The following is a 144,179-nucleotide window of genomic DNA, read 5'->3' on the forward strand; positions in this document are numbered from 1 at the left end:
CAAGCCAAGTTATTTTAAAATTGCACATATGATAGGGAAACATGCATCTAAATGCATATATTCATAAGAACAACATATACACATGCATTATATTAGGAGGAATCATTTGGGGGGGATGCATGTTAGCTAAACAAATATTCATTAGGAGAAGTTCGCATTAAAAAGCAGGGGAATTTTCATGAACATTTGGGAACAAATTGCAAATTGCTGCAGAGATACAGAGAACGGCATTTAAATCTGGAACACCGAGAGGTCCAAAATGGAGCCCTCCTTCCTAGCCTTGTCCATTGACTCCAGTGGGTCTACTCTGAGTAAGACTAGCCTTGAGTCCAAGCAGCTGGAGAGCGTGCAGGCCCTGCCGCCTGGGCTCCTGAGGAGCAGCCTGCTTTGCTGGTGACCCCTCCTTGGGCTGAGCTGTGCGCCAGGGCGGAGGGAAGAGAAATGTTCTGCCCGCACGGAAGCGGGCGCGAGGAAGCCCTGCACAGCGGGAGGCATTGATCTGTTTGCATGTTTCCGTGCCAAGGTTTTCGTGCCTGGCTGGTGTGTGGATGGATTCCATTCCCTCCTTGTCACCTCCGCTGAAGCTCACGCAGCAGCGATAGCGTGCTGGGATGGCCGTGACTCAGCCGCAGCTGATGCCAGAGCAGTGGGTGGCGAGGCAGAAAGCAGGATGGCCTGGCATGAAACACTTCGGGGGGGGAGGGAAGATCCCAGAGGGGCCCAAAGCACCGTCAACTAATAGTCAAGTGGCTAGACAGAGGAGGGAGAAAGGCCGGTGTGGGGTGAAAGAAAGAAAGAGAGAGAGAGAGAGGGAAAGAGAGAGAGAGAATGACTTTTGAGCATTGCAACTTGTATGGTATTTGAAAAGACATCTCGGCTGAGCACTACAGATGGCTTTTCCATGTCCCGTGCTCCCAGTTCCACTTCCCACAGTGGCAAAATGCCATCTGGAGTTTTCTTCTTTGTGTTCTACATGCTTCTACCTCCCAAAGTATCACTGGCTTTCTATTGTTGTTGTTCTATTGTTGTTGCAATGGTGCCCACCTGAGAGGTGCTGGAACTGAGTTCCTGTGAGTTCCAGCCATAAAAATCATAAAATCATAAAAATAATGGAACTAATACAATATATATAAAAAGCTCAGCAGTATTAAAACCCCTTTCCTTAAAAAGCAGCCAGTTCCAAAAGGTCTGCCAGAATAAAACAGTCTTCACCTTCAGGCAAAAGGACAAGAAGGAAGGGGCCAGTTTGGCTTGTCTAGGGAGTTCCAAAGTCTGGGAACAGCCACCAAGAAGGCCCTCTCCTATGTCCCCACCTAGCATGTCTGTGAGGCTGGTGGGACTGAGAGAAGGGTCTCCTTTCTCAGAGCCCAGGAAGGTTTGTCTAAGGGACTAGTCTTTCCGACAGCTTGGACCTGCACTCGGTTCTGCGGCTTACATCTTCTGCTATTAAGATTAGAGCTCATATTCATTGACTTGCTGAATATGTGGCTGGATCTTGCCCTGCAGACAAGGGAAGCTTATCTTTGCTTGAGCTACAGGCAGGGATTATTTCTTTACATGTTCTGGCATAGGAGCAGCAGTGGAGAAGTTTGTGTCCATGTGTGTGCACACTTATTTCAACACTCATACACCCCTCTCTATCCTCCATTCCAGCAGGCAAGAGGCATGGTCAGAGTTCAGCCAGGAAGCCAGGGACTGGGGAGAGAGACCCAAGGGCCAGATAGAGACAGGTCTATGGGAGGGCTGCATTTGGCTCCAGGCCTAGGGTTCACCACTTTTGGCTTAGAGGACTACATTCCCTTGTAGGCCACTCTCCAGAGGTTCAGTCCAGAGGCAAATGTGTTTGAGACCAGAGGCAAACATGAGCTGAAGAAAGGATGCAACTCTTTCTTTTGTTTCATAGGTTACAGTCCAGACATGCAGTCATGTAGGGCTGCCACACGTCTGGGATTTCCTAGACATATCTGGGATTCGTCTGGGCAGAATTTCTGAAAACTGGGGGGAGGGGCGAAAATGTCCGGGATATGGTTGCTCATATTGAAAGTATTGTATGTTTTTCTGGTGAACTTCCTTAAAAATAGCTCAAAAACTCCATTTTTGGTTTTTTTTAAGATCTTACAGGAAAAAGCTCAACAACTTTGCCCTGTGTCTGGATTTTCACTTTTTGAAACATGGCAGCCTTACAGACAATCACATGCACACTCGCACAACCCTGGCAGATGAGAGGCATCGTCTAGTGCTATGCCAAAACCTCTCTTCCAGTTTCTTTTTTAAATAAATATAGTAATCTTCTTCTCTAAAGAGGTTTCTGTTTTTCCAACTCATTCCTAGGGCACTTGAGAATTAATCTAGAATTCCCCTCACTGAGGGATTTGAGCTTGACCTTACGGTTATGAGTTTGTGCGTGCCTCAACTCCCCTAAATGGGTCTAATGGGTGCTGCATCTAGTGGGTGTCAGAGTTTAATCAATGTTTGGAGTATTAAGATGGGCACCTAGGTGCTGAATTTAGCACTGTCAAAATACAGGCAAAACCAGTTTGGTGTTGTTTTTTCCCCCATGCCCAGGAAATTGCCTGGGAGAAGGTGGAGCATTAAAAGTGGACAAAAGGGGAGGTGAAGAGCCATTAGGAAAGCCACAAAGAAAGCATAGGCTATGCCAAACAGCAAAGGGGTGGAGCCCCTCCTTCCACTGAGATATAGTTAGCAGAGACAAAAGTGTAGCAGTAGTGAAGTTTTGGGGTTGCAAAGCTGCAAAGCAAGCAAGCTGGAGGAAAAATAGTCGCAGTCTGTAAAAATGCAGCTGGCTGCAGAGGATCAGATAACCATGGCTGATTTCTGGTTTGAGTGTAATGCTGGAAGCCCCTCGATTGTAGGTTCAGGTTGTATATACAATGATACCTCAGGTTAAGAACTTAATTTGTTCTGGAGGTCCGTTCTTAACCTGAAACTGTTCTTAACCTGAGGTACCACTTTAGCTAATGGGGCCCCTTGCTGCCACCATGCCGCCACCGCGTGATATCTATTCTCATCCTGAGGTAAAGTTCTTAACCTGAGGTACTATTTCTGGGTTAGTGAAGTCTGTAACCTGAAGCATCTGTAACCTGAAGTGTCTGTAACCTGAAGCATCTGCAACCTGAGGTATGTGTAAATAAGCCATATATCATAAAGACACCACAGTCTCTGCTGTGCCTCATTTCCAAAGGAAACACAAATCCTGGGTAAGTGTCTGGAACCCCTATAATCTCACATTGGCATGGGAATTGTGGTTTCATGTAACATTATTATGAGATGTCCAGGGGTCAGATATGTTGCTTCTTTGCAGTAAATATGTCTCCAGCACCCTGCAACCTTCCTAGTGGCTCCAGGGAGCCATAACATCTGCTTTGAATGCAGAAGGTCCCAAGTTCAGCCCTTGGCAGCAAGCTGTCTGAACCCCTTGATCCGAGGGTATGGGGGATGTATGGAAGGAGTTGTCTTGTGGTGTCTTCTCCTGGGCTTTAACTGAGGTTAGATGCTTTGCAGAATGAAAGGCCAACTCCCCTTGGCCACCTCATTAGTAAAGGAAGCCATTAAACTATGGAACTCGAACTCGCTTCTGCGAGGGGCAGTGGTGACCACCAATGGCTTTAGAAGAAGACTAGATTGGTTTGTGGAGGACAGAGCTCTCAGTGGCTACTAGCCACAATGTCTATGTTCCACCTCCACTGCCAAAGGCAGCATGCCTCTGAATGCCAGCTGTTGGGAGTCGCCGGTACGCAGAGTGCTACTGTTGTGCTTGGGTGTTGTGTTGCTAGTGGGCTTCTCATAAGAGGCATCTAGTTGGCCACTGTGATGCTAGAGCCAATAGGCCATTGGCCTGATTCAACATGATATTCTGGTGTTCATATAAAAGAACCTGCTCCAGACTCTTCATCATTGCACATTTTGACATTGGGGTGCTAGGTACATACAGTTGGGTTCCTCTAGGTGAGTGGGCACCTTGGCTGACCTGTGGCTTGTGGGCCATGGCCAACAGTTATGTTGACGTGAAAGAGTTGGACAGGTAAGGATATTTATACGGGTAAGGTTATTGATGGCTACAAGGCACAATAGTTGTGTCGTACCTCCACTGTCAGAGGCAGTGCACCTGTCGATTCCCAAGTGGTGTCTCCTTTGTGGGTTTCCCATATAGACATCTGGTTAGCAACAGTGAGAATAAGATGCTGAAGCAGATGATCCTTTGACTTGATCCAGCAATCAAGCCCTTCTGGTGGTTGCGAGAAGTGAAGCTATAGGGAACCAGAAAGGGGGCCTTCTCGGTAGTGGCACCCACCCTGTGGAACACCCTCCCATCAGAAGATGAGTAACTGTATAACCTTTAGAAGAACATCTGAAGGCAGCCCTGTATAGGGAAGCTTTTCATTGTGTAATGTTTTATCATGTTTTTATCTATGCTGGAAGCTACCAAGAGTGGTTGGGGCAACCCAGTCTGATGGGTGGGGTACAAATAATAAAATTCTTATTATTTTCTTCATAGAGTGTTAATCTTTGAATGGATCAGGTCATCCACTGTGAAGAGCAGCTACAAGTAGAACTCCATTAGCAGAATTGCCACTCTTATAATGAGGTTCATGGAAAAGGGTGGAGCTGAGGCTCGGTCAAAACGCCCCCTCCATGAGTTTCCTGGATTATTATCTGCCTTCCTAAAGTGGAGGCCATTTTTTTCTACTGCTTTCTAGTGGAGTGAGGGACTTCTCTGAACATTTCAGGGGGTACCACTCACCTTCCTGGTTCCCTGTCTCTCCAGGGAGCCATAGTATCTGCTTTGAATGCAGGAGGTCCCAAGCTCAGCCCTTGGCTGAACACCCTGGAGAGCTGCTGCCAGCCAGTGTAGACAGTACTGAACAGGATGCACCAATGGTCTGACTCAGTATGAGGCAGTTTCCTATGTCTTTCTGCCCCACAAGTGCTTGGGCTTTTTTTTTCCCCCCAGCTCTGCCTCCCTGCTCCTCAGCTGCCAGCCAGGCCAGGGAATTGTGGTGGGGGGATCACATCAAAGGGTGATTGTTTGCTTCTGCCTGTTTGAAGTTGGCTGCTCGCAGTTGGCATGTGGAGTGCAGCCCCCGCTCCTCAGCTCCCACAACGAACCCTCATTGCCTTGCTCTTAAATTATCAGAGACACCTGCACCCACCAATTTCCATCTTTTATTCATGCTCTCCTGCCCAAGCAGAGGCAGACGGACACCTTCCAAAATACAAAACGGGAGAAATCTAGAATGGGAGCAAGTGGGAATCTTTCTGTGGTCAATTGCCGCATTCCCATCTAGGCAATCTTATGGAGGCCATATGTTGCTGGTAGGCAGGTCAGGGCTGGAGACAAAGGTGGGTGGAGCAATTAATGCTAATTTTACCTTTGTACAGTAGGTCCGTTTCTACTGTCCCACTTTTCCTTAAAGGTAAAGGGATCCCTGACTGTTAGGTCCAGTTGTGGCCGACTCTGGGGTTGTGGCGCTCATCTCGCTTTCTTGGCCGAGGAAGCTGGCGTACAGCTTCCGGGTCATGTGGCCAGCATGACTAAGCTGCTTCTGGCGAACCAGAGCAGCACATGGAAACGTCGTTTACCTTCCCGCCAGAGCGGTACCTATTTATATACTTGCACTTTGACATGCTTTCAAACTGCTAGGTTGGCAGGAGCTGGGACTGAACAACGGGAGCTCACCCCGTTGTGGGGATTTGAACCTCTGACCTTCTGATCAGCAAGCCCTAGGCCCTGTGGTTTAACCCACAGTGCCACCTGTGTCCCTCACTTTTCCTTAGGACGTCCCTATTTTCATCAGAGAAATGTTGGAGGATATTTGACCCCTGAGCCAAGGAGATACAACCTTTAGAAGGCAACTGAAGGCAGCTATGTATAGGGAAGTTTTTTTAATGTTTAATGTTTTATCATGTTTTTATATATGTTGGAAGCTACCCAGAGTCACTGGAGCAACCCGGTCAGATGGATGGAGTATAAATAGTAAAATTGTTGCAGTTGTTTTTATTGAATAGGACGTCCCTATTTTCATCAGAGAAATGTTGGAGGGTATGTAAAGTTTGTGGCCTGTGGAGAATCACACCAGCTCTCCAGTCAGGTGGGGCAGAAGCAAGAATAATTAACAAAGAACCCGCTGCCCCCAATCTTGGGAACTATAGTTTGTTAAGGTGCTTGGCGCTGTAGCTTGGTGAGGGCTGAACTACAATTCTTAGGATTCTTTGTGTGAGGGGTGGGGAGAGAAATGTGTGTTAATTGTGTTTTAGATGTATGGAGAGGATGTGACCTCAATAAGCCTAATGTCAATTAAAATGCAAACCGATCTAAATGTCTCCTCCTTCCATATCTTGAACTTTGGGGAAACTTTGAGAGAGAAATAGCTTGTGCCAGAAGGGATAAAAGCACCTCCCTGCTGAAGTGAATGGCAGAAATTGAGTAGCCACAGATGACACTTCATCAAATAAGGAACAAAGAGGCAAGCTGTGAATGGAAGAGTTTTATTCTCTGAGGACAGCCTGGACAGGAGAGGCGTAGGGATCAGAAAGAGCAGGAAGAATGACTCAACTGCCTGGCAGAATCCTCAACCACATCCCTCTTCCTGGCCCTTCCCGGCCCTGATTCTGGGGAGCAAGGTCTGTCCTGCAGCTTTTTCTCCCCCAATGCACCCTCTTCCTCTCACCTTTTTAGGGGTCCCTTTTAACCCCCTTTGTGCTGGCTGCAAAACAAAACAAACAAAACATTGGGCTCTGCAACCCCTTGCAGTTCATACAGGAGGTTGGTGCTTCCTCTTCCTTGGCTGCTGGATTTGTACACTGTAAAAACAAGGTATTGCATCTTTCTCTGCTTAAAAATAAAGAAAAGGAAGAAAACGACAGAAGGAAGAGCTTCCATAGGAAGAAAGAGTTGCTGCTATACAACTGAAGTGGCATTTGCCCTGCAGAGATGGCTAAGGTTAGCCAGGTTTATTGCGTTATGGAATGACTCAAATATTCCTCCCATGTCCTACTCCTAGGATCCTGCATGGGTCACATGAAAACATATGTATGGAAACTGATCACTGGTCCACTTGAGTAAGATCTGCTCTTGGGGCCTTCAACAATGACACCCTTGATATTTTTCCATTACACCCACAAAGCCCCTGAGCACCCCCCCAAAAAAAAAACAACTTACTGCCCACTTGATAATGATCTCATGTTGAGAGTGGGAGTGGTTATCGTCTTATCCTTTGAAAGGTACATAGAGATGATGGAGGAAGTTGGAAGAGTCACCATCTTTCCCACTTCCTCTTTCATCTTTGTGTGCTTTTAAGGCTCAGACTAATGCTACTTGGCTGACTTTAACCCAAATATTTTGGAAGAGCAAAGTGTGCCACGCTCTGTCTCTTTTTGTGGGGAGAGTTGATGTGGTGGATAGAAGCGACCAAAGAGTGTGGCACCCATGTCAACACTCTCAAAAGTTCAAATCTGCCCACTGGCTTAAAAAGTTGGTGGCCCTGATCTACTCCAGCAGCAGATCCCCAAAATCTCTGGTATAGCCCCCACCCAGCTCTGCTACCAGAGTTCAGGAGATGCTAATTATTGAACCTAAGACTTTTGGCATGCAAAGCAGGCAACTCTACCACTGAGCTACAGCCTTGGGAATGCACAGAGAAAGGTGGCAGCTGTGGGTGGTGCTCAACAAAGTTCTACTCATAGTAGAACCACTGAAATGAGTGAACCCAAAGGTTGCATCAAATGCTAGTCCTATTTAGAGTTGATCCACTGAAATAAATAGACATTACTAACTGAGGTCCATTAATTTCAAAGGTTCTGCTCTGAGTAAACATTAGTTGGAGACAACTCTGAGTGAGCCATGTCCATTAACCACAATGATTCTGTTCTTAGGACTAGCATTGCGTATAAATGCTCAGTTGTTATGCTGGGAGTCAACATTCCAAAAAAGATGGACCAGTTGAGCTTCCTTTATGCTGGAGACTGTGCAGGGGGCGAGGAGAGATGCTGTGCTTTTAGACCATTTTTGCTTATTCAAATGGGGGTGGGGAGGAGAGAGAGCCATCTGGACTGTGGCAGACAATCCTATTTACAGGAAGGGTTGTGAGGTGTCTCTCTCTCTCATGCATTGCTTGTTTTGTGTCTTTGTTTCTTCAGAGGGCTGTTTCTCCCCCCTTCAAAAAAAAAGAAAAATGAGAAGAAAATGGTACAGCCCAACACCAGAGTGCCTGGATCCTCTTGCCAGCAGAGAGGCCTACTAAGAGATCAATGGGCTTTCTCAAACCCAAGTTCTGTACTTGGCTGGAAACAGTCACAAATGCCTTTCAAGGAACCAAAATACATCAACCCCACCCCTCCCTGTATCCCATAAAGAAAGACCAGAAGTACAGTGGTGCTTCCTAGCAGCTGAAGAGAAGCTATGTCTGGTCCCGTCCTGTCCCGGTGAGGACAATGCCTTGGTGGACATTAGAGAGATCAAATAGATGAAGGTCTTTCTTTTAGCAGCAATGGAAGAACAGAGATAGTCTCTCCCCAGACCTGGAAGAGGAACTGGGCCACATCAGGTTAATCTCTGGCTGGGTGAGCTGGAATGTGGGAAACCTGAGTTTGTGGCCCCAAGTCCTGGACCCCCAGCCCAAGCTTCAGGCTTGTGGGTGTGAACTGCTGGTATATTCAAAGTGTGGCTTTTTTCTCCCCTGCAGGCAACATCCTCCACTTCCGAAAGGATCATCTCAGATTCCAAGGCGCAGGTGAGGACCCAGAATGCATCTTCTCTGCCTGTCCTGGCTTTGGTGAGGTGTTCCTTGAAAGCCCATTCTCTTCCATCCCAATAAAGGGCAGCTTAGGGTGCCTGCCAGAGATTATTGCAATGGGATGGCAGGATAAGGCTTAAAGTCCCTTGATAGTCCTCCATCTCTGCTCATGAAGAATGGTCAGGACCATCACGCACAGCAGAAGTGCTAGTCCTTGGTCCTCTGCAAGTAAAGTCCAAGATATGGGAACTGCAGTGCATATGAAGTCCACCCTAATGATGAATTGTGCAATGCAAGCCCCAGCCCTCCATCTCCAGGGGGAACAGGCCTTCCGCTGAGAGTGGCAGATCATTCTGTGTGCAGCCCAGAACCCTACGTCTAACCAACCATCCTACCACACAACCTTTAGAGGAATTTCTCCTTGGCAGGTGCTTAGCCACCAACACAGGTGAAGAAGCTTCTGGGTCTATAGAGGAAGGGTCCATCACAGGTGTCTTCTGGAGCCCATGGTGTTGAGCAGCTGAGACCTCATGATCTGGATGCTGGTCAGGATCTTCCTCTGGTGACCCACAAGGCTGATGCCCAAACTCTGCACATCACTGTGGAAACAAAGGCAGCATCAGGCAGACCAAAAGGAGAACACTCAAAGAGGGTTCAAAGTAGGGGCCGTGAAGGGTGTGGCCTGGGGAGGGTCCCACAAACCAGAGAGAAAGAGATATAGAGAGCAACATTTAGCCTGTTCAGGGACATGCTATCAGGAAGAAACATTCCTAGGAGATATAAAGCAAGGCTGGTGAAAGGCATGGCCTGGGAAGGAGGTCCTGGGGTCATATAGAGAGAGCCACATTTGACATACACACCTTGCTGGGGCCAGATGCTTCCCACCCCTAGTCTAGCTAATAATGCTCATGGGTATTCTGAGCCAGGCGACATTATGCCGATGGAACTTGCAATGCAAAATGAGATTCTACCCACGTCCCTCCAAAACACCATTTAGGTTGCTTGATAATTGAAAGTGCAAAAGTGTGTTCAATGAGGGAGAATCTTTCACTGAAGCAAATCACGGGGGAGGGGCGGAATGAGTATTTCTCCCTGTTTTTCATTTTAAGTGAGATTCTTTGCAGAGCTCTATCTAAACTGTGATCACTGTCCAGGACTTGGATCCAAAGGAGTGGTGGTGGTGGGGAAGTACGTTTTCAGGGGCAATTGAAACTGATGCGGCAATAGGAGAAGGGAAAGATCCACCAGCACCACAGTGGTGGTCAGTGCCCACTGGGAATGGTAGGGTGAGGCCAATAGTAAGTGGCGACAGAGCCAACAAAAGGAAAAGGGAACTAATTCTACTCTTGTCCCCATCTCCCTGCTGAGCTATACAACAGCAACACTGAGACTAAGGAGAAGAAGCTGACAGCCAGGGATACCCTCTCTGGACTGGTTGTCAGGAAGATGGCAGGCAGCTGAGGGCAGGCTGAGGGCACACAGAGGTTATTGGGCCAGTGCACAATTTGCCCTAATGAAACAACCTCCACCGCCCCTGAGAGTAGGCCTGGGCAAGTTCTCTCAGTTTCTCATTTTTCCAACCTTGAGTTCAGGTCTCCACGTTTTCAGAGCAGTTGGCTCCCCTCCCTGCCCTTTTAAAGAGTCCTTGTGAAAAATCACCAGTCATTTAGCATGAATTTCTCCTGAAAAACACACATCCGTATGCAATTTGGCCCAATACAGTGGTGCCTCGCAAGACAAAATTAATTCGTTCCGCGAGTCTTTTCGTCTTGCGATGTTTTTCGTCTTGCGAAGCACAGTCCGTTGCAACTGTGCCTCTTCAAGCGGCTTTAAGAAAAAAGCGAACAAACTCGCAAGACGTTTTCGTCTTGCGAAGCAAGCCCATAGGGAAATTCGTCTAGCGAGTTTTTCGTCTTGCGGGGCACCACTGTACACACATTCCTTTGCAAAATGTTTTACCCTAATAGAATGCCTTTTTGTGTCTTATTTTCATGAGGATATGTAGTTTTAAGGAACTGGTATGTGCGTTTCTGTACACAAGTTGTGGCTGGAGAAACGACATTGCAGAGAAGTGTGAATGTTGAACGACGGCTGTGTTTCGGTCGGCACATTGGAAATTGCAAATCAGGTTGGTTCGCCTTTGAATGCGAGCTGATTCATAATTCTCCCCATCCCTACTTGAAGGAGCCCTGGGCATCAAGCTGATTTTGAGCCGAGCTTAATCGAGTTCACCCGCCATGAGCCAGAAAGTGGGATCTCTTAGAATGCCTTGCTGGTTACCCATGGAGCACTGAAGTAGCTTCTGCTGATGTTTTGTGGCTGCTCTCTGAGAGAATGAGTTGGAATCTGTGCTGGGTGGGTGAGGTAGTTGCCTATTCCTGCACAGGCATGACTAAGTCTCTTAACATCTGCACTTCCCAATTTTCTCCAACAGAACCGCACCTTCTGCTCAAGACAGAACAGGTGGGGGATACAGCCAAGTCTGGAACAGAAAGCTCCTCAGCTGTGGCTGAGGAATTGCCTGACGCTCCTCATACAATATGCTAATGCTTCTCCTGACCTCTTTCAACTGATAGGTTGTGCAGGGGCAGGAAGATCCAATGGGGCTCAAGAGGTAGATGCATCCCAGGGATTCGGATTGGAGGTCAGTAGCAGAACAGGCAGGTGTCCACTGGGATTGATAGGGTGGGAAGCAGGGAGGCCAACAGTAGTGGAGCCAGAGCCAACGAGTGGAAGACCCAGAGTCAATGATAGCTGGAGCCAACTAATTCTGGTTTTATCTCCATCCTTGTCTCTGCTAAGTTCTACAAGGGCAACACTGAGGCTAAGAAGACAACAGCCAGCTGCACCCCCTAGACTGGGGGCTCATCCAGACTTCCGCTTGTCCCACTGCTTTCCTCAAGAAAAACCCAATCTTTACCACTGAATTGGAGGAAACATCATCCGGGTTTCCTGCAGATTGACAACAGCTCCAATTTAGCACTAAAAAAATGGGTTTTCCTAGGGGAAACAGCATATAGAAAACCATTTGGATAAGCAGAAGCATGGAGGAACCCTAAATGTGAGTGAAGAGGTAGGCAGATGGGGGCTGGCTAAGGGTCGACTGAACTTGGACGGGCAGTGCCCCACACATTCCAATGCACCAGCCTCCATTCAGTGAAATAACATGGGTCTCCTACCAAAGAGGAGCATGACCAAAGCTGGTCCTGGTAAGTGGTACAGTGTAACAGGGAAAGGGGTGTCACAGTCATAGTACAGAGAGTGGGGGATCCTTTTCAGCCCAAGAGCCACATTCCCTCTGGTCAACCTTCCAAAGACCAAAGGCCAGGGGTGGGCAAGGCCAGAAGGAAAAGTGGGTGGAGCATGAGATGTAAATTTTACCTTTCTGCAGCAGCCTAGTTCACACACACACACACACACACACACACACACACCTCTAGCCTGCAGCCATGCAAATGAAGTGCGTGGTGAGAGTTCAAGGACAAATTCCAGCAAGGCACAAACACTCAAGGAGGGTGCAAAGCAGGGGGAGTGAAGGGTGTAGCCTGGGGAAGGTACCAAAAGCCTGAGATAGAAATCTAGAGAGCCACATTCAGCCTCTGGTCCTTACCCCTGCTATGGTGCCTAGCACAGTGACTGAAGAGGAGATATTGGGACTGGCGCCCCATTTTGGCCCCTGTTCACCAAACCTCAACCACCCCCCACATACACATTTTGTGCTTACTCGATGTTCATCCGCATCACCATGCCAAGGGAAGAGTAGCCGGCCAGAGCAAAGTTCTCTTGGTATCGCCCCAGCCGGATGGAGTCCAGCCAGTCTTCCACAGTTGCACAGCTGGTGAAATCGATGCAGCCTCGTTCCGAGATGGTTTGGGTGAATCTGCAAGCCAAGAGATGGAGCACAGGAGGGAGAGGTGAGTGGAAGGTGGAGCAATGATTCTGGCAGCCCTTCGTGTGTAGGAAGCGTGTGGTAGTAACACAGCATCTAAGGAAGCATAGGCCACTTATTTATTTTTTCCCTTTCCCAGAATGCACTGCTTCTTAACAAGAGGGAGAACAAGGCAGAGCACAGCCAGCTGAGCTCTGGCTCACTCTGTTCAGAGCCAGTAAGTCAGACAAGGGAAACATCCATCATCCCTGCTGGTTGGGGCTGATAGCCATTGTAGCCCAATATCTAGAGCAGTGCTTCCCAAACTTGGGTCTGTTTTTGGACTACAGTTCCCATCATCCCTGCTCACTGGTCCTGCTAGCTAGGGATGATGGGAGTCGTAGTTAAAAACACCTGGAGACCTAAGTCTGGGAAACACTGATCTAGAGAGCCACAAGTTCTCCTTTTAGTGTGTCAATAGAAGTCAGAACAAAGACTCATACAGAGAAACAGCACAGAGCCCCCTTTCTGGATGGAGATTCCAGGATGGGAGAACCTGTGGCCTTCCAGATGTTGCTGGATCACAACTCCCATAATCGCTGAACATTGGACATGCTGTCCAGGTGTTGGTGGCAGTTGGAGTCCAGTAGCACCTGAAGTGTCACAGGCTCCCCATCCCTGTAGTAAGCAATCACTGCTGCTCATCCTCTAACTTCTCAAAGGTGTTCTTCTCTGTCGGTCTGCCTCATTCACAGAGTGCTGGAAAATTTCGTTATAATTTCTATGGCGCATGATAGACACTCCCCCCCCCATCATCTCACCTTGTCCTGGGTGGTTCTAACCACCCTTTGCTGCCTTCCTTCACTCCTGTCCTCATTGCCAGGGGAACAATGGACATCACACAACTAGCTTAGTTCTCTTCCCATGGGAGCAGAGCATCTCTCTGCTGGCGAACACATACCTGTTGACTGTGGCCGTGCACTTGAGGTTCTGTGGGCTGCGGATGAGCTTGTCCAGGATGCTGACAATCTGGGGGAAACGTGGCCTCTCATTCCGATCTTTCTGCCAGCAATCCAACATGAGTTGATGCAGGGCTGTGGGGCAGCCCATGGGGGCAGGCAGCCGGTAACCCTCCTCCACCGACTGAATGACCTGCGATGAAGATGTGACAATGTGAATTTATTGGTGTTACACCTCCCTTTCCTCCAAGGTTGTACACTCAAGGTTCTGCCCTTCTCCATTTTATCTTCACAACAAACCTGCTTGGGAGGTTAGGCAGATAGGAGTGGAGATTTGAACCCGGGTCTCCTAGGTCCTAGTCTGATACTCTAACCACTACACAGTGCTGCCTCTCCAAAGGTTTGCCTTTCTAAGAATCACCCTACTAGGTGAGGTCAAGAAGCTCTCAGAGAAGCTTAGAAGCAGGGGAAGACAGTCACAGCTAAGGAAGGGTGAACCTGTCCATTTCAATGCCTCTCATTTTTTCAGTCTCAAAAAAAGTTTTGCCCATTTCCACATCAGTTTGCATTTTTAAAGAAAAGAACAAAACCCTCAGGAAAATCCATCAGCATTTCTCTTTATATACACATTTTCATATGCCGTGCAACATAACAGACACATTTTAACACAGCAATTTCCCCCAATAGAATGCAGTTTCATGTTATTTTCACTAATATATGCCCACACCATCCTAGTATGCGTGTGTTCTCTCTAAAAACTGCTTGGTTGGAGAACTGCCTTGCAAAATTCAGAGAACTGCAAATGCTGAAGGACTGCTGTGTTCCAGTTTGTGTATTGTTTCAAGCATTGCAAACTAGGCAGGTTTGCCTTTCAATGCAAACTGATTCAAATCTCTCTCTATCTCTCTCTCATCCCATCTTGTTAACCTCCAGCCTTGGGCCTTCAGGGCTGCCTGAAGAATCCTTGGAAAAGGATACTGTGCTGCTTAAAAAACAGAGATGGCGGAAAACCAAAGGAAAAGTAGAGTGTGCTTCTAGACCTCATATCAAATTTGTGGAAGACTCTTTTTGAATGGCTAGAGCCCTGCTCCCACCAGAGATCAGCTGCCCCATCCAATTTCCACTATTTTTGCCCGAATTTCCTTCTACATGCATTATTGGCCCTGGAGGCTACAGGGACAGAGCAGAGGTGCAATTTGCCTGATTTCCCCAATTCATTCACTTTTCTCTAGAGCCTAAGCCCACCCTGCTTTGCAGCTGTGTCTGTTTCCTAAATGACCAGCTCTTTTGCTTTGGTGTGCTGGGTCTTTGTATGATTTCATAATTGCTTGCTTAGTGTTTTGTGAACACACAAAATGCCTGTATGATCTACACTTCTTCCCCACTGCAACATATTGTGTGTGTGTGTGTGTGTGTGTGTGTGAGAGAGAGAGAGAGAGAGAGAGAGAGAGAGAGAGAGAGAGGAGGGAGGGAGAAATTGGAGCAGTACTAGCCATGCTGGGTAACCTACAAGCCTCCACTTGGGAGGGTATGCAGGGATGTATAAGGAGAGACTGAGCCAGGGTTCAGGCTAGTCCAGGTAATTACTGCACGATTCATCCAGGGAATTGACTCACTTGCAATTAATGTTCTTTTTTCTTTTCCAAAACAACGCTATCAATTTGATTCTTAACAGGGTAATCAAGTCACATAATTAATTGGAGCATTTTTAATTTTTGACAAAAAGATTGTGAACACATGTGGAATCCCATTCAACGTGGAGTGCACAACTACAACACATGCCATGTTTGGGTAGCAAAAATTCTGAAAATTATGACTTTCTTTGCAATCCCACCCAACAACTATGATGTGCAGAGGTTGGGGGGGGGGGCTGGGAGACATCTACAACAGATTGACCCTCTGGCTGAAGGACCTCCCTCTGCTCTTTCGTTTCCCTTCCTTGATGTCTTCTTGGGCACACTTCCTTCTAAACTGGCAGCCATCTGGATTGAGTAACAAATTCCTAAAGGAGAGGCCAACTAGTCTGTCACAGTGCAAAGATCCCCATGGAGCCTGTTTAAGACCAACACACTTGAGAGCATGGAATGTGGTCTCAACAAATCCTGAGGCATGGGAGAACATGGGAGGAGCCGAAATTGGTGGAGCGATGGTGATGGCAGTGGGGTGGGGACCCTCTGAAATTTATCAGTTCAGAGAGCTTTGCCAAAGCATAGGGGGAATGAGAGAGGGAGCCACCATGGACAGAGTGATGGGAAGAAGGGGAGAAATCCTTTTTAGGTCATCAATTCAGACCTCTGGTAAGAATGGTCCTTCTTCCAGGAACCTGCCAGGGGCAGGAGTGAGAGAAACTAGAGTGGCAGAAAGGGGGGGTGGAGGTACGTCCCCACCCATTTTCTATTCTCACTCCATTTTCTACCCTGTGTCCAATTCCTGACTGAAACCCTTGAGAGTCACTGACAGTCATTTTGCTTAGCTAGATAGGGCAAGTGTCTGACTCGGGATAAGGCAGGTTCCTTTGTTCTCACATCTTAACAGAAGGACCATAGCTCATTGCTTTCCATGCAAGAGGTTCCAGGTACAACTCCCAACATTTAGACAGGTAAATCCCTGTCTGAAACTATTGGAGAGCACCTGCAAGTCAGTGTAGACAATACTGAACTAGATGGACCAATGGTGTGATTTGGCAGAAGGCAGTTCCTGATGAAGTGCAGGAGCAGAGAGTTGAGAAGGGCGCCAGTCTCTGGTTCCAGAGTCTGTTCCAGATGCTGCACCCTGTTCTCCTACTCTGACCCCACCAGCAGAGACCATTCTTGTCTTCCTGGCAACTTGGGGAAAGGAATGGCCCGGGGATGTGCACAATTCCCTTCCCACAATGCTGAAATCTACAGGGATCGCTTTCACGCAAGTTCTGTTTCAGGTGGAGGAATAGATTAAGTCATGGGCAGCAGCTGCTGCTTCCCTTACGTCCCGGTTGGTCATGTTCCAGTAAGGCCGCTCCCCATAGGCCAGCACTTCCCACATGACAATGCCGTAGCTCCACACGTCACTGGCTGATGAGAACTTGCGGTACGTGATGGCTTCTGGTGCTGTCCACCGAACGGGGATTTTCCCACCCTGCAATAAGGAAAGTCCAAGGCAGAGACATGCAAGTCAACCAATCTGAATGACGCAACTACCACTAGCCACCAAGAACCACTATATTCATCAAAACAGGCCCTCAGGGGGGTTGAAACCCTGAACTGGCTGCTAAGTTATCTAAGAGCTTTCCATAGCTAGCTGTGTTTGTGTGCATGGGCTTCTGCAGTTAAAGGTAAGTAGTGAGAGAGTGCACAGCAGCGGCAAGGAGCATTTTTCAGCCTGAGGGCCACATTCCCATCTGGGAAGCCTTTTGGGGGCCACATGTCAATGGTGGGTGGAGCCAGAGGCAAAAGTGGGCAGAGAAACAAGGGTCAATTTGACCTCTTGCACAACAGGCTAGTTTCACACACCATCTCTGTCCTTCACCCAGGGATCAGAGTTGAAGGACACATGCCAACATCTAAAGAGGGTGCAACGTGGGGTAGGGAGAGGATTATAGAGGCTTGGGGGGCTGTATTCATCCCTCCAGGCCTCAGAATCGCCATCACTTATGTACAAATTAGTGGTGAGTTAATGATCCTTAAGCTGAATTTTTCTCAAACCATTTGGGGCTGGAGCACGATAAGGATGTCTGCCTTTTCCAAAAAGTTCTTTCCTGTCTGGTAGCATTGGGTATATCATGATGGTTTCATCTGCCCCTCAAAAGGCCATCTATGCTGTAAATGTGTGTGCCATTTTCTGGGGGAAATGAAACTCAATTCAGGATACTTCTGAGCATTGCAAGCTGCCCAGATTCATAACTCTGAAGCAGCACCAGCAGCAACATCTCAGATGCAGAACCAGATGCTGGAGGAAGGCAGTGAAAGAGACCTGTGGGGGCAATAGGAACCTGACAGGCTCCAGAGAGCAGGATCAGACATCCTTAAGGAAAGGTCTGTAGCTCAGCAGGTAAGCACATGCTTGGCCTGCATAATGTCTGGTGGTCAATTCCCAGCATCTCCAGGTGATGTGAAAGACCTCTGCTGAGAGCCTGGAGAGCTACTGCCAGTCGAAATGGACGATACTGGGCATAGTGGTCCATGATCCACTATGGTGTATATATATAAGCCAGGCTACTATATTTTGCTGAGAAAGGAATATTGAAGGGGGAAGGCTGCCTGAGAAACAAGGAGGGCAAAAGCAGAGTTAAGCTGAATGTGGTTCTCTCTGTGTGCATGTGTGCGTGAAGAGCCCTCAAACTAGGATCTGCAGGAAGAGGCACCAGTTCAACAAAGCTACAAAACTGCTTGAAGGAAGGTTCCCCCAAAATCTGTCAAGGTCCAGGGAATTCTCCAGATGCCTTAAATGTCTACAGAGATGCTGAGGAGTGGGGTTCATTTGGGTTGATGAGGCATTGCCCTGCTAACCTCAGTCTGCCCTCTTCCACCCCCAGCTGCCTCTCTGCTTTCAGAGTCCAGAGGTGGCAATACCTGCCAGCATCAGTGTTGCCCCTGTAGAATGCATCAGAGAGGAGGATGGGTACAAAACTAGTGATAGCTGGCTCTGCCTGTTATTGCCTCTGGCTCCTCCTACCGCTGGGCTCCCTACCTTCTGCCCCACCAGATGCCACTGGTCCCAAGAGACCACCAGTCTCCTTCCAGAGGCTTAGAAACCATCATGGCAATCCAGCAGTATGTAAAATCATCATCACCGTCAGGACTCCATAAAAAGAAAGCTAATCATAATCACAACATAATCGCGACAAGTAGCCCCTGTGTGCCGCAAGCCAGAGCGTACCGTGGTGGTATAAGCAGCCTCGGGGTTGTTCTCCAGGATTCGCGACAGGCCAAAGTCAGAGACTTTGCAGACCAAGTTGCCGTTGACCAAGATGTTGCGCGCTGCCAAGTCGCGGTGCACGTAGCCCAGGTCCGCGAGGTAGCGCATGCCAGCGCCGATGCCTCTCAGCATGACGACCAGCTGAAGCACCGTAAATTGCCCATCATGTTTCTGGAGAAAGACCAACCCGTGTTAGTTTTCAGCCAGTGTCATGTCACCGGTAGAGGCTGGTCTGGAGGGCAAACAGGGCACCACCACACCAAACTCAGCCTGCCTCTAAGCAGCCCCAGATTGCCAGGCATCTTACTTATAACCAGTCCAGTGGGTGGCGCTGCCTGCCAGCTTCCTCCTCCTTGGTGTTGCCTTTGTAGATCTCACCAGGGAGGAGGACGGGAACGAAACTAGAATGAGTTGGCTCTGTCTCTCATGGGTGACCCCGGAGGAACCAGCCCACACTGCACCCCACTAATGCATATCCCAGGACCAACCTAAAATATACTGGTTACATTTCAGGGCTGTTTAATACACTTTTATAGTCATCCAGGTTGGTGGAGGCAAATTCTAGAGTTTAACAATGCACCATGTGAAGCAATGCTTTCTTCCATCCTTTCCTGAAAGTTGGAAGAAGTTGAAAGAAACCTGTCCTGAATCATTCAACATTCAGCTTCATTGGATGCCTCCAGGTTCTAATATTCATAGAATCATAGAATTGTATAGTTGGAAGGGACCCTGAGGATCATCTAGTCCAACCCACTGCGATGCAGGGATATGCAGCTGTCCCATATGGGAATTGAACCTGAAACCTTGGCATTATGAGCACCATGCTTGAACCAGCTGAGCTATCACCAGCTCCACCCCCTTGATTATCGTGGCTGCCCCTCTCTCAACCATTTTGGGCTTTATGCTATCCTTCCTCCTGTGAGCCTCCAGTCAGATGCCACTGTCATGAGGCTGCAGCACCCGCCTCTCCTTGCTCCTGTCAGTCACTCTGCCAGGAACCGTGCAGCATGAATAAGAAGGCGTGCTGTTTTACCCGGAGAAAGGAATCCAGCGAGCCGTTCTCCATGTACTCGGTCACAATCATGACTAATTTGCCTGCAGGAGACAAGAGAGGTCAAGTTAATAGACATGTGCCTTTGCAGCTGATGTGTTTCTGGCTGTTCAGGACTGGTATGAGACATTGTGTGGATGAGGGGCACCAATGGGTCCCCCACTCTACTTGACCACAGCTGTGCAGTCTTTTCTTTTTCAGCTGCTGCACCACTCACTGCCCTCCCAGATGCCCCCCTCCAAGATATCATTTTGGCAATAGATGAGGAGTGGTGCCACTTTTGAATGGGGGACAAGCTTGATACCCACCCATGGTGGTCACCAGCCATCGTTATTTCCCCAAAAGGAAATCTAGGTATGTAGAGCCTATATAGAGCTATAATAACTGCAGAGTCTCTAGGTCAGGACATTGCATTTGGGGTAACCCCCGGATTAGAGTTCAAGCTTCACTCTCATTCTAAAGAAGGATGTAAGCCTGGCTATTTCCAATAGGGCTGATTTGGAGCCCAGTGGGGAAGGCAAGGAGACCAATGTCTGAATTGACCAGCTGCTGGTGCCAGGTCTTGGGGTGCTTATTGGTGGGGAAGGGACATTTAGAAAGCCCTCTCTGCTCCACCATAGTTCCTGAGACTTCCTCACAGGATACCAAAGACAGACAATCTATAGGCACTGTTCGTGTTATTAAGTCATTCTGATATTTGCATCCTATTACCATAATGCTTTGCATCAGAAGTGTGACCCGAAAGCTCCCCCTCCTCCCCAGCTTTATAATTCAATTCAATTCAGCTCATCCCAAAAAAAGAGAGTGAAAGGGCATTTTACTTCTGTGCAGGAAAAGAGAGTCAGAAGCGCAAGCCAAACGTTCCCTCCCCCCTCCCTTTTTTCTCATCTCCATCAAATGAACCGCTGCAGGAAGAACAAACCCAAATCAACGGCTCATTTTGCTAATGATATTCTCAAGGAAGCAAGGACAGCAGCCGGGGACAGGCTGCCTTCCTCTCCCTCTGAAATGAGAGGCAACAACTAAAAGAGAGAGGAGAACTAAACTCCTGCCTGAGGCTTCAGAACAATTGACAGCTGGCCAGTAGGCCAATCCAAGTTGAAGGTTACCAAGTCTTGGGCTAGACCCTTGTAGGTGTCTGTTTTCAGAGGGGTCTAACCTGTAGGTAGGGATGGGTGAATCATAGGAACAGAAGAAGAGCATGAGGGAATAGGTCATTGACCCATGTGGCCCAACATCCTGCTTTGACACTGGCCAACCAGATGTCCATGGGAAGCCCAAAAGCCAGATATGAGCACAACAGCACTCTGCCCACATGCGACCCCCAGCGACTGGTATTGAGAGGCATAATGTTTCTGACAGTGGAATAGAGTCATGGACACTGGGGACAGAGTCATGGACACTGGGGACCAAAACTCAGTGGCATATGTTAATTTAAACCAGAGAAGGAGGATCTGTGGTCCTCCAGATGTTGGACCACAAACTCCCATCATCCTTGAATATGCTGGCTGGGGCTGATGGATGCTGAAGATCAACAGCAACTATTTTTGTTTTATTTATTACATTTCTATACCGCCCTTCATCTGAGGTTCACAGGGGCAGTTTACAATATAAACACACAAAAATATATAGCATAGTAACAACTAAAATAGTAATCCCCAGCCACACACACAAAGTTTAAAAGGCAATAGATGGTTTAATTAGCCAAAGGCTAATCTAGAAGGCTGCTGAGTCCTCAGCCCTGACAATCACTTTCTCAACATACATATTGAACCTAATTTGCATTGTGACCGGTCAGGGTAAAACAATCGGAGGCTGGTGGAATGAATGTGACCACTAGTAAGGCTGAGTTTGATAGCCAAAAGATGAGACTTGCCCAATGCCTTTCCAATGTCCCTCAATGATGCAGGTATCCCTGAAACAAGATTGATTTCTTAAAGCCATTCACGATTCCCCTCTTCATAATAAAGTCCCTTTCTGGGTTGGTCTGCAATGCTGATGCGTCCAGACTGATATTAAAAAGGTCTTTGATTAGTTTTTCCTCTCTGCTTGGGGCCTCGAATATCCTGCAGTTCTTCTGAAGACTGGCCCCTTCCACCCTCTTTGCCCACAAATTGATTCTTGATGTCCTTATTCACAGGAAACTATGCATTCTTCAAGTGCCCCCCTCCCCCTGTATTTTAAGAACCTTTGTCCTTCCTGACAGCCCATTTGGATGGAAGGAAGATAGATGTGTGGGTCAGAGGAGGCAGAAGAAGAGAGTAATGGGGACAAAGGCTAGCTAGCTAAGTTGCAGCATCACATCATAAATAACTGTGAAATCTGGGTGTAGACTAGTGGCTAAGAGTCTGATCTGTGACCCAGGAGGGATCTGGTTCAAATCTCACCTGTGCCTTGAGCTCCCTGGGTAGCCTTAGGCAAGTCACACTCTCTCAAACCTGCCACATTCTGCACTATGGAGGAAAATAACACAGACCTCTCTTACAGGATTACTATAGGACAGCCTTCTTCAATCTACAGCCCTCCAAACGTCCTGAACTAGAACTCTCATTATCTCTGACCATTGTCAATGAGTCCAAAACACCTGGACAGCAGCATGGAGGAAAAGGCCGTTGGAAGAACTGCAACCAAATCATAGGCATGCAAGTGTTTTGAACAACATCATTCTCTCTAGCAGCCCCTTGGAGCCATGAGACATGTTCCCCATGTTCCATATGCTAAACTCACCTAGGTTGAGTCAGACCTGGCCTCACACTTACTTTTGGTGACCACCCCCTCCAGGTGGATGACATTGGGGTGGTCAAACTGGGCCATGATGCTTGCTTCACTCAGAAAGTCCCGCCGCTGCTTCTCTGTGTACCCAGCTTTCAGGGCCTTGACTGCCACAGGTACCTCCCTCTTCCCAGGTAGCTTCAGACGGCCATAGCACACTTCTCCTGACTCTCCTGCAGACCAAGATGGACCAGCACATCACATTCAGTTTTTATCTTACTGCCAAGCCCCTTCTGAGCTTCCCTTGGCCCCCAATTCCACCCTCAGATAGGCTTCTGAGAATCTTCCAGAAGGCCAATGATTCTCATTTGAGAAAATGAGATCTGGTGCCCCATTGTCCTTAAAAGAGCAGCTTCCCCTGCCCCTGGATGTTCTCTGTGTCTAGGGAGAGGGACATCTATGGGGGAAAGGGAGTACAGACCAGACCCAATGACTCTCTCGATTTTAATCCTGGAGGCTTCGATTTCTCGCGTGAACTCATGCACAGCCTGGCAGGGGTCCTCATAAGTGTGGGGCTCCACGTAGAACTTTGACTCTGGGAATTTCACTGTAGGGCATTCCGAAAGGACAGAAGAGACATGAAGCTTGAGGCAGTTATGCAAAACAGGGACAGGGGAGAAAGTCGATCTTGTTTGCATTTGAATGAGAAACTGGCTCCTTGGCACTTCCCAAAGCAATACACAAACTCAACCCCCCCCCCCAATCCTCTGAAATTTGCACTTCCCTGAATGTTGCAGTGCTGTTCTCTAACTAAGCAATGTGTATATACATGAAACATTATTTTTTTTAGAAAATGAAAAAGAAATCCCACATGCATTTACAAAAAGCCTCCACTATTATACAATGGAACATTGCTTGCAAAAAAGTGCATGTTAGTCAAAACTGCTTACCAAAAAAAATATGTGTCTCTTAGGAGAAATCAACACTAAGATGCTAGCAATTTTTCGTGAAGATTTAAAAAGAAGAGAGTTGTAAATTGTGGAGGATATATGGATAAGCACATTTAAGATTGGGGAAAAGACCCAAGGAACTGAAAGAAACTGAAACTGACAGATTTATCTGTCCTTGGGCTTAGCAGCAGGTGACTGATGCTCAGGTGAGGCCAGTTGATGTGTCCCAGGTGAAGGTGCAGAGGATACATCCCATTAGGAGAAGGGAAAGGACTTATGTTTTTGGATCATCATCCCTCACTATTTGCCCTGCTGGTCAGGCTGATGGCAGTTGGAATCCAGCAACACCTCTCTCATAGAATCATAGAATCATAGAGTTGGAAGAGACCACAAGGGCCATTGAGTCCAACCCCCTGCCAAGCAGGAAACACCATCAGAGCACTCCTGACATATGGTTGTCAAGCCTCTGCTTAAAGACCTCTCCCTGCTCTATGCCAGTGATCTTTGACCAGCTGAGACCCAAGACCCACCTGAGACCCCCAAGCTACAACATGGGACCCAATTCCACATTTTTCACTTTTGTTATATAGTTTTAAGTGCTAATAATGCACACTATCAATCCTTACATGGCAATTCACAGAGCAATATGCATAGGATTAGCATGAAAACTAGTCTTCCAATGTGTCAGGAGAAAGGCATAGGCATGCAGTTGGTCAGAAATATATATCTTAGCTAAAAACAGTGTGTGCCTATCTCTTGCCACATTGCATCACTCATGAAAATTGATAAAATGAGCATCTCATCAGAAGAACATATTCCAGTCCTGACAAGCATGTAGTGCCCCTTTGGTATAGCCAGCCTAAGCTGGAATCCAACATGGAAGCAAGAGCTTTGCTGCAACCCGCCTGGTGTGGCCTTGCAACCCACCTGTGGGTCCTGACCCACTGGTTGAAGACCTATGCTTTAGGCTTGTCTACAGTAGCTAATGGTTGAGGAAGTCAAGTGAAAGTCCTCTGCCAGAGGGAAATCATCCGTGGCCTCCTCAGCACTGAAAGGATATCAGGGAAAGCAATACCAAGCTAGCAAAACATATCTCAGGGAAACAGAGACAGGCTCATACGAAGCTTCTTCCTCTAGAGAACCCAACTTCCTATCATCAAGGTTGCATCCTCCTCCCAGGTGGTTCAAACCTCGAGCCGGCCAGGTACAGTGATGCCTTCACTTTGCCTCCTGGGACAGTGTCAGAGTTCCATGTGCACCATAATGGAGGCTCTGACCCTGCACATTTACCAGCAGAGGCTTACTCTTGGCATGGTAATGTTAGCTCTGGTGCTGTAGAATGGACATACATGAAGGTCACTGAACAAACTTTAGCTCAACTCTTACCCTGTCCGTTCTGATAATGCATCTTCTCCTCGTCGGAGTCCTGGAATGCCTTGCTGTAGCCGCAGTGTCTGCACGCCCGGTGATGCGGTGGGGTGGAGGGTGAGGAGAGAGATGAGACACAAAATATGCTAGTGAGGCACCACCTTAAGAACTTAAGAAGAGCCCTTCTGGATTTGACCAAATCCCCATCTAGTCCAGCAACCTCTTTTCACAGTGGCCAACCAGGTGCCTATGGGAAATCCGCAAGCAGCAGATGAAAGCGACTTCTCCACTTGTGCTCTCCATCAACCTTTTCCTTCATCGGTGGTCTAAAACTCTTTTAAAGCAATCTAAGTTGGTGGCTATCACTTGTTTGCCTTCCTTCCATACTAAGAAGAAGGCCCAAACCCAAATGTTGAAACTTTTCCTCTTAGGGGCATGAAAACATGCAGAAGCATACCACTTGGGAGGAGGCCCCCAGTGAGAGATCTGTCCTTAAAAGATAAGCCTACCTCTTCTTGCAGATCAGAAAGAGCAGCAATGCGACGAGGCCACTGATGAGGGTGAGGCAGGTCCATACGACCGCTGTGGTGTCGTAATGGGGAGCTACTGGGAAAGAAAGATTGCAGGATTCTAGCTCTGCAGCCTGAGACAGGCAAACACCCACACATGTGCACTGTTCTTTTCCCTTTATCCCTGGGCTCAGCACATCCTGACTCCCCATGGAACAGAGGCAGCTATCTTTCATCAAGTCCAGCTAGCTCAAGACTGTCCACAATGACTGGCTCTCCAGGATTTCAGATAGGGGGAATTCTCAGCCTTACCTGCAGATGCTGGGGATTGAATCAGGGACCTTCTGCATGCAATGCAGATAACTCTACCACTCCACTACAGCTCTTCCCCAAGGAAACAAAGAGGCAAGGGTGATCCGTTGACAAGGAAATGTGTTCTTCCAAAGAATGGAGCCTGTTCCCTGAACATGACTTACTAGTGGGAGATCATTGCCCGTTCGATAGCTCAGTGATGGCCAAACTTGGCCCTCCAGCTGTTTTGGGACTACAACTCCCATCATCCCTAGCCAACAGGACCAGTGGTCAGGGATGATGGGAACTGTAGTCCCAAAACAGCTGGAGGACCAAGTTTGGCCATCACTGACATAGCTGATACGCCTTTGTTGCTTGAGAACACCAGTGGAGAAGAAATTATTGAGGAAAGTAATGGTAAAGCAGGAGAGGAATTCTAGCAGTGAAGGGCTGTAGCTCATTCATAGAGCATCTGCTTTGCATGCAGAAGGTCTATGGTTCAATGCCTGGTATCTCCAGGAAGAACTGGAAGGGACTCTTAGAGGAAACCCTAGAAAGCCACACCAGTCATTGTAAACAAAACTGAAATAGGTGGGTCATTGGCCTGTTTCCCTCTAAGGCAGCTGCCTCTGTTCCTTCGTTGAGCTGTGGCTGATGGAAGCTGGAGTCCAACAACATCTGGAAGACTCAATGGTTGCCTGATTCTCCTTTGGTCCCATGTCCAAAATTCATACAGAACCTCAGAACAGGTGACAGACCAAGGATAACAGGGATCATGACTGTGTCGGCACACTGCCCTAGAGCCTTAACTCTCCCCCTTCGGGGCTTAGCCCTCCCTTCCATAAGAACATAAGAAAGAGCCCATCTAGTCCAGCTTCCTGTTCTCACAGTGGCTAAAGGGATGCCCCAATGGGAAGCTCACAAGCAGCACCTGGGTACAACATTGCTCTCCCCAGTTGCGATTCCCAGCAACCAGCAATTCATGGGCATAACTGCCTCCAGCAGTGGAGGGAGAACTCCTCCTCTGAAATGGGTATGTCCTGTAGGGGTTGGAGGCTACTGCACGGGGGAAGGCAAACAGAGCTTGCATTTTGGGGTCGGGCGCCTTCCAGTCCTGACCCATCCCACACCTGCACTCTCATGCACCCCTCTCCTCCCCCTGCTTTGCCTCACTTGCTTTGGCGGTCTCCACTTCCACCACCTGGCTGAATTTGCCACAGCCGGCAGAGGTGCGGGCTCGGACCTGGAAGACATAGCAGGTTGCCGGCTTCAAGCCTGAGACGGTGGTGCTGTTGCCTTTGGACTTCAGGGTGGAGTAGCTCTGCATTTCTTTGTCCTGGGGAAGCAGAAAGTGACATCAGTCCAGGGCAGGGGTGGGGAACCTCAGGCCTGGAGGGCAAACGTGGACTTCTGGGTCTCTTCATCTAGCCATCAGGACACTACCCAGGCCACCTCGTCATCAGCCCTGTTTTGCCTTCCCACTGCTTTTTCCTGGCTAGAATGTGTCCTTCAACTCTGGCAATGTCTTTTGGATGGTGGTTGAGGATGGATGGGTGCAGGAACTAGTCTTTTATACAAAGGTAACATCTGCAATTTTTGCTCCAATCACTTTTGCACCTGGCCACTCCCACCATCAGATCTTTGAAGGGTCCCCGGAAAAACAATATTCCTCACCCCTGGATCAAAGCCTTGTGCTAGAGAAGGTATTATTGGAGATGGGGACAGGAAGTAGCAATGGGTTTATTTCAGCCTTTCCATACTTGCTTGGCTTGCCTTCCAAGTTAACTTGGGGAATTTCTAAAATCAGTGTTGGAATTTGGCAAATGCAGGGTTTGCTGGAGTCTTCAGTTTATGGTTTTACTTGGTTTCCTTGTGGCTTACTGAAGCACACCAACCACCAGAGCTTATGAAGATGGATGAAATCTGGTCAAGAAGGAATCATGATTCCATCAGGATTCCTTTTTATGCTGCAATTTAGTCACTGCACATACGAGCACATGTGCATGGAATCCTGATGCAACTGCATTTAATCAATGCACATGCATGCAATCGCATTAATATTCCGTGTTGTGCTGTGATTTAATCAGTGCATGTCGGAGCATGAGCAGTTGTGCGTGGAATCTCGATGTAATTAAGCAGTCATGTCAGAACTCCATTTTACACCTTGATTAAATCAATGTCATCATTACAACTGTAATTTGTAAGTTAAAAAAAAGGCAAGCTGAAACCCGTGAGAAACTGCACATGCACAGTTGTCTGAACAAAGTCTGGAAATAAAAGGAAGCAGAAATAAATAGCTGGTTGCTAATGGAGAGGTGCCCTGTGGAAGCAAGACTCTGGAAGGAGGAGGAGGAGGGGGATGAGATTTCCATTAGCCTTATTTGCACCTTAGAATCTGGAAAGCAACTTGGATGGAGAGATTTAGCACAAGCAATGGCACACCTTGCCCAACAGAGAGAGCAGACAGTCAACCAGCACAATTGCTTTTACCTTTTCATAGTACTTGATCTCATATTCCAGAATGATGCCGTTGGGCTGATCCGGTTCCTGCCATAGGAGCGTGACACTGTTTTGGCCCACGTTCTCCTGGTGAACGGCCAGCACTTGGGATGGAGCTATGGAAACAGACAATAGGAGACCATATGAGGTTGGTGCTGATAATGCCAAGGTTGCAGGTTTGATCCCTGTATGCTACAGCTGCATAGGTTGGGCTAGATAATCCTCAGGATCCCTTCAAACTCTACTGTTCTAGAGGAGAGAGAGAGAGACAGAGACAGAGAGAGGCCATGGTGGAAGTGGAGAAAGCAAGGAGGCCAGCTGTAGATGGAGTCAGAGCCATTGCAAGGTGGGCCCACCTCCTGTTTGATTGCAAGTAAGACAATAGAAAGCTAGGAGCTGACCAAGGGGAGACCGAGGTTGGTGGGGTTCTGTTTCATCTGCCTTAGTGGACCACCATTGTCAAATGGGTCAAGAGGTTCTAGATGGCTTAGGTAACCAAGCTCAGCCATACAGCAATTGCTATAAGAGGGAGACTACATTTAATCTCACGACAAGCACCAGTTAGTGGCATTGTCAGGCAACTGCCAGGACATCAGTACTCCAGGAAGGCTTACTATGGGTGCCTGCCTTGTGAATTCCTAAAAACACTCAACAACCATAATAGCATGACACTGATTTCCATCCATATACAATTCGGGTTGCAAATTTTCCCATTGGTTTATTTGATTCCGTTTGGGAATCACTTCTCATACAATATCTCGAAGGGACTTCGCAGCAAAAACGCCAACCACCAAAAAATTAAAAACAGTTCCAGATACAAAAACAAAATTAATTTTAATATGTTAAAAAAAACCAAAAACAGTTTCAGGCTTGATACAGGCACAGTCTGGAATAAAGATCTGCCGTTGAAAGTGTTGTTGACAAAGGAAGGTTTTCAGAGAATTGGAAAGAATTCTTCAGCAAAGTATACTCCAACTCTGAATTGGAAGAGTACTTCATTCCTCAATAAATTGGTGTGTTGACCTTTTCTTGCTATCTAGAATTAGCGATTCATCATTGCTCTTGCTATGTAGATGACATTTTGTATGTATATAAAACATTTTTGCAGAGATGGCCTCTGCCTGATATGTTGGGGGAGGGAATTCCAAAAAGGAGGTGCCACTACCGTAAAGGCATGATTGCTCTCTCATACAGAAGTGACCTCCTGATAAAAGCAGAGTAGGCATGTCAGGGGTAAGATGATATTTTAGGTATATTTTTCCAGGTCTTCCTCATCATTAATAGTAACAGTTGGGGATTGGACTAGATGATCCTTTGGGTCCCTTCCAAATCTGCAATTCTATGACTCTACGAATTAAGGCTGCAATCCTATGCCCACTTACCTTGCGCTATGCTCCACTGAACTCATTTCTGAGCAGACATGTATAGGATTGCTCTGTTAATCTGCAATGTTTTTAATGGGTCAAAACATCCAGAGTAGGGTAGGTATGTGAGATGGAGTTCTGGTTGGTTCTATCGTGGAGGGGAAAGAAAAAGAAAAGAAAAGCAGAAAATAATGGAACTGGGAAAGGTCACAAAAGGCAACCCAAATAAACAGAGGATGAAGAATCTTCCTCACAAAGAAATGCTTTTTGTTGTTGTTGTTGTTGTTTTAAAAAAGGCTATTGGAGGGACATGAAAGAGGATAATATAATGTTCCATTGGTGTGGAGGAAGTAAATAGAGAGGAGTTCTTCTCCTTCTCTCATAATACTAGAATGCAAGAGATCACCCTGGGAAATTGGTTAGCAATAGATTCAGGATGCATGGAAGGAAAAGACTTCTTCATGCAATTTCTAGAAATCAGTCAAGTTTGTGGGATTCAGTGCTACAGGGGTGGCGATAGCCACTAGTCTATTCTGCCTTTCAAGAGGATCAAGCAAGTAACAGAGAGAAGGCGAGCACCTAGGACCTGCCAAAATGAAAAAGGAGGTTCAAAGAGGGCAGCAGTTTGCATAAAATCTGAACGTGCCAATTTGGCCGTTGCCAGAATGGCACCTGTGGAAGCCCATGAAGTTAGGCTTGAAAGAAATGTTCCATTGCTGCTAATAAAATGGGTTGCAGTGTGTGCTTGGTTGCGGTGTGCATGGTATCCACCAACAGTTTCTCCAGTCTGCAAATGTGTCTATGGGCCCAAAACGGCTGGTGAACCCAGGGCTCATACATATGTAGAGATGCACATTTTAAAATGATTGCTGCAATTTAAATAGAAGTGCAATACTAGCACAGGAGTGGAGAAGACTGTGACCAGGTGATCTGGGTGCCTGCTCAGCCAATTGTAATGATGCCATTGATGGGCAACATCAAGGCCCCTTCCATCTTCGTGTTCATTATCTTTCAACATTATCAGAAAAGCAGACCCTACAAATGTCCCTATTTTTCAGGGACAGCCCCGAATTTACAGAAGCCATCCCAGTTTCCAATTTGATCCTGGAATGTCCCGTTTATCCTAAGGATGTCCCTATTTTCATCGGAGAAACACTGGAGGGTATGGAGTTATGTGACCTTCCCAAGCCAAGGAGATAAGTAACTATACAACCTTTAGATGACATCTGAAGGCAGTCCTGTATAGCGAAGGTTTTTTAATGTTTTATTATGTTTTTATATATGATGGAAGCTGCCCATAGTAGCTGGGGCAACCCATTCAGATGGACAGGGTCTTGTTGTTGTTGAATAGGACATCCCTATTTTTATTGGAGAAATTTTGGAGGGTATGGTAACGCTCGTGATCTGCACAGCCCTTCAAGGAGAGGACTGTTGTCTGTAAAGTAGGCCACATAACCACCTGAAATAACATGGAGCTGGTGATGAAGGACATCTGACCTAGGGAACCATCCATGTCACTTAAATTTGGGAGCACCTCAATGGATTCCAGCCAGTGCTTTTTCTTTTCTTTTTTTAGAAAAAAGATACTGGTACCCACCATGAAGTTGTTAAATTAAGTGCCACACTTCTAACATTTAGGGGGGAAAGGTGCCAGTACAGTGGTACCTCGGGTTACATACGCTTCAGGTTACAGACTCCGCTAACCCAGAAATAGTACCTCGGGTTAAGAACTTTGCTTCAGGATGAGAATAGAAATCGTGCTCCGGCGGCGCGGCATCAGCAGGAGGCCCCATTAGCTAAAGTGGTGCTTCAGGTTAAGAACAGTTTCAGGTTAAGTATGGACCTCCGGAACTTAACCCGAGGTACCACTGTACTGAACAACACTGAGTAGACAACACTTGAGTTAAATGGACCAGGCGTCTGATTGAGTATAGGTCAGCTTCTTACATGCCTGATCCTGCCATAAAAACCTCTTTGCCCATTCAGTGAGATCTACCATGTTCAGCCCTGAGAGGCTGAAAGCCAGTCTGGCAGGGCAAGCAGGGGGGAGGGCATCTCCTACCTGCCTGGTTTGTGGTGATGTTGACGGCAACGAATTTCGGTGGCTCGAGGGTCAGGTCGGAGACCCCGTTGACGGCCTCCACCCAGAAGGAGTAGTTGGTGTGGGCCAGGAGGTTGGTGACAGCCAGGGATCCCTGGGCCAGGTTCACAGGCTGGGGCAGGAAGCGGATGCCAGGGCTGCAGGCCTCGCACTGGCCAGAATCCCACAGGCAGTGGCGGCAGAGGACGTTGTAGAAGATGTCGCTGCGGCCGCCTTTGTCCAGAGGCGGGGACCACTCGAGGGTGACGGAGGTGCCATTCACACTAGAGAGCAGGTTCACGGGGGCAGAGGGAGGACCTGGAAACAATCAGGAGGAGCGCAGGGTCATGGAGGGAGAGTTGGAAGGAACTTCCATAACAACCCTAATATTTGTTTATTTATTTAGGGCATTTGCACCCTGTTCTTCAGGGACGCGGGTGGCGCTGTGGGTCAAACCACAGAGCCTAGGGCTTGCCGATCAGAAGGTCGGCGGTTCAAATCCCTGCGACGGGGTGAGCTCCCTTTGCCTGGTCCGTGCTCCTGCCAACCCAGCAGTTCGAAAGCACGTCAAAGTGCAAGTAGATAAATAGGTACTGCTCCAGCGGGAAGGTAAACGGCGTTTCCGTGTGCTGCTCTGGTTCGCCAGAAGCGGCTTAGTCATGCTGGCCACATGACCCGGAAGCTGTATGCCGGCTCCCTCGGCCAATAAAGCGAGATGAGCGCCACAACCCCAGAGTCGGCCACGACTGGATCTAATGGTCAGGAGTCCTTTTTACCCTGTTCTTCAGTCAAAAAAAGGATCCTCGCCTGCAATCCATTAAAACAGGCTTATCATCTTAAAACACATACACATGCAACACAACACACAAGGGAAACGGGACAGGGAGGAAAGAGAAAAACTGAGCCAAACCTCAGGCACCAATTTTTGAACAGCTGTTCCTGTGCCAGCTGGCACAGTTCAAAAGCAGGAGGTGCCTGATGGAGCCAGGCCTCCAGCAAAGCTGATGCAATGAGCCTTCTGATTCCTATCTCTTCCACCAAGGCAGCCTGATGGAATGGCTGTCCCCACATGATGGGAGAAGAGGTCTGCAGGCACACCTCCTCTCCTCTGCTCCTGTAGACATATAACCCTGTCCCAGAGTGGGGAACATGCAGCTCTTCAGATGAGGCACAGCCAAGGTGGTGCCCTGCAGATATTACTGGACTACAAGTCCCATCAGCCCTGGGGCATGCGGAGGGCACTACCTTGGCTACTCCCATCCACCCCAACCAGCATGGTCAATGCTCAAGCATGAAGGGAGTGGGGGGCAAATGTTGCACATGGGTATAGGGATATTGCCCCCTCTTTTTGAGCCAGGGAAATGGGCTGCAAAACAATGCATTGGCTTGCACAGGTGCGCAATCTCAGTGTAAGGTGTTTAAATCTGCTGTTTGCATGTGTGTGTGCGTGTGTGTAATTGATCGTATAAGATTGTCAACCACACAGATGTCTGTAGGAGATAAAGGGTGTGGCATGCCTGGTGACAGGTGAGTTTTCCACTAGCTCTAACTATTTAGAGACAGTCAGGTGTATTCCAGTGCTTGGGCTCACTCAAGAGCTCATCCAAATGGGAATTTGGAGACAAAAATCATCCAGCAACTTGCATACGAATATTCAAAATGTTGTTTATTTATTGCATTTTATATTCCACTTCTTTCTCCAAGGAGCTCAAGATGGTGTGTGTGTGTGTGTGTGTGTGTGTGTGTGTGTGTGTGTGTGTGTGTGTTCTCTCCCCCCCCCCAATTCAATTTCACAATAACCCTTATTTAATTGGCAGCACCAGTTTGAACTGGGGCCCTTCTGCATGCAGTGCATGTGCTCTAGCATCAAGCTAAGGTCACTCTTTCTGACCACAGGATTAAAAACAGAGAAGCATAGAAATGAAAGCTGCCCTAAATATCCAAGTCAGTAGAACTCTGGGTCCTTGCCAACCCCCCCCCCCATTTGTTTACCACCTCTGCTCCCCTGTCAACAGGCATCTTCCTGACCGCAAAAAGAATTTGTTCAAGCAAATGATGGGATTTGCACGTCCATCTACAGAAAAATTGCAATGAGATGCAAATGGATTTGCATGGGTCTCCTGCTCCTAAAACGAAACAGGCTCTCTTCCTCTGCCTCACCCCTCTTGCAAATTCTGCCCCCTTTTATCTTTGGCCTGCAAATCTGAGAATTTTGCTTTTTTAAAAAAAGTTTCTCATTTTTTCCACTCTTAAGCTGTCCACATCAGCTTTAAAGAAGCAAGTTCCTGTGAAAATGCACCAGCGCTTTACGGCGAAATCTTCCTAATGTTTCCGTACGCTGTTTTCCCTAATGCATACATATTTTGCAAAGCAATTTTCACTCCTTTGATGGATTTTTGCAGGCTGCTTTGAGGACTGGTACAAGGTGTCCAATGGTGGAAAGACTTGGAAAGCAATGGGTTCTCCTTTGTTAGAGGTTTTTAAGCAAAGGCTGGGTAATTACCTACCAAGGATACTGGAGCAGCGAAATGGCATCCTCTCTGACTCTTACAATTAAAATATACAAACATGGATGCATAACCTTGAAATCCAAAATGCTGAAATATAATGGATAGAACACTATAATCTATATAACTGATAGAACATTATAATCTATATAATTGATAGAATACTACTACTACCACTACTACTACTACTACTATTTTGGGCAGGAAAATAATATTACTATTTTTTAGGGCAGGGAATTTTTTATGGACCACATCAGATCCTCTTTCAAATTTTCACATTGGGGTTTCATTTTATCTCCCTTTGGAAATGCCTCACCTTTTTGACCTGGATTCCAGAATAAGTGTGCAAACAACATTGAGCATGCTGCTGGCTCCCAGGGGAAGACCTTTTTTATTATTAATATCATCTAAAGGAAAACCAGTTGACAGACAGAAGGGCTGAAGCCCTTAGGACTAGCAGAGGAGCTTCCTGCTTGGCAGGTCCCTCAGGTGGCTCAGACCTTTCATGAAATGCACATGCTTGGCATGCACAAGTTGCAGGTTCAATCCTCACCATTGCCAGTAAAATCATCATAATTTTAAAGGCAGCAGGGACTGTAAAAGCATTTCTACCTGAGACAAAGTTGGGGGGAAACAGCCTGTTGAAATGATCTGCCCTGTGTTTGTGTGTTTAAAAAATGGTTGTAGCCAACTAAGTTCTACTCAGAGAAGACCCACTGAAATCAATGGCCTTCAGTTTGGGCTTATCCATATTTAACTTTGCTCCGTGAATTCTAGACATAGGTCCAGCCTTTCTAGGGGTCCATGTCCAGGTGAGATTTTATTGTTCCAGCTGTTTCCCTGGGAAAAGCTGTATTTTACCGCTGAATCGGAGCAAACAGCAATCAGGTTTTTCCCAGGTTGCTATTTGCTCCAATTCAGCAAGAAAATGCAGGTTTTCCTGAGGAACGCACCAGGACCAGACCAAAAGAAAAGAAAAACACTCAGACACAGATCTGGAAAGCTCAGACCTGTACCTAGAAAAGCACAAAGGTAAGTATGGATGAGCCTTTTGTCATATTCTTTTATTTCAATGGGCCTACTCTGAGTAGGACTGTCATTGCAGAGATATGTAATGTAACAGAAGGAAAGAAGAAGAAGAAGAAGAAGAAGAAGAAGAAGAAGAAGAAGAGGAGGAGGAGTTTGGATTTGATATCCCGCCTTTCACTCCCCTTCAGGAGTCTCAAAGAGGCTAACAATCTCCTTTCCCTTCCTCCCCCACAACAAACACTCTGTGAGGTGAGTGGGGCTGAGAGACTTCAAAGAAGTGTGACTAGCCCAAGGTCACCCAGCAGCTGCATGTGGAGGAGCGGAGACACGAACCCGGTTCCCAAGATTACGAGACTACCACTCTTAACCACTACACCACATCAGCTCACAATTAAGAACTATCTATCAATCCTGCTTTAGGCATATTCTTGAATATAAGCAGTCCACACGCCCAAATAGATATGCAAATTAGACTGGCAATTATAAGATATACGTTCGAATGTAGAAATGGCAGGAAGATTTTCAAGCCCAGCGAGTTATGGATGGTGGGTGTTTATCTTCCTGTAAGCCACTTTGCAACCATAAGAGCTTGAAGAGTCCACTTTCATTATCTCATTTCCTTCTGGCAGGAAAGTGGTTTAAAAGCACTTCACCGTGTTCGTAAGCAGATAAACTGGGGTGTGTTGGATCAGAAGTGTTGGTTTTTTGGTGATTTCCCTAAAAAATACGGCAACCCGATATGAGCCAGGGACCATATATGCTTAGTTTGCCGCTGGAATTAGACAATTTTGATGTTTTGACATTGTTGCTGAAGACATTTTGGTTGAAGAAGGGAGTGCAACCCGGTCATTTTATGGCAATTGTACAATTGTAGAAACAGTTTTATTGCTTTAGTTTATGGGGTTTATCATCTTTTTTATTTTATCTTATTTATTTAGGAAATGCATAGACTGATGGATCAACACAATCTTCCAAGTAGTGCGCAAATGATATTGGAGTGGGTGGAGCCAGAGGCAAAGGTGGGCGGGACAACACACACTCACATGATCCTCTCTATCCTCCATTCAGACATGCAAGATGCAATATCAGAGTTCAAGGACACGTTCTCCACAGTAACTCCAGCAGGGCTCTTACTGTGGTGGCCCCTATTCTGTCGAGATACAATGGGCACCTACTATCTTCACTTTCTGGAAACAATTGAAGACAGGTCTTTACCACAAATGTCTATTCACATGGCTTCAGTTTTAAATGCATTTGCTCTCTTTTTTGCTTTTTTAATTGTCTTTAATTATGTTTAGTGTAAATCATATTGGGATGGTTGTTTGGAGGGGGATTCATTTACTACTACTACTACTACTGCTAATAATAATAATAATACTTCTACTCAGGCAAAAATACTTCAGATGTAAAGCACTGAGAGGTGTGGCCTGAGTGGAAATCCAAGGGCCAAACAGAGAAAGCTTGAGGGCCACATTTGGCCCCTGAGCCACCCACCCCTGCCCTCATATTTATGAAGTTATGCTGCTTCACTTCCTTATTGCATTCTGGTATCAGGCTAATTTATTTCTGATGTTCCTGATCCCAAGAAATCAGAATCACAGGCTGGAAAGAGAAGCCAAGCCAATTATGAATAGTGCAAAGCATGCGGTATTATTTATTATTTATTTTATTCATTGTTTATTTTATTTGCATCCCACCATTCCCACCCCCCTGAGAAGCTCACAGTGGTGTAAATGGTTCTGCCCCTCCTCATTTGATCCCCACAACAACCCTGTGGGATTGGTTAGGCTGAGAGGCAGCGACTGGCCCAAGGTCACTCAGTGAGTTGCAGGGCCGAGCAGGGATTCGAACCCTGGTCTCCGAGGTTGTAGTCTGACACTCTAACCACTACAGTAAAGGTAAAGGGAGCCCTGACCGTTAGGTCCAGTTGCAGACGACTCTGGGGTTGTGGCGCTCATCTCGCTTTATTGGCCGAGGGAGCCGGTGTACAGCTTCCGGGTCATGTGGCCAGCATGACTAAGCCGCTACTGGCGAACCAGAGCAGCGCATGGAAAAGCCGTTTACCTTCCCACCGGAGCGGTACCTATTTATCTACTTGCACTTTGATGTGCTTTCGAACTGCTAGGTTGGCAGGAGCAGGGACCGAGCAATGGGAGCTCACCCCGTTGCGGGGATTCAAACCACCGACCTTCTGATCGGCAAGCCCTAGGCTCTGTGGTTTAACCCACAGCGCCACTCGTATCCCAACCACTACAGTACACCACACTTAATATTTGTTGGCTCTGGCTCCTCCCTTACTTTGTGGCTACAGGGTGCTCGTCAGTATCTTGGGAATTATCCTCTTTTATCTGACGGAGACTCGCAGTAAGGGTCTGGGTTGTCCAGGCATGCATGCAATACGAGGGAGCATTGGTGCATGAAGTACGTACGTGTGCAGGCTGCCGAAGGAGGGTCCTGCGCTGCTCTGTAAAAGTTGCTCTCACAGCGACACACCTGTGCCGCCTGGGTCTCTGAATAGCTGTGGGCAGGGCAGGTGGCACACAGCTGATCTCCAGGGGAAGACTTGTAGAAACCCAGTTGACAGGCTAGAGAGCAAAAAAAGGAGAAAGGATAGAGATGAGAAGGCAGAAGAGCAGCAGGTCAGTGCATGAGCTCCCACTGTGGCAGATCCCTGGGCAGCCCTAACCTTTGCTGCCGATGTGACACTGTGGAAAAGCAACCTGTTCCCATTCAGATGACTTTTGCTTCCCTCATTGATTTTGTCCTATGGGGAAACTAGGCAAAAGTTGGCTGTAAATTTCACTTTGGGTACCGTAGGCTAGTTTCTTCACATGCACCCCTGTCTATCCTTCCATCACTGCATGCAAGAGGCACGATCAGATTTCCAGGGCGTATTCCAGCCAGGCAAAAACACTCAAGCAGGCAGCAAAGAGGGGTGAAGGTTGTGCCTTTGCAGAGTCCCAAGGGCCAGGTATAAAGGTCTGGAGGGCCACATATCACCCATGTGACTCAGGTTCCCCACCCCTGCTATAACCACTACACCACATTGTCTCTCTAGCTTTTAATTGGTTGATTTAGTTTCTGGAAATCTGAACTTTGAAGGCATGGTCTTCCCAATCCGCCACTCATTCCCGTTCATCAATAAAGAGCTGCTCCCCCAAATACTAGTTGCTAGGCATCATAATTGGGGAGTGTGATGTCACACTCAATTCCTGCTTGCAGACTTTATGGGGACATCTAGCTTGGCTTTCATGAGAAAGGGAAGCTGGTCCTAATAGGCCACTGGCTTGATCCACCAGGGATCTCTTTGTTCTGATTCATTGTATTCACCTTTAAAAAAACGATTGTTCAGATTCTGAGAGAATAAGGAGTAGCAATCGCTGGACTTGTAAAAGAATATTGTGAAATGATCCATAATGAATTGGGGGGGGGGGAGTGTTCAAAAGTACTTTTTTAAAAAATAACACAGAATCCATTCTGTTAGGGATAATTCAGACTGAAATTCCCAGGTGCTCAAAGGGGTTATTTATGTATGCTACTATTGCGGCCCGTGTTTTGTTAGCCCCAAAATGGAAAACGAGTGAGGTCCCAACCAAAGAAGGAGGGTAACTTAAATCGACAGAATATACACAACTTGCAGACTTAACATATAGAACAAGAGAACAAGAAGAACATACGTTTAAAGAAGATTGGAAAACGTTTATTGAATATATGGGAAATAATTGTGTGCAGCTGAAAATGCTGGCAGCATTAAGATAAATTCAACGGTGTAAACAAGTTTTGATGGATGCAATAATGGAATACTGAATGGTATAGTTTTTGTAAAATATGCAGGGATTTGTAATATGTAAAATGAACCATGGAAAGAGAAGGGAAGTCATGGATGTCTTAAGGATGTGAAATCAGTATTTTAAATTGTAAAACAGAAAATTGTGCGTGTGTGTGTGTGTGTGTGTGTGTGTGTGTGTGTGTAGTAGCAATGGCTGCTAGTCAATGTGGCTCTGTTCCACCTCCACTATCAGAGATATGAAGCCTTTGAATACCAGTTTCTAGGAGTCGCAGGCGGGGAGAGTTTCTCTTGAACTCAGGTCCTGCTTGCAGACTTCCCATAATGGGTGTCTGGTTGACCACTATGAGACAGGATCCTGAAGCAGATGGTCCTTTGACTTGAGCCAGCAGAGCTCTTCCTACGGTCTCAGAAGATGCCCTAAGGCTGCTCTGCAGATCCCATGACATTTGGAGTACACATTGGTTTTCTAGGTTCACTCATTTCCCCACCACCTTCCCCATAGGCAGAGTCTGCCTCTGACTCCTGTTCCTTCTTGCCGGCCCTTTTCCCTCACTGCTTTCCTTCTTCCCACCCATCTCTCTATGTAACCAGCTGCCACCTGCCGCGTCCTCCTGCCTCGGGAGCTGACAGGCTCATCTCCCAAAGCGCGGGTGGGTGGGAGGGCCCAGCCAAGCCATCTGCAGCATGGTCCATTTGTCCTCCTGCTCGCTCTTCTGAGAGACAGGAGAACATCTGCTAATAAGCCGATGGGATGGCTGAAATGATAGGCAGGCCTGTCTGTCAAAGAGATGATAGCAAAGCGAGAACCACTCTGCTGGGTACCAGCTCAGAGTTCAGGGGGGCGGGGGCTGCACCATGCATATGAAAGGACTTTGGGGACACAAAGGCTGCATTCAGAGCAGCTCAGCACAGGAGTAAAGAAAAACAAGACAGGCTCACTCCACCCACCCACCCCCTACCCCACAATTGCCAGGTTCAGAGCCTGCAACCACCACACACCCTTCTTGCAAATTCCACTCTTCAACCTTATTTACTAATTGGCTTCCCTTTGGTTTTAGCTAAGGCAGGGATGGGCTCCTGGGACTCTCTGTCTGGCTCTTGGGACTCTCCCCAGACCACACCCCTCTCTGGCCCTCCTTTTCACCCTGCTTATGTGTTTTTGCCTGGCAGGAATGGGTCCTTGAGCCGGATCTACACATTTTGCCATAGGAAGCAAATGTCTGCGCTGCCACCCTCACACTCTGTGATTGTGAACTCCAAGCATCAAGGGTCTATCGTTGATTTACTTGAATACTGATAATCTGCACTTTCCTAAAATATATTGCTATAAAAGTTGGGTACCACCCCGCACTCTCTGCCGAGTGATGACAAAATCCCAGGGGGTTCCAGGGACACCCCCAAGTCTGTGGACTTTCGGAGAATTAAGACACAATGGAGACTGTTAGAGCTTGAAGAAATATGGTTTATTCACCTATTTACATCTTCAGTCTGCATGGAAGGAGTCTGGCTCTTACAGCATGGTCATTTCAAGAAAGGCAGTGCAGCCCTGGAGTCCAAGGCATCTTTCTCCCTGTTAGCTCTGCAGCCAACCTGTCTGAGATGGATCCCAGTCTTTCCCCCCTCTCCTTCTTCTTCCCAGCAACTTTTGCTAAAGGCTCCCTTTTCCTGACAACCTTCCAAACACGCCCCCCCCCCCCGTCTCTGTTCACATGGGGAGGACAGTTCTCTTGCATTGCCAATAGCTCTCAACGCCTAGCTTGGCCAGGTCGTTTTTGCATAGGCTACTTTGGGAATTCCTCTGCGGCTTGTATTTTCATCCATGCCCCAATTAATCAAAACCCTACCATTTATTAATTTCTAGGACTGGGTGTGTGTGTGTGTGTGTGTGTGTGTCCCTATCTATGACAATATCAAAATGGCTTACAAAACAGCGAGGTCTTTGTTCGCCTTCTGCCACCCACCAGTCTGCTCTCGTTCCAGGCAGCAACAGCAAAAGCTGCAACCACAGCAACACCCCCATCATCAACCCCAGCCTTTGGTCAGCCACTGCTAAAGGAACAGGGTCTTTAGCAATGTGGCCTGCTTCCCAGGGAACAGCAAGGACAAGGCACTGCTGGAAGCTGACCAGGTTCTACAGCTGATGCATGGGTGCCAATTTGCATAAAATATGGGGGGGTTGCAGGTAAGCTCCACCCTGCATAATTGATCACAAGACACACAGCATTTGGATGACAATGCCCATTAACTTTGGGGGAGCCCAGCCCCCTCAAATATTTTATTGGGAGGGGGGAGAGACGAAGGGACCTCAACCTCTAGGAGTTGGCTCCTATGAGATGATGTCTGGGGCTTGCAGAGCACCAAACCCTGTGCTTGGCATCACCACTGCTTGGAAAGGTGTGGGTCAGGGGGGCTCGGCTTGGCCACACTGTGTGCCAAATCAGATCTATGGGCCAGAGGTTTCCCCGTCCCTGCCCTTTCCCTTCCTTGACTGCTTGTCTGCTGGAGAAGCTGACGCTTGATAGATGAACTCCAGCCTCTCTTTGACTGTCAGTTCATTATACAGAGAGAAAACCCTGGGAGAGTTAAGGGGGTAGGAGGCGCCGAGGAAGGTAGTCTGGTTGTACTAAGCTGACAGCACCCAGGCCTCTGTGACAGGCCTTCGCCTCTGGGGATGTGCCTTCTGGTGACCTGCAAGGGATGAGAGAGACTCTGAAGCAGGAGCTCAGGTCTCCCCTCTGTGCTCTTTCCGAAGGCGATGGCTCCTGAGGGATGGCAGGGGCGGCCCCAAGGTTCAGTCCCTTTACCTCTGATTGGCATGGGGGTCGCAGCCTGCTTAGCATAAGTGACACAGCCGTGGCTGGGAGCCTTTGGAAGGGCTCAAGCAACGATCCCTGTGAAATGCTAAACTCTCCAGCGAACCAGGCTTGCAAGACTTATGCTATCGGAGCAGTTGCAGGGCTAAAGGGAAATTCTTTTGTATCTAGCCCGCCCTAGATACAAAAAGACAGCATCTTTTTGCCAATATCAGAGTACAGGGCAGAGCACAGGGCACTCACAGCTCTGTCCTCTCCCTGCACCTTAGCATTTGCCACCTGAGGCAGCTGCCTCACTCTGCCTCTTCCTAGGGCTGGCTCTACCCACTCAGCACACCCTCTTCCCAAAACCACACCCCTCACCAGCCTTGCTTCACACCCTTTTCAAGGGATCATTAGGAAAAGGAATTGAAAGCAAAAGTGCCGATATCATAATGCCGTTATATCAGTCGATGGTGCATTTGGAACACTGTGTACAAGTAACTCATGTCTTAAGTGAGGGTTAGGTTCCGGGGGTCTATGTATATATGCAAAAATGTGTAAAGCCAGGAACCCTGGGAAGTGGGCTCTGGAATGCTGCCAGAGCCCTTGCAAGCTCCTTTCCCAAGCCAGGTAAGCCCACAATTGCAGTTTTGTGCAGGGGCAGTGGAATAAATGAATGAAAAGTGGGTTTCCTTCACTTTCCATTGATTTATTTATTTTCACCCAGCCACAATCTTACAATCAAGTAAGTAAAATAATTGCAAGCGACCTGTACAAAATCTCGTTCTGTCACCTCAAAAAGGAGCCGGGAAAGGTTCAAAATAAGTAAACCAAAATGATCAAGGGGTTGGAGTCACCTCCCCCTCCAAGGAAAGGTATTTGGGACATTTTAATTTAGAGAATGGGACGTGGGTGGCGCTGTGAGTTAAACCACTGAGCCTAGGACTTGCCGATCAGAAAGTTGGCGGTTCGAATCTCCACGATGGGGTGAGCTCCCGTTGCTCGGTCCCTGCTCCTGCCAACCTAGCAGTTCGAAAGCACGTCAAAGTGCAAGTAGATAAATAGGTATCGCTCTGGCGGGAAGGTAAACGGCATTTCCGTGCGCTGCTCTGGTTCACCAGGAGTGGCTTAGTCATGCTGGCCACATGACCCGGAAGCTGCACGCCAGCTCCCTCGGCCAATAAAGCAAGATGAGCACCACAACCCCAGAGTCGGCCACGACTGGACCTAATGGTCAGGGGTCCCTTTACCCTTAATTTAGAGAAAAGACTAGGGAGATGTGACAACATGACAGAAATTTGGAAATTTGCTTTGTGACCGACTGACAGTTTTGGTAGCACAGGGAGCCAGTCTGGTCCGTTGGGCTCTTGGTTCTGCCACCTGCCTGACCCTTAAAAAAATGCATAGCCACAGCAAGACTGTGATGCTTTCAGGAATTTCCAGCAAACACAGGAGGGATGACCAACTTCCTTTACAGTCTCAGTCCAGCAACAGGCACTATCCTATGTCTCCTCTTCCGCTGCCTTGGAAGCTCCTTTCTTAGGTAAACATTAAAGCTATAAAGAAGTCCTTAGCTGTGCAAACATCTTTAAGAAATAGGATGCCTAGCTGTGAGAAGGAATGGGGAATTAATTTGGAGTCACATTAGGATGCTACTACGAAGGTAAAGGTTTAATTTCTTCCCCTGCCCCCAAAAATTGAATTTCTCTGATATTTATAGAAAGATGATTAGGACTACAAAGTGGGGTTTACATCATCCTGTCCCAATGGCAGGGAATGAAATATTACCCAGGGTGACAGCAGTGTGGGATCTCATTCTGACAATTAAAACAGCGGAACGAGGAATTTCCAATTCCAGTTGATTTGGGTTATCAATCTTGCAGCGCCGATTCTTTTCTCTGCTGAAAGAGCAGGCTAAACATCAGAAAGAACTCTCTCACTGTAAGAGATGCTCAGCAGAGGAACGGTCTCCCTTGGAAAGTAGTGGACTCTCCTTCCTTGGAGGTGTTTAAGCAGAGGTTGGATGGCCACCTGTCATGGATGCTGTAGCTGAGATTCTTGCATTGCAGAGGGTTGAACTTCCAACTCTACAACACTATGATTCCAAGTCCAGGCTAAGAGTGCTTTAACTGGGACTGGGACACCACATTCAATGAGTGTGCTAATGTGCATGCCTGTATACACAAGTGATGAACCTGTGCACTCGCACTGTTGTTCAAATGTAGCATTCAATAAACATGGAATCTCTGGTCTTCACAAATTTGCTGCCAGACAAAGGAAAGGGTTTAAGTGACACCAATTAAGGTTGCATTAATATGGAACTGTGTTCCGTTTCTCTGATGCTTCCCTAACTGCTAATTTCCGCACTATATTTGAGCTTCCACACAATGTAAAAGCCACTTCCAGAAATGTAGCAGAATATAGCACATATTTAGCACTCGTTCATGTGTTACTTGCTTCCGGGGGGGGGGGGATGTTTTGCAAATAACACAGAAATGAGCACTAAATTTGCACAGTATTTCCAGGAGTGGCTTTGACGTTGGGTGAAAGCTCAGATGTAATGTGGAAGTTGGGGAAACACTGGGGAAACAGGTTCAGCTGCTGTGTGAAAGCAGCGATAATGCGCCATTGAAGCAATTCCCTTTTTCTGGCAACAAGGCAAGGCATGCTAGGTCTGTTGTGCTTCCTAAAAAACAAGCCCACTACCAAGGTTTACATTTGACAGAAAGAATTGTGCAGTCTTGCTCTTTTCATTATTTTCTGCACAGGGTCTTAACTTTAGAACAAAAACACTAACTTCTCAAACTATCAGAATTATAGCAATTTTTTTAAAAAAACGCTGTAAATAAATAATTCTTACTGTCTAAGCAGTGTTCACATGTTCTATTCAATGTGTGCACCATCTGTGCACCCATGTACACAAATAGCTAAGCTGTACCAAGTATATTACTTCACACAGTACATGCAGAGAGAGAATTTGTACCTGTGTTCAGCTTAATCCCAGGTCTTTTTGGGGTCCAAGGTGCTGTTTTTGATCTTTAAGTCCCTTCACAGCTCAGGGACTCTGACTCTCTCTCTCTCCACCCCCACTTATATCTCCCCAGACCATCATATTTTCTCTGAAGGGTCTTCTCCAACTGCCCCTATTGCAATGATGCCCACATGACCTCATGAGACCTCAGGTTCAGGACAGGTCAAAAGCCGGGGCATAACTGAAAAGGAAGAACTGGAGTTCTCTTAGGGGAAATTGCTAGCAAAGAAAGTATATACAACAAAGGAATTGCAGAGTTGGAAGGGGTGCCCAGCGGTCATCTAGTCCCACCCCTGCCTGCCTGACCTGACATTCACTTTCTTGCCTGATGCCTACCCTCTGTATCACCCCTCCACACAACAGCTGTTGAGGGGGCAATCTGGAGGCGAAGGACTCCTTCCCCAGTCCTCTCCTTCCTATATCATAATTATGATTTTAAAACCTAATTAAACATTAGCAGGGCCAATGAGGACTGTGGCTTGCGGAGAGGGAGTGTGGCCTAGGGAGTCTTGAGGGTCAGATAAAGAACCCTGAAGGGCCACATTCCACCTCTGGCCAGGAAGTTCCCTCTTTGCTTCACCTGGTTCACAGCCTATGTGACTTCCGAACTTGCAATGTATCCAGGGCACGTGAAGACGGGCATCTGTCTAGCTTAGCCGTGTCCTTCCCTGCGTGACTTTGCCAGAGGTAACCTTGTGCAAGGTATTGTCAATCCTGCTGTTCACATTCCCCCTGCCTCTAAACAAAGCCGTCTTTTCATATTTGCCAAGTCAAAGCTCTGCTCCTCTAAATAGCGCTCCCCCCCTGAAAGAAACTGAAAGCAAACAAAGCCTCCTATGAGGACCCCAGTCAAATCGCCTGTTGTACACATGTAGCCTCAGGGCAGTGTGTGCTGCTGCCTTCTGCACAGCTGCTGCCTCCTTATCGTCGTTTATACAGTTGCGAGCTGCAGCCATCTTCCCAGAGCCCACGGACACTCGGGGAAAACGCCTCCGTCTTCCTCTAAGTGCTCGCCTGCGATGGATTAAGGAGATAGCTCTGTTTCTGTTGACTTTGCTTTTGTTTTCTTTGCTGAGGAAATTTCCTGCCAAAGGAAAGGCAGGGCTGCAGAAAAAACGGCCGGCTGATGGAGCCCAGAAGTGGCCAGAGCCCCCAAGGGAAGGCCCTGGAGCGGAGCCAAACGCACACAGCTGGAAGGGAGGCCGCTCGGCAAGGCGCCAAATAATCAATGCATGTGAGGCTGGCGCTCAGGGCAATCTCTACTCGGAGCAAATCGGGTATCTCCATTGTTATTGACTCCTGCACTGTACATGGGCCCAAAAGGACCTCCCGCTTCTAATTCCACCTCGAGAAGTCCTGGGAAGGTAGACAGTGGTGGAACCGGAAGCAATGTAATAATCCTTGGCTCCAGGATGCGTGCTGTAAGATGTTAGAGGTCTAAGCGGGCCATTTCCCTCTTCTGACTGGTTTCCTATTTTTCTCCCTTTAACCAACACCTTGACATCCTCCAGGTTATGGAAGCAGCACCAGATTTAGGGTGGTGTGGGCTAAGGGGGCATAAAATTGAGGAAACCCATAATCCATTTGGGGGTGCCAAATTTTGGGCTTGCACAGGGCACTGTTTTACTAGGGTTGCCATTTCCTGGAAATATCCATAATATTGCAGTCTGCAGCAGTGTCCAGGCAGAAATAGGTCAAATCTAGACCTATGGCAGCCCATGTCAGCAGTGCTGAAGAACAGCAATTTTTTTCATGATTTTGCCGAAAAAGCTCAACAGCTTTTCTGTCCAGATTTTCATGTACTGAAATATGGCAACCTTCGCATTATGAAAGATTACTGAAGTCTGCCCCTGATGGAAGCTCACAGGTCATTGTCAGGCAATGTTGTGATTTCTTTTTTTTAGCTGCAAATTGGGGGAGGGGGGCAACCCTGTACCTGTTCTTTGAAGTGGACCTGATCAAACAGAGCAACACCAAAACATTTTGTCCCAGTGCCTCTTCCCTCCATCCTTCCCAACAGCAGCAACAGTAGTTTTGCGCAACCCACATCCAGACTTACCCAGACACGAATCCCTTTGCTCCTCATAGCCGGCACTGCAGACGCATTTTCCGATGGGCACCAGCCACTCCCCGTCAGCACTGCAGTACATTTTCGGGGTGTCCCTTTCCTCAGAGTGCCCCACGCACTCGCCCCGCACCTCCACAAGGGACGAGGAGTCTGCTCCTGTCACTGCCTCAGAAAAGGACGCCAAGTTCCTCACCATGGCCGGGCACTTCTTGTAGTAAACTCGGACTGAGACGATGGCAATGCAGGCGCCAATGTCCTGAAAGGCCAGGTAGAAGCCTCTTTTGCTCAGGGGCCCCACGCCACGCACTTCCGTGTTGAGCTTGAGTCGCCGGACGCCCAGGTCCACGTTGGTGAAGCTCTCGTCGGCCGCAATGGTGTCAATCTTCACAAACTGGCTCTCGCGGGGGGTGCTGCCCAGATCACGGTCTGACTGGAGGTAGTAGAGGTTGAAGGTCTCCTTGCATGTGCCCAGGACCCCTGGCATGCTGTTGCAGTCCCGCAGGGTGAAGCGGATCTCTGCGTACACCCGGTGAGCCCCGTGACGCTGCACCCAGCTAGTCCGCAGCCAGTTGTTCTGGTTGGGGGACATGACATTGCAGACTTGGTAGGTGTGGATGGGGTTGAAGAATTCATCCATTTCATTGATGGAGTCCCACTTTGAAAGAAAGAGCAGGAGAGAGGAGTTAAAGGCACCAGTTCCAGCAGATTTTGTACTTCAAACCTACGTCCCAAGGTATGCGGCGTCACAGCAGATAGAAGCTAGGCAGGATTCATGCTTTAACTGACATCTTGACCTTTGTCAACAGACAAGTGTAGGAGGGTGCTGTAGGGCTATAGTCATAAAGGCACTGACTTCAGTCTCACTGAACTCAGTCAGGCTAGGGGAAGAAAGTGGTTCAATTCACATTTTAATGCCAGCTTACCAGGTTTGTGTGAATATGCAACCTGAAACCCATTTCTCTGAATTTTGCAATGCAATTCTCCAGCCAAGCAATAAAAGTTAAAATCCACATATTTGTAAAATGTGCACACAAAATAAAGTATAGAAATGCATTTGGGTAAAGTTGCTCATGAAATTGCATATACCAGAAACATACGTGTATAAAATGTACATATTAGCAGAAATGAGCACAAAAAACAAGTACGAATTTTCATATTGCCGTTTTGGGGGTAGGGAAATGTATGTGGGAATGGGGCAATCTAAATTAAGACTGGGAAAATGAGAAACTGGAAGAAACCACAATATGCAGATTCATCCATCCCTAAACAGGACTCATTTTGAGCAAACATTCGCAGGATTGTTAGTTGGATGAGTTCAGAGGTTACAGAACTACGTAGATTTGGACAGAGGACCAGACCGGGAAGTGGCTAACCCGACACAGGCCACTCTGGCACTCCTTTGCAAACAAAATTTGCCGTGATTTGAAGTTGGAGACTTTTTCTTTTACTGTGCAAGGCAGCAGAAAAAAGGCATCCAATTCAAAAAGTTCAGGTTTTGCCTGCTGAATGCTCCCACGTGACTTGAATTTTCTCATAAGACATCAGGTCCAGGAAAGATGACTCAGGTTTGCCCCGAACAGCCTTGCAAGCCGATCTCCAAGACCATATTAGGCCCATGTGGTGGAAGTTTCCCAACAGCTGATTATTTAAAGCACTTTCCTTATTTGAAAGAGGTTCCTCTGATTAACTGGGATGCAAACTGTGCAAGAAAAGGGACAGGCTGTGAGAGCTCCTATTACAACCTAACATGCACTGCCTTGTTCCTATCTCTGTTTCTTTTTTCATAAAGCGAAATGACTCTCCTCTCTTCCCATGTCATTGAGATAAGGTCTCCTAGCAAGATGAAAATGAGGACATCATAATTAATGCGGCAGGCAAGCGGGTTTGATTACATCTGTATTCAGGAACTTGTTAACAGTTTAAATTAAAATCAACACAAGATTTTAAACACACACACACACATACACACCAGATTATAAAGGGATAAAGATGCAAATAATAGATACGAGTGTGGCTTAAGCTTGCCCACATGGGCAAAGGAAGAAGGAAGCGCAGATGTTTGCTGGGAGAAATTGTTTGGCAAAGGGGAATTTTTTTCTTCCCACTATGCTATTAGAATTTGGGGTTATTCAATGGAGCTGAACATTGGAAGATTAGGGACAGACAAAAAGAAGTAACTCTTCTTCACACAGTGCATATTTAGACTGTGGAACTCTCTCCCACAAGAAGCAGTGGTGGCCACTAACTTGGAAGGCATTAAAAGAGGAATAAATAAATTCATGGAGGAGAAGAATAGAGGCTGTAGGGCAATCAGTTCCCCACTGAGCCTTCTAAAGCGGTAGCCTAATTCAGTCCATCAAAAAAGATGGTGGCTACTTCCTTCCCAGTGGGTGGGATTCTCAGAAACATTGGGAAATAAGAAACTGAACAGTATGGAAATTTGGCTCAACCCAACAGGAATCATAGGAGTGTAGAATTGGAAGAGACCACAAAGATCATCTAGTTCACCCCCCTGCAATGTGGGATTTTTTCACCCAACGTGGGGTTCAGACCCACAATTAAGATTCCCATGCTCTACCAACTGACCTATCACCCATCCCTCTCCATAGGTTTTGCAGGTGACTTACCCCATGGGAAGGGTAGGTGAGCCAGCCCCAGTCGCCAATAATGGTGGAAGTGTCCAACAAGTTCACTGAAAGATATAAGAAGAAAACTTTCATTAGACAGACAGTTGTCCAGCAAATACTTGGGCCTTCTTGAGAACCCATTCATCAAAAGTCAGAGTCTGAAGAGCCTGGGAGTCCTCAAATGAATGGATGCTCTAATGCAGGGGTGGAGAACCTGCGGCCCAGGAACCAAATGCAGCCCTTTAGGCCTTTCCACTTGGCCCCTGGGATTCTTCCCAGGCCACACCCCATTTCCAGACACACACCCTCTCTCCAGGCCACACCCCTCACTGGCCCAACTCTGTACCCGCCTTGAGTGTTTTCGCCTGGCTGGAATCTATCCTTGTTAAGGCCTTCTGTTTGCCGGGATGGAGAATAGAGAGGATTGTGTGAGAAACTAACCAACTACAGTGGTACCTTGGGTTACATATGCTTCAGGTTACATACACTTCAGGTTAAGAACAGTTTCAGGTTAAGAACGGACCTCTGGAACGAATTAAGTACTTAACCTAAGGTACCACTGTATACCATGGTAAAATTGTGTGATGTGCATCAAAATGTATTGATTAGTAAAAATAAGTATACAAACATGCAGTCCATTAGGGGAAGTGCTTTGCAAAAATGTGCAAAAATACCTGCAAACTGTCAGGAGAAATTCTCATTAAAACTCTCAGTTTTCATGAGGAAGTTTAAAAAAAAATATTCACAAACTGATGTGGAGATGTAGAAAAGCAAACTTAAGAGTGGAAAGATGAGGAATGGAGAGAAACAGAAACTGACAGATTGGGCCATCACTAAGCTTGAGTGAAGGCAAGGTTGGGAGCCTCTACCCTGGGAAGTGTGATGGCAGAAGCAGTAACATTAGTTCAACAGCTGGTATTCAAGTCTGACATCGCACAAATGCAAACACACCTCTAAAGCCCAGTGGTGTTACCCAGAGCCTTTTTCAGCCAGAACTCATGGGAACTGCGTTCCGGCACCACTCAGATGGGCACCATTGTCATTATAAGAGAACAAGGGACGTATTCATGGTGAGTTCCAGCACCCCTTTTTCTAGTTGTGGTGTTAGCCACAACTGCAGAATAGAGCTTGCTTTTCCCATAATGAACCAGCCTCCATCATACACCTGTGTTTTTGTTTGATTAACCATTCTGAAAGTCTTTTTGGCTGAAGAGTGGGGTACAGATCCACTAAATAAAATAATAAATCCATCTAGACACCCAGAAGAAATGCCAGATCCAGCATTTCTCCCCATGAATCTGTGCATTGTTCTTTCTTTCTTTCTTTCTTTCTTTCTTTCTTTCTTTCTTTCTTTCTTTCTTTCTTTCTTTCTTTCAAGGGCAGAGCCACTCCATCCAAAACAACGTGCTCCCACTTCCCCCTTGCAATCTTTACTTTCCAGAGGCTCAGCCAAGTCCTTCTCTGTTTGTTTCACACTTCCTGCGGGAATTAATCCAGGTTTGAAGTCTGCACACTAAAGCCAAAGTAATTATGCCCCGTGGTGCACAGCTACAACACGCACACACACAAACCCATACCAATACCTCTCTGCTCACACCAAAAGAAGCGAGCGAGCAGGATCTCCCAAGCAGAGATTTCATGGAGTAGGGGGAGACAGCAGGGGTGGAATCAAAGTCACCTGCTCCAAAGTTGTCCGCCTCCAGGGAGCCCAGCTTAAGTTAATGAGGAAGTCGAGGCAAATTGCTCTGCTCGTGATCTGGAAACCAAATGCCTTTCAACGCTGGTGAAGGTTCTCTTTAATCTAGCCATGTGCGTGTGTGCTGTGGGTGGGCAGCCAAAAGCTCAGCCTCCTCCATGTTGGACATTCGTTGTGTCAAGCGAGAGCCTCATGGGGCCATTTTCTTGGCAACCCTGCGATGGTTGGGAATGAGAAAAGACCAGCAGCTGCCAGCCAAGGTCCGTCATACCCTCCAACATTTATCTGATGAAAACAGGGATGTCCTGTTCCATCATCATCATCATCATCATCATCACAATAATTTTACTATTTATACCCTGCCCATCTGGAAAGGCTTGCCTCAACCACTCTGGGCGGCTTCCAACATATATAAAAACATAGCAAAACATTAAACATTAAGAAACTTTCCTGCACAGAGCTGTCTTCAGATGGCTCGGGGGTCACATAGCTCCATACCCTCCAACATTTCTCCGGTTAAAATAGGGACATCCTAAGGACAAGGGGACATTCCAAGAACAAATCAGAAACTGGGATGGCTTCCATAAATCCGGGACTGTCCCTGGAAAATAGGGGCACTTGGAGGGTCTGTCAGTTCATGGATACTTTTGCAGGATACAGCTCATGCTGCAAGCAACAGATTTTGCATGAGAGACATACAATAGGCCTTCTACTGTGTCAGTATCTTATGTTTATCTATCTCCGTACTGTCTACACAGGAGAAGAACCATGTAGCTTTCCTAGAACTCCTTGGCAGAAGGATGTGACTGAAATATACCTCTGAGTGTGCCTGTTTTGTTCCTACAATGTATTTATCCTGCTTTGTCTGAATAATTTTCTGGAGCTTTTCCTTCCCTTCAGTTTCTAGCACCTGATATGCCAACCATGCATTGGAGAACAAAGCCCCACTGCGTACCTGCCCATTAAGTAGCAAATCCCCCCATTTTTCTTCCCCTATGGCGCCGGCACAGAAATATTTTCTGCTCTCCATGCTGACATTTCCCATCCCCGCATTTCCTCTGCACCACTTCAGCCACAAATAGGCCACAAATTACGATCCAGTTCTTCAGGGGAACACAGATGTTCTGAGTCTGGCCTTTGTTGTGAATCCGGGAAGTGATTCCAAGGCTTAAAATGTGCTTATGGTGAGGAAACAACTCACCACCCAGCCAGCAATAAACTGCAATATTTATGCTGCTGGATAAAGATTATTCTTACCATCAAATTGCATGACTGTGGCCACCATAAGTTGCTTTGTCAAATACAGTGGCATGCAGGGCCGGCACAAGACATTTTGGCACCTGAGGCAAAGGCACCCCTTCCCCTCCAGGGAAGAAGGGGTGAGTGATCAGGATCAAGGAGGGAGATAAAGATCTACACTGGGATCTGCTGCCCCTGTAGATCCTGCCACCTGAGACATGGCCTCTCCTTGTCTCATGGGTGGGCCAGCCCTGGTGGTATATGTCAAATCAGCCTCTGGCTAGTGCTGGTGAAGACACAACTAGGAATTTGGACACTCAATGTCATGCCCACATTTTGTTGAATATTGCACTGTATTTAGAACTAAGTTTCATTGACTTACTCCAAGGTAAGTGAGCACAGAAATCCAGCCTTCATTACAAACCCTGTGCATGTCTACTCAGAAGCAAGCCCAGTTGAAATCGGTGGGATTTACTCTCAGATAAGTATGTATAGGATTGCGCGTTTAGGGAGCACTCCTGTACCAATTTGCTTAGATGTAAGGATGGGCACCTATGCCAATTTTGGTTTTTCTCAGTTCCTCATTTTTCCATTCTTAAGTTTGGCCCTCCATATTTCCACATCAGTTTGCAATTCTTTTATAAAGTCCTCATGAAAATTCATCAGCATTTTAGGGCAAATTTCTCCTAATCTACATTTTGTATGCCATTATCCTTAACAAACACATTTACTATTTTTTTTGCAAAGCAACTTCCCCAAATATAATTCATTTCTGTATGTTGTTTTTTATGGCATACGTACATTTGCATGCACACCTTATCCTTGCATGCACATTTTTTTTTGGTAGACATTATTCGGCTGGAGAACTGCATTGCAAAATTCAGACAAATGCAAATTTCAGTTCTTGTTTTGTTTCTGAAAGTGCAAATTAGGTGGGTTCACCTTTAAATGTGAACTGAATTGAATTCCCCCCCCCCCAGAAAAAGCTACTCACTGGACTTAATTCTAAGCAGACATGCATAAGGATTCCACTGTTAATATTTTAAATTATTCTTTTTAAAAATTAAGAGGATGCCGAATCAGCAAGCAAACACACACACCCCTACCTATTGTATCACCCAATTGCCAGGAGGCTCAATTAGTTCTTTAAACCAAAAGGCTGGCCCAACCCCCCCTTCCAGCATTGCTCGGGCCATTTCATTCTGTCTCCCCACCCCCCATCCCAGTTCTCTTTTGGCCGATGAAACTCCCTTTCCACTTTCTCTACATTAGTTCATTTGCCCATAAATTAGGATTGACCTAGATGTGCCATTGTTTGTGCAATTAGCAATTGCACGGATACGATTAAAAACAAAAACTGTAAACAAAGCTGGCGTGGTCCATAGTGATGGTGTTGAGGAAGGGGACTTAATCCTTGCTTCTACTATGACTATGCCCCCTCCCAACTGCAGCAAGCCAGAACTTTGACTGCCTCCGCTCCCCATAGTCCAGCTTTGACAGGTGGTTGACCCTGCCCACTTGTCAGTCACTTGACATCATTATGATGACAGGTGACAACTTCAAAGAGGCTGATCAGCTGTTGGAGGCATGCTGTCAGCATCAAGAGGCAGATTCTGCTGAAAACGTGTCTCTGAAGGAGCTTGCTATAACCCCTGGCAAGCTGCCTAAGGAATGAAAATATCTATTTGCAGTTTGTATTCTTAGCTGCTCCAACATTTATGACATCAGGTGTGGGTCAGGTAAGTACCATTTGTGGAAAACCTTTTGGCTGCCCCCTCACTGGGAGAAGTGAAGAAATAGGGAGTCAGGCAGAGGGGCAGTAGTGGCACCCACCCTGTGGAACGTTCTCCCATCAGATGTCAAGGAGATAAGAAACTCTACAACCTTTGGAAGACATTTGAAGGCAGGCCTGTATAGGAAAGTTTATAATGTTTGATGTTTCATTATATTTCTGTATATGCTGGAAGCCGGGACGCGGGTGGCACTGTGGGTTAAACCACTGAGCCTAGGACTTGCTGATCAGAAGGTCGGCGGTTTGAATCCCTGTGACGGGGTGAGCTCCCGTTGCTCGGTCCCTGCTCCTGCCAACCTAGCAGTCTGAAAAGCATGTCAAAGTGCAAGTAGATAAATAGGTACCGTTCTGGTGGGAAGGTAAACGGCATTTCCGTGCGCTGCTCTGGTTCGCCAGAAGCGGCTTAGTCATGCTGGCCACATGACCCGGAAGCTGTATGCCGGCTCCCTTGGCCACTAAAGTGAGATGAGCACCGCAACCCCAGAGTCGGCAACGACTGGACCTAATGGTCAGGGGTCCCTTTACCTTTACCTATACGCTGGAAGCCACCCAGAGTGGCCGGGGTGACCAAATTAAAACAACCTTATGGGCCAAATGAAGACATGTGCCAGGTCTGTTTAGTGAGCCAGAGGCTCTCTACCTCTGCACTGTTGCATTGGGAATAAAGCTGTCATCAGCGGTGGGGGAAACGGGGTTCCTTCAAAGGCTTCTCTTGTACCACAGCACACATCTCACCTTACTGGGGAGTGCCAGAGAGAAAGAGAGATTCTCAGTCTATTTTGGTTCTGCACTTTTGCTCCTGGAAGCGAAATTGGTTAAGCTCCATTTAGAGCATGCTGTGTGGCTAGGCAGTTCCCAAAGCTAGGTAGCAAAAATATTCCGCCTCCGCCTCTGCCTTCTCCTGGCATTCTGACCTGGCAAACTGCATATAGTTAATTAAAGGACCTGTCAGGGCCGTGGGGAGGGAGGGGATGCAAGAAGTTTAAGAAGGTTGCAGGACGTTTAGGAGGATTGCATAATTAAGCAATTGAATGAGGCAGTCGGTGCTGCTGGGTTCTGATTCTCTCTCACACACAGGCTTCCTGCACGTTGGGGAGAAAATGTGTCTCTACAGAATTAATGCTGCAATCGACCTGTATCTCCTGCATTTATGACATTTGCATGGGAAAGATTTACCTATAACAGGGGTAGTTCGACAGATTTTATTTTATTTTATTTTTTTGTTTTGTTTATTTTTTGTTTTGTTTTGTTTTGTTTTGTTTTTATTATCCCCAAGCATTGGTCATGCTGGCTAGGGCAAAAAATATGCTTTTAAAAGCATACTTGAGAGATTCAGAAGCACTTGTTTTGATTCTTTTAAAAAAATGTTTTAAAATATTCAATAAATGCAGATTTTTGGTGCAGATTATTATTATTTTTAATCCACCTGATAATGCAGGAATGGGATGAAACTGGCGCATAGGAGTACACTTTGAAAGTAACACAGACATAATGTGCCCTTTTTAAGCAGGGATGTACCATGCAAATACCTTTTTTATGTCATGCCTCACAATTGCTTTGAAGCCCCACAAAACAGATGAGTCCCGTGAGATTGATCAGTGCCTTATTCTGGGAGGGAGTTGTACAGCCCCTCTTAAAGAAGTCTTCCCTGGATAAAGAGGTTTCAGAAAACTAGCATCCAGTTTGCAATATTCCTTTTCAGGGCAAGGTGGTTGAGAAAATGGTGGCTGGCCAGCTGCAGATGTTCCAGAGGGACTATATAAACTATTTAGATCTATTCCAGTCTGGTTTCAGACCTGGTTTTGCCACCGAAAGAGCCCTGATTGCCCTGATTTATTACCTCTGTTGGGAGAGAGCTGGAGGAATGTAACCCTATTGGTTCTCCTTGACATCTCAGTTGCTTTTGACACCTTGGCACTGCCCATGGTGTCTTCTTCTGGAGCAGCTCAGGAAGGTGGGTATTGGAGGCCCTGTACTACAGGGATCAAGAATGCTGAATGTTGACCAAGCTAGTTGCCTATTCACTATGCATTTGGACAGCTCTTGAGATATCATGGCCAAATTTTGCATGACGGTTCCTGAGATCAAGGGGCAGGTTTTTGTCTCTGTTTGGATACAATTTTGATTTAACATGGCGGACTGAAGCATTCAAAACCAAACTGTTTTTGACCACTGGTTTCAAAACTGCACAGTCCTTTTCATTTTCCAGTAATTCCTTAGCAATATAGGGTGCAGGGCTTTTAGTAAGTAAATAAATATGACATGTGTTTAGCATTGACCAATTAAAGAGATCTCGAGTGGTCAGGAATTAATTCCTCTTTGTTTGACTCTTATTACTTTGCACTCACTTCTTAATTTCAATCCCGCTGCTATTTCCTCCTCTCAAATCAGATGGAGGCAGATCTTGGCTGGCCAGCCACAGAATCAGGCTACAATAATCACACCCAGTAGAAAACAAAGAAAAACATGCCAGGCCAATGAGTTTGTACTAATGATGGCAAGTGGCCCCTTTCTTTCTCACGCTCATTCTGCACCACGCAGGACTGTCAGAACGATGAAACGCTTCCAGACGGCCGAAGGCCTTGCTTTGAAAGCAATAGCCAATTAAACTGAATTTTGCATGATGTCAATAGAAGTCTCATTCTGAGGATATTGCACGACAAAAGCAGGCACCAGCCTGCTTAATAAGTCAGACAAATCACACACTGGAAAATCATTTCAAAATGGATCTCCTGCCGACATGGCTTATAAAACTATCATCAACAGCTTTTCGAAGGGTGTAGTTACAGTTAATGAAAAATTAGTCTCTCTCTCTCTCTGTCTCTCTGTGTGTGTATGTGTGTGTGTAATGTGTACAGATAAATCTGCCCTTGCATTCCTCCCTTCCTAAAAGCACACACACATAAAACATATTTTTAAACTAGATTGCTGGAAACAAGTGTGCTAAGTCATAAGCATAAAGCAAGTATTGTAAATTTACTTATGTAAGCATGTATGTGAGAGATGTGGGGTCTTACAGAAGCAATTCTGGGGTGACCTCCAGCTTGAAGAAATAAATTCCAAAATTAGTGTTTATTGTGAGCTTAACACATTTCAGGGAAGGAAACATTTTTAAGGGCACTGAAAAATTCAAACATAATCAGGAAACAGATGATTGACACAAAATAAAATGGAGTGAAATATATTCTCCTGAATCCATTTAAAGATACTGAGTTGTATCCAGTGCTTGTGCTACACAAAGTAGACCCATTGAACTTAATGAACCTTAGTTATGTTGATTACCTGTAATGAGTTTGAGTAGGACTAATATTGACTACAACCCATAAAGTTCTTTATAGATAATTACATCACTTTAAAAAAAACTAATATCAAAATATGCTTAACATTACCAAGTTCAAAACAAATTGTTAATAACTAAACAAACCCTAAACAATTTCGGAGGGGGGGGAGGGAGAGCTAAACTATAAATAAGATATTGTACATATACACACACACAGCTTTTTTGCAGTTGGAGCTCACAGGAGGTAAGCTTGACACCTCTCAGATGGGCACCATTGTCGTTCTAAAAGAACAAGGGTGAAGTTCATGATTTTTCTAGAAAAATAGCATTGCATACACACATTATATCCAGCATGAAAGTAGGTGTAAAAGGTAAACTAATATTTTTTAGCAATACTTCTAACACTTTCCAGCATGAAAGTAGGTGTAAAAGGTAAACTAATATTTTTTAGCAATACTTCTAACACACCAAGGATAATGCAATAGCTCCTGCTACAGAAAACATTCAGTGTGGAATTCGTCATAATAAAATGTGACCTCTAGTTTGGTGACAGACTGGAAGCTTGCTTACCCCTTTTAAAGGTAAAGGTAAAGGGACCCCTGACCATTCGTGGCCAACTCTGGGGTTGCGGCGCTCATCTCGCTTTATTGGCCAAGGGAGCCAGCTTACAGCTTCCGGGTCATGTGGCCAGCATGACTAAGCCACTTCTGGAGAACCAGAGCAGCACATGGAAACGCCGTTTACTTCCCGCCGGAGCAGTACCTTTTTATCTTCTTGCACTTGGATGTGCTTTCGAACTGCTAGGTTGGCAGGAGCAGGGACCGAGCAACGGGAGCTCACCCCATGGTGGGGATTCAAACCGTCGACCTTCTGATCGGCAAGTCCTAGGCTCTGTGGTTTAACCCACAGCTCCACCCGCGTCTCTTACCCCTTTTAAGGACCCACAATTTAAGGACTAAGGAATGGCGTTCCTAGCTTTTCAGTGACTGTTTGGGGCATGTGGATATTCTAGTCCACACCAGTGACTCGGAGTGGGGGACTGTACAGCCTAGTCTTTAATAACTTGAGACCAGTTCACTCGAAGGATCACCTTAACCAATATAGACAGACTCAGCAACCTCGATCTGACACTTTTAATGAGTCCCACCCAATCTTTGTTCAGTATGTGTAAGGAACTGATCGTTCCTACATTCTGGGTAGGAATGACCACTGTGTATCATAAGAACATAACAAGAGGCTCCTGGATCAAGCCAATGGCTCATCCTGTGCTCACAGTCACTAGTGGAGGAAGGGGGTTACAATAGGTGTGGTCTGCCCCGGGGGTCATCCCTGAGGGGGAGTGACAAAAAGGCACACCGCGGGGAGCTCGCCCTGCCGCTCCCATGTGCAGTGGCTTGAGCGTGGCAGACAGCCCTGCCCCCGTGCAGCTCACAGTGGATCGTCCCCACCTGTGCAGCCCCCCCTGCCCCCCCGGGTGCACATGGCCACCCATGCAACTAACTCTGCCACTGCTCACAGTGGCCCCCCAGATGAACCAATGGGAAGCCCCAAAACAAGACCTGAGCACAGCAGCATTCTCCCTTGGTTTCCAGCAACTGGTATTCAGAAACTTTGACTGGGGAGGCAGAGCGTAGCCATTATGGCTGGTAGCCATTGATAGCTTTCCCCTCCACGAATTTGTCTAATTGTCTTTTAAAGCCATCCACGTCGATGGCCAACACTGCCTCCTGGGGGAACGAGTTCCAAAGTTTAGCGACACTCCGTGTGAATACTTCCTTTAGTCCTTCCAATATTCAGCTTTTTGGGATGCCGACGAGTTCTGGTGTTGTGTGTGTGAGAGAGAGACCAGAGCCCCCATCGTCCAGCCCATATTTTTCAGTGCATTTCTCCATTACTTGGCTAGCCACAAAACAAAGATTTCTCATTCCATCCACTTTGATTGCAGCCCCTCCTGCAAGATAGTGAGGCACCAACCTGCTTCTGACTGATTTAGAAAACACAGACTGTTCATAATCCCAAGGAAGCTGATAATTAAGTTTCTACAATTCAGATCACTTGGGGTAAAAACTTCAGGAAGTCAATAAATCAGTGAGCTATACTGTCCTTTGGCTTACATTCCATGCCCCCCCCCCAGTTTATTATGGTATATCTCATTGGATTTTTAAATTTTCCTTTTAATTGCTTGTTTTAATTAAGTAGTGGATTCTTCTGCCGGGGTGATGTTGCCATAGCCATAACCTACAGGCGTAGCTCTAAATAATGTTGTGGCACCTTGTGCATCTTGTGGACTGGAGTCTTAGTTAGAAGTGCTGTGGATCACAATGCTAGAATGCAAGGATCACGATAGACCGCATTTGCAGGTCAGTTTATTCTGTTTCCCCTTTTAATTTCTGCATTATATTTGAGCTGTCACGTGACGTAAAAGACCATTGCAGAAGGTTAGCAGAATATAGTGGAAATTTAGGACTCAATTCCATGTTAATTGCTTCCAGGCGGGGGGGGGGGCTTGCAACCACGTTAACCCTGAAAATTGTAGGAGTAAAATGACAAAATTTCGGGCAGTATACTGGCATACAGTTCTTTCTTGCAATTTTGATGGGTGAATCATGGGAGAACAGAAACACGCATATATGGAAAGGGTGTGGGAGTAGCAATTATTATTATTATTATTATTATTATTATTATTATTAATGTCAAATTATGTTCATTGTTGTGTCACACCACACCCACTGGTGAAACAATAAGCAAACGAAAACACAGCCATTTTTTGAAATTTTAACCTATCTGGATTTTGCAACGCATTTCTCCAGCCAAGTGACGTGTACAAAAATGCATACACCAGGAGACACTGTGCATTGTAATGCATGCATTAGTGAAAATAACACGTGAAAATGCATAATCTAAGAGGAAATTGCTTTTCAAAAATGTGTATATCAGACAAAATTGCATACAGACCTGTGTATGGAAGGGAAATTATTATTGTTGTTGTTGATATTATTCAAATGCTGCTGAATTTTCACAAAGTATTTTTTTAATTAAAAGAAAACACAAACTGATTTTGAAATGTGGAAAACTGAATAAAAAAATGAAATAGACAGATTCACCCAGGGTCAAATAGTACACTGTGTTAAGGGTGGACAACCTACAACCCACAGACTAATTTTATGTGGCTCTTGGCCTAATTTCTTGCAGGTGGAATGGAGGGGGAAAGGGAAGTGGCAGGAAGTGAAGGAGGGGGTGATACCAGACAGACAAAAGAGAAAGGTGGCTTCACCCACCTTTGACTCAAGCCCCACATACTTTTTACTCCAGCCCCACCCACAGCTCCCCTTTGATTATCCCTGCTCATCCCTGCCCTACATTAAACTGCAACAAACTTCAGACAAACCTCATTTGGGATTGGGATCACATTCAGGTAGAGGAAAGGCTTTTCAAATGCACCACCCTCCTACCCAAACATGCTGTTGTCCCAATGAAAATCCCTTCTTCCTTTAAGCAGAGAGGGAGGGTGTAATTGGTGATGACTGGCAGTGGAGAAAGAGAGGATCATGGGTCAACGGAAGTGCAGGTCAACCAGCTCTTTACCTGTCTGACTCTGAAATCATTTCCTCTCTTTCTGTCTGTCTCTCTGACACACAAAATACTGAATGCATAGGTAAGGTAATTGAGCATCCTCCAAGTCAAAGGTAGAGAAGCTTTTTTTCTCAGGTGATGGAGGTGATTTGCCTTGGGTGCAAGACCAGATTCCAAAAGTGGGTGCTTCTTCTCACCTTCCTCCTGCCACTCCAATCTCTCTCTCTCTCTCTCTCTCTCTCTCTCTCTCTCTCTCTTTCTCTCTCTCTTTCTCTCTTTTCTGGTACTCCTTTCTCTCTCTCTCCACTCATCCTGCATTCACACAGCAGTTTATTCCACTTTCTTCAATGTTTCCCTAACTGTTAAATTTCATATTATATCTGAGCTTCCACATGACACCTCTGGAAAAATAAGAAAATGTAGCTCAAGTTTAGCATTCATTTCTGTGCTATTTACTTCCAGAAAAGAATCTGGTTGCAAATAACACAGGAATAAGTGCTAAACTTGTGCTATAAGGTAAAGGTAAAGGGACCCCTGACCATTAGGTCCAGTCATGACTGACTCTGGGGTTGCGGTGCTCATCTCGCTTTATTGGCCAAGGGAGCCGGCATATAGCTTTTGGGTCATGTGGCCATCATAACGAAGCCGCTTCTGGCGAACCAGAGCAACGCACGGAAATACTATTCACCTTCCCGCCGGAGCGGTACCTGTTTATCTACTTGCACTTTGACGTGCTTTCGAACTGCTAGGTTGGCAGGAGCAGGGACTGAACAATGGGAGCTCACCCCGTCGCAGGGATTCGAACCGCCAACCTTCTGATCGGCAAGTCCTAGGCTCTGTGGTTTAGACCACAGTGCCACCTATATATCTGAAGGTGGCTTTTATGTCATGTGAAAGCTCAGTCTCTGGTGGCAGTGGAAGGTCACCATTTCGTGGTTCACCTCAGGTGCCAAAATGGCTGGGAACAGCCCTGGATTTGGAATATGGACCATTTGCCCAATAGTACCTGAGCATTTATCTTTTCAGACACATTGCTTCCTGCATGACTTCAATGTCCATACTCCAATTCCGGAGTATGACATGGTATTAGAAGCACATGGCTGCCAGGCCTAAACCATCCTGTTACTGGATGCAACCTTGACACCACACAATACTGTGACCCAACTGTGATCCTGGAACTATTAATAAATTATCTGGGCATGTCCCGCAGTGGAACAGCCTCTGGTTGTGTGAGTAGAAGGTCACAAATACACACTAGGTTTGGATGGATCTGGCAGCCTTGGAGCCTCTGACTTTTTCATTTTTGCAACCTACAGTTCAGTTCTCCATGCTTCCACATCATTCATGATAGGCACACAAACATATATACATTTATGGATATAGATATATTTAAATGTCCTCACGGAAATTCTTCAGCAATTTAGTGTACATACAGCTTTTGCAAGAATGCCTGTTCATATATTATTTCATAAAAATATGCATTGTTATGCAGACATTCGCCTAATAAACCCATGGTTATACTTCTTAAACTTTCTTGTGGGGTTGGGGGTGTCAGAGTACTGCATTGCAAAATTTGGAGACATGTGAGGTCTCATCCAGATTTGCCTTTGCCCCGTCGCTTTCCCCCGGGGAAGCCTACACTTTAGTGATAAATCGGAGAAAATGTCAACTGAGTTTTCTCTGGGTTCACATTTGCTCTGATTTATCGCTCAAGAGTGGGTTCTCCTGGGGAAAGTGGTGATGCAAGGGCTCAACTGCTGGGACCCATGCTTTCTAGACAAAGGACAGGTGGAAGTGTGGACGAGATCAGAGTATCCAGTGATTGTGCTTTTGCTCATGCAGTGGATGAATTAGTTGGTCTGCATTAAAATGTGAACCCAACTGAATTTACATACAAACAGTATGATCGCAACTGGAAAACCCTGACAAGTCAGTCCATCCACCCTGGAAACCCGTGCTCACAGCATAAAAGATGTCCAAAAAATTTTGTGTGTGTGAAAGCAATGGGCATAAATATATCCAAAAATATTTTCTCGTGAACTCAGTTCCTGCCAGGCAGGAGATCTTTGATATGGAGAGGAAAGGGTGGGATTTGGGGATCAAGTAATGAAATAAGGATCTGGAATCAAGGCAGGGGTGACGGATCTTCAGAATGGAAAGCCCGCAGCCACCCCACCCCCAGCCACCAACCCTCCTTCTGTAAGGTGGCATTTGGAAAACATTAATGCCAGTACCAAGCCTCCGCATTGCTTGGCACAGACCTGGCAGCGTGGACAGCATCATTCTGGAGCCAAGGACAAATTGGCCTCGTGTGGCCCATAGTTCAAAACCACCCAGCATCAGGGGAGAAAAAACTCGCTCTGCAAATCATAGCATGCTGTTACGTAAACAGGAGCAGAGCCTCCGAGCCAGGATCAGGCTGGCCTGATTGGTTTGGGCAGCTCACAACCACCATGCCCCTCAAGGGGACAGAGCAAGTGCACTGCCCCAAGCCCTGAGGTCAAGGTGATGGGCCCCTTTGTTTACCTGGCCTCAACTCCCTTCAGAACCATCTTTCCAGAAGGGTGGACTGCGAGAAGCAACGTCGGCCACTCAGTACAGGCCATGCCAGGGTATTCGGAGCCAAAGGAACGCAGGTCACCATGATCTCATGCAAATTCCCCGAGACACCCTCCTCTCTCCCACTTATCTCTACCAGCTTGGAAACTGCAGGTGTGGTGCCTGCGGAAAAGCTGCAGGAAAGGGCAGCAAAAAAATGATCAAGGGGATGCAGCAACTCAAATGTTCCGGCGCTTTAGGCTTTTTTGCTTGGGGGGGGAGACACAATGGGGTGGGGGGACAACAGCACATAATCCAGGTGGGTAAAACGGTTCCCGGCATGAAGAAAGTAGAAAGGGAGGCATTGGTCCCCCTCTCTCCTAATACCAGAAACCAACGGGGTCACCCCGCAAAGCTGAATGGTGCAATATTCAAGGCAGCAGGTAATTAGACTGCAGAATTCTCTGCCACAAGATGTGGCGGTCACCAGCCTAGATAGCCTCAAAAGGGGGTTGAGTAAATTCATGGAGGAGAAGTCTATCAGTGTCTATGATAGTCCCAATGGCTACGGACAGCCTCCAAGATCACAGGAAGCATGTCCCTGAAGACCAGTCTCTAGAGAAGATCAGAGAGGGGGCTGCTGCTCTCATGGGCTGCTTGTGGGGGAACAGGTTGTGACCCTAAATAGGCTGAATAGCCCCTGCAGCTCTGTAACAGGCCTTGAGTTTGATCCAGCAGGGCTCATGTGAGGCGCCCATCCTCCCTGTCACAATCCCTTTTCTGCCAGCTGTCTTTGACCTGACATGCTCTCTCCGTGTGGCTGTGGTTAATGTAGCTTCAGAGTTGGCGTGTGAGAGAGAGCAGCTAGGGAGCTGGGAGGGTTGTGGGAGCTGCTTTGCCCTGCCGTGACCTCCTTGTGATCTCTCAGCCACCAGGGGAAGCAGGTAAGAACCGTGGGTGATGATCCTCCTGTCTCTGGGTGGCAGGGAAACACAACTGCACTTGTGATTCTGAAGGGCTAGGCCAGGGTAGAGGAGGGGGACGAGTACAGGAGAGGGGCATATCTTCTTTAACAAGCACATGGAGGCAGGTGAGGACCTAAGGAGACCATTGCTGGATCAGACCAAAGGGCTATCGAATTCTACATCCTGTCTCCCACAGTGGTCAAGCCGATGGCTCTGGGGAGCCCATAGGCAAAGCATGAAAACAACCCTCCTTCACTGCTATTCACAAGAACATAAGAAGAGCCCTTTTGGATCAGACCAAGCACCCATTCCATCCAGCATCTTGTCTCTGCCAGGGGTCATCCAGATGCCCATGGGATGGCCCAACCATCCATCCCTCATTTTCCTCACCCCCCCCAGCAACTGATATTTAGAGGTATGCTTCCCCTGAACCTATAGGTTGCTTTTAGCCTTAATAAATGCTAAAATAAATGGCATTAATAGAATTATCCTACATGAATTTATTGATTCATAGAATTGTAGAATTGAAAGGGACCACAAGGGTCATCTAGTCCAAATGCAGTAAATATTTTGCCCAATGTGGTCTTGAACCCATAACTCTGAGATTAAGAGTCTCATGCTCTAGTGACTGGGCTATCCAAGCCTTTTACCTTTGTAAGACAGACTTGTAGCAGCTAGAGTCATGGCAAGGACTGGGGAGACTCAGGGTCACATCCCAACGAAGCCACAAAGTTCACTGGATGACTCTGGGATAACTTCTCTCTCTCTGTCTGTCTAACCTGCCTCACAAGGGTGTTGTAAGGGTAAAGTAAAAGGAAGGAAATCCATGTACTTTGAAAGAAAGGAGGGATATAAATGAAAGCAGATACAGTGGTACCTTGGACCTCGAACTTAATCCATTCCGGAAGTCCATTTGATTGCCAAAACGTTTCAAAAACCAAAGCGCGGCTTCTGATTGTCTGCAGGAGCTTCCTGCACTCAATCGGAAGCCGCGGAAGCTGCATTGGACGTTTGGCTTCCGAAAAACGTGCGCAAACTGGAACACTCACTTCTGGGTTTGCGGCGTTTGGGAGCCAAACCATTTGGGAACCAAGGTACCACTGTAAATGAATGCAAAATCAGGTAGGGGATTTGGAAGTATGGCTGTGGCACAAAATTGGCAGGAATAATGGAGAGATGGGCAGCTCTACCAAGAGGCATGCTGTAGCTCAGATTTTGCTAACCTGGCACCCTCCAGATGTTGGCTGAGGCTGATGGGAGTTGTACCACCAAAAAACATCTGGTGGGCATCAGGTTGGTGAAAGCTTCTGTAGGTGAAGAGATGCAGAGACTTTGCTGTAGTTGCTGGAGAGGAGTAGTGGAAGAACTCAGGCTAACAGCACCAGACTTCACAGAACTGGTCAATACTCTGGCTAGTTATCCATCTACTTGATGTTCACTCTGAGGCCCCACAGAATGACCCTGGATGTCTTCCGGAGATGAGACAAGGAAGAGCCCAGAGGTCAACAGTGGAATGTGAACATGCCAGTGGATGGACACTTATTTAAAATCCAGGGAAGTTGGCCATGCAGAGACAGCAGCTCCACTGCAGGAGTTGGTTTTGCCATAGTTTCACAAGTAGGCATGCGCCATGGTGGAAGATGCAGGTGGTCTTGACAGTATCAGAGGGGTCAGCAGAAATGGGCAGTTGCCCTAGAACCAACGATGCCAGCCAAGAGAGACTGGCATTAGAGGTGGCCTCAGCCCCAACCCCCCCCCTTGCTGATCCCCAAAAGCCAAGGGCACTGAGACCAGCATCTGGGCAAAGGAACCAGCAACAATGCTGGTTCCTCCTAAAGCATAGAGGTGATGAGCAGGTGGACTTTTCTACGCAACAAAGTCCATCTTTTAAGACGCCCAGCATCCCACCCGCTTCCTCTTCTCAGCTCACAGACCACAAACGCCCACTGCACTCACGCAAAACTGGGGCATCCTGTCTGCACACACCTTGCCACTGCTGGAGCCCTGGGCTGGGCAATCTCTTCATTATTTACAGAGCGGGAGTTCCCGATGTCCTTCTCCTCCGCTGTGTGGCGAAGGACCGTAGCTCCCTGAGCCCCTGCCTTGCAACAAAAGGTCCCTGGTTCAAATCCCGCCATCTCCTGCCCGAAACCCAGTCAGTGTGGGCAACGCTGAGCTGAAGGGACAAGCGGTCTCGGGCAGGTTCCCGGGTCGCTGTTCCCAAACCTCCAGGAGCATCAAACTCTGGGAGACCCTCCCCAGCAGTGCGGGGAGGAAGTTTGCTGGGCGACAAGCCCTCGCGAGCGCCCAGCCCACCCGCGCCAGCCGGCACCCGAGGCAAGGGCTGCCTCTCCGTGCTGCTCCCGGGCTCTTACCTTCGCTGGTGGTGGCTGCGAGGCAGGCGGCGCAGGACGCGATGAAGGCGGCCAAGGAGGCTGCGCGCTCCGTCGGGGTCCTGGCCATAGTGCACCGGGGGCAGCCCGGCGGGCCAGAGCGAGCGCCCTGGCTGCGTGCTGTCAGCGGAGCCCCGGCGCCTCCGACTGCACTTTCCCCACATTTGCTCCCATCCACACTCCGGCAGCGCTGCGCGCGGGAGGAGGGGGCGAGGCGCCCGGCTGCCTGTCACGGCGCAGAAGCCAATTGGATTTGCAGCCTCGCCAAAGTTCCCCCTTCCCTCCCCCTCCCCACCCTCCTCTCCTCCCCATCCGCCACCTCCCACCCACCCCGATCGCTGGGCCAGGAAAGCATCTCCTTCCGCGCAGCCAGGGAGCGGGGTGGGCACCTTTGGTCAAACACCTCCTGCGCCTCCTGCATCTCGCCTCCTCTGCGCGCAGCTCCAAAAAGAAGCCCTTGCCTCTTCTCGGTCCTTTGCGCCTTCCGCATGGCAGGTTGTTTGCGGTTGCTAGGGAACCGAGCCTGGACAGCTTGGTGCCCGGTTTCCCCTTCCCGGACCCTCGGGCTGGGTGGATGCTCAAATGAGGGAAAAGGGCTGCTGGACAGGTCCCGGACCCAGCCGCTTGGACGGGAAGGCTGCAAAAAGCTGCCTAGAATGGCACGGATGGATTTGTCGATTGCAGTTCCTCATCCCTTCCGCCCCCAATCTGAAGTTTGGTCCTGTACATTTAAGCATCAGTTTATGGTTTGTTTGTTTGTTTGTTTGTTTGCTTATTTGTTTGTTTGTTTGTTTCACTGCACATTTTTCCTGATCTGCCTCCTTTTTTGCAAGCAATTGGTATAATGCGTTTTGCATATTGTTTTCACGAAATTCTTATTACAATTTATTACCTTTTCACCCTAAGGTCCTGGGGTGGGTTACAGCAATTTAAACGATTAAAACACAGCACTGATATTAAATCACAATATATACACAATATTGGACAATATTGGACAGGACTCTCATGATCTTAACACCCAAGATCAGGAAGGAGGCAGTCTTTCATAGATTTGGGACCTGAGTCGTTTATATGGATTTTATACATACACCCACCAAGGGGTGGATCTCCTATGAAACTAATGGACATTACGCTTTACCACCCCTAATCCCGAAGCGACCTCAGAAGTGACTTTAGTCCACATTGTTTTTAAAAGATATGTCTAGTAAAACCGATTTCAGTTGCACAGCTCAAACTGATTATTATTTTGTTGTTGTATATATTTCAACAATCCCAAAGTCTGAGAGTCAGTTGCCTTTCCTCTTAACTAAGCCCCAGACTTGCCCCACCCCCCGCTACTTCAGGGCTCCACATTTTCTTATCTCTCGTGAAAATCAGCAAAATGTTGATTTTGTAGGTTTCCTGCTCAGCCTTAAAATACATCTTTAAAATGACAAATTCACAGCACCATGTGATGATACATAAGGTAAAAACTAAAGTGTATAATTAAAATGAGCAAATCACATTTTAAATCAGAAGTAACACATCTGTTTCTAATCAAGTTCAGCTTATTGATCTGGAAGTATAATTTTAAAAATGCTGTCCTGAGTGATAAAATGTTTGTTCTCCTCCAGTTCCTGACCTTCAGCAGAGGTAGAGAACCTTTCCTCAGCCCCTAGGCTTCACTCTAGGGTTTGACTATGGGATTGGGGTCCCCTTCAGCAGGGGATGGAAGAGAGGGTAAAGGGGCAGAGGGGAAATTGCATGCAAATCAAGCCCCATGCAAATCAAGTCAGTTAGGTGAGTCCATAGCAGCTATCAGTAGCCCTCTGGTTTGAGGTAGTCACACTATCATCCTCTGACTCCATTGGAGTAAAAGGCTGCTGGAGCAGTTGAGGTGGTCCCTTCCCAGAGTGTGCAGCTGGTGTGGAACTGCTGCTCAATCTAAAGCTGAAGCAACATCAGAGGGTGAGGCCAGGCCTCTGACGAGGTCAAGGCTTGCATCACAACACTGGGCAACCAATTCATGGTCTTCTAAACAGGGCTGTGCACCAGAGCTGTCCAAATTCCAGATCTCAAACCAAACTGGGCCAAATTGGATCAATGCAGGATTCAGCTGGGTCAGGTTGAGGCAGCCACAGATTGAAGCAGGTCTGCCCTGAATCACCCAGGGCTTTTAAAGGGGCCTGTTCTGGCAGGTGGGGAAGAGAGAGAAGGAAAAATGCCATGATCTCCATTTTCTACCCCTCCCAACTGCATGCTCTATTAAACACTGTCCAAGGCCCCTAAACTGAGTTGGAGCCAGATTCAGGTTGGGTCAGCCCCAGTTTGGATTGGGTCAGGTTGGGGCCAGTCTGAAGCAACTGGGGGCTTTTGCAAAACTCCTACTTCTACTATAACCACATCTTGCCCCTTTCACTGCCTCTTCTTTGAAAGGCTGGGTAGAGGATCTGCACACTGTCTGTTGCGGAGGAGGATGCTGTCGCTATTTGACACCAGACTTCTGTTTCGTTTTGTTTCCCAGGAAGCTCTGGAAACACAGTTCTCATTGATGAAAGAGTGACCATAAATAGAGTTGGGTTTCTTTAGGGTTTTTGCTTCTTTCATCATTTCCCACATAGCAATGAATCCCCATGGTCTTAACTCAGAGTCCTAGCCATGATGACTAATCTGATCAGACTCTGGAATAGCAGAAAAGGCAGATCTTTTAGTGCAGAGGTACGGGACCTCCTTTCTTGGACCATTTGACCACACCCTTCAACATTTCACAGATGGTAATATGAATGCTCTTGTAAGACCTCTGTCCTCATACTACAGATCATTGCATTGTGTGAGTTCACCTCCCCCCCTTTCCCTCTTAACTCTGTTGAATCCAGGATATAAAGGACTCTGAGACACAGCACCATGAGTGGACCGGTCTAACCCAGAAGAGACAGGGCATACAAGCTGAGAATTCTCTTGGGTTGCATCTGATCTTCACGGCCACTTTGTGCCAAGTGGAAATGCTAAGACTGTAAGAGTGATGGGCCCTGTTGCTGGTCTTGTGTCAAGGAACTGTGAATGAGCCAGGTCAACCACAGGGCAGGCATACAAATGGCAGGCACGGAATGCAATTAGCTCTTTATTAACAGAAAATAACAACACAGAAGAGTCCTCTGGTTCACCTTAATCCAGCTAAGATGGATCACTAGCTCCAGCCTCCCCCCTCTAGCCTCTCACTTTGAAGATGAAGGGGATGAGATCCTCCTCCTCTGGGCCTGTCTGGCCTGTTGCTCAATAACGTGCAGCACTCTCCTCGATCGGGATGTCAGAGGGGGAGGTGAGCCACCAGGACTGGGACTGTCCTGCTGCTACGTAGCGGGGCCAACCTCTGACTCCTCTCTTTCTGAGTCTGTGTTCACACAGTGACTCTCAGCTTCTAACTCTGTCTTGGAAGACCCTCCTTCTCCTGGCCTCTCTTGATCTCTCAAACCCCCTGCTTTTAGCACCTCCTGGCTTTTCCCTCTTCAGACTGCTCTTCAGTGCCCCACCACCAGGATCCAGGATCTAAGTTGTCTTCTTCTGTGCCCTCCTTAGGGGGCTCTTGGACAGGTGGCTCCCACCACTCTTCCTCATCCAGCCAGTCCCTGACATCTTGGGACCCTGGCAAATGACCAAGTTTGCCACCTTCTGGAGCCAGCTCTACCTACTATATGTTGCTAAGCCATCTCTGATCCATGCTTTATTCCAGGGATGGGGAACCTACTTCAGCCTGAGCACTGCATTCTCTTCTGGGGCCCCTTCCCAAGTCCTCATGGCAGTGGTGAGTGGGGCCAGAGACAAATGTAAATTTTACCTTTGCTCAGAACACTAGTTTCTGCAAACACCCCTTTCTATCCTCCATCCAGGCAAGCAAGAATCACTATCGGAGTTCAAGGACATATTCCAGGCAGAACAATGCAAAGCTGGGCTGGTGAGGGGTGTGGCCTCAGGAGACAAGGCATGGTTGGGGGCGGTGTCCTGCAGGAGGAGGATGTGAAGCAGAGCTGGGGTGGCGAGGGGCCTGGGGGAGGTCCTTAGGGCTAGAGGGAGAGGCCTGAGGCACTGGGCTTGAGGTTCCCCACGGATGACCTAGATAAAGCAGTGGCCAGAAATGGCACGAGGCAGCTTCCTCGGTCCCAGCCAAACCCAGCTAGAAATTTCAGAAGCCGCCGTCTATTTGAGATCCATCCATAATGCAGAGCTATTAACTTTAAACTGTTGTCTTTGCTGCCGGGCCTTTGCTCACGCTGCGAATGCAAATATCAGCGAGACCCAAATTACACAGAGATGTGCATAATCCCTTTGAAAGCAATTGGTAAAAGTACACGCTCTGTACAGAGCACTGTTCCCTTGGCCCAGGCAAATTATAACTATGGGCTGGGCTACACCTTATGGTTACCGGGGTTGACAAACCATCGCAGCTCTGCTTGTCTGGAACTCAGAGGGCAGGCTGAAGGCAAGACAACGCCCCAACAGGTTAGGAGAATTGGAAGGAGGAGCTGTGGACTGGTCACCGTTCTTCTACTCGCTCACCCTGGTTACCTCTTCTTTGGGGTTTAATCTGCCAGGGGTTACTTACCAGCAGTGGGTGGGACCAGAGATTAAAGTAGGTGTGGTCAAAACCATTGGAGGCGGGGCAGTCTGAAGAGGGGAGAGGTCACATATTCACTCTCTCTTTCAGCTAGAAATTGGAATGGGAAGATAAACAAAATATTAGGAGGGAGAGAGAGACAGAGAGAGAGAGAGAGAGAGAGAGAGAGAGAGAGAGAGAGAGAGAGAAAGGAGATAATGGGCACATTCACACAATACATTTAACAAATTTATTGACAGCTGCACAAATTATGATGGCTAGGAAGTGGAAGGGGCAAGCAGAATATAAAATGGATGAATGGTATAAAGAGGTGTGGGATACAGCTATTAATGAGAAATTAACATGTGCCATTAAGGCAAGGCAGGGAATATGCAGGAGAAATGATTTCGAGGAGATATGGAAGGTGTTTGTAGAATTTGTATTGTTAAAATGGAAAGGGGTCAAACCACTGCAAGAGGTGTTGACGTTTTGGGAGGTTGGATAGTTACAGGAATAGTCTCTGTGGTGGGGTGCACATTTTTATTCTTATTTATTTATGATTATAGCTTTGTCAAAATAAAAATGAATGAATGAATTTTGGGAACTGTAGTTATTCCCCTTCCAGATCTACAGTTTCCAGAATTCTCTGTGAAGAGGAATCAATGGCATAGCATGGGTTGCCAGTGCCTGGGGCCATGAGGAAGGTGGGTGTGAGGGAGGGAAACAGATTGAATATGCATGCACATTCACCGCTCCCATGGTGTCTGCATCACCCAGGTGATTGCAACCACACAGATACAAAAACAAGAGTCATACCATTGTCTGGAAGGGTCACTTCCTGGTTCTCATGGAGAAACCATTTTCAACGGAGCCCAGCGACGGAAGCATGCAGCTGTTTTGAGGCAGTAGCGGATGTTGAAATTTTGCACCCCTAACAATTTTGCACCTGCGGCAAGCGCCCCTGTAGGTCCCCACCTCCACTCTACTCCACTGAGAGGGATTGTTAAACCACTCTGTAGTGCTTCCTCAGAGGGAGGGAGGGGAGATGGTGAGGCCAAGGCCCAGCCATCACTGCCACCATGTTAGCAGTGGCAAAACAATGAACATGTTAGGGTGGAAGCGAAGAAGGGCAGAAGCCAGCCTTGATCATGTCACTGAAGAAGCTGATCTTCAAAACTGCCTGATGCTTTGGGGAGGGGGCACATCCTGGAGAGCAGATGGCATGAAAAGACAGCCTAAGCAATGGTTTGGAGTGTCCCCACACTAGTAGGTGGCGCTCCCAGCTGCCCTGACCAGAATGTAGATGCCGGCCTCGTACAATGGATTCCCAGAGTGCAGTTGGCAGGTCAGCTACCTTCTAATCCCATCTGAGGGTGTCAGTGAGGCTCAGTCGTCACACGCCTAAGCACCCCATATCCCACCCCCGGGCTCAGCTTTGTATGATGCCAGCCTCCGTGAAATCCCTCTGACATTAGCCACTTCCTAATAAAGCTGTCAGAGGCACCCCCATTATCTCTCAGCCTACCAGCCCCACTTGCCCTCAGTTTCACCAGATAATCTGCCTTTTAAAAATAGATTTTCTGCTGGCTCAGTGGAAGCTGAGCCCCATCTCAGCTACTTGTTACACAGTGCAATGCAAAAAAGAAGAAGAAGGGGAGGGGGAACTTGATTGTCACAGAGACTAATTATTGTGCCATTCCCCAAAGTCCTGCTGAATGAAATTAAAATGTTTCAAGGGAAAACTCAAGCACCTCTGCTTTTGAGCCCAGGCTTGTGGAGGTTAGGAGTACAGGTAGATAGATCAGATGAGTAGTGCCAGGTAAGGTGAAGAAATCTGATTCAGTTTGCATTTAAAGGTAAACCTGCCTAATTGACATATTAAGAAACAATATGCAAGCTGAAATCTGCAAATTTTCCTAATTTTGCAATGCAGCTCCCCAGCCAAGAAATATGTGTTAAAAATGCATATAGGAGTGTAAATAACAATGCACTTATTGGTGAAAATAACATTTAAAAATGCACAATATTAGGGGGAAATGCATTCATTCATAGATGATAGACAGACAGACAGACAGACAGACAGACAGACAGATAGATAGATAGATAGATAGAGTAGATAGATAGATGATAGATAGAGAGAGGATAGATAGATGATAGATAGATAGATAGATAGATAGATAGATAGATAGATAGATAGATATGATAGATAGATGATAGATAGATAGATAGATAGATAGATAGATAGATAGATAGAGTAGGTAGATAGATGATAGATAGATGACAGATAGATAGATGATAGATAGAGAGATAGATAGATAGATAGATAGATAGATAGATAGATAGATAGATAGATAGGCGGGAAGAGCACAAATTCTTGTGGAAACGTGGAGAACACACCACAGCATCATTAAAAGCTTGGCAGGCAGGCCATAGAAACTGTTGGGACATATTTGGTGCTTCCATCCACTTCCAAACTTCTTGCCTGATTCAGGAACTCCTCAGTTGTGACTCCTGAACCCTGTCCTTTGCCAAGCAAGTCCTGCTCCTTGCCTGAATAAAGTTCTCTTTCTCACTGCTTGAGAATGTTGGGCAGGAGTCAGGACACCTTCTTCAAACACTGACTCTGCTCTGCCCTCTCCTTGAGTCTTTTCTGCCCAGTTGGGAATGTCTCATTGAACTCTGATCATGCCTCTTGCTTTCCTGGATGGAGGACAGAGAAAAGGGTGTGTGGCAACTAGCCTACTGTAGAAAGGCAAATTTTACATTTGGTGCTCCACCACTTCTGCCTCTGGCCCTGCCCACCACTAGAAATTCTCCCCAAGTAGGCGACAGAGAAGGGAACGTGGTCCTTGCCCTGTAAAAAGTTCTCCTGCTGCATTGGTTCTGTTCTTCCCATATATATTGAGTTTGTTCTGCTCAGAGCAGATAGAAGTTAATAGACATAACTAGCTTAGGACCAATAATTCCTATGGGATTACTCTGAGTAAGACTTGGTTAGATACATTGCATTATATCCAGGGGCATCTGTATCCTATTGATCATTTGGCTGTGATTACTGCATTGCAAGGTGCAAGACAAGATGACCTTTTGGGTCTCTTCCAACCGTACAATTCTACAATTCTATGGTTTGCTCTGTGCCAGCATTTTTTCTGCTTGGCTCACCATGTCCATATTCTCTCCCTTTTTGCACCATGCACCCATATCCATGCATCTCACCCTCCCGTCTTCTAATATTTGTGTAGAGCCATTTATGTTCGTATATACTGTCCATTGCTATTGAGAACCTCAGCGATAGAGGATTGCATATATTTTAACTTGGTCTTGGTTGTGTTTTTGTTTTTTTTTAAGAGAGATGCAGGTCAGTGCCCAGCAGGGGAGCCCTGGCAGACATGGAACAGCTGTGTGCAGCCTGCAAAGGGATATGCCAATCACGCAAAGCAGCAGCTGCAAGCATCAGACATGCTACATAGGGGGGGAAGGCTGCAAGTAGACCAAGCCCGAAGAACACAAAAAGCTGTGAGCTTCAAAGAGAGACCCCGGTTCAGCTCACTAATGGGAATAGATGTTTGTGCTAGGAGGGCGACAAGATGCAATGGAGGATTTCAGGCTTCTCAAGATTTGTTGTTGTTGTTTGCAGGTGTATTACACAAGGCCATAAATTGAGGCTGCTGGATCAGGCCAATGGGCCATCTATCCCCACAGATGCCTGCGAAAAGTCTGCAGATGGGTATGAGCAGAACAGCAACTCTTCCCTACTGCAATTGACAGCAACTGGTGTTCAGGGGCATACAGCCTCGGACAGTGGAGATAGAGCATAGACATCATAGCTAGTAACTGTTATAGCCTTTTCCTCCATAAGAATCAGAATCAGGAGAATCTTTATTTGCATCAGCCACTAGCCATAGCAATAAAATAAAACGTACTGAAGACAGAGGTGAAAACTTAACTATACAAAATACATTTTGGAGGTTTGCATCAATAATCAAATAATAGATCTTATTCTAATTGCCCCCACTAAAAAACGTGTAGTTTTTGCTGTCACCTGATCATCTTGATCTGCTAGAAGAAAGGACATGGTAGCAATGGTTGAGTGATCTGGCATGGGCAATAATAGAGGGGCAATAACCTCACTCGTCAAATTTTTATAAAGAGTGCAAGCCAGAAGCACGCGAGCCACCAGCTCAATACTGCCATTTCCACATGGACACAAAACCATATTTCCAGTGGAATTTTTTGAAATCGTCCTTCAAGTACAGTAGTACCTCGGGTTATGTACTTAATTCGTTCCAGAGGTCTGTTCTTAACCTGAAACTGTTCTTAACTTGAAGCACCACTTTAGCTGATGGGGCCTCCTGCTGCTGCCGCGCCGCCGGAGCCCGATTTCTGTTCTTATCCTGAAGCAAAGTTCTTAATCTGAAGCACTATTTCTGGGTTAGCGGAGTGTGTAACCTGAAGTGTATGTAACCTGAAGCGTATGTAACCCGAGGTACCACTGTACAGCCGAAGGCAGTATACTCAATCTTACGAAAGTGAAAGCGGGTCTGTATTTTGGAATGGTTAAATTTTGCAAATAGGGTGCCAAAGTGTCAAAATGACTAGGTGGGAAATAATCATACCATGGACAAAATTTCCTTATTGTGGCCAAATTATTCTGTCACTCCATATCATATAGGCGCTGTATAATTAAATGATTTGCTTTGCCCAATGTTAATAACTGTTATGGTGATAAACCAGAAAAGTACAGCTTTCGGTTGACCATTTTAGCCCAATCTCATGAGTTTTATCTGTTTGTCTTTCGAAGCTGCCTTCTGTGGGAGAGAGTTCTATAGATTCACCTATGTGCTGCATGATTAATTCCTTTCTATTCTGCAACATGTCATTGACACAGTAGTAATGCATTAGTGGTGAAGGATTGTCCACACCTTATTCTACTTTATTAGTTGCTGTTCGGTGCTTCTGCTATGTTGGCAAATTATTGCCACCTGGAGGGGCTCTCTTGTGCTATAGTGCAACAAAAGCAGGACAAAACCACAAACCAGAACATTTGTGGGACGGAAAGTTCCATGCTGTCTTCAGGAAGTTTCATGACTGATTGTAAGCATAGCAGTGTCCAATCACAGAACTGTGGAGCTGGAAGGGTCATCTCATCCAACCACCTACAATGCAGGAATCACAGCTGAAGAATCCCTGGCAGGTGGTCATCCAAACCTCTCTTTAAAAACATCCAGTGAAGGGGAGTCCACCACCTTCCAAGGCAGTCTGTTTGACTGTCAAACAGCTCTTACCATCATAAAGTTCTTCCTAATGTTTTTAGTCAGAATCTCCTTTCTTGTCATATGAATCCATTGTTTTGGGTCGTACCCTCTGAAGCAGCAGAAAACAGGCTTTCTCCACCTTCCGTGTGATAGCCCTTCAGATATTGGAAGGTGGCTATCATCACCTCTCAGTTTTCTCTTCTCTTCTCTTCTCTTCTCTTCTCTTCTCTTCTCTTCTCTTCTCTTCTCTTCTCTTCGCCAAACATACCCAACTCCCTCAATTGGTCCTCACAAGGCTTGTTTTCCATCTTGGTCGCTCTCCTCTGCACATGTTCCAACTTGTCTATTGACAAGGTCTTCTTAAACTGTGGTGCTGAAAAGTGGACACACTACTCCACATGGAGTCTGACCAAAGCATAATAGAGTTGTACTATACTTTCCAACAGTTGTGGGAAGAATTGTAGGAGGTATATTTTCCTCTTTTTCTGTAGAGGACAGGTGAGCAACCTGCAACCTTGAACTCAATGCAAACTCACCCTTCCATAAGGAGGTAGGTTTTGGGTAGAAGAACTATGAAGAAAATGGGTGTCATTGATGGCTACGAGAAACATTGTGTGCCTCCCCTTCAGTGAACCAGATGGAAGGTATGGAAACTATAGATCCTATGAAACCCAGGGGGGAAGAGCCATAGCCCAGTGCTTTGCTTGCAGAAGGTTCTAGGTTTGATTCCTAGCATCTCTAGGTAGGCCTGAAAAAGAGGTAGTCTAAAATTCTGGAAAGCCCCTGGCTGTCAATATAGACAATAATCAGCTAGAGCAATCCATGGTCTGGCTAATAATAATAATAATAATAATAATAATAATAATAATAATAATAATTTATTATTTATACCCCGCCCATCTGGCTGGGTTTCCCCAGCCACTCTGGGTGGCTTCCAACTGAATATTAAAAACAGTACAGCATCAGACATTAAAAATTTCCCTAAAGAGGGCTGGCTAAATATAAGGCAGCTTCCCATGTTCCTATTTAAACAGTTGGAACCTTGGGGACTCGAATCTTGAATTACCTTTAAGGAAACAGACCACAACTCTGTAGTAGAACATCTGCTTGGCATGCAGAAGGTCTTGGGTTTAATCCCCGACACCTCCAGGTAGCATCGGATGAGCGTCTGAAAACCTGGAAGGCTGCTGCCAATCAGTGCAGGCAAGGCCAAGCTAGATGGAGCAACAGTCTGACTCTGTATAAGGTAGCTTTCTAGGTTTCTTTGTAATGGAGCGGAGTGGACAGAATTCTGAGCAGGCATGCTCTGCATTGCAGTTTCCACTTGAGTATTTGGGTTGCTAATTGATTGTATTATTTGCAAGAAGGCTTAGACACTGATGAGTGCAACGGTGGGATGAAACAGTTTAAAATAAATGAAACAAGTAAATCCGAAGACACACACACAGCCTTCTATCAGCCTGCTCTCTCCTTGATTTTCCCAGTGGCGAGGCAAGACCTCATTGGGATGCATGGTGCTCGCTTATGATTGACAAAAGGCATCACAATCTTCTCCATCTCCCTGTCACCATGACCGCCTCCCAGGCCCCTGAGACTGGCCACTTCTGGGGTCTTGGGGCTGATTCTCATTCATGTCAGTCCACCTGGTGGTCCACCTAGCTTCCGTGGTAGTGAGTGGTGGCACTGATGTGTGCTCACGTTGGACAAAGTCCAGCAGAGTCTGGCTCAAAGCGACATGGACTTGGTTCAAAATGGCCCAGCGGCCCAGCATGGGCGGCCAAGATTCCTTTGTCCCACGGTTCTCCGCCTCAGACCCTAGAAGGCAGCTGGGATGAAGCCGTCTCGCAACAGGCAAGGCTGAAGATGTAAGGAGAGGCATGAAATTAGCAATGACAGTTGTAACCGCCACCGCGTCAGGCATTAAATGGAACATGGGCCACACAGCGTGGGTCCTTTCTCGCCATCAGCTACACTGCGCCCAGTGCTGCAAAGCCTGTCATGTGAAGATAAAGGAACAAGTACAATGAGATGAGGAGAAAAGAGAGGATTGGCTCAGCCACTAGGCCACTGACGGCAGTTGCTCCAGAAAGACACCTTTTTCTCTCTCCTCAAAATATGAAGTTTGCTAAGACAACATTCTAATGCCTAGCCTTAGCGAGGTCTGGGCAAGGGATGCCTTTTGTATGGCGACTTCCAGGATGTGCTTGAACAAATTTGTAAGTGAACCAATCACAAGATTCAAGTTCACCCCATTTGTATATAATGTTCTTTTCATGATTTTCATTTTTACACATTTCAATAATTTTACAATCATTTAAACATTTCAAAACTCGACTTTCTTCCCGCTCTTTCTGTGGTTCCTTAAATTTATTTTTTATATTTCCTGCATATTCCAAATTAATTTACTCACTTATTCATCTACTTCAAAAATATACTCTCTTTGGTTATAATCCTCCCAATGTTCTCTGTTTACAGTTTATTTGTAAATATTCAATAAACCATTTCCATTTTTTTATAAAAAGTTTGTTGTCTTGATTTCTTATTTTTCCGGTAAGTTTCACCATTTCTGTGTATTTTGTAAGTTTTTGTATCCATTCTTCTTTCGCTGGGACTTCTTCTTCTTTCCATTTTTGGGCAAGTAACATTCTTGCCACTGTAGTCACATACATGAATAAATTTCTATACCGTTTGGGTAGTTCTGCCCCTATAATTCCCAAAATTATAATTCTGCCCCTATAATTCCCAAAATTATAGGAAATTATAGGAGTTGGGGGGATTTCCTTTTCGAATACAGTGGTGCCTCGCAAGACGAAAAGAATCCGTTCTGTGATTCTCTTCGTCTAGCAGTTTTTTTGTCTTGCGAAGCAAGCCCATTGAAGGATTAGCGGATTAGCGCTATTAGTGGCTTTTAGCGGCTTTTAGCGGCTTTTAGCGGCTTTTAGCAGCTTATCTGCTGATCGGATCAGCTGATAAGCGGATTAGCGGCTTAGAAAAAAGGGGGGAAAGGGAAAAAAAACCCAGCAGGAACTCGCAAGACATTGTCGTCTTGCGAAGCAAGCCCATAGGAAATTCATTTTGCGAAGCACCTCCAAAACGGAAAACTCTTTCGTCTAGCGAGTTTTCCGTCTTGCGAGGCATTCGTCTTGCGGGGCACCACTGTATACTGTTCTTAGCTTCCCACAAGCACCCATTCCACTCTCCCTGTATGCAGTTCAGCCCAAAGGCACCAGGTTGGCCCCAAGATCGTGGGGGCCCAGCACATGACACGGGCATGACGTATATCACAGTGTATGACGTCACTTGCGACATGCGTTGTGTGTGTGATGTCACTGTGTTGTGCATTGCATGCATGCACACAATGTGCATGCAATGGAGAAGGTTGAGGCTCTGGAGAATAATAATAATAATAAATAAATTTTATTTATATCCCGCCCTCCCCAGCCGAAGCTGGGCTCAGGGCGGCTAACAACAATCAAAATAATCCAACATTCTAAAACATTCATTATAAAATTAATTAAATCAAATTAAAATCAAATTAATGGCAACCATCAAGCAAAATTTTGTGCAGATTGCCAGAGGAGGGGGTCAGGCTGCGCCCTGACAAAAGGCCTAGTGGAACAGCTCTGTCTTGCAGGCCCTGCAGAAGGATGTCAAGTCCCACAGGGCCCTAGTCTCTTGTGACAGAGCGTTCCACCAGATTGGAGCCGCAGCCGAGAAAGCCCTGGCTCTAGTTGAGGCCAACCTAACCTCTCTGTGGCCTGGGATCTTTAGGGTGTTTTTGTTTGCAGACCGTAAATTTCTCTGTGGGACATACCAGGAGAGGCGGTCCCGTAGGTACGAGGGTCCTAGGCCGTATAGGGCTTTAAAGGTTAAAACCAGCACCTTAAACCTGATCCTGTACTCCACCGGGAGCCAGTGCAGTTTGTACAGCACCAGATGGATATGATCTCGCAGCGAAGACCCCGTAAGGAGTCTCGCCGCGGCATTCTGCACCCGCTGGAGTTTCTGGGTCAGTCTCAAGGGCAGCCCCACGTAGAGCGAGTTACAATAATCCAGTCTGGAGGTGACCGTCGCATGGATCACAGTGGCTAGGTCAGGGCGAGAGAGATAAGGAGCCAACTGCTTAGCTTGGCGGAGATGAAAAAATGCCGCCTTTGTTATAGCTGTAATCTGCGCCTCCATAGAGAGGGAGGTATCGAAGATTACACCCAAACTCTTCACGGACGATGCTGGCACTAATTGCACCCCCGCAAAAGATGGGAGTTGCCCCCTCAATCCCATATCGCTCCGTCCCAGACAGAGGACCTCTGTCTTCGAAGGATTTAACTTCAACCGGCTCCCACGTAACCATCCAGCCACAGCATCCAGACATCTGGTCAGTGTATCTGGGGCCGAGTCAGGATGGCCATCCATCAACAGATAGAATTGGGTGTCATCGGCATACTGATGGCAACCCAGCCCAAAACTCCGGACAAGCTGGGCGAGGGGGCGCATAAAGATGTTAAAAAGCATCGGGGAGAGAATCGCACCCTGAGGCACTCCACACACCAAGGAGTGGCGCGATGACAATTCCCCCCCAAGCGCCACCCTCTGTCCCCGACTGGAGAGAAACGAGCGCAGCCATTGAAGGACTGTGCCCTGGATCCCCACGTCGGCAAGGCGGCGGTCCAGGAGTTCGTGATCGACCATGTCGAAGGCTGCTGACAGGTCTAGAAGAATCAGCAGCCCCGACCCGCCTCGATCCAGCTGCCTGCGGAGATCATCTGTTAGGGTGACCAGAGCCGTCTCGGTCCCATGACCAGCGCGGAAGCCGGACTGGAATGGATCGAGAGCAGATGTTTCATCCAGAAACCTACCAAGCTGTTCAGCAACCGCTCTCTCAATCACCTTACCCAGGAATGGAAGATTCGAAACCGGGCGGTAATTGGATAGATCTAAAGGATCTAATGATGTTTTCTTTAAGAGCGGACGCACCACTGCCTCCTTCAGTTCCCCTGGGAATATCCCAGTGCCAAGGGACAAATTGATGATATCACCCAGGGGGGCCCGCACCTCGTCTGGACACGCTCTAATCAGCCAGGATGGGCACGGGTCAAGAGGACAAGTGCTGGGCTTTCCAGCTTGGAGGAGTCTGTCCACATCGGCTGGGGATATCCGGTCAAAGTGGTCCAATACTGGACCCAAGGACAGTCGAGGGGCCTCCAGTTCCTTTATTGTATCCAAAGCCAGCCACTGGACCTGCAATGTGCAATGTGCATCGTGCATATGACATCCCATGTACAACACACACAGTGCCTTAAGATTCTCATCAATAGGCAGGCGCTGAGGTTTCTTTGTTTGTACTCCTGCCAATTAGCCCACCGCTGGGCTCTGCTACTCCAGACAAACCTCCTTTTTCTCTGTTTCCTCTCTCTTTGGTAACACTTGCCATTCACTTTTACTCGGCTGCAATTTCTCTTCTTTCAGTTCACCGCAGATGATGCTCTTTACCCTTATTCCTGCGCTAGTCAATGTCTTACGTTGTGTCTCTCATTACATTTCCTGCTTTTCTGCCTGTCCTCTGCCTGCCTCACCACTTGTTCTTTCACACTCTCTCATGCACCCTCCATGCCAATCTTCCCTCCCTCCCATCTCATCTCCTGTCCTGCATGTTTTCTTTCACTCCCTTTCCCTCTCACAGGATCCCATTCATCCGCACTCTCTTTGCTCTTTGCTGCAGCCCATTTCACCCCTGCTTTCTTTCCCATATGTTAGCTCCTTTGCTCCTATTTCTCCTTCTGTTTCTCTGTTCCTGGGACCTACACCTCACATTTATCCTCTGCTGGGCTACACAGTGCTATGTCCTCTGCATGCTCTCCCTGTAACCTCCCAAAGAGAGTCTGAGAGTCAGTCAGAGGGAGATCTGACTTGTTAAACTAGGCCTGTATGGCAGGGAATGGCAAACCTTTTTTCCATTTTGGGCAGCCTCCCAGAGGCTACATACCAGTGGTGGGCACAGCTATAAGCAACTGTTACCTTTGCCCGGCAGTGGCATATCGTGGGTTGCCAGTCCCTGGGACCGCGCAGAGCAGGGGGTGGGAGGGAAATGGATGGAGTACGCATGCGCATTCAACTGCCTAACGGCATCCGTGTCACCCAGGATATTGCAGCCACAGAGATAAGAAAATAAGAGTTGTTTTGTTGTGTGGAGAGGTCGCTTCCTGAATCGCATAATGAAGCTGTTTTCAACACAGCCCAGTCATGGAAGCATACAGCTGTATTCAGGCAGTACCGGGTGTTGAAATTTTGCACTCCTAACAATTTCGCACCTTGGCTGACTGCTCCCACGCCATGCCACTGTTGCCCAGTAAGTTAGCTTCTACACACACATGCACACAGCCCTCTATATTCTTCATCTAGACAAGCAAGAGGCATTTTATCAGAGTTTTAGGACACATTTCTGCCCCTCAGCAAAACTTGAGGAGGGTGCAAGCAGATCTGCGCTGGGGGTGTGGCCTGTGTAGCGGGATGTGTGTCCTGGGAAGAGTCTTGAGGTCTAGACAGAGAGCCTTGAAGGCCAATTTTGGCCCAGGGACATGAGGTTCCTTATCCCCAATTTAAAATATAGAATGTGGCAGTGATAACATGTGGTTGGGAATGTTGCCATTTATATCTTTATTTATTTGCAGTTCTGCTATTTCACAAATATTGTATCTTCAAAAAAGATATCTATGATGACCTTTACCGATATAGCAGTTCCTTTTCCTAACACATCCAATCCCCCTCTCTCCCTGCTTGTTGTTGTACTGTCACCACCCCCTCTTACAGATTTCCCTTCCCTTCCTTTCTCTCCCCCCCCCCACCCCACGTCCCGCCGTAACAAATCAGTAACACACAGCAAGAGGAAGCAGTTCCACTGACAGATAGAACTGGTGCTATCATCCCTCTTGAATGTCACCAGGAAAATTGCATGGCACACTCTGAAATTCAAATTAGAGCTTGCTTGAAACTGCTAAAACTCATCAAATGCTTGCTTTGAAGTCCACTGGGAGGTTGGTCATTTCTTTTAAATTAGTCCCTGTTGAAAATGAAAATGCAGGGAGCCGATGCATTAGCATACTGGAGTGTCAGAGACGGTGAAATGTTCCCCTTTTTTAAAAAGAGAGAGAGAGAGTACCTGTACTTTCACTTCCACACAAAGCCACACTCTCAAACGGAACTCTTAGCACATTAGCGTACATGAAGGAATCATGTCAAGCTCCCAGTTTGACAACGAAGTGATTTCCTTGTAGGAACGAGGTGAGACAGCTCCCGGCTCGTGCAGAGAATCCCTACTGTACCAGCTGGAGCCCTCACAAGCCATTTGGGTTTTCCCAATGGCCCAGGCCCCTTTGCTAAGTGGAGGGGTTCCGATTCTGACATCATGAAAGTGACCCCAAGGAAGGGACATTTGAGCACGATGCTCTGTTTCATGTGCGGGCTCTTGCCGTATGTTGCATGATGAGTTAACTCCCTTAGGCTCAGAGTTGATTAGCTCGGTTTAAGCAGAGCTCTTTCGCCCCAAATTGGAAAATAACGCGGCTTAATTGAGTCCATCCAAATCAATTCAGACCCTTGATTGGGTCCAGTTCCTTGAGAGCTTGAGGCTCGCAGGAGAAGCAAGCAGTGCCCACTCAAAGCAGAGAGCAGAACAGAACAGGACCTTGGACAGCTCCAAAAGCCCTGCTGGATCAGCTGTTGCCTCTGCAGGGAGCTGTGGTAGGTGGAGGTGCATGTGCCAGCAGTCCTCGGAGATGCCAGGGATTGAACCTGGGACCTTCTGCATGCAAAGCAGATGCCCTTCCACCGAGCTACAGCCTTTCCACAATTCATCTTGCAGCTGCTGAACCACTAGCACAGCAAATTTCATGCTGCACATATTTAACGGCATTTAGAGTGGGGATGGGAAGTCTGAGGACACCCATCTTCTCTGACCATTGACCATCCTGACTTCGGACCGATAGGAGTTGGCAGCAAATGGAGAGCCAGACTGGGAATATGGTAATGGCAATAATGGGAATGAGATGTTTGGAGGCAGAAGGAGCTTGGCAGGTTCTGCTTGCTAGGGCCATGCACTGAATCTGACCAAAGGCTGGATCCTGAACCAAATTGGGCCAATTCAGGTGGATGCAGGCTTACCCGTGTTAGTGCTATAAGAGGAACAGCCTATTTTATTTATTTATCATATTTATATCCCACCGTTCCTCCAAGGAGTTCAGGGTGACATACACAATTCTCTTTCTCCCCATGTTCTCCTTACTACAACCCTCTAAGGTGGGATAGATGCTGACACTGAGTAAACTGGCCCTGAGGTCACAGCCAGTGTGCTTCATGGCTGAGTGGGGATTTGAAACCTGGTCTTTCAAGTCTTAGTCCAACACTCTAACCACTACACCACACTGGCTCTTCAGTTGGTGTTACAGTGGTACCTCGGGTTACAGGCGCTTCAGGTTACAGACGCTTCAGGTTACAGACTCTGCTAACCCAGAAATAGTACCTCGGGTTAAGAACTTTGCTTCAGGATGAGAACAGAAATCGGGTGGCGGCGGCACAGCGGCAGCGGGAGGCCCCATTAGCTAAAGTGGTGCTTCAGGTTAAGAACAGTTTCGGGTTAAGAATGGACCTCCAGAACGAATTAAGTTCTTAACCCAAGGTATCACTGTACTCTGTTATTCAGAGTAGATCCTTTGAAGTGAATGAACATGCCTAACATAGGTCCATTAATTTCAACCAGCCTACTCTGAGTAGGACTTAGTTGGAGACAACCCTCTGTTTTCTTCCTAATGTTTCATCTTGTTCTTTGAGCAATTAATCAAAATCTTCCAAAGGTTATCGACTTTGAGAGGGAATTATTAAATAGTCCTGCAATACAGTCAGATGAAGAAGGGACTATTAGACACTCTTTAAATTAATTATCTAGATTGGATGGTGCTAGGAGAATCTTACTAAAACTTTGCCTTTATTCTATCACCTATGTTTTTTTAATTAACATCTGGAAGGAATTAATAAGATTAAGCAGGATCCTATCATCTTGGGATGAGGCAAAATGGGTAGTAATCCATAAGTTAAGAAGAATCAAGACTCTTCAAAGCCTATTTCTCTCCTGAATATTGACCACACTGTTAGCTGTCCATTTATATGAGGATTTTCCAATCAATATACCAGTCCTGATCACACAGGGGTGCAAATTCTCTGATACTGTTTTTTGTTTGTTTGTTTGTTTTTAAAAAATGATTAGTATAATAGCAAAATTAGAAAGTTGTTTTCTTAAAAAAAAAAAAAGCTGTCCTGCTTTTCCAATTACTGGTGCATACCTGAAAGGCTTTCAGTGCCCAAAAGAATGGAAATTTCTGAAAAGTCTCACTGGGGAATATGCCCTAGGAATGCATTTAAACAATGGGTAACACTGATATATAATATCCCTAAAGCATGGATGATTCTCATTAATGGGGGCTACTCTGTTTTTCACTTTTCAACGTAACACAGCTAGAATATGACCACGTCTAATGCTTGTTTAGTGTATGTAATACTTGGCAATTGTTATACAGGAGAATGAAATTGTCCAAGGGATTTAAAACTGGTTGAAAAGAAAATTGCCTTTATAAGAATAATATTATATACGAGTGACGTCAATGTTATTCTGCAATTCAGTATGGAACACCTCACTTTGAAACAATGTTGAACATGATTCCAGTGAAGATTATTAGCATCACGCAAATCAGATGCAATTGTTTTGCAATGCTCCCCAAGAGAATCAAACAATGTCACATCTTTGTAACAAGAAGGAAATCCCAGCTATACACTAGGAATAGCTTTCTGATGGGAAGAACTATTTGACAGTGGGAGGGACTTCCTCAGAAAGTGGTGGACTCCCTTTCATTGGAGGTTTTTAAGCAGAGGTTGGATGGCCATCTGCCAAGGATTCTTTAGCTGTGATTTCTGCATTGTAGACAGTTGGATGAAATGACCCTTTACAGGTCAATGGGTCTATGATTCTCTACAGCTTTGTTTATAATCAGTGCATATCCTGCAATTTCCAGCTGAAATCATGGAACATTTTCTCCCATTCCAATTTGTGTTTTTGTCCTGCTTTTGTTGTTCTATGGCATGAGAGAGCCCCATCATATTGCAACATTGTGCTAGCACCTCAGAAGCTTCGATGGACAAGTAATAAAATGGAATAATGTGAGGACCTGTTAGGAGACCTCTGTCCCTCTCACAGACAGGGCCGGCCCACCTATGAGCTAAGATTAGGATATTGCCTTGGTCAGCAGGATCCACAGGGGCAATAGATTCATCCTCCAAGGAATATATTGCCCACTGGTGCTGCTGCCACAATTGCAGAAATGGCTGTAGTACACTTCTTGGAGACTATATCTGCCTTCTCCGCAGCAGCCCACCCCATGTCACCTCTACAGTGGCTCGCTGGCAAACAGGAGGTGCTGCTGGTCTCCCATCCTTGTCCCCAATGTATATTTTCATTCCTCTCTTGTTTCTGATGTACATCTTCACTCACCCCTTCTTCCCTGACAGGTGAGGGGAGCAATTTTGTGGTTCACCTCAGGGGGCAAAATGTCTCGGGCTGGCCCTGCACAGAGAGCTACAATCCTCAGAGTCATACCCTCCAACATTTCTCTGATGAAAATAGGGGTGCCTTTTCTAGTAGTAGTAGTAGTAGTAGTAGTAGTAGTAGTAGTAGTATTCCCCACCCATCTGAGTAGGATGCCTCAGCCACTCTGAGTGGCTTCCAACATGTATGAACACATAATAAAACATTTTAAAAGCTTCCCTATACAAGGCTGCCTTCAGACGTCTTCTAACAGTTACTTATCACCTTGGCTCAGGGATAGCCTAACTCCAACATTTCTCCAATGAAAATAGGAATGCCCTAAGGGAAAGTGGGACATTCTGGGATCAAATCAGAGACCAGGACAGCTTCTGTAAATCCAGGACTGCCCCTGGAAAATAGGAACACTTGGGGTGGGGGTCTACAGAGTTCCCCTAAGAGGAATTCACTGTTAAACCACTCTGGGAACTGCCATTCTAGGAGAGGATAGGCGAAGTGAGAGCTGGACCATAAAGAAGGCTGATCGCTGAAGAATTGATGCTTTTGAATTATGGTGCTGGAGGAGACTCTTGAGAGTCCCATGGACTGCAAGAAGATCAAATCTATCTATTCTTAAGGAAATCAACCCTGAGTGCTCACTGGAAGGACAGATCCTGAAGCTGAGACTCCAGTACTTTGGCCACCGCATGAGAAGAGAAAACTCCCTGGAAAAGACCCTGATGTTGGGAAAGATGGAGGGCACAAGGAGAAGGGGACGACAGAGGACGAGATGGTTGGATAGTGTTCTCGAAGCTACCAAACTGCGGGAGGCAGTGGAAGACAGGAGTGCCTGGCGTGCTCTGGTCCATGGGGTCACGAAGAGTTGGACACGACTAAACGACTAAACAACAACAACAACTCTGAGCGCTCTTAACAAGCTACACTTTCCAGAATTCTCTGGGTGAACCCATGACTGTTTGAAGTGGTATCATAGCACTTTAAATGTGTGGTTTAAATGTGGCCCTTGTTGGATACAGCCTGTAGTGGATAGGCGACTGGGCAGCTGAACAGAGGCGACATGCACCAATCCTTTCCCTGCTCTTGGAAAGGTGGTAGCCCTTCCCTTTCTGCCATTTCCATTCCTCTCCCCCTCCATCCCAGCCCCTAACCTGCCACGAATCTCTGAGCAGGGGCCTCATTTTGTATCTGAAATCTTGAGGTGTCAGCTGTCTGCAGATTGATTCGTCCCTTTCATGACTGCACTGATGGGATGGCATGGAGTGCTGAGCGATGCTAGTCACACACCAGCCAGTATCAGCTCGCAGGCTCCAACCCTAGAATTTTGCTCTCCCGGTTGCAGATTTCCACCATTCCGAGCGCGGAGGGGGTTCAGCAGACATCAGAGGTCAGAGAACGGCCGATTCTCTTGCGATCGGTCAGAAGCACAAAAGTGAGGTTTTTCTGCCACAGTGTGTAACCTGTGACATTTCACTGGGCTAATGTGGGTTGTGCTGATGCAGACAGCAATGCGAGCTGCCGGCATCACACAGATAAAGCTGTCAAGGATGGGATTTGTAGCCGGAATATTAATTTGGAAGAAGCAGGGACAATTCGTTTGGGGGTCAGCTGCAAAGTGGGTAGGCCCAGAACCAAGAAATTCTTGCAGCTTTTGGTACAGGGTGGAATGGCAAACTTACAGGGCAAATACTATAATGCAGGGGTTGGGAACTGCAGGCCCAGGAACTGAATGTGCCCCTCCCGACCTCTCTATCTGGCCCTCATGACTCTCTCAGGCCACACCCCCTTTCTCTAGGCCACACCTCTCACTGACCTTGCTTCACAGCCTCTTTGAATGCTGTTTCCTGGCTGAACTATGTCCTTGACCTTCCTCTTGCTTGCCTGGATGCAGGCCCTCCAAGTGTTCCTATTTTCCAGGGACAGTCCCAGATTTACAAAAGCCATCCTGGTTTCTGATTTGATCCCAGAATGTCCCACTTTTCCTTAGGACATCCCTATTTTCATTGGGGAAATGTTGGAGGTATGCATGTCCCCTGAGTCATCTGAAGGCAGCTCTGTATAGGGAAGATTTTTAAAATGTTTAATGTTTTTATATATGTTGGAAGTGGCTGGGGCAACCAGGTAGATGGCCAGGGTCTAAACAATAAAATACCTATCATCATCATCATCATCATCACCATTATTAATATTAAATAGGATGTCCCTATTTTCATCTGAGAAATGTTGAAGATACAAATTTCTGTGGGTAGATACCAGCCTCTATGCAAGGGCAAAATGTTCCTCAAGTGTTGCAGAAATAGGAATCAAGAGTGACTCTTCTTCTTCACCTGTATTAACAGGTGAGATGGGAGAGAGATTTTCCTACCAGCAAATAAATCAGGAAATAGTTTGGTTTAATTCAATCTGCATCTAGTCAGACATGGTCACAGGCCTACTGGTGATGCAATAGGGTCTGACTCCTGCCTTACTCCCATGAACCCCCAGCCACTTTCGCTTACCCCCACAGGTCTTCTTCCTTGTTCCTCCCTGACATACACCCACCTATCCGTTCAGCTTGTTTGCTATTGCTCCCTTATGGAGCAATATTCTGATCAACAATCCTAGAAGTCCTAGAATCATAGAGGTGGAAGGGACCCTGAGGATCTGTGCTTATGATGTAGGACAAATACCCACCCCTCACAACCTGGTGCCCTCCCGTGTTTTGGACAGCCCCGGTCAGTATGGTCTTGCTGGCTGGGGCTGATGGGAGTCGTAGTCCAAAGCATTTGGAGGGCACTGGGTTGGGGAAGAAGCACGTAGGACTTTCAGGGGGCACCCTTGCGCTTGCCTGTGGTGAACTCAGAACTAAAATGCATTTGATGCTTTAAACTGTTTACGCAGATTCCGCTCGTGCACATTTGCATGCCAGGCTGTGAGAATCAGAGAAGCAAGTCCGTGCATCTTATTTAAAGATGAAAAGAGGCTGCCTTCCAGGAACAAGAAACAAACAGAACAATGGCTGCATGAAGTTTTGGATCTTTGGCGGAAAAGATGGTGACAAGGCAAGGATAATGAGAGACTCTTTGTGCATCAGTCGCTCTGCAATTTCCCCTCCTCTCCCAACCGCTTTAAGTTTTGTTTAGCTATCCCCCTCCCCCTGCTTTTGTTCCTAAAATACAAATGCCCCAATCCAGCTAAGACAACCCATATGTGGAAACAGACTTCTGCTGCATATGCATCAGCTGCTAGATCGGGAACCGCAGGCATAACTTGGATATACAGCCAAGTGTGGAAACAATGAGAACTGGGGCCGGGGCATTCAATTCTATGAATGCATTTGAATGAAACACTCATCCCACTACAGCCACCATGCAATTATTCTGCATCTACAAAATCCTGTCATCTACACTGTACAAGTTTTAGTGACTCTTCAAGATTCACCTTTTCACTCAGGATAAATGTGAGTTTTCCTTTCTGTTCCTGATGCCGGTATTGCTTCATTTGCAAATTGACGCTTCCTTATTTTATATAGTAAGTGATTTTTTAGTCTTACTATATCCCATCCTGGGACATTTTGTGACGGGTGCATAGTAGATATGTACAATAAATTTTTTGGGGGAAGGAGGGGTGAGAAAGCATCACTTTAATGTCAGAAGACTTAGCACTGTATTGAAAATATCCTCTGTGGTGTTGCTGTAGCTTTCAACTATTCCGCAGCAACGAGTAAGAAAAGAAATCACATTCAAACATTTTCAAAGGGGAAAGACAATGTCTGTGAATTTCTCAAGGGGTGGGGTGCAAGGCTTTTACAAATCACAGAATCATAGAGCTGGAAGGGATTGCGAGGCCCATCTAGTCCAACCTCTTGCAACGCAGGAATGTTTTCGCTCAACATGGGGCTCAAAAGCATGACCCTGAGATTAAGAGTCTCATGCTCTACCAACTGAGCTATCTCTCTGCTGGTGGGACTGGGTAGCTCCAGTTTCCAAGCTTTTAAACTCTTTCTGTAAACCAACCTTTTAAAAAAAAAAAAATTGCAAAACTCAAGAGCCCATAAATGGTGGAACTTCTTCCCCACAGCAGTGAGTGTCACCTTCACTATGTCACACATTGACAATTCAGCTCTATAGTAGTCTGGCCTTTAATAGCTGAGATGCATATTTTTAGGAGCCCACTCTATTCTTGCAGTTGTGATTTAGAAGCACAGAACTGTAGAGCTGGAAGGGTCCCCAATGCTCATCTCTTTTTCTTTTTTTAAAATAATTTTTATTAACCGACCAATCACATCAAATCAAACCAAATTACATAAATTCCAAATTACAAAGCCGAATTTTAAAATTTTGTTGGGGGTACCCACATTTCAAGTTCCGAAGGGGATCCAATCATCTTCTTGCTGCTGCTTTAATGTCCACAAATCTGTCCATATGATGTTCACAATACTGCCCAGTCCTTTCTTATTGTTTTCCACATCTCCTCTTGTTATACTCATATATTTTTCCTTTCTCTTTGTGACCTCTGATGCTCTCCAAAGCGGGTTAAAACAAGTTGTAATCCTGTGTGGATATTTTTATTCATCCAAGAACCATATTCAGACGGTTTCCGTATATCATCACTTCCATAAATAAGAACAGTCTTACCGTCGTTAATCTTCACAAGTCTGTCGCCTTTCTCCAGCCTCTGAGGAGGTTCGCCAGGAATGCAGCCCCAGTGCTCATCTCACCTGAAAATCACAGCTAAAGAACCCCTGACAGATGGCTATCCAACCTCTGTATGAAAACCTCCAAGGCAGAAGAGTCCACCTTCCTCCATATTCCACCATTGAGCAACTCCTGGAAGTTCTTCCTAATATTTAGTTGGAATCCAGTTCCTTGTCTTAAACTGCTTTTTAAATTGCTGTAACCTCTCCTGGGACCGTTGACTGAAGGATGAACAATAAATCACATGCATCACCATCTATCCAGGAGGACATCCCATTGAGCACAGGATTTGCAGGCTAAAGACACAGGAAAGACTGCGTATTGAGTTGCATGTTTCTGGCTTCCACTGATAAGAGTGTCTCGGATCCTGTGTTTGCTTGTAGTCGTGTGACTCTCTAAGTTCATCACTGGGTGAGATCACATCTAGTTCCAGCCTGGGGTGTTAGCTGCACACATGCAGGGAGGGAAGATGCCTCCAAACCCTAGGTAAAGGTAAAGGGACCCCTGACTATTAGGTCCACTCGTGGACAACTCTGGGGTTGTGGTGCTCATCTCGCTTTATTGGCCGAGGGAGCCAGCATACAGCTTCCGGGTCATGTGGCCAGCATGACTAAGTTGCTTCTGCTGAACCAGAGCAGTGCACGGAAATGTCGTTTACCTTCCCACCGGAGTGGTACCTATTTATCTACTTGCACTTTGATGTGCTTTTGAACTGCTAGGTTGGCAGGAGCAGGAACCGAGCAACGGGAGCTCACCCTATCACAGGGATTTGAACCGCTGACCTTCTGATCGGCAAGCCCTAGGCTCTGTGGTTTAACCCTCAGCGCCACCCACGTCCAAACCCTAGGGATTAATCCAAAATTGAGTTTACCTTTTGCTTAATGAACTGACTTGCTGGTGCCTGATTGGCGTGTGCCTGCGAGGAAGGGGTGAGGATCAGGGCGGAATGAGCAAGCAGCCGAGACAGTCTCACACAGATCAAATCAAGGGCAGAGCCGAGTCGCACAGGCAGATCGCTGCAAAACTTTCTCGGTTTTTCAAATCCTCTTTTCCCCACCCCCATGATTGATACCCAGCAGTCACTGCCCTGGCTGCTCTTCTCTGCCTCCCCCCTCCCTTCCCACAGATTTAAAGATGCAGCCTCAGGGGGCTTATAGGAGCAGAGGTAAGACATAATAGTCAGATCAATGCAGCACCCCACTGCGCCGGAGAGCGAGAGGAGGGTGGGGGAAGAGACCTCCGAATGCAAGCAGGAACAACAAGCAAAGGTAGGGATTGATCTGCTGGCTGGTGTTAAGGCGGTCATGTGCACATTCCCAGAAAAGAGGACATGTTTACATAGGTACATTTGTATGTCTCAATTCAAATGCAGAAATAATTGCTCTCATTTCAATCAGGGGTGAGAAACCTTTTCCAGCCGGAGGGCCACATTCTTTTCAAGGCAACTTTCCAGGGGCCACATGCCAGTGGTGAGTGGAGCCAGAGGCAAAACTGAGTGGCTCAGTGAATACTAATTTTACTTTTCTATATCTGGTTTGCTTCTACACAAACCTCCGCACCCGTCTCTCTGTGCTCCATCCAGGCAAGCAAAGAAGCACTCCTGGAGTTCAAGGACACATTTCATCCAGGCAGAAGACACTCAAGGAGGGTGGAAAACAGGGCTAGAGAGGGGTGTGGCCTGGGGAAAGGAGGTGTGGCTATGGCGGGGTTGTGGCTTGGGGAAAGACTCAAGGACCAGGTAGAGGGTCCTGGGGGCCACTTTTTGCCCCCAGAACTGTGGTTCCACTTTTGTCCTGACCCTTCCCAGACCATGCCAACAGAGACTCTTACTTGAGAGTCAGGAAGAGATCTTTATGGGTGCAAAGAAGAGATACAAGTACAGCAAAAGTTAATGAATCACAGCAGCTGCTATGCTCAGGCTCAGCAACAAGACAGGACAGGACAGGACAGGACAGGACAGGAAAGGAAAGGAAAGGAAAGGAAAGGAAAGGAAAGGAAAGGAAAGGAAAGGAAAGGCTAGCTGGCCTAGAGGCAGCCACCTGAGTTTAAGGGGTCCAAGGTCAGGGCAAGGAGTTCAGAAGTGCATGGAAGCAGAAGAGGTGTCCCAATGGGTTGGCATGCCCACCCACCAAACTTTCAAAGGCAGGTCAAGGCAAGTTAACTCATGAAACACTTGCACCTTACAATACTGCTGAGCATGCATCGGGGAGAGTGTGTCTGATCCCAAGGATGGATCTTTGATTCATTTGTTTACAGCTTTGGGGGCCTTTGGGACAAACAGTAAATAAACCCTAAGATAACATCACTATGCAAATGTTGAAAAATGTGCTTTCTAAAAAGAAAAACACTTTCCAAACAATGTTTCTTCCTCTTCTGATTTCAGAATCACGCGTGTCGGAATTGATTACACCCTTTAAAAAATTACCCTAAGATTATTTTAGTGGAGATAATCCACTGCAGATAACATAAGAAGATCCATTTGCACAATTCTTTGTAACAAAGCGGCAAGAAAGGAAGTGAGGAGGGGTCCTCTAGCCCATGTTGTCCTTGATATGCAGAAAGTGGCTGGCCTTTTAACTGGCAATTTTGGAAAAAGCAACATTAATTAGAATGAAATCTTGCAGAATCATAGAATTGTAGAGTTGGAAAGGACCCCAAGGATGATCCAGTCCAACCCCCTGCAATGCAGACATCACTAAAGAATATCTGACAGATGGCCATCCAACCTCCATTAAAAAACCACCAAAGACGGAGAGCCCACTTTCTATGGTAGTATGTTCTATTGTGGGACAGCTCCTCCCATCTGAATATTCTTCCCAATGTTTGCTTGAAATCTCCTAGCATTTGGAGCAGCGGAAAACAAGCTTTCTCTCTCTTCCATGTAACTGTCCTTTTGATATTTGAAGATAGCTGTCCTATCACCTCTCAGTCTTTTCTTCTAAACATACCCAACTCCCCCATAAGGCTTCGTTTCCAGACTCTTTATCTTCTGCCCACATTTCAGCTGGTCAATATCCTTATTAAACTGTGGTTCCCAGAATTTGGCCCTAGAGTTATTAAAATGGTCTGTATTCCCCAAGGCTGCCAAAGCAGCAAATGCCATATTAAACCAAATTGCTTTGGGGAGTGGGGCAGTGAGAGAAAAAGACACCTTTCCTGCATTTCCTATACTCCTTGTGCTCTTTGCTCGCACCATCAGGGATAATCCTAAAATAGTTGGTTATCGCATTGGTTCTGCGACGCGTCGGATCAGTCAATTTCCAGATGGTGCTACTTTATTTACGGTAACGACGTTTCCAAGCAATTCAAACTGGAAGGCTCTGAGAAATTGCAGGGTTTGAAATTAACGTGGGCAAACCTGAAATATTCCAGATTTAGTTGACAGATAGTTCAAAGCAAGATCTTTAGGGTATCATGCCATATAGATTGCTTGACTACCCCATGAAGATGCTAGCAGTATTAAGGAGAGAGAAGATCTCATTTCCTAGAGTGTCAAAAATATTCAAGTAAGAACTCCTCACTGGCAGATAAACTACCAGCTCCTCAAAAGAAAAAACGGACAGGGAGAAATGGAGAACGTGGATATTGAGTTCTCATTGTGTTGATGGATCCTAGAATCAAAGAGCTGAAAGGTTGTATCCTGAAGGTCATCTTGTCCAAGCCAGTCCAGGAATCTTGCAAGTCCAGCATTCATAACAGATAGTTGTCCAGCCTCTGTTTAAACACCATAAACTTAAGCATTGCAGGGGGTTGGACTACATGACCCTATGAGGTCATAGATAGAATATAATAGGACTGTAGAGCTGGTCCTTCCATCTCTTCAGTTCTAAGATTCTGTCCTGTCATCTCCCTGAGCTACCTGTTCCACTGTCAAATAGCTTTTGTTGTTAGGAAGCTCCTGCTAATGAGCAGCCAGAATCTGCCCACATCCTACTTCTGCCTACTGGTGCCTGAGGTTGTATGATGAGCAGCAAATATGACCATTAAAGTGGTCAAGCTGTGTCGAAGAATCTGGAAGCCCGGGCCAGAAAAGGTATACATGTTTATGCCAATTTTCATGTGTAGTACACATAAGAAGCTGCCTTAGAGTGAGCCAACTCAGCCACTTCTTTAACTCCATATTGTTTGTCTGCAATAACTAACAGCTATGTTGATATGTACATTATAGGTAGGTATTATATAGAGCAATGTAGGTATGTTTTATGTTATGAAAATAAGGTAGTGTGTTGTGTATGTGTATTGTGTAAATGTATATTGTCAGGGAACTGCCATCGGAGCATCAGGCGGTGGAGGGTCTCGGGGAGGAAGAGAGAGACTCAACAGCTGAGGCAGGAACCAGCGGGGGGAGGAGTGGATCTCTGAGGGAATGCGAGCAGGAGGGAGGGCTCAGAGACGCTTCCAGCGAGAACAGTGGGGAGGTATCTGAGTCTCCCATAGGGAGACCCACACCTCGCCGGAAACTGTCACGCCGTGAGTCCAGGAGACGCGTTTCCGTTAAGGAGCTTCTTTGCTGGAAACGCTTCCGCAGACAGCCACTGTCAGACTCTACGAGTGACTAAGAGCAGACATGTTTGTGGAGCTCTGTCACACACAGAGGTTTGTGGAGTCGCACAAACTCTGAGGGAGCACGATTTTACGCACAAGCAGCTAATCATCCCATTACAGCAGTCTGACAGTCTCTGTACGCTGCCTGTGCAGGAGAAAGCATCATGAGCGAACCGGCCGGAACCGGAGGAGCAGGAGTTGGAGCTGGTCCAAGCTTGGAGGAAAGGTACCGAGCGTTGGAAGTCCAACTTGCGCTGCAGACGGCGAGGCTTGAGGAGAGAAGGGCTCAGGATGCAGACAAGAAGGGGAGAGCCACTCAGTTCCCCAGAAAGGTACCAGGATTGGTGCAGAAGTTTGGGGGGGACCCCAAGGATTACCATGCCTTTAGGACAGAGATGCAATATGCCATTAATGTGCAGTTCGATGAGTTCCCTGATGAGGAATCGCGAGTTGCTTTCGTAATTGGGCATCTTGAGAAAGGGGCGCGGGACTGGGTTCGACCCCTAATGGCAACGCACAATGACGTCCTAAAGGACACGATGAAGTTCTTTAGAGCAATGGATATCATGTTTTCCAGCGATATTGAGGAAGGGGTGGTGCGCAGACAGCTAATGGCTTGCAAGCAGGGAAGCCGATCTGTCCGTGAGTACTGGACTGAGTTTACCATGCTGATTCACAGATTGGGTTGGGATTTATCGGCGGCACCTATTCAGATGCTATTTGAAGAAGGTCTTTCTTCGGCTGTGAAAGACGAGCTGTCCCGGAGCCCCAGGGCGGTGTCTATGGATCAGCTGACCAAATCTGCGCTGACCATAGGAGCGCGTCAGGAGGCAAGAGCCTTGGAGAGGCGGGAAGGGAGAGGGGAACGTTGGAAGGAGTTCCGCATTCCAGACATTCCTGAGCCAGCTTTCCCGCCGGCAGAGCCGATGGAAATCGGAACAGCGCGCGCGCGCGCATTTTCAAAACCCAGTGAGGGGGTTAAGAAGGAGGGAAAAGGCGCCCGGAAATGCTATCTCTGCCAACAGCCAGGCCACTTTGCCAGAGTCTGCCCCCAGAGGAAGGAATGGCAAGGGATGGTGGGAGCTGTTGAGGGAGGAGAGCAGGGAGAAACGGAGCAGGTAAAAGCCAACGCCTGGTTGCCACAGTCGGGGCACTGCAGCCAGGCCAAAGAGCAGTGAAAGTGCCCGTGCCAGAAGCTCCTCAACCTGCTCTAGTTATTGATGTGTCGCTAGAGCTGCAAAATGGACACCCCCTAAAAATAAAGGCGCTGTTGGACTCAGGCAGCTCCTGCAATTTTATGAGCAAGGAGTTTGCTGCTGAACACCAGATACAGACGATCCCTTTAAGCAACCCCCTGCAGGTGACCACGATCGATGGCAGGGAGTTGTTGGGAGGAGGAGTCAGCTTGCAGACCGTCCCAATGATTATGAGGGTGGCAAGGCACACAGAACTGATAGCGTTTAATGTGGCCACCTTGGGAGGCGCTCCCATTATTTTGGGAATGAGCTGGCTAGCGCTACATGATCCGCTGGTGGGCTGGCATCAAAGAGTGGTTTCCTTTGGTTCAGCACATTGCTTAGAACACTGCAAAGGGGAAAAGGGTTCAGCAGGGGCCCAAGCCACCCTAGCAGGGACGGAAGTAATGGAGAAGGTGAAGGTACCACCACAGTATGCAGATCTCAGCGACGTGTTCAGCGAGAAGGAAGCTGACCAACTACCCCCTCATAGGCCCTTTGATTGCCAGATCAATTTACTCCCTGGAGCACAGCTTCCTGTGGGCAAGTTGTATGCCATGTCAGACAGAGAAATGCAGGAGTTGCGAGAATTTATTGACAAGAACCTGAAGAGGGGCTTCATCAGAGAGTCCAAAGCAGCGGGGGGTAGCCCAGTGTTTTTTGTGGATAAAAAGCACACGGACAAGCCGAGACTTGTATGTGATTTTAGGAGGTTAAATGCAGTGACTGAACCAGTGACTTTCCCTATGCCCAGGATTGATGATATTTTGACCAGGGTGAGGAAGGGAAAGATTTTTACAAAGCTGGATCTAAGGGGGGCGTACAACCTGATACGTATAAGGAAAGGGGATGAATGGAAAACCACCATGTTTACCCCTTTGGGGGCATTTGAATATCTCGTTATGCCTTTTGGATTACAAGCCGGCTCAGCGTGCTTTCAATCTTTTATGAACCACGTACTGGGTCCTTTACTCTACAAGAATTGCGTTGCCTTCCTAGATGATGTGTTGGTGTATTCGGAGAATGAGGAGCAACATGTGAGAGACGTCAGAGAAGTGTTGAGCAGGCTGCAAGCCAACAGGCTGTGGGTGAAACTGGAGAAGTGTCAGTTTCATACCAAGGAGGTGGAATTCCTGGGGTACCGCCTGTCAGACAAGGGATTGGCCATGGATCCCGGTAAGGTGCAGGCAGTGCTGGACTGGAAAACACCCAAAACCAAGAAGGATGTGCAGAGGTTCCTAGGGTTTGGAAACTTTTATCGTAAGTTCATCCGAAACTTCGCCCACCTGACGGCGCCCATTACGGACTGTCTCAGCAGTAAAAAGAAGTTTGTATGGACGGCGGAGGCGGAGCGAGCGTTTGAGGAACTGAAAAGGGCCTTCGCCTCGGAAGAACAACTTCTGCATGTGGACTTACAAAAGAAGCTGAGGGTCGAAACAGACGCATCTGACAGAGCCATAGGGGCGGTGCTTCTTCTGCAGTCGGGGAAGGAGGAGTCAGAGTGGCGACCGTGTGCCTTCTTTTCGCGAAAGCTGAACAAATCCGAGAGGAACTACACGGTGTACGACCGGGAACTTCTTGCTATTCATGAGGCGTTCCGGAAATGGAGGCACCTGCTAATTGGTGCACAACATAAGGTGCAAGTGTGCACGGACCATAAGAATCTAGAGTATTGGAGAACTGCGCGAGTACTCAACCAACGGCAGTTGAGATGGGCCCAGGAGTTCTCCAAATTTAACTTTGAGATTTGTTACGTGCCAGGCCCAGAGAACGTTAGGGCGGACGCTCTCTCACGCAAACCTGAATATTTGGAGGGGGAGGGAGCACCCGAAGAGACCCATGTCATTCCAGAGGACCATTGGGTGTGTGGGGCGGCATTGGTGGGGCAAAGGGAGTTGGTAGAGGGTACGGTGCATGATGAATACGCCCAGGACAAACTCAGGGGTCTCATGAGGGAGGGAGACAAACCCGGGGGTTTTGAGGAGAGAAACGGGGCATTGTACTACAAGGGAGCGTTATATATACCCGAAGGGGAATTGAGGGAGAAGGTACTCAAGCAACTGCACGATAGCCCCACAGCAGGGCATTTTGGGCAACACAAAACCATGTGGCTGGTTACCAGGGAATTTTGGTGGCCCAAGGTCAGGGAAGATGTGCGGGAGTATGTGAGAGGGTGTGAACAATGCCAACGAGCCAAGGGGGAGAGGCGGGCACCGGCAGGTTTATTAGAACCACTACCCACACCTGAAAGACCGTGGGAAGCAGTGGCCATAGATTTTATGACTGATCTGCCAAGGTCTAGAGGGAAAACAGCCATCATGGTTGTGGTAGACCTGTTAACTAAAATGGCCCACTTTATAGCCTGCTCACATGCGGTCACAGCAGAAGAAACAGCCAAATTGTTTGTAGAAAATGTGTTTAGGTTGCATGGCGCCCCCTTGAGGGTGGTTTCAGACCGAGGGAAACAATTTACTTCCAGGTTCTGGAGGAAGCTCATGAGCTTACTGCATGTTGAGGTTAATTTCTCAACGGCCCATCATCCAGAAACCAACGGGCAGGCGGAAAGAGCTAATGGTGTTCTCCAGCAATATTTGAGGTGTTATGTGAATGACAGAGAGAATGATTGGGTGGAGAAGCTGGCGTTGGCAGAATTTGCCTACAACAATGCAGAGAACGTGTCCACGGGGATGAGCCCCTTTTTGGCTAATCACGGGTGCCATCCCAGAGCCTTCCCAGGGGGGGAGGGGGAGAACTGGAGCGTTCCAGCTGCAGAACAGTTCGTTGAAGAAATGGAAGCGATCCATCGCCAGCTCCAACTCAACTTAAACAGGGCTAAGGAGGAATATAAGAGGCAGGCAGACAAAAACAGAAGGGAAGGTGAAAGCATCAGGGTGGGGGACCAGGTGTGGCTGTCAACCCAAGGGTTGCCATTCAAAGGGGGTTGTAAGAAGTTAAGACCCAAAAGGCTGGGACCATTTGAAGTCATGCAGCAGGTCAACCCAGTGGCTTTCAGACTCCGGTTACCGAACCACATGAAGCTGCACCCAGTTTTCCACAGGTCATTGCTGTCACCGTATAAAGGGGACAGTGAAGGGAGGGTCACTAGGGGACCAGCAATGGAGGAGAAGGAACACAGCTACCATGTAGCGGAGATCCTCGATTCCAGGTGGAAGGGAGATCAAGTTGAGTATTTGGTAATGTGGGAAGGGGAACCGGAGTCGGAAAACACCTGGGTTAGGGCAGAGGATGTCAATGACGAATTTTTAATAGAAACTTTTCATCAGAGGTTCCCACGCAAACCTCAGCCTGTAGCGAGGTTCCGAAGGAAATACTTTGCCACCACCGACGAGGAAGAGGAGTTGGAGGGGTTCACAGATTCCGAAGAGGAGGAGGATTCAGCGAGCCAGGACGGCGATCGATGGAGGGAATTGTTCGAGACGTCTGAAGATGAAGAAGATTCTTTTCGGGGTTTTTACCCTTCACCTCCCAGGGAAGAGGAAATGGGAGGGGGTGAGGGGGCCCTGGAGGGGAGGTGGATGTCAGGGAACTGCCATCGGAGCATCAGGCGGTGGAGGGTCTCGGGGAGGAAGAGAGAGACTCAACAGCTGAGGCAGGAACCAGCGGGGGGAGGAGTGGATCTCTGAGGGAATGCGAGCAGGAGGGAGGGCTCAGAGACGCTTCCAGCGAGAACAGTGGGGAGGTATCTGAGTCTCCCATAGGGAGACCCACACCTCGCCGGAAACTGTCACGCCGTGAGTCCAGGAGACGCGTTTCCATTAAGGAGCTTCTTTGCTGGAAACGCTTCCGCAGACAGCCACTGTCAGACTCTACGAGTGACTAAGAGCAGACATGTTTGTGGAGCTCTGTCACACACAGAGGTTTGTGGAGTCGCACAAACTCTGAGGGAGCACGATTTTACGCACAAGCAGCTAATCATCCCATTACATATATGTATGTATTTTATATGTTAATAAAATTTAAATTAAATTAAAAAAACTGACAGCTGATCTTCAGAGTTTCAGACAGGGACCTTCCTCAGCCCTGCCAGGACTGAACCATGGACTTTCTGTGTGCAATTTATATGCTGTAGAACTGAGTTATGGACCTTCCCTTAATATAAATTAATATTCTAGTCCTCATGGTCCCAAACAAAGGGCTGATTTAAATAGGAACCCAGGAAGCAGCTTTATACCATGTCAGATCATTGTCCCACCTAGCTCAGTATTGTTGACCCTGGTGTCATGGACTGGTTGGACAAAGAGGAATGGCAGGAGGAACTAGCTGGGGAGTAGTGGTGGGACAGTGATGAGTGGTCAGAGAGAGAAGACTGGGAAGAGGAGGTGTCGGAAGTTGAAGAGGTAACAGGGTTAGTGAGCTGGGAGTCTGTGGCAGAGTGATGTCCCGAATCAGAGGCAGAAGCAGGAGAGTGGAGAAGGAGGCCAAGAGCAGAGGTGAGGCAAATTGGTGAAGAGTCATGGGTATCTCTCTCTCTAATGCTGCAACAAGCTCCCACTCCTCCTTGCCTCCCAGAACCAGAAGAGGCATGAAAGGGCAGAGGATAGGTTGGCTTCATGCCAGCGCAGTCTCCGATTGCTTGGGAAGAACCCTGGAGAGGAGGGGCCTTAGACAGCTGTGGGGAGGAGGGGAAGCAGGGACTTTCAATCTCATGGGGCCAGACCTACCAGGGATGAGCTACTGTGTTCATTAGGCCTGACACTCACCAGGTCTACAGAGAATGAACTACTTCTTCTTCTTCTTCTTCTTCTTCTTCTTCTTCTCCTTTTTTTTTTTTTTTTTTTTTTTTGCTAATAAAGACTTTGAAGCCACCGAGGAATGAGATCATCACCCCACTCTTACTTACCATCCCAGGCCACCCATCTGCGGCCACATTGTTCTTTCTTTCATCAGATCAAAATGATTAGACAACAGCAAAGGTTGCTAGGTTTATCGAGGGTGCAATGAGATCAAGGGCCACTATCTGAACGATAATCTTGGTCATCTGGTTGTCCTTTTTACCCATTGTTGCCTTTTTAATTGTATATATTGCTTGTTTTATGTTGCTATGGCCATTGGCTAATGCGAATAAAGTTTATCTATCTGAGCTGGACCATAAAGAAGGCTGATCGCTGAAGAATTGATGCTTTTGAATTATGGTGCTGGAGGAGACTCTTGAGAGTCCCATGGACTGCAAGAAGAACAAACCTATCCATTCTGAAGGAAATCAGCCCTGAGTGCTCACTGGAAGGACAGATCCCGAAGCTGAGGCTCCAATACTTTGGCCACCTCATGAGAAGAGAAGACTCCCTGGAAAAGACCCTGATGTTGGGAAAGACACAAGGAGAAGGGGACCACAGAGGACAAGATGGGTGGATAGTGTCTTCGAAGCTACCAGCATGAGTTTGACCAAACTGCGGGAGGCAGTGGAAGACAGGAGTGCCTGGCATGCTCTGGTCCATAGGGTCACAAAGAGTCAGACACGACTAAACGACTAAACAACAACTATCTATCTAAAGACTTTGAATGGTGTGATCTACTGCTGGCTGGCTCTTTGACTACTGGCTGGCAGCAGTTCTCCAGGGGGACATTTCCTATTGCAAGAAAAAGCAGATGCTCTGCTTTTGTTCTATAGCCCTTCCCCTTAAATAGGAACCTAAGAAACTGCCCTATACTGAGTCAGACCATTGAGCCACCAGTTCAATATTGCCTACACTGACTGACAGCAATTCTCTGGGGTTTCAGGAAGGGGTCAGGGATTGGACAAGGGGCCTTCTGTGTGCAAAGCTGAACTCTGGCCCTTCCTGTGTGAAATTCAACAGAGTGTTGCACATTAGTGGGAACAGCAGCCTGTGCAAATAACAGGCCTTATGCGAAATGCACACAACACCTATTGTAATACCTCGTTCCCTCTATTCTCCTGTTCTTTATAGCTCAGTTCATTTTTCTGCTTCTCTTGGACCTTCAGAGTCACATCATGACAGACTTTCTATCGAGGAGTCTCCCTGGCCTGGAGACATTGAAAAGAGAAAATTCAATTATAGGCCCAGGACCAAGTTTAGAACTCTTGGATCTCCACTGTTTTTTGAGTTGATTGCAAAAAAGAAGAAAAACAAGGGGGAAAAAGAAAGGGCCCAAACAATTTCTCAAGCAGCTAAAAATAAGCACCGAATAGATGAGAAATGGATTGTCGTCAAATTTCTCTGGGGGGAAAAAAATCACTTCTGAGCTTGAAGAAGAGAAATATCAGTCCCAAAGGTAATTTGGGAGCAGGGTGAACTGCGACTTGCCGTAACTGAGGACTGTGGAACACTATTCCCGGGGCTGTTCTCATCCCTGCTGGGATAAATAGGATCTGTGACACCAGCGGGTCTTCCTCGCTCGGCAACTTTCTCCATGCATCAGCCGAGTGGTCTGAGATTAGGTGTGTAATTGACTGGAAGATGTATCGGAGCAATGGCTCAAAACAGAGAATGCCTCTCCATAGCAGCTATTTTGCAAGAAGCAGGGAGGGCAGGAAGCTCTGCTCCCCACCCTCTTGGTCCCCCACCCGAATAAAAGCCACAAAGCAGGAGTCGTAAGACGGTGGCAGAAGGAGAGGAGTAATTGAGTCTGTTTGCACAGGTGAGAGCTTTATGCAGTGTGGAGTTTTTTTTGGAACTGTCTCAGATTGGCTCTGCTGACAAGATTTGCCAAGAGTTCACTCTTGTTTCTCACTGGTCATTTATTGACTGGCATGGCAAGCAACAGGCACCCATAGCTCAGTCGGTAGAACATGAGACTCTTAATCTCAGGGTTGTGGGTTCGAGCCCCACAAAAGATTCCTGCATTGCAGGGGGTTGGCCTAGATGACCCTTGTGGTCCCTTCCATCTCTACAATTCTAGGATTCTATTACCCTACTTGACTGCATGGTACAGGGGTTGGGAAAACCCTGAATGTGGCCCTCAAGGCCTCTCTATCTGGCCCATGGGGCTCTCCCCAGGCCACGCCCCTCACCAACCCTTCTTTGCACTCCTTGAGTGTTTTCTCCTGGCTGAAATCCAGTCCAGGTGGCGGCAACTGACATCTACCCCAGCCAACCACAGGATGGGAGTCTTGGCAGTCCAAAACACCTGGAGAGTTGGCAAAGGTGTGGACAAATAAAGGTTTATCCATCACCTGAGAAATCCAGCCAGATGGGGGGGTATATTATTATTATTATTATTATTATTATTATTATTATTATTATTATTATTATTATTATTATTACCTGGGACCTGAAATCCTTCTAAGGAAGGGATCAGAGAATTGTAGAACTGGAAGGGACCATGAGTGTCATCTAATCCTAACCACCTGCAAAGGCAGAAATCTTTTTGCGCAACATGGGGCTCAAATCCATAATCCTGAGTTTGAGAGCCTCATGTTCTACTGACTGAGCTTTCCCGCAGGCTCTGAGGAAATGTTTCTAGGCAAACTTTCCATCTGGTCCACACTCACTCTTCAGTGGGAGCAAATTGGCCACACACATGCACATTTGGGAGAAGATGTGAGTTGGCATTGGAGATCTCAGGGGCTGTGGTGCCCAATAGGAGGGGGCGGTGATCAGGCTGCTATTTAAGTCCCCTCCAACCCCTCAGCTTCAGCAGAGAGCCTTCTCGGTAGTGGCACCCGCCCTGTGGAATGCCCTCCCACCAGATATCAAAGAGAAAAATAACTACCAAACTTTTAGAAGACATCTGAAGGCAGCCCTGTTTAGGGAAGCTTTTAATGTTTAATAGGTTATTGTATTTTAGTGTTTTGTTGGAAGCCGCCCAGAGTAGCTGGGAGGACCCAGCCAGATGGGCGGGGTATAAATTGTTGTTGTTGTTGTTGTTGTTGTTGTTGTTGTTGTTGTTGTTGTTGTTTGCAGTTCCCTCTTTCCTCACCATTTCTAGGGGCCAAGTCAGAATTTGGATTGCACCCCCTGGGACATTTGTTTTTTGCATACTCTCCACTGTAGGGGAGTATTTCTTTGGTCTGTTTGGCATTCAGTGCGGGCAGGTAAGGGAATTTAAGAACTTAATTGGTGGCACTCTAAGACATCTTGAGTTCAGGGGACTATTGAGACATTTTTTTGCAGCCTTTGACTTGTGGGCAGGGGGGTTGTTTTGGGGTCTGTCCTCTAGGCCAGAGCTTTCCAAACTTTTCATGTTGGTGCACACTTTCTAGACATGCATCATTTTGCAACTCAGTAATTCAGTTTTGCATCATTTTGCGACACAGTAATTCAGTTTTACTAGCAGACCGGAGGTTAAACTAACCCCTGTCCAGCCCCAGGAGGAGCATGGGGAGCGTTCACACGACACACCTATGCACTGCAGCCAATGCACTAATGTGTCACAACAAACAGTTTGGAAAGCTCTGCTCTAGGCCTTTGTGAACACTGGACAGTGGGGCCAAGGTGCACATCTTGGCTCACTGAGAAGGAACTGAGAATTTTCTCCCAGTCCTTGGATGGGCAGCCACATAATCCAGCTGTTTACATGTCCAGTGGAATGGACGGGTGCTTCCCTCATATACAACAATTCAATATCCACCTGCCCAAACTTAGATCAATGGGTTATTGCTTTGCAGGCTTTCTGTTGCTCCATCTGGTACGCAGGCTGAGACTCCACCTGCCCGCAGACAGTCTCACCAGAGTGGTTCATGCTCTGGTTATCTCCCACTTTGACTACTGCAATGTGCTTTGCGTGGGGTTCCTTTGAAGGTGACCCAGAAACTACAAGTAATCCAGAATGCGACAGCTAGACTGGTGACTGGGGGTAGCCACCAAGACTATATAACACCCGTCTTAAAAGACCTACATTGCCTCCCAAGTACATTTCCGAGCACAATTCAACGTGTTGGTGCTGACCTTTAAAGCCCTAAATTTCCTCGGCCCAGTATACCTGAAGGAGCATCTCCACCCCCATCGTTCAGCCCGGACACTGAGGTCCAGTGCTGAGAGCCTTCTGGCAGTTCCCTCAACTGTGAGAAGTGAGATTGCAGGTAACCAGGCCTTCTCAAAAGTGGCACCCGCCCTGTAGAACTCCCCTCCCATCAGATGTTAAGGAAATAAACAAATATCGGACTTTTAGAAGACATCTGAAGGCAGCCCTGTTTAGGGAAGTTTTTAATGTTTTAACTTTTGCCAGAGTATTTTAAACAGAGGTTGGATAGCCATCTGTCAGGGATTATTTAGCTGAGTTTCCTGCATTGCAGGGGGCTGGAGTAGATGACCCTTGAGTGTCCCTTCCATCTCAACAATTCTATGAGTCCTCTTCGGGGGGGGGGGAGTGGCCAGAGGCAAAACTATGCAGAGCAAGGAATGCAATTTTTACTCCACTCCCCTCTATCCTGCATCCATCTCAACACACACACACACACACACACACAAACGCATCTCTGATGAAGACCATTAAGCCCGGAGTCCAAAATTGCCTAGCCCCAAAGAAATGGTGCTGTAATAAATCAGGAGTCTTGCCAGGGCCGGATTTAGGTTTGATGAGGCCCTAAGCTACTGAAGGTAAAGGGGCCCTTTATATGTCCAGCTCTCCTTTGTCAACAAGAAATTGTCACTGTTTTTTGTGTTGAATATATGCTATATGGTAATTTATGGACCTCGTATGTATCTAAAGCCATTTGCACATGCAAAATGTAGGCACCCAACATATAAAAATGAGCAAACCAGTGATATTTTAGGGAGCAGGCTAGCCAGCAGGGCCCATTACTTACATCATAGGAGCCTGCACAACACTGTTGCTGTATGTAGGTTTTATTTTATTTGTTTTTTATCTTTTATTTTGGAAATGTATATCCAGTTGTTTTTTCCCTTTATTTTTTGGGGGGTCCCCAAGAGAGTGGGACCCTAAGCTATAGCTTGTTTAGCTTATACGTAAATCTGGCACTGAGTCTTGCTAGAAAGCATCCTTTGCCAACCAGGTGTCAGACTGCAACACAGATTGGCACCAGCCAACACAGCCACCCAACATGAGCAGGTGAGGATTTTAGAGCAATGCATCTCCCCCCCTTAGCCAACCTAGCACCCTCCAATCTATTCGGAAAAGATGAAATCTTAGACACATAAAAACCCCTTTTCCCGATATATGATACTAGAGGGAGAGCATAATTGCCATCCCAGTATGTAATGTTCTTTTAACTTTTCCTTTTTTAGGCTTACCACTGAACAGTAAAATATTTGGGTCAAATAATGCCACATCAACACTCCCCCCCCCCCAAAAAAAAGAGAGGAAAATTAAATGTGAACCCGCAATTCTGCTGAGCCCAGTGTGCTTTCAGACAAAGCTGCTTGCTGGCTCCTTCTTAAATGTGCATTCTGGCAAATGTGTTAACCCTGCTGCGCCTCGTCGTCTTGATTCTCATATTTTATGCACGGGATATGCTCGCAGGAGCCGTCGGACACGCGAGGAAACCGCTCTCCAAACTCACGGAACAACACGATGGCACGCAAAAAAGACATGCATGAGTTGAAGGCATCCCAGGGCTTTGCTTAAAATTCTGGAACGGATCCTGTTTTAATGAAGCTGTGCACAGCCCCCAACAAGCCGTGAAAATGACAGAAGGTTCCATGGCAACTTATAAAAACAGGGTTTCTTGATGGAACAGGTTTTCATAGACCAGGGTCCACATCGTCGGATGCTTGAAATGTCCTAAGTCAAAAGGTACGAACACATGGTTGGAAGGGAGATTGTAATATGGATGGGAGGGGGGCGAATTCAATTTTGTTTGCATTTTAGTGAAAAGCTCACTGATTGCTAAAAGCAATACTTCAACCAAAACAGAAGTGCCTGTTGAAATCCGCACTTCTTGGAATTTTGCAATGCAGATGTACCAAAATGTTAGGGGAAATGGGACATAAAAGTGAAGGCATTCGTGAAATTAGCATACAAAACTTCATTCTGCTAGGGGAAAGTGCTTGCAACAGCGTGTAGGTCAGTCAAAACTCCCTACAAAAAATGTATATATTAGAAGGAACTTGCACTAAAATGCTGGTGAATTTTCGTGAGGGAAAAGAAAATCAAATTTCTGTGAAAAGGTGGAGAATTGAATTTAATATTGGAAAAACAGGAAACGGGGAGAAATCAAACCTGGCAGTTTTGTCCATCTGTAGATTGTAAGCAGTCAAGTTAGTGTCCCTTTGACATCCCTTTATTCAAGCGGATCATGGTCCATGAATGTTTGTGCCATGATATTTATTTACTGATTTGTTTGATTTTTATCCTGCCCTTCCTCCCAACGCACCCCTCTGTCGCCTCCTTCCAGACAAGCAACAGGCATGATCAAAGCGTGAGGGCACATTCCAGCAATGCAAAAACCCACAAGGAGGGCAGCAAACAACAAGTGATAAAACAATAAAGAAAAACCTCTTAAAAACAAATCCAGCACAGAGGCCGACGGGGAGAGGTCCCTGCTGAAAAGGCTTGTTGGAAGAGGAGGGTTTTCAGTATGTGCTGAAAAGACAACATAGACTACTATTTCCCAAACTTGGGTCTCCAGCTGTTTTTGCACTACAACTCACATCATCTCTAGCTAGCAGGACCAGTGGTCAGGGATGATGGGAACTGTAGTCCCCAAACAGCTGGAAACCCTGTCTAATATTCAATGGTTAGATAAAATTGAGGGCCCTGGGACTGTTAAGTCCAGTCAAAGGCTAGACAATGGGGTTGCGGCGCTTATCTCATTTTCAGACAGAGGGAGCTGGCGTTTGTCCGCAGACAGCTTTCCAGGTCATGTGGCCAGCATGACTATACCGCTTCTGGCACAACTGAACACCGTGACGGAAACCAGAGTGCATGGAAACACCGTTTACCTTCCTGCCACAGGGTACCTATTTATCTACTTGTGCTGGCGTGCTTTCGAACTGCTAGGTTGGCAGAAGCTGGGACAGAGCAACGGGAGCTCACCCAATTGCTGGGATTCGAACCGCCGACCTTCTGATTGGCAAGCCCAAGAGGCTCTGTGGTTTAGACCACCGCGCCACCCATGAGGGAAGTCCAAAGAGGGTCCAAAGCAGGGTCAGGGAGAGGTGTGGCAGATCCAGCCTGGAGAAAATTTTGAGAGGCCTGGAGGGCTGCACTTGAGCCCTATGTCTAATGTTCTTCACCCTTGGCCTTGGAGATGAAGGAACAAGGTGGGAGCAATGCCCTCCCCTCAAGCTGAAGCCAAAAGGGCCACAAACCAGCCCTTTGCAATCTTCTCCTGACTGTGGGCTGTGTTGACAGAATTTGGAGTCTGCCCACGTGCGGGGGGGGGGGGGCTGCCACCGCTTGCCCACCCCTTCTCCTGGGAGGGTTCTTCTGCCTGCATCTGTCTCAGCCAGTTCTAAAGACACACTTTGCCTTTGCTCAGCGGTTGGGTGACCAGAGGTTCCTTGACCGCCTCTGGAGAGTTAGCAGAGTTGTTTTCCCCCCTCTTCCATCTGACAGCCAGCTGCGGCCTTGTACACCAAACATTAACCACCAGCTCGCTTTGTGCTTTGGTGCACCTTCAGATAAATGAGACGTTTTCCCTTTCATTGTTTAAAGGGAATAGCAAAGTGTTTTCTGTTCGCCTCGTGCCTGGGATAAGCTTTGCGATTCACTTAGATCTGTGGCAGGGACGCTTCTAACTGCTGGGGAACAAAGCATACCTTGCTGCTGCTGTCCTTTTGCTGACTTCCCCAGCATTGCTACATCTTTCCCTGACCATTTTTTCTTCTCTCTAATAGGAGAAAACAACCAACATAAGAGGAGCCCTGGAGGATCAGGCCAAAGGCCCATCCAGCCCAGTATCCTGTTTTCACAGGACAGCCAACCAGATGCCCATGGGAAGCTCATATCAAAGACCTGAATGCTTTTGATCCCCTGGTAACTAGTATTCAGAGGCATACTGTCTCCAACAATGGAGATTGTTGGCATCCGTCTGTCTCAAGAGACAATGGAGTGCTTCTCCAGGGGTGAAGTCAAACCACTGTGATGGCAGCACTGAAGTGACCTCCCTGGGACGCATGTCTGGGCAGTGTGTATTGAGGTCCTGGGCTGCCTAGATGACAAGACCCCCTTCTCAGTTTTGCTGATGTAGTCTAAAGGAAAGCAGAGCAATACATTTGGCACCAGCTTGGCTGCAGGAGTTGCTAGAAGGAGGCATACAAAGCACCACCCAACTGCCTTAGCGCCTCCACTCCAGATTTGTGTAGGGTTTACTCCTTAGCCTTTCTTCTTCCAAGGCAGCAGAGATTTAGGACCAGAGCTTTCTTTCTTCTAGATGGGCTACCTTCCTAGGTGGACAAGCCCCATCTGCCCCTCACTTCCCTCTACAGCACATGCAGAAACCACCTTCTTGACCAGGCATAGGCAAACTCCGGCCCTCCAGATGTTTGGGACTACAATTCCCATCATCCCTGACCACTGGTCCTGTTAGCTAGGGGTGATGGGAATTGTAGTCCCAAACATCTGGAGGGCCGGAGTTTGCCTATGCCTGTTCTTGACCATTGGACCCAGTACTGGTCTCCTCCACTCAGTCCACCGGAGCCTGTCTTCTCATGCAAGGGAAGTTCCTAACTCACAAAGAGTTTGAGATCCATCAGCTTCCTTCAACTAGTTTGGCTGGCCAGTCAATGCCTGGGGTGTGTCCGCTGTCACCTGCTGACAGCTTCTAGGGGCTGCAGGTGAGAGCTGAGTGTGTCTCCCACCAGAGGTACTACCCCCCAACAACAACAACAACAACAACAACAACAACACTCCATATACCCCTAACAGTGGAGATGGAACAAATGCATTGTAGCCAGAAGCCACTGAGAGCCTTCTTCTCCCATGGATTTGTGTAATCTCCTTGCCAAGCCATCCAGGGAGAGTATGAAGAATAAGAATGTAAGCAGGGCTGGCTCAACCATTTGGCAAGCATTGATTCTTGGCTGGCTCTTCTGGCTGCCAATATGTTTTTGAGCCCAGTTCAGCATGCTGGTTTTGAGCTTTAAAGCCTTATTTGGACTGTCTTTCCTCTGAAGATGCCAGGACCCTGAGATCATCATCCAAAGCCCTTCTTTGCACCTCACCTTCAAGGAAGGCAAAGAGGGTGGCAATGAGAGAACACGTCTTTTCTGTTGGCAGGTCCCTGTCTATAGAAGACAGGGCCACCAAGAGCAGGGGGTGGATTCAGGCCCCGCAGAAAGGGTGGACTGGATAAAAAACATTACACGGGATATAAAATAAGTGTGTAGTCTCATGTTTATGTTAATAAGAAATATGATAATATCTGTACCTGTTGAGAATACAGTGGTATCTCGGTTTTCAAATGAACAACTTGGAACCCGAACTCTGCAAAACCGGAAGTAGGTATTCCGGTTTTCAAACTTTTCGAAGCCGAACGTGCTCCGTTTTGAGTCCCCCTGTGTTTCCTGTTGCACTGCTAATCTGCGTCCCCCCCGTGTTTCCTGTTGCACTGCTAATTTGCATCCCCCATTGTAATTCAAGCCTTCCGTTTCTGATTGCAGTGTTATAAGATGATATTTGGAGCTTATATTTGGTGCTTTTGTTTTTGCTATTTATTTTGCGTTTTTTGTTTTGAGGCTTTTTCAGTTAATATGCTTTTGTGACTGTGTGGATCCCAGTTCAGCTACTGATTGATTGATTGATTGATTGATTGATTGTGTGACTGTGGAAATGGATAAAAGCCCCCGCATCCAAACAATGACTATCATTAGTGCAGGTAAGACTTTTTTAATTTTAATTTTTATCATCTACAATACTGTTTTATTTATTTATTTTATAGTACAGTACATTGATTATTGCTTTCAATTTATGGATCAATTGTCTCATTAGATAGTAAAACTCATGTTAAATTGCTGTTTTAGGGGTTGTTTTTAAAAATCTGGAATGGATTAATCCATTTTGCATTACTTTCTAAGGGAAAGTGAGCCTTCGTTTTGGAACGCTTTGGTTTTGGAACGGACTTCCGGAATGGATTAAGTTTGAGAACCAAGGTACCACTATGCTAAGAACTTAATTGCAAGGGGTTCCTACATTGCAATGGTTGGACTCGATGACTCTTGGGGGTCCCTTCCAACTCTACAATTCTATGGTTCTATGACTAATATCAGTCATGAGACCCCCCCACACACACACCCAATCCTTGATGGACTGAAGAATACACTTTAATAGGGTGGCCATATGTCCTCTTTTTCCAAGACGCGTCCTCCTTTTTTTATGGGCATGTAAAATGAGAGTCATCACAGTGATCCATAGTTAAAAGCAGAAGTCGGCAAATGTGTCCTCTTTTTTGTTCTTCAAAATATGGCAACCCCGAACTTAAACTTGTATGTATAGCAAGCATCACGCAAGGTGAGATTGTGATGAGCTCTTTAATATAAACAAACATTTGTTTTGTAGTATTTGGTTTCCATGTCATCATTTTTTTATTTTATTTTAGTACGGCCAAGGTCTCTGGATGTGGCCTGTGGCCTCTCTAGACTTCTGAACAGGATGGTGGGACAATACCCTCCCCAACAGCCGCTCTTGCTCATCCCAACCCATCCTCCGGGGAGTTCTCCCAACAAGCCTTAAAACACTCTTAGAAATTAACGCCTTCTCCCTTTTGACAGCCCGGTAGCCTCAAAGGAAGGACAGGAATCCAGCAGCGATTCACAAAGCGGAAGCATTTGCCGCCTTTCTAGCTTCGTAGAATGGGAAGAAAGGAGCAAGGTTTCTTCCCAGAAACAAAGTTTCAACAGGGGGGGGTCTGGGAGAGGTGAAATAAAAATAGCAAAGGTCTGTCTTTATTCTAATGGAGAAAGGCATCTGATTGCATCTATTGGCAGAAGATTCTTTCAAGGCCCTCGATCATCACCAGAGACCAGGTATTCTAGGGATTGCTGCCCAGTAACAGAAGCCCCTCCAACAGCTGGGGCATTATGAGCTTCCCCTACTTATGAGAGCTCTTCACCAATAGAATTAGTCTTACAAGTTTTTCCATTATAATAATCCTAATGAATAGATGTAATATCCAAAAGAATAAAACTCTCTCTTTTTTTAAAGTTTCTGTGAAACAGAATCCAGGGGGGGAGTTTCTATTAGAGCACTCTTCTCCAACTGGGTGAGCTCGAGATATATTTTTTTAACTGGCAGGGGATGGTGAGGGTTGTAGTCCAAAGATTCAGAAGGTACCAGGTTAGCAAAGGCATTAATAACCTGAAACAAACCTTTAAAACACCTCAGAACAACTGCTGGACGTTTAAGTTTCAAGACTCGGCTACATTAGTCAAAATACAGCGTTATAAGTGTGTTATAACCCCGTGACACCAGGTGGCACTGTAGAGCTAAAATCGCAACACAATGTTTTCAATTGTGAGCTTTGCAACGGTTTTTTGCAGAGTGTATTCAGAGCGGTTTTTTAATAGCTGTGTAGATCTAGCTTCAGAAAGGGGGATCAAGCTGACTTATTAATTTGCTCCCTAGAAACGGTTTAGACACAAATAGCTTTCTTTCACCTACCTTTATAGTTTTTATTGGTTTTTCAATATATACATCCTTTATGAAATATCTCACTAACAATTTCCCATTTTTTCCTGCCCCCCTCCCTTGGACTTCCCTCATACTTCCACTTCATTTTACTTTCAATTTATTCATCCTGCGTATTATTTCCCCAATTAATTCCTAATACATTTACATCTTTTTTTTATTATTATTATATACATTTGTGAATGTTTACTCAAACCCTGCCAATGAGTCCAACTCTTCATATTGTCTCTTCATATATACAGTGGTACCTCGGGTTACATACGCTTCAGGTTACAGACTCCGCTAACCCAGAAATAGTGCTTCAGGTTAAGAACTTTGCTTCAGGATGAGAACAGAAATCGTGCTCCGGCGGCGCAGCAGCAGCAGGAGGCCCCATTAGCTAAAGTGGTGCCTCAGGTTAAGAACAGTTTCAGGTTAAGAACGGACCTCCGGAACGAATTAAGTTCTTAACCCAAGGTATCACTGTACTCTGTTATTCAGAGTAGATCCTTTCACCTACTTTTCAAGCCATACAAGCTGGCATCGGAGAAAATTCAATAGTGTTAACTATGCAATGCATGAAGAAGTACTTTCTTTTGCCTGCTCTGAATCCCCTGCCATTTCACAGAATCACAGAACTGTCGAATCGGGACGGATCCCAAACTCCAACCCCCAGCAATACAGGAACCACAGCTAAAGAACCCCAGAGAGATGCCCATCTAAACTCAGCTTAAAAACCTCAAATGAAGGAGAGTCCATATTTGACTTAATCCAGTTGTATGAGAGAGGGAGGAAAACTTCTCTCTGTCCACTGAAGCGTCACACTATTTATTTGGGGGTTGGGTAAAACATACAGGGAACTTTTATGTTTGGTGGAGTTCAGGAGCTCCCTTGGTTCAGTCTTCAGTGGGAAACAAGAGAACCTGGTCTGGAAAAATCAGGGTTAAGCTAGTAATCAAGCTAGTCACGTGTTTCATGGTTTTGCCCTGTCAGCTTCTGAGGGATAATCGCCCCGGGGGAAGCGGGGTAATTACAATAGCTTTTATTTAACTTCTTTTTAAAAAGGGAAGAAAATGCAGTGATCCCCCCCCATAAATGTCCCCAACCCCTCTCACACTTTGGGGTGACTGCATTTGCTTATTCATGTGGGGCTACCTTTGAAAGTGACCCGGAAACTGCAATTAATCCAGAATGCGGCAGCTAGACTGATGACTGGGAGTGGCCGCCGGGACCACATAACACCAGTCCTGAGAGATCTGCATTGGCTCCCAGTGCGTTTCTGAGCACAATTCAAAGTGTTGGTGCTGACCTTTAAAGCCCTAAATGGCCTCGGTCCTGTATACCTGAATCAGCATCTCCGCCCCCATCGTTCAGCCCGGACACTGATATCCAGCGCCATGGGCCTTCTGGCGGTTCCCTCATTGCAAGAAGTGAGGTTACAGGGAACCAGACAGAGGGCCTTCTCAGTAGTGGCGCCCACCCTGTGGAACACCCTCCCTTCAGATGTGAAGGAAATAAGCAGCTATCCTATCTTTAAAAGACATCTGAAGGCAGCTCTGTTTAGGGAAGTTTTTAATATTTAACGCTGTACTGTTTTTAACACTTGACTGGGAACTGCCCAGAGTGGCTGGGGAAACTCAGCCAGATGGGCGGGGTATAAATAATAAATTATTATTATTATAAATTATTATTCTCCTCTTCATGACCCTTGTTTGGACCTTTGAGGTATGCCAGCTCTTTTCATATTGCATGGATCATAGCTCAGTTGCACAGCATTTCCCAGGTTCAGTCGTTGCCATCTCCAAGAAGAACTGGGAATGTCCTCTGTCTGAAAACCCCGAAGATCAAAATGGCCTAATAGGTCTGATTGGGTATAAGGCAGCTTATGATATCCCTGTAGACCATTTGCTTTGCATGTAGAAAAGCCCATGTCCAACACCCCCAGAATTACTAGGTGGGGTTGGGAATATCCCCTACCTGAAACCCCAGGGAGCTGCTGGTGGTCAGAGTAGACAGTAGTCAGAGTAGACAGCTAGATGGGCAATATCCTGAGTCAGTATAATTCAGCTTCCTATATGGTGGAATTTGGGTCTCAAATTTCAGCAGTGCTTTGTGTGACACTGAAACACTGCCTTTTGCACTCCATTCTGCATCGCTGTAGCTGAACTGGTCGTGCTACCCTAAAACTGCCTCTGTCCCCATGTCCCTCTGCTGTTATAACCTGAATTGTGCTCCTTAGGTGGCTTAACTGCAAACAGATGCTAGAGGGTTAGACTTAAATTTCTCCCACCCTCCTTTTTCTCCTTCTTTTTGCTCTCCAATAGTCAGTCAAAATTCTGAACCTACTGAATATTTTTTCCCGTTCTCCCAAAAACCCTGGGTTGTCGCAGATCTGCTGATGCCTCCAGTCTAGCTGCTTAATTATCTACACTGAAAGATGGAGTTTGCTATTGGTATGGAAGTATTCTTCTCATTTTTAAAAAACAACATAATGGGCTTCAGGTCACCTCCACTTCTATGATGAAAACTATCTTGGTTTGTTTGTTTTTTCTTCCCCATTACTATTCCCTACCCCCCCCCCCAGTGCACAACTGGTTATTTTAATATCACATTTTTCTAAACACCTGCAGATTTGTAGTCTTTGGCTCCCCCTGCTGACATGACATTTGTACACTGCATTCAGTTTGTTTGAATAAGTTGAAGCATTCCTTTCCATTGTTGCCATCTGAACCCTTGTACTGAGAGGTTGGGGTCAGTTGTCATGTTCTGTTCCACAGGGGTACAGGTGGTGAGAGCCGTTAGAAGACCCCTATTCCCCTCGCAGAGCTGCCAGAGTGGTTCAAGAATCAATCCCTCTTTCCAGAGCACTCTGGAAACTGTAGCTCTATGTGGCTCTCAGCCCTTAACAAATTACAGTTCCCAGCCCTAGTCATTTATTTATTATTACATTTGCATTCCAACTTTCCTCTGAGGAGCTCAGAGTGGCATAGATGGTTCTCCCCCACTTCTCAATTTTGTCCTCACAACGTAGATTAGGCTGAAGTGGGAAATGGGTTAGTCCTAATAATAATAATAATAATTTATTTATACCCCACCCTCCCCGGCCAGGGCCAGGCTCAGGGCAGCTAACACCAAATATAAATTACAATAAAATGTAATAGAAAACAACAACAAACAGTTAATTAAAATACGGCTTAAAATACAGCTTAAAATGCAACCTCATTTTAGTCGTAGCCTATAAATCAAGACCATAAAGGGAGGAAACATCAGATATTCACCTGAGCCAGCTATCCATGCTGGTCCTACATGGGCCAGCAAAAAAGCCAAGGGAAAATTTATATGCCAATTCCCATATAAAGGGTCAGAGTGGGTCTAAGCCGAAGGCCAGGAGGAACAGCTCCGTCTTGCAGGCCCTGTGGAAAGTTGTCAAATCCCGCAGGGCCTTGGTCTCTTGTGACAGAGCGTTCCACCAAGTTGGGGCCAGTGCTGAAAAGGCCCTGGCCCTAGTTGAGACCTACTGAGAAAAGACCTACTGAGATTAATGGACATGACCAACTTAATTTCAGTGGGCCTACTCTGGTTGAAGCTTAGCTGAATACAACCCAGTGACTAGCCCAAGGTCAGCTTCCTGGTCAGGTAGGGAGTTGAACCTGCTGTAATCACTACACCACATTGCCTCTCCTGTTTGCTGGAGGCTTCTTCCTCCCCTGCAGTGTTGAGTGGGATAAGCAAAGGTCTTCCTTTGCAGCTCCACGGGTTTACTCTCTGTGTTTTGCTTCTCCTGGATTCAGGTTTAGCAAGTTCGTCCACTGTGTGTTACTCAGGAGAAGTGGGTGATGTGAATAGACAGGAGTTTTGGTTAGAGAAATGGATTTTGAGGACTCAGGAACCAGTAACCATGGTAAAAGCTAGCAAACATAACCAGGGTGAGGGAAAGGAGGGAAATCTAATCATTTATTCATTGAAAAACAGAGCATATTTGTTTATGGATTGGTGTGCCAGGATTGAAGGGAATATTCTGCTGCATATATTATTAGGAGCCCTGTAAAATATTAATCATCTATTCCGGTTTCTTTCTTTATATTTTGTTATTTATTTATGAGTCTCCCGTATATTAGTACAAATCAGCATTGCTCTTATATTGGAGCTCTGTGCAGGCAATCTGTTTGCTGCTTTCTGTTTACCCTGGGCAATGCTACACATCGTCTTTACATATTTATTTTCAATCTTTGCCGTGCATTATCTGAGTACGAGTGAGGAGGGCTGGAGGAGAAGGAGGGGAATGAAGAGCGGAAAAGGAAGAGGAAGCTGCAAGATGGTCTTCTGTTGCTAAGAGCATATGAAGAATCTTCTGGGTCAAGCCAATGGCCCATCTAGTCGAGCATCACATTCTCACAGTGGCCAAACAGATGGTTTCCAGCAACTGGTATTCATTGCTGCCATCAGCCATGCAGGCAGAGCCCTCTCCTCCATTATGTGATGGACTGGGAATCCAATTCAGAGGCTGAACCTGAGGAATCCCAGCCTGCACAGGAGTCCCCACCTCCAGGGCTGGCTGAGCTGGGGCAGGGGCTTGAACCTGAAGGGCCCTCACCTGTGCCGGATCCTCAGGAGCAGACACCAGCTGAATCCGCTCTGGCTCCGGAGGTGATGGAGGACCCATTGCCTGCAGGTGCTCCACTCTCAGCCTCGTCAGGGGAAGGTGAGGTTGCCTCTGGGTCCAGTAACCCTCCAGCCTCTCCTGAGCTGCAGAGGCTCAGGGCAGAGAGGCAGAGGGAACTAAGTTCTCACAGGAGGAGTGCTCGCTTTAAGGCCAGGAGAGGCGAGTCACCTTTGAACCAGGACCGCCCTAGGCCCCAGAGGAGATAAAGGCCAGTCAGCCCAGACCCAGGTTACGGGAGCAACATCGTTGGTAACCTGTTCCTGCCGGCACCCTGACCTGCTCTCCTGAGTTCCTGACCACGCCTGACTCCTCGCTTTGGACCTCGCTTCGCCCCTGACGGACAGCCTCCTTACCCTCGACCTAGGACTGGACTTAGACCACGCCGCACGGTAACCCCCCCCCCCCCGGGACCAGCACACATTAATTTGTCTAATCCTCTACTTCCTGTGGGAACAAGTTCCGTACTTTAACTATGTGCTGTCCTTTCTTTTCTCTGTCCTGAATCTTCCAATGTTCAGCTTCAAGTTCTAGTGTTATGAAAGAAGGAGAGGAGCTTTTCTCAATCCACTTTCTCCGTGCCATGCATAAGACACTGCTGACATGGGTTGACATACGTCCATATTTCCCCAGTCTTTTTTGTTGTTTTTTGCAATTTCCACCCAGGACACCGCTGCATTATTCCAGCTATGTCCAGGAAATTCCTGACATATGGCAACCCTATTTAAGTGCATCATAACACTGTGACACCAGATAGCGCTGTAGAGTTTGGTCCTTTGCCAACGTGATTTCCCATTATGAGCTCTACAACACATTTTTTTTAATGTATCTAGATCCAGCCCAGATGTCAAACAGATGATTAGCTATATAGCCTCTGAAGGGGGCCCTGTATAGGGAAGCTTTCTAATGTTGAGTGTTTTATTATGTTTTTATATATGTTGGAAGCCGCCCAGAGTAGCTGGCACAACCCAGTCAGATGGGTGGGATACAATTATTATTATTATTATTATTATTATTATTATTATTATTATTATTATTATCATCATCATCATCATCATCATCATCACCTCCTACTAGGAAGTCCCCAATCCTCCTTCCTCCATCCCTTGAATCATTTTGGTTGCACTTTTCTGAATCTTTTCCAACTTTTCAAACATCCTTTTTGAGGTGAAGTGACCAGTATTCCAAATTTGGCTGCAACATAGATTTGTCTATACCTCCCAGATAGACCTACATAAGAAAAACCACAACTTTCTTGCATGTGCTTCCTCTGTCTGGACATGACCGCGAGCTCCGAATGTGCAGACTTCAATGAATGAATGTCATGATTTCAGTCAGAAGGATATCTCGGAAGCAGGAGAAAAATAGAACCATGGAAAGCTGTAGAAGGAATTAAACACCTCATCTGTCTTCATACATTTCTAAGGCAAGCTGTCTGCCTGTCAGAATATCTTAATGCATGGCTCAAATATTCAATGAATTGTACCTTCCTCTCCTTATTGTCTTCCAGAAGATAAGGCAATAAATGTTGACATTGGTTAAGCTACTTTGGAGTGGAAGTCATCTTGTGACTTCATAAGGCACTAGCCAATTGAGACAGTATATCTTCATACGCCCTAGGACCCTCGTACTTACGGGACTGCCTCTCCTGGTATGCCCCGCGGAGGACTGCAAATAATAATATCTTGGACGTCCCAGGCATCAAGGAGCTTAAACTGGCCTCAACCAGGGCCAGGGCCTTTTCAGCCCTGGTGGAATGCTCTATCGCAGGAGACCAGGTCCCTCTGGGACTTGACATCCTTCCGCAGGGCCTGCAAGATGGAGCTGGCTTTCAGTCTGGGCCCAGTTTGACCCCCCTCTATGGGACCCTGTAAGATGCCTCTTTGGCCCTTTTATCGGCTCATGTGGGGCCAACATGGATAGCTGGCCCTGATGAATACTTGAGGTTCCCCACCCCTATGGTTGTAATTCATGGGCAGTCATTTAATTTTATCCTAATTCTAATTTTTAAGCTGTATTTGAATCAATTGTTTGATTGTGTTTTAATGTATTTGATATTTGATGTTAGCCGCCCTGAGCCTGGTCTTCGCTTTTACTTACTTCCTTACTTACATATGAACCTGCCCAGGTTTTGAGATCTTCAGGGGAGCCCCCTTATCTCAGTCTGCCACCTTCACAGGCACACTTGGTGGGGACATGAGAGAGGGCTTTCTCCATGGGTGCTCCCAGATTCTAGAACACCCTTTCTGGAGAAGATAGAACATTTCCCTTGTCCTTCCATCGACATGTGAAGACTTTCTTATTCCAACAGGCTTTGAGGAACTGACTGCTCTTTAATGAATGAGCTGATGTTGTGCTGTTTTTATTGTAATAATCTATGTGGCTTTAAAGGAACATGGGTGGTGCTGTGGGTTAAACCACAAAGCCTAGAACTTGCCGATCAGAAGGTCAGCAGTTCAAATCCCCGCAATGGGGTGAACTCCTATTGCTCGGTCCCTGCTCCTGCCCACCTAGCAGTTCGAAAGCACGTCAAAGTTCAAATAGATAAATAGGTACCGCTCCACCGGGAAGGTAAAACGGCGTTTCTGTGCGCTGCTCTGGTTGCCAGAAGCGACTTAGTCATGCTGGCCACATGACCCGGCCAGCTCCCTCGGCCAGTAAAGCGAGATGAGCGCTGCAACCCCAGAGTCAGTCACGACTGGACCTAATGGTCAGGGGTCCCTTTACCTTTACTATGTGGCTTTAAATGGCTCCTGTATGTATGTACATACGTATGTATATTAATGATCCCCCCAATGTTTTTAGCTGTTCCTATTTTAAGCTGCTTTGAGTCCCTATGAGGTAAAAATGCAGAATCATCTTCATCCATACTATGCATATCTGGATGCTGCCAAGAATTGCTTTCTCTTGAATATGACACACACACATGCACACGCACGCGCGCGCGCACACACACACACACATATATATATATGGCTTGGTTCAACAGATCCCTCTTTTTTCACAGCTGACCAGCTGTAAATATAGCAGAAGTGACAGTACTGTTTGTTTGTTTTTCAGGTCCTGGATTTCCATCTCGTATTTTCATGGTGCTCCACTTTCAATGCTGTGGAGCTTCTTGAAGCCTGTTTCAACCATAAAATTGAAAGCACAATTTCCCCACAAGCATTATAATGCCATAGCAAATCCAGTAGCAATGCACTCTGCTGGTCAACAGATGGCAGCATGAAACTACCCAACAGAAAACGAACAACTTTGGAAGTTAAGCAATTAAGGAGTCGCAAACAATAGATATGTGAGTGAAGTTTTTTTTCTGGAGAAGAATCTGGGATACAAAAATGTGCAGCTTAGGGAGAAATACAATAAATGCATTTTTAGGGGAAATGCCTAAATATTTTTCCATTGTCACCCCATACAGACGCCAACAGCAGCAGTTTTAACCATTCTTAGAATACTTGTTATTATATTAACACATTTCCGCAAAACAACAACAATTTTTTTTAAAGTAACAATGCAATTCTTTGTAAGCATGCAAACTCTTTCCAGCAAAATTCAAAAAGAAAACAAAATAATATTCACCACAGTTCACCTTACTATATTTTTTATTAGCTAATACTATTAAATTAGCAGGGACGCAGGTGGTGCTGTGGTCTAAACCACAGAGCCTAGGGCTTGCCGATCAGAAGGTCGGCGGTTCGAATCCCCGTGACATGGTGAGCTCCCGTTGCTCAATCCCTGCTCCTGCCCACCTAGCAGTTTGAAGGCACATCCAAGTGCAAGTAGATAAATAGGTACTGCTTCAGCGGGAAGGTAAACGGTGTTTCCGTGAACTGCTCTGGTTTGCCAGAAGTGGCTTAATCATGCTGGCCGCATGACCTGGAAGCTTTCTTCAGACAAACACCAGCTCCCTTGGCCTACAGAGCAAGATGAGCACTGCAACCCCAGAGTCATCTGCGACTGGACCTAATGGTCAGGGGTCCCTTTGCCTTAGTGACCACTGAATTAAACCAGTGCAATACAATTCTATTTTTTTTAAAATGAAATTTTTATTGGTTTTACTTTTTATTGGTTTTACTATTTTACAATTCTATTTCCTTTGGTTAAATACCATTTTGAATTGATACCTTAGAATGGGGGTTGGGGCACTTCTGGACTTGGAGCTTCCTTCAGTTCACAGTTCGTCTTCATTTGACTTTCAAGACTGCTTTGGTCAAGCCAGAATAATTTTATAATATAATAATAATTTATTATTTATACCCCACCAATCTGGCTGGGTTTCCCCAGCCACTCTGGGAGGCTCCCAACAGAATATTAATAACACGATAAAAGCATCAAACATTAAAAACTTCCCTGGACAGGGCTGCCTTCAGATGTCTTCTAAAAGTCAGATAGTTGTTTATTTCCTTGACGTCTGATGGGAGGGAGTTCCACAGGGAGGGCGCCACTACCGAGAAGGCCCCCTGCCATACTCCTGAAATTATAAAGGGCCCGAGGTGTGGGGCAGATAAAGACTGGGCCAAAGAGGTTTGCAGGTTATCAGCTATGCATAACACTACAGAGGGTCCCAGTGATCAGCAGTTCATCAACACAAGCAAAGACCCATAACCTGGTTTCACATAGCTCAGTTGGTAGAATGAGACTCTTAATCTCAGGGTCATGGGTTTGAGTCCCACATCGGGTAAAAAGATTCCTGCTTTGCAGTGAGTTGGACTAGATGCCCTCATGGTCCTCTCCAACTCTACCAATCTATGATTCTATGTTAAGTGATTGGCGGCTAGGTGCTCTCACTGTCCTGTCAAACTTGGCCCATGGGATCTGGTGTGCTCAGGGAGATATGGACCTGTCTGAGCTAGATCCAGTCCTCCATTCTTTTTTACATACAATTTAAATGTAATTTCTCATATATCACCTAGCAGAAAATGGGGTGGAAGGGGTTGTACTCAATTACTCAGAGTAAACCCATTAATGGAAATTAATGGCTGTTAATTTAGCCACGTTCACTAACATGCTTAAAACCTTCATTGGAGGTTTTCAAACAGAAGTTGGATGGTGATCTGTCAGTTTTGACAGCTCCCTGACCATAAAGGTCTTTGCATGCCAGAACAAGGAGGGTCCATTAGTTCATCTTGCACTCCAGTAGAAGGAACCATACTTCCTGGTCTGAAAGATGTCCCACAGCTGCTCTCTGCTAGGTTCAGTTTCCGCTGCACCCCTTGGATGCCGTCTGCACTATCCCTTTTTTAAAAAACAAACAATTTTTTATTGATTTTTAAACAAACAAATGCAATAACCATTAAACACTGAAGGAGCGTCTCCACCCCATTGTTTTGCCTGGACACTGAGGTCCAGTGCTGAGGGCCTTCTGGAGGTTCCCTCACTGTGAGAAGTGAAGTTACAGGGAACCAGGCACAGGGCCTTCTCAGTGGTGGCACCCACCCTGTGGAATGCCCTCCCACCGGATGTCAAGGAATTAAACAGCTATATGACTTTTAGAAAACATCTGAAGGCAGCCCTGTTTAGGGAAGTTTTTAATGTCTGATGCTGCATTGTTTTTAATGTTCGGTTGGGAGCAGCCCAGAGTGGCTGAGAAACCCAGCCAGATGGGCGGGGTATAAATAAATTATTATTATTATTATTATTATTATTATTATTATTATTATTATTAATTATTATTAATTATTATTATTATTTAATTAATTAATTCAACCTCTCCACTGAGAATATTGAGTGGCTGGTATAAGAAGATCTTGATTTTGATCATTAACATAGTTAAAAAAAAGGGGTCCATGTTTCTTGGAAACTGTCTCTGTTCATTATGCCTTTGATTTCCCTCCTATGTCTGTTGAGATGCTCAGACAATCTGCACTATCCGTTTCAAGCACTGTCACAACACTTTAAACCATCATGGCTTCCCCCAAAGAATCCTGGGAATTGTAGTTTGTTATGGGCGCTCATTGCTGTTAGGAGACCCCACCTACCTCACCAAGCTCCAATTCCCAGAGTGGTTTAACACTCAACCCCTCTTCCCAGAGAACTCCAGAAACTGTTGCTCTGTTTGGGGGTGGGGGCAGATGTCAGAAAATACAGACAGAAATGGGAATGGCAATTGCTGATGTTTGATTATTTGTCCTGTGTCCAGAATGGAAATCAATCTAGCAAATATTATCAATATGCACTCTTGTTCTTGCTTTCAGTCCGCAAGCGATACATAATGGATTATGCTCCCACTGTTCTGCAGTTTGCTGCCTTTGCATTGAAATGAATGGGTTGGAGCAATGACAACAAAATTTCTATCACTTATAAAGCTAATCACATAAATTGCCTAAGTTGCATCATTTCAGCACAGCCAATGCTGAGACGAGTGATGTAGTTTTTTTTTTTTGGGGGGGATGATCTGCAGCAGAACCAAGACATTGGGGCAGACATCAAAATCAGGGCAGGACAGAAAACTATACCTGCTTACACCTCTAGGAAAGCTAACAAAGGGGAATGGTGTGTGTGTGACCAGTCCAGTATAATAAATCCACCACTAAAGCACATTACAGAATATCTCTCCCCCCACGCGCAAATTTACAAAAGCACCACCCTTCTTGGAGGGACCTTTCTTGTGCACCCTTTTGCAAACCCAGCCTTTGCTGAATCCTCTCTCTTACACCCCCCACCCCCACCCCCTGCCACCTCTCCCTTGGGACAGCCTTGCTAACAGACACTGCTCATCTGTAGCAACCACAAGCAAGGCGAACAAGAACCCTGCCTGACAGCCCTGTTCCCTTATAAATCACTGAGGCCTGGAAGTCGCCACATTTCTAAATATTGATAGTGTCACGGGGAAAAGCTCAGGGCTTGAGAGAGAGCCCCCATTCACCAGGGGAGAGAGAGACATCGCTGTTATTTCTGGCTTTGTCAACAGAGGTGATGTGTGGGTTGCCTGTGTGTGGGGACAGAGCTCCAAGGAGCCATTGCCCGGGTGTTTGAGAAGCAGTTGAGTGCCCAGGGGGATATTTGTTCTGGGGTCAGGGACCTGGAAAGAGCTTGGCTGTCAGGCGAGCTTTGAAAGAACCAACCTGGGTGTCTGGAACTTGGCGGCGAGGCTTGCTCCTCATCTCTTGACCCTGCTCAGGCAGGAAAGACGGGATTCTGGAGCTGCAGATCAGTCAAGGCAGCAGGAATCAGGGTTCAGGCTTTGTGCAGTGAAGTTAAAGAAGCCTCCAGAAAAGAGATCATCATCATTTTATCTGTATGCTGCCTTTCCACAGTTAAAACAATGCTTAAGGCGGCTTGCAATATGAAAAGATTTACCGTACTTTTCCGTGTATAAGACGATGTTTTTTTATTTTAAAATTATGTTAAAAATTAGGGGTTGTCTTATATATGGATAGTGCATAGGGGGAACGTGGGATTGGCTGGTTCTGCAAGCCAGAGATTGTCAGCGGCTATTGGGCGCATTATTGTACATAGTTACAAACATCGCAAAGCAGTCATAAAAATAAATACAGCGATACCTTGGGTTAAGAACTTAATTCAATCCGGAGGTCCATTCTTAACCTGAAACCGTTCCTAACCTGAGGTACCACTTTAGCTAATGGGGACTCTTGCATGCCACTTCGCCACAGCTGTGCTATTTCCGTTCTCATCCTGAAGCAAAGTTCTTAACCTGAGGTACTATTTCTGGGTTAGCGGAGTTTGTAACCTGAAGCGTCTGTAACCTGAAGCATCTGTAACCCAAGGTACCACTGTAAAACACATCAAAAACTGCATAACCAAACTGAACAATTTCCACATAAAAATAGATACAAAAAATTAATATCAATAACAGCAAAAACTCCCGACAAAACTTTCCCCAAAATACCCCAGTTCTTGCTGGGCAGCAGCAACAGCAGTTCTTATGAAGCCTGTCAGGCCCCACCCCAGGTCAGGTGGAGCGAGGCAGGAAAAGGGCCCTCTGGCTCCCAGCAGGTCGGAGATGGCTGGTGGCAAGCCCTAGAGGCCCTCAGGCTTGAGGAACCCCATCCCTGGTTTCAGGGAGTTGGTCAAATTAAAATTGTGGCAGGCAGCCAATTCCATCTAGGGAGGCAGCCAGGCACCAAAGCTCAAAAGTACAGTTGCAGAGCGAAGGCCGGTGGGAGAAGATCAATCCTGCCACCTAGCAAACATACAAAAAAGAGGGGGGGGTGCCAAAGAGAAGTTGGCAGTCCTGTCCACCTGGAAAGTGCTTCACCTGCTGCGGAACTCAAATCAGGCAGCGCCTTCACATACTCTCCAACATTTCTCTGATGAAAATAGGGATGCCCCATTTGATAATGATAATTTTACTATTTATACCCCACACATCTTACTGGGTTGCCCCAGCCTCTCTGGACATATTTCAACATATATAAAAACATAATAAAACATTAAATATTAAAAAAAAACTTCCCTATACAGGATTGCCTTCTGACAGCTCAGGGGTTGGATAACTCCATAACCTCCAGTGAAAATAGGGACATCCTACCATACCCTCCAAGGGACGCGGGTGGCGCTGTGGTCTAAACCACAGAACCTAGGGCTTGCCGATCAGAAGTCGACAGTTCGAATCCCCATGATGGGGTGAGCTCCTGTTGTTCAGTCCCAGCTTCTGCCAACCTAGCAGTTCAAAAGCACGTCAAGTGCAAGTAGATAAATAGGTACCACTCCAGCAGGAAGGTAAACGGCATTTCCGTGCGCTGCTCTGGTTCGTCAGAAGCAGCTTAGTCATGCTGGCCACATGACCCGGAAGCTGTCTGTGGACAAACACCGGCTCCCTCAGCCTATAGAGCGAGATGAGCACGCAACCCCATAGTCGGTCACGACTGGAACCTAATGGTCAGGGGTCCCTTTACCTTTACTATACCCTCCAACATTTCTCTAATGAAAACAGGAACGTTCTAAGGAAAAGCAAGACATTGCAGGATCAAATCAGAAATCAGGACAGCTTCTCTAAATCAGAGACATCCCGGGGAAAATAGGGACACTTGGATGGTCTGCTTTCAGCAGAAAATGCAAAATAAAGAAAGGAAGGCTTTCCTCACACACAACACATCATTAGCAAGGAATTCTTCACCATAGGATGTGGTGTTGGCCACCCACTTGGAAGACTTTACAAACAGATTAGATACATTCCTGGAAGAGAGCCTTATCCCGTGGATATTAGCAATAGCCATGGCCTTGTTCTTCAGCGTTGGATCCACAGATCTTGTCAGACTACAACCACCATCATCCCTGGTTAAGCAGGCTGGGGATGAGGGGACTTGTATTCCAACAATGTCAGGAGGGTCAAAGGATCCGTGTCCTGACTGTGGACTTAGAAGAAGAGGCACACTTCTGTGTGCTTGTCAACATCCTCAGAGCCATTCTTTCCTAGTGGAAGCAAGCATGATTTCAATCCAATTTTACAGACTGGATTTGTGTGTGCAGTATGAGCCTCTAGACCCATCTTGGCTAATCATCTGGGGACATCTTAGGGAAGGCTGTAACTCAGTGGTAAAGGTTTAATATGTGAAAAGTCCCAGGTTCAGTCCTCAGCATCTCCAGGTAGGATCGGGAGAGATCACTGTCTAAAATCCTGGAAAATCGCTGCCAGTCAGTGTAGATGGGACTAGGCTAGATGGATCCATATTTTGACTTATAAAATAGGCTACATTCCAGACACACACAAGTCAAAAGTTTCTACACACACACACACACACACACACACACACACACACACACACACACCTCCATGATCTGTTCAGGTAAGTAAAAAGGCCTTATCACAGTTCAAGGACATATTCCAGCTAGAGAAAAAGCATTTGAGGAAGGTGGGACTGTAGATACAGTGGTACCTCGGATTAAGTATTTAATTCGTTCCGGAGGTCTGTTTTTAACCTGAAACTGTTCTTTACTTGAAGCACCACTTTAGCTAATGGGGCCTCCTGCTGCTGCCGCGCTGCCAGAGCATGATTTTTATTCTCATCCTGAAGCAAAGTTCTTAACCCAAGGTACTATTTCTGAGTTAGTGGAGTCTGTAACCTGAAGCGTCTGTAACCTGAAGCGTCTGTAGCCCAAGATACCACTGTAGTCCCAAGGCAAAGGAATGAACTCCAAGGGGTTGTTGGGGCTTCGCCCCCCTCAATAAAATATTTGCACCATGTCATGTGATCAATTATGCAGGGTGGGGCTTACCTGGGCCCCCACTATATTTTATGTCACCCATGTCCCAAGGACTAGGTAGATAGTTCTAGAAGACCACATTCAGCCTCTGGGTCTGAAGTTCCCCACACCTGTACTAAACTCTTGGAAATAAACAACAGAAAGCTGCTGTCAGTCAGTGTAGACAGTACTGAACTAGATGGACCTGACTCAGGAGAAACAGCTTCCTATGTTCCTATATAAAGCTATATAAGGTACAAATTCCCCTTCTAGGATAGGGAAGGTGCAAAATGCCCTCCTTATACACTTACCGGGGTAGGGGGCTTTTTATCAGGAATCTGGCCAGGCCTCTTTCTGACTGAGCTTTCCATTATGACTCCCTCCTTCCTCTACCTCACCCCACCCAATGAGAGGGAGCAAGAGGGTTTGGGTGGACGAGGCAGGAATCAGCTCTCCTGGCCCGGGTCCTGGGAGCACACATGACAACTGCGGGGGGTTTTTCTTTTGTTTTTCGGGATGCAAACCAGAAAATGATAATAAAATGTGAGTGAGAAAGTGTTGATGCAGACGCAGAGCTGCTAATCGGAACAAGCCTTCCAGGAATGCTCAACAGCTAATTCAAACCAGGGGCAGGGTAGCAGTCTGTGGAACATCTGCCTGTCCAGCAAGAAGATCTGGAGAGTGGAAGAAGACATCTCTGCCAATCAAGCTGGGGGGGGGGCTTACCATTCTCTTAATCTATGTGGGGTCTCCAATGTGGCACCCATGGGTGCCATCATGCCTGCCAGTACACCTATGGTGCCCTCCAAATCCACGATGCATGAGAGATAATATGTTTATCCAGCTCAGGGTCTGTTTGCACTGGCTTGGTCTCTCCTACATTGGACATGTCCAAGTGTCCAGAACTGGGCTTACAGGACTGGTCAAGAAAAGTGGGTTCTGTGAGCCCTTGTTGTGGCTAGGAGGCTTTTAAGAGCATAAGAAAAGCCTCCTGGATCAGGCCAGTGGAGCAGCCCATCAAAGTCCAGCATCCTGTTCTCACATTGGCCAACCATCGGCCTCAACGAGAAACCCACAAGTAGGACCTGAATGCAACATCGTCTTCCCAACTTGTGGTTCCCAGAAACTCGCATTTAGAGGCATACCGCTTCCAGCAATGGAGCCAGAACATAGTCATTAGGGTTAGTAGCCACTGATAGCCTTAACCTCCATGAATCTGTAGCTGGTTGGGGAGAGATTGAGAAGAGACAAAAAGAGGCCCATAGTTAATGTGAATTAAGTAGCTTTGCATAAAAATGCAAACCGAGCTAAATTGTTTCCCCATTTGCTTTTGTACCTCAGAGCTGGGATGCATCACAGTGAGTCTACAGAACAGTCAAGGGTTCGAGAATTAATGGATCCAAGGTGACTTTCCTTGGACGTGACCTTGATGTCTGGGGCTGCATCTAAGCACTTTAGTTGGTCCGAGAAACAGGGACTGCATAGTGAGCTTCCCGTCTCCCACCTCCCAGTGATCAGCTCAAGGTTTGGGACTGTAACACAATGAGACATAGTTGCTTTTTACCCCTCCCAATGAAAGTGTCTGACATATAGGGGAGATTATTTACATGGTGACACTGGTTCATGTAAGGACTCATAGTAGATGATATTAGAAAGAAGTACTCCAGGAATGAGGAGCCTGTATGGTCCTCCAGATACAGTTGGCCTCTGACTCCGATCAGCACCAGCCAGCATGGACAGTGGACAGGGGTGATGGGAGTTGCCGTCTAGCAACATCTGGAAGGCCACCAGTTCTCCACGCCTAGTCTAAGGAGATGCTCCAAACTGCAGCCTTGCTGGCTGACCATGTGGGGCGGAGGTGCCCAGGGTTGAAGGCTCCACATCCTAGCTCTAGCACTTCCCAACAGCGGGCCAGTCTGATTGGTTCAAGTTCATCCTGTGAGCTTCATGGCTCAACAGGGGCTCAAACCAGCATCTCCCAGGCCCACATCTAGCCACATCTGGCTCTTTCCCAGTCCAGAAATTCCAGTGAGTCGAGCTGGTCCTCAGCCAAAGTGACCTCTGCATCATGCCTGGCATGACACGATCTTGCCAAGGCCTTGCTCTGGCTGGACTCAGCTTCTGGGACTGAAGGATGTTTGCCTGCCCTTCCTGTCCTCCGCCCTGAGTCCAGCCAGAGAGCAGCGATGCACACACTTGGCACACGACAGGGCCTGATGAGATGCACGGGCGCTGCAGATGGAGGAGGCCGTGAGATCATCGGGGGCCCAGCCCATGTCGAGGCACAGCTCTTCCCAACAGCCTGCGTTATCTAGTGCTCGGCCTGAGATGACTCAGCCATGGGGCTGATGCAGTCTCCTCCGCCCCCCAGCCCGCCGCCTTGGGAGACGTTCCACAGTGCTGTGAGCATGGAAAGATTTCCTGATCGCTTGCCCAAAAAAACCTCTGATGCTCTCAGTTTGGACCACCGCTTCTCCTCGCATTCCCGGAGGCACCCTCTCGGTTGTCTATACCCCCCACATTCTTGCAGACAGATGTCAGAACCTCTTCCTCTTCCCTGGGGGAGTTTGGCCAAATCATGCGTTCTGGTGCCCACAGTGATGATTCTGCAGATTGCGTGCTTGTGTGGGGGAGAATTCCTGACAATGTTTGGAGGGGGGGTTGTATTTAGTTTCCTGAGGATGGTTTGTGTGGCAATCCGTGGGGGAGCAGGGGATCATTATGGGGAAAGGAGAGGAAAGGAAATGGCTGGTGAATAGAAGACTTATCCTACCCAAAATCCATCTAGCCTAGGGTCCTGTTTCCAAAATTGGTCAGCCAGAAGCCTGTTGCGGGAACTTCAAGTCGCAGGGGCCCAGTGTGGCCCTCTAGGCATCTATTCGGTCCCCTTGGAACTTATCCCCTGTCCTCAGAGCACAGCCACCACAGGCCTTGCTTCATACCTTCATCAAGTGTTTCTGCCTGGCTGGAATGTGCCCTTGAACTCTTGCCTGCAGGGATGGAGGAGAGAGAAGGGGTGGGTGTAGAAACTAGCCTACTTAACAAAGGAAAAATTCACATTATTGTTCAGTCCGCTTTTGCCTCTGACCCTGCCCAACACTGGAATGTGGCCCCCCAAAGTAGGTTCAGAAGGCTATATGGCCCTTGTTGTTGTTGTTGTTGTTGTTGTTGTTGTTAATAATAATAATAATAATAATAATAATAATAATAATAATAATAATAATAAATAATTGTATACCACCCTCCATCCATAGATCTCAGGGTGGTTCACAACCAGGACAGGGGCAGCAGTCTCTTGAAATTTGTCTTTTCGTATGTAAACATATTAGTGGGATGGGGCAGGGAGCTGGAAAGATTTAAAGGAAACAGAGATTTTGGGATGCTGGGGACCTTCTATAAGCTGATCTGATCTGATCTGTACCTGCGAGACTAATGCACAGACTGACAGTTGTCTCACCATCGTTTTACACACTTCTCGGCTTTTAAAACTGTATACATTTAAAATGCATGTTTTGAGGTGGGGCGAGCAAGCATTTGAAAACAATAGGCATTGAAAATGTGTTCTTCCATGGGGGTCCCCCCCCCTCGTTTTGGTGGTAGTGGTGTTATTTTAATGGCAGATTGATGCAGAAACAGGACAGGATTGAGTTATGGGTGGCCATGTGCAAAACTTTCCAGACCAGATATCAACCGCTTTAGCAATCTCTCTCGAGAGGCAAGGGATTTTTCATGCAGCTATAGTGTTTCGTTTTTTAACTTCTTTATTTTAACACATTTTTGAATTGTGTTTTTTATTATTAAATGCATTGTTTTTGTTTTTTAAGGAGAGTTTGCCCGAACCCCTCTAAATCAGTTTGGTCTTTTGCTTGCATAGATGGGCAGAGACTCGATCGCAGGGACAGAGGACAGCATGTGGATGGCATTTGTTGCTTGTCTATCATTAATGTACATCTATGGCCCAGTGCCAGGCCTGGCTATAAATACTTATCAGGCAGGCAGCAATGGAAAGATCTGCAACAAAGGGGGAAACTCAAAGGACAAAGGGGCACCAAGCAACACTCCCACTTTCAAAAAACAGACGACGACTTTGGGTACAGGGAGAGCCCTATTATGAGATGTTTGTGTCAGGCTGGAGCACAAATGAATGCTTTGCACAAATTGCTTCCCCTGTCCCCACCCCCCAAATTCTCAGAAAAGATTGTTACTTTTTACCATTTGGTTCCCCGTCTTCTTTTAGGCTGGCCTTCAGCAACATTGGCATCCTTCAGATAATTTGGACTACAGTTCCCATCAGCCTTGGCCAGCATGGCTATTATGGACTACAATTCCCATCAGCTGCAGTCAGCACAGCCACCTGTATTCATATGATCCTGTCTGTAATCAAAGCCTGTCAGTTTTAGTGTCCCTCTCTTTCTCCTTTATACAGTCCTAAGATTCAGATATTTATGTAGCATTTCAGTGCAGATTTCTTCTAGTACAGTGGTACCTTGGGTTAAGAACTTAATTCGTTCCGGAGGTCCGTACTTATCCTGAAACTGTTCTTAACCTGAGACACCACTTTAGCTAATGGGGCCTCCCGCTGCTGCCACACCGCTGCCGCATGATTTCTGTTCTCATCCTGAAGCAAAGTTCTTAACCTGAGGTACTATTTCTGGGTTAGCGGAGTCTGTAACCTGAAGCGTATGTAACCCGAGGTACCACTGTATAGGCATTTTTTTGCATGTGGTTTTGACCATTATACACATGCTTGCAAGTATTTTACCTAATATAATGCATTTGTCCATGCTGTTTCCATTAAGGTATGCATTTTATGCTGATGTCACACTCATGTATGCATGTTTGCACACACTTCCTTGGAGAAGTGCAACACAAAATTCGGAGATTGTGGTTCTGAGAAATGTGAATTAAGGAGCTTCTCATTAAAATGCCAATGATCCATAGGTCCATCCATAGCTCACCTGCCATTCTCAATGGCCCCCTCCTGCCTCTCTGGCCCAAAGTCCTTCTGTTGCTGGAGCCACCATCTAGATCAACTAAAAGAGAATTTGGCCTGTGACAGGAAATGAATTCAAATGGGGATGAAAGAATATTTTGGTTAAAAAAAGAAAGAAAAGAAAAGATTGTGAGATACTCCTTCTGCTCTTTATTAAGCAACAAAGGGCGAAACCAACAGCAAATTGTGTGCAAAACCACCCAGCGGCTGCCCTGAAACATCTTTATCCACTTAATCTGGGACTCAGGAAATTCTCCCCCAAGCCAGTTTTATTGGGCAGTCTGAAGTGAAGCTCGCCGACTCCCAATCACTAACAGATGCAACAATTTTGTATCACATTTTTCTTGATGAGTCTTGGCTTGGCCCTGTCCTTTCCCAAAGCTGCTCTGGTGAGACAGCGTGTGTGTCGTTCGAAGGCCTTCTGAGAAGCAAACCTCGAGTTACCGTACTTCTGGGAAGAGGGTGGCATTGGGAGGTGCAATTGAAGCTTCCAGGAAGCATCTGATGACCTCTGTGCTCTTTGGACTAGAGGAGTTCTCACTCCTGCTTGTAGACAGACTTCTGCCCCCTGATCATCTTCACACCCACACCCCGGCTGCATACTGCCCCATTCCACTGTATGGGGTTGGGGATCATAAAACTCAATCCATCCCAAGCAGAGCACCACACCAATATTAGATGGGGGACACCTGGCTTGGCAGCCATACATGTGGAAAATAATCTGGGGTCTTAGTAGACCACAAGCATAACATGTCAAAAGTGTGATGCAACAGTGGAAAAAGCTAATGCAATTATAAGCTGCATCAACAGAGATATGGTGCCCAGATCAAGGGAAGTAATAGTACCACTCTATTTTGGTTTGAGCAGTCCCCACCTGGAGTCCTGTGTCCAGTTCTCGACACCACGGTTTAAGAAGGATATTGACCAAGTGGAAGAAGAAGAAGAGTTTGGATTTGATATCCCACTTTATCACTACCCAAAGGAGTCTCAAAGCTGCTAACATTCTCCTTTCCCTTCCTCCCCCACAACAAACACTCTGTGAGGTGAGTGGGGCTGAGAGACTTCAGAGAAGTGTGACTGGCCAGCAGCTGCATGTGGAGGAGTGGGGAATCGAACCCGGTTCACCAAATTACGAGTCCACCGCTCTTAACCACTACAACACACTGGCTCTACACACATGTGCAGTGGAGGGCATCCAAGATGATATAGGGTATGGAAACCAAGCCTGGTGAAGAATGGTTGAAGGAGTTTGGGTATGTTTAGCCAAGAGGAGTTTGAGAGGTGATCTAATCGCCTTCTTCAGATAGCTGAAGGGCTGCCCATGGAAGATGGAGCAAGATTGTTTCACACTGCTCCAGAGAGTAGGAACCAAACCAATGGATTCAAATTGCAAGAAAGGAGATTCCAACTAAAGATTAGGAAGAATGTTCTGATGGTATGAGCTGTTTGACAGTGGAACTGATTCCCTCAGAAGGTAGTAGGCTTTCCTTCACTGGAGGTTTTTCCATAGAGGCTGGAAGCCATCTGCTAGGGATTTTTTAGCTGTGATTCCAGCATTGCAGTGGATTGGACTACATGAACTTACTCTACAATTTGACCCTACATGACCCAACTCTACAACTCTACAATTCTATTTTTCTACTCTCAGTAGAACTCACCATGGATATAACTCCCAAAGCCTTGGAACTAAGGGACAGGTACTTATCAAGAGAGAAGAAAATGGAGCAGGTGGGAGCACACCAGAGACACAAGTGTCCCCCCCCCTCCAATGTGTCTACCCTTCTAACCTTCACTCAGGTTGGCTTGTGGGGGAATCGCAGAGAAATCAGAGTGTGTTGTCCTCTCTCTAGTATCAGCAGGTGCATGGCAGAGGATGGAGGAGGTGGGGAGCAAGCAATGGAATTTTAATACCTGACAGTGCATCAAGAGAGTGAAGGTTGATTGATGAATGGTCTCTTATCTCTGACAGATCAGCCAAAGGAGCTTTTTAGTCCCAGGACCACATTGCCTCTCTGCAGGTGGCAATGAGTATGGTGTGGGTGGAGAGAACCTCACAAGACAAGGCTTATCAGGAGGGTAAGCTCCTTCCCAGGCAGGTGATTGAGGGCCTTAATAAATCTTCATAATTTACTTAGGAGTCAAGGGGCGACTAGCAAAATGGGGGGGGGGACCAGGATGGAAATAAGTTTTCCAACTTTCTGTGATGGAAAGAATGAAAGCAGAAATGGGTGGCTCATACTTCAGCCCTCAGAGGATCGCATATGTGTGAGGGAACACCATGAATGAATGCATGTTTGTTTGTTTGGTTGATTGGTTCGTACAAAATAAAGCCATCTGTGCAGTACTGGCACGTTTTTGGAATCCCAGGATGTCCAGGGTTCAGCTTGTATGTCAGGACAGTGTATCATGGGTTGGCCAGATAGAGATGCTGCTTCTGAGAACATGAAGCAACAGGGAGCTCAGCAGTTGCAACCAGTGATATCACTAGTCATGTTTTGTACCTAGCATCAGTTACAAATGCTCTTCGGTGATGCTTTTTATGTAGGACTGCCTTTCCATTGACTGGCGCAAAATTCGGCAGTCAGGATGCTCAAGGTGGCAAGGCAGTCCATTTGCATTACACCCATTTTGCATCAGTTACATTAACTGCCCACTCATTTCCAGAGTCTATCTAAAACGCTGGTACTAACCACTAGAGAGGGGTAGGGAATCTGCACCCAAAGGAGAGCTTTGACATAACACAAAATCTACTTGCAGAATTTGCTAGAACACAACGAGGTGATGAACAAATGTGGTGCAATTGTTTAAGTGCCCAGTGAAAACTGAGACGATACACTCAGTTTCCCTGATGCAACAGTGTCTAACTTCCCTGAATGAATGCTTCATAAAAAGCCAGCATTGTCTAACCTCCCTGCAAACAGTGTGCAAACAAATCAGGGCGGCAATAGGACATTTCCCCCTGTTCTAAATGATCCTAAAACAGATCTGTAATGGTGGCAGAGCTCACCATGAGCACCTCCCTCGTTCTCTTAGAATGGCAATGGTGCCCACCTGAGAGATGCCAGAACTAAGTTTCAGTGAGTGGGGGGGAAATGCCCTAAATAACGTGGACACAAAATACACTCTTTGAAAGGCTCTGATGGTCTATATTTGTTGGAAAGCCTGGAACTAATCTGTTTTTAAAGCAACTTTGCTTTCAAAAACAGAGCAGGATTTCAGTCACTTTCCAGCCTGTCTTAGCCCTCGTCTTAAGTGTTCTTTACAGGATGATTTGAAGCCTTTGTTAAGACTGGTCTTTAGGAATGAGGGGGGAAGAGAGACAGATAAAGGATTAGCGGTGGAAGCAAACAGCAGATTTTGATTTAAAATGTAAAAAGGAAGGGATGGGCTGTTAGGAACATGAACAGCATCCTGGTTTAGTCAGTGCAAAATGGCAGCGTTCAGTAGCCCCTGCCTGGCATGTATTTGAAACACCAGAGGCTTCAACAATAAGGGCATTAAAATATTCTTCTACCTTGGTAACAAAGGTCCGTATAGTTAAAGCTATGGTTTTCCCAGTAGTGATGTATGGAAGTGAGAGGTGGACCATAAAGGAGGCTGATCGCCAAAGAATTGATGCTTTTGAATTATGGTGTTGGAGGAGACTCTTGAGAGTCCCATGGACTGCAAGAAGGTCAAACCTATCCATTCTGAAGGAAATCAGCCCTGAGTGCTCACTGGAAGGACAGATCATGAAGCTGAGGCTCCAAGACCTTGGCCACCTCATGAGAAGAAAAAACTCCCTGGAAAAGACCCTGATGTTGGGAAAGATGGAGGGCACAAGGAGAAGGGGACGACAGAGAACAAAATGGTTGGACAGTGCTCTCAAAGCTACCAGCATGAGTCTGACCAAACTGCAGGAGGCAGTGGAAAACAGAAGTGCCTGACATGCTCTGGTCCATGGGGTCACGAAGAGTTGGACACGACTAAACAACAAATACATTCTGGAAGTATTTTAACAGATATCACCTCATTGGTCCTTAAAAACACTCTCTAGGGTAAATCAGTATTGTTACTGGGAAGAAAGGGGTTTGTCTAAGGCCATGTAGCTAATTTGTGCCTGAGGTGAGATTTGAACATTCGACTTATGTGCCATCTTCAGATATTTGAAGGGCTGTTTCATGGAAGATGGAGGAAGCTTGGTTTTTTGCTGCTCCAGAGGATGGGGCCTTTGCCAATGGATTCAAATTATGAGAAAGGAGGTTCTGACTAAACATCAGGAAGAACATTCCGAGCTGTTTGACAATGGAATGGACCACCACAAAAGGTGGTGGACTCTCCTTCATTGAAGGTTTTTAACCGAAGGCTGGATGACCATCTGTCCTGGATTCCTTAGCTTTGATTCGGTTTTGGACTAGGTGACCCTTGGTGTCCCTTCCAACTCTACAATTCTGTGATTCTGTGCTTAGGAACTTTTGTACCCAGCAGCTCTTTATCCTACACATCATCGTTGACATCATCACATATATTTCTTGCCCAGTTTCCAGAATAAGGTCCCAGGGTAGGTATCAACAATTAAAAACACACACAATTGAAATCTGTTAAAAACAAATCACATGCAAGAGACTAGGGTGGATCCTTTTTTTAAAAAAAATACCCATTCTCCACAAACATCAACAGGGCTGTTCAGACTAAGAACGGCAGGCAGATGTGATTTTGTTAGCATTTAAAGGCAAACCTACATAATTCACACTTACCAAAACAATACATGAACTGTGAAACACAGCCATCCTTCTGAATTCGCAAGTCTCTGAATTTTGCACTTCCAAGTAATGTGTACATAAATGCATCGATTGGACTTAATTGCATTGCATTAGGGATAAATGCTTTCCAAATGTATATGCACACTCCTTTCCTTATTAGAAAGTATGCAGAGAAAATTGTTCAGTTCACATTCTAATAGGAACCTGCCAATTTTTTTTACAAACCGATGCATGAACCAAAATGCACCCTTTGAAATGCAGACTTCTCCAGAATTTGCAATGCAGTCCTGCAACCCCCCAAAAAATTACATTAAAATAAACATATATGAACAGAAAGTCCACAGAAAATGCTTGCATTCTTTTTTAAAAAACACACACACTTCAAAATACATATTAAAAGTGTGTGTGTGTGTGTGTGTGTGTGTGTGTGTGTGTGTGTTACGGGTTATGCAACCCACCATGAGGCCTTGTTGTGAAAGGGGGCTAAGAAGTCATATAAATAATATTTGTAATGCAAAAGAAATTATGCAAAAATGAAAATATTTATGAGAACTGTGCACAAGAAAACCATACAAATGTTCATGCAGCTGTTTATTAGCTAACAAAATGAAATGAAATGAAAACAAATAAAAAATTGATGCAGATATAATAACACCATCCAGATGAGCACTGTTAATTGTCTCCTATATTTGGCTTCGACTAGACATGGAGTCTTTTATGTTGCAGGTCCCATGCTGTGGAATACTCTTCTCATAGAGAATCAGCAGGTGTCCTCACCGCTAACATACACACATCTCTCAAAGATCCTATCACATTGACTATTCTGCTGTTTAAAAAGAATTCAAGAAGATCACACCATTTTTATGAATATTGTGAATTGTTTTTACAGCATTTTAGGTTTTAGTGTACAGGTAAATTTTCTTGCAGCTTTTTATATGAGCGCACGGCCTATCTATCTATAACAATCAACTTAGACTTACACATTTTTAAAGGCAAAAATGTATCCACAAATGAAAATATTTATGAGAATTGTGCACAAAAAAATCATACAAATTGTGGGGGAAATGATGCACTGGGAGAAATCAAAAATGGATAGATTTGACTGTCCCTTAATCCAAAGCAGACCTAAATTAGTTTATAAGAAAAGTCCTCAAACATAAACAGAAATGGAATGTCCCCTGTGGGGTAAGGCAGCCTTTGCCAACCTGGTCCATCCAGATGTTGTGGAACTACAAATATTGTGATGTCCCATCACTACTATGCTAGGCTGGCACCAGGCTGGCAAAGGGCTGGGGTAAGGTGCCCTCTTTCATTTCAGGACTCTTGTGGAAGAAGTTTCCCTTGGCAAAACTCTCCTCCCGATGCAACTCGTATTTAATGCCTACACAAGAGCCACTTAAGCCCACTTCCAAACTATCTGGAGCTGCCTGTTTCATGACCTTTTCCTGCAATTTGCTGGCAATCCTTTCCTTCGGGTAAACAGCCTGCAGTGAATCTCTACGTTGTAAGAAAAGCCCCAGTCAATGTAGGAACTTGGCATGCTTGCAAGCTGGATATTTTTGTTGCTGTTGTTGTTTCTAATATTAACACATTTTTTTTCCCCAAGCACAAGTTTCTTCTCTTCCCACCCCCCAAAAAGTGTGGTTTCCCCCACCCCCATTAAGTAAACATTTAGCTTTTCTGGCCACTTCTGAGACTCCGGCTCCTCATACAGCTCACTAGCCTGATTTTACTTCATCCCGATATGCCACAGAGCTTCTCCCTAAAACTATGGTGGGGGGCCTCAGGCCCTCCTGTGCTCTCAACCTGGCCCTTGGAACTCTCCCCAGGACACACCCTCTATCACCAGCCCTGCAATACCCTCCCTGTGTGTCCTTGAACTCCTTGAGCAAAAGGTAAAATCATGGGTAGGCAAAATAAGGCCCGGGGGCCAGATGCAGCCCAATCGCCTTCTCAATCCGGCCCGCGGACAGTCTGGGAATCAGCGTGTTTTTACATGAGTAGAATGAATCCTTTTCTTTAAAATGCATCTCTGGGTTATTTGTGGGGCATAGGAATTCGTTCATTCCCCCCAATAGATAGATAGATAGATAGATAGATAGATAGATAGATAGATGATAGATAGATAGATAGATAGATAGATAGATAGATAGATAGATAGATAGATAGATAGATAGATAGTCCGGCTCCCCACAAGGTCTGAGGGACAATGGACCGGCCCCCTGCTGAAAAAGTTTGCTGACCCCTGGGTAAGATTGACATTCATTCCTCCACCCACTTTTTCTTCTGGTCCCACCAACCATTGACATGTGTCCCTCAGGATGTTGCTCAGAAAGGAACATGGCCCTCAGGCTGTGAAATGTTCCCCACCCCTGGCATGAATTGTCCTCCGGTTTGCTTCAGGCTGTCAGGAAACTGGACTCCTGTTCTTTGAGCCTCCTATGGGGCTAGGAGTAGCTGGTAGAGGGGAAAGACCACTAACAAGACAAAACAAGAGAAATAAAAAGGTCACTGTTAGAGGGGGAGCCTTGAGTTAAAACTATGCTAGGCAGAAAACAGAGCACACAAAAGACAATATAAAACATTGAGTACACAATTAAATGTAGAATTAAAAACAATATAAAATATTTTTAAAAGCCAAGAGAAATATAAAGCAATTCTATTAAAATGGTAAAAAAGTAAGGGGTTAATCCTTTTAAAATTAAGACGGGATCCTGGGCTGACAAGCTATTGCTGCTGCACAAAAACTAGCTACCTTGGCAGGAATCTCAGGAAACTGGTCAACCGAAAGATAGTCAATATAAAAACACTTCAGATCTTCCTGGTGTACTTTGTAAAATTGGAATAATAAAATGGAGGTGGATATCAGTAGAAGGAACAATACAATAAGGCATGCCTCACAATTTCTATTTTCTATGCTTCGCAAGGGCATAAGCATTCACAGTATGGTACATTGTTGTGGCTACCCTTCGGTACTGCAGATTCAGGAGCACATTAAACTTAGCCTAGGTAAATACTGTCCTAAATTTTGGGCTAGTCAGATTGGTCAGATAGTGAGCAGGAAAAAGGAACTTGTACCAGTTTTGTGCCACTTCTAGGATTACTTGGAGGAAGACTTTATCATTATGTATTCATTATAAGCTTATAGAATTGCTTTTTCTTCTCTACAGCAGGGGTGGGGAACCCACAGCCCTCCAGAGATGGCTGGACTCCAACTCCCAGCAGCCCCAGCCAGTGTGGCCAATGGTTTAGGATTATGGGAGCTGGAGTCCAAGAATATTTGAAGAGAAACAGGCTCCCCATTCGTATCCCACACCATTCTGATTCATAAAATCCATTTCCCTTACCTCCACTCTCGTGATGAAGCTAATAAAAAAACAACCCTTCTTCTTATGGGTGTTATATTCAACTCCTAAAAACTCTTTCCTCCTGCGCAACAACACTTGAGGGAGTAGGATTATGAATGTTGGAAGCTTCTGGGCAATGAAAATATTTCTTCACACATCACATAGTTAAAATATGGATTTCACTCCCACAAGAGGTAGTGATGACCACCAACCTGCATGGCTTTAAATGAGGATGAGTCAAATTCATGGAGAATAAGGCTGCCAATGGCTACCAACCATGATAATAATAATAATAATAATAATAATAATAATAATAATAATAATAATAATAATAACAATAACAACAACAACAACAACAACAACAACAACAACAACAACAACAACAATAATTTATTATTTATACCCCGCCCATCTGGCTGGGCCTCCCCAGCCACTCTGGGCGGCTTCCATAAAAACCAAAAATACAATAAAATATCACACGTTAAAAACTTCCCTGAACAGGGCTGCCTTAAGATGTCTCCTGAATGTCAGGTAGTTGTTTATCGCTTTGACATCTGCTGGAAGGGCGTTCCACAGGGCGGGCGCCACTACCGAGAAGGCCCTCTGCCTGGTTCCCTGTAGCTTTGCTTCTCGCAATGAGGGAACCGCCAGAAGGCCCTCGGCGCTGGACCTCAGCGTCCGGGCAGAATGATGGGGGTGGAGACGCTCCTTCAGGTATACTGGACCGAGGCCGTTTAGGGCTTTAAAGGTCAGCACCAACACTTTGAATTGTGCTCGGAAACGTACTGGGAGCCAATGCAGGTCTTTCAAGACCGGTGTTATATGGTCTCGGCGGCCGCTCCCAGTCACCAGTCTAGCTGCCGCATTCTGGATTAGTTGTAGTTTCCAAGTCACCTTCAAAGGTAGCCCCACGTAGAGTGCATTGCAGTAGTCCAAGCGGGAGATAACCAGAGCATGCACCACTCTGGCGAGACAGTCCGCAGGCAGATAGGGTCTCAGCCTACGTACCAGATGGAGCTGGTAAACAGCTGCCCTGGACACAGATTTGACCTGTGCCTCCATGGACAGCTGTGAGTCCAAAATGACTCCCAGGCTGCGCACCTGGTCCTTCAGGGGCACAGTTACCCCATTCAGGACCAGGGAATCCTCCACACCTGCCCGCCTCCTGTCCCCCAAAAACAGTACTTCTGTCTTGTCAGGATTCAACCTCAATCTGTTAGCCGCCATCCATCCTCCAACCGCCTCCAGACACTCACACAGGACCTTCACCGCCTTCACTGGTTCTGATTTAAAAGAGAGGTAGAGCTGGGTATCATCCGCATACTGATGAACACCCAGCCCAAACCTCCTGATGATCTCTCCCAGCGGCCGCATGTAAATGTTGAAAAGCATGGGGGAGAGGACAGAACCCTGAGGCACCCCACAAGTGAGAGCCCAGGGGTCTGAACACTCATCCCCCACCACCACTTTCTGAACACGGCCCAGGAGGAAGGAACGGAACCACTGTATAACAGTGCCCCCAGCTCCCAGCCCCTCAAGACGGTCCAGAAGGATGCTATGGTCGATGGTATCAAATGCCGCTGAGAGATCCAGCAGAACTAGGAAACAGCTCTCACCTTTGTCCCTAGCCCGCCGGAGATCATCAACCAGTGCGACCAAGGCAGTTTCAGTCCCATGATGAGGCCTGAATCCTGACTGGAAGGGATCAAAATGGTCCGCTTCTTCCAGGCGTGCCTGGAGTTGTTCGGCAACCGCTCGCTCAATCACCTTGCCCAGGAATGGAAGATTTGAGACTGGGCGATAGTTGGCCATCGTGGCCGCATCTAAAGATGGTTTTTTAAGAAGCGGTTTAATAACCGCCTCTTTCAGCGGGTCTGGGAAGGCTCCCTCACGGAGGGAAGCATTCACCACCTCACGAAGCCCATTGCCCAGTCCTTCCCGGCTAGCTTTTATAAGCCAGGATGGGCAAGGATCCAGGAGACAGGTGGTTGGTTTCACTCGTCCAAGCAGCCTGTCCACATCCTCGGAGGTAACAATGGCTATGTTCTACCTCCACAGAGGGAGGCAGCATGCCAGAAGTCACAAGTTGATGTTGCACTCATGTCCTGCTTGTGGGCACCTCATAGGCATCTGGTTAGACACTGTGGGAACAGGATTCTGGACCAGATGAGCCTTTGTGGCTATGCTTTGTGCCTCATGAATGGAGCCTGATTAAGATGGCGCTGGAGGTCCACACAACTTATCTGGTGAACAGTGTTGCAGATGGACCACGAGCCCTGCGGGAATCTGGTGAGGGGGCCAGGTCTTGGGTGGGCTTTCCTGA

The 144,179-nt window shown here is 46.6% G+C and overlaps 1 protein-coding gene across 2 annotated transcripts; it reads right to left on the minus strand.

Annotated features, from left to right (window-relative positions):
- Nucleotides 1–6,493: 6,493 nt before the first annotated feature.
- EPHA8 (EPH receptor A8) lies at nt 6,494–66,848 on the minus strand. 2 transcript variants are annotated; one of them, XM_081201464.1, is made up of 17 exons: nt 66,603–66,848; nt 49,145–49,209; nt 46,509–47,172; nt 37,263–37,418; nt 31,280–31,615; nt 27,845–27,969; nt 26,528–26,690; nt 25,064–25,157; nt 24,573–24,640; nt 22,718–22,843; nt 22,284–22,469; nt 19,507–19,568; nt 18,435–18,644; nt 16,545–16,694; nt 13,583–13,773; nt 12,478–12,633; nt 6,494–9,352 (listed from the first exon to the last, which is right to left on the minus strand). In XM_081201464.1, the coding sequence occupies exons 1-17, from the start codon at nt 66,688–66,690 to the stop codon at nt 9,238–9,240; spliced, it is 2,955 nt and encodes a 984-aa protein (XP_081057590.1). In that variant the 5' UTR covers nt 66,691–66,848; the 3' UTR covers nt 6,494–9,237. The 2 variants fall into 2 exon arrangements, with proteins under 2 accessions (XP_081057590.1, XP_081057589.1); XM_081201463.1 differs by having other exon boundaries at nt 25,064–25,160.
- Nucleotides 66,849–144,179: the final 77,331 nt, after the last annotated feature.

Source organism: Podarcis bocagei, assembly GCF_964188305.1.
Source record: "Podarcis bocagei genome assembly, chromosome: 7".
In the NCBI taxonomy this organism is placed as follows: domain Eukaryota; kingdom Metazoa; phylum Chordata; class Lepidosauria; order Squamata; family Lacertidae; genus Podarcis; species Podarcis bocagei.

Excerpts from the sequence above, each read along its gene's own strand:
- EPHA8 (XM_081201463.1), bottom strand. The coding sequence starts at position 66,690 with ATGGCCAGGACCCCGACGGAGCGCGCAGCCTCCTTGGCCGCCTTCATC. Across the intron at positions 31,616-37,262 it reads TCCTTCGGCAGCCTGCACAC|GTCCTCCCTCTGCCCCCGTG; the intron begins GTACGTACTTCA and ends GATTGTTTCCAG. Across the intron at positions 27,970-31,279 it reads CATCACCACAAACCAGGCAG|CTCCATCCCAAGTGCTGGCC; the intron begins GTAGGAGATGCC and ends CTGTTTCCATAG.